Source organism: Alligator mississippiensis, chromosome 5, assembly GCF_030867095.1.
Source record: "Alligator mississippiensis isolate rAllMis1 chromosome 5, rAllMis1, whole genome shotgun sequence".
Lineage (NCBI taxonomy): Eukaryota > Metazoa > Chordata > Crocodylia > Alligatoridae > Alligator > Alligator mississippiensis.
Window position 1 is genome coordinate 216,437,310 of NC_081828.1, and position 121,896 is coordinate 216,559,205.

Below are 121,896 nucleotides of genomic sequence, written 5' to 3' on the forward strand. Positions count from 1 at the left end.
GCGAGGATATTCATCCAGAACATGCGTTTGAAACACAGGCTCCCCGTGCACTCTCACAAGTCTGCGGGGAGAGGCGTGGGACGCGGCGCGGCGTGACACGTGTGCCATGCACTGGACTTCTGCTAGACCGGTCCCCCCCTGCACTTCAGAGATACAGGGGATTAGGAAGGGAAGGTGAGTAGTTCCCCCCCAAGCCTTGTCTTTGCTGCAATAAAAACACCTTGGGACCCTACCTCTGTGCCAGCTCCTCCCACAACTCCCGTTCTCCATGTTTCACAGCCAAAAGGTGCAGCGCAGGGCGGCTCACAGAAGTCAAACCTGGAGGGTCTCAAGTTGGGCACCCAAAATGATAAGCTATTTCTGAAAGTCTGGGCCATAGCCTCTGCCTTTAGGAAGGCACCCATGATACTTCCCCTGGGGATGTGACGGCCAGGATTAGTCTGGGCCGAGACAGGTGACCCTAAGTCATATGAACTCTTTGGGCCTCCAGGTGTTTATAAAGTGCTTGGAAGAAGCATCAGTGATATTTTATCTCTGCAAGTTAAGGTTCAACAGAACAGTTTGCACCACCCGACGGCTTTCCCACCCTTCCCCATTTGAGAGACAAGGGAAGGGGAAGAGGCCGAGCAAAATCTTGGGAGTCCCTCCAGCAGAGAAGTTTTTTGATTCAGCAATAAAATTGCCAAAACTTTGGTTCCGATTTGCAATCACTTGATTCGTTTTCTCAGGTCACTTTTAATTTAACCCGTTCTGCCTTTTTCCTTCTGTAAAGGGAGCCGAGGGATTGAAGACGAGCAGGCCGATGGATAAGGTGGCCTCCCGAGGTCCCTTCCACCGCTGCGTGTTTTTTTGGAGTCTGTCGACACAGTCAGCCTTGGTTCATAATCTCTCTCTTGCCAGGCTAGGGGTACCCAAAATATCCACACGGTACCTTGCCGTGGCACAGAGATACCCAAGTAACCCTGTGTAGTCTACCCACGTCAGCATGGTGACCCATCTGGGCCAAAACGCCCTGCCGAAATGGTTGGAGTCCATGATACGGCTTCCACCCCAGCTTGGGGCTGTATGCACACCGCTGCCCTGCAGGATGCAGCAATGCTCTTTCTCTGGTTGTTTGTCTCTCCACCAGAGACCGGATCCTTATCCAGCTCCTTCAGCATCCCACAGCACGCAGGGGATGAGAGCCTGGAGCAGAGGAGAGAGGTATAGTGAAGGGCATCCTTTCTGCACCCAAAAACAGGAGTCCAGATGTGGCCGCCCCAGTGCTGAATAGAGGGGAAGAATCGCTGCCCTCCATCTGCCGGCAACGCTCCTGCCAATGCAGCCCAGGATGCCGGTAACCGTCTTCGCAACAAGGACACATAGCTGGACTAAACCTCAAAACCGGGCCAAACCTCACCTGTTTAATTCTGCCCAGGAGTAATTCACACCTAGCCCTTCCTTAAAACAAAGGCAGGGGAGTATCAGGCTGCAGTCAGGGGGCCTACTGCCAGCTTGTGGATGTACAGCACACAGATTTTAGGCAAATTAAAGGATGCAAGAGGGAATAAAAAGGCCTTAAACCAGCTGAGAACAAGCAGGAGGAAGAAATGTGCCCCATGCCATTACCTGGTCATGTCAGCGACTTGGTTGATAATAGCCACCTAACACAATGATGCTGCAACTCCAGCCTCGGGGGAAGTCATCGTGGCACGTCTCTGCTATTAAAGAGTACAACGTGGACAGCAGCAACAGATGGTGCTTGCTAGACAACCACCCAGTGTGTCTGGTGTGAGGCAGGAGGAGGACAAGCCTGCCACCATACCAAGCAAAGGAAAAGAAACAGGGTGGTTTAGCCCCTCAATGAGCTGCAAAAGTCCATAAACAGGATCACAAGAGAGAGCGAGAGGTGGTGCAATCACAGCACCGTCGGTAAGCAGAGATCTCAAGGGTCATCGTGTCCAACCCTCTGCACGAATCCAAGAGCGCTGCTCCTAAATCATCCCTGGATGATGCTTTTCCAGCCTTCCCTGCAAACCTGCAGGGTCTAACAGAAGGACGTTTGCCCCGAAATCTAATCTAAACCTGCTTTGTTGTCATTTAAAGCCATTGCTTCATGTCCACCGCAGCAAGGGAGAGTATCTGTTCCCTCTCTTCTTTCAAAGCTTTGACCGCATGCAACGCATCCAAGTTTCTAGCCAATAATGCCACGTGGGGTCATCGACAGACCAGCCACGAGCTCCATGGCGCTGGGACCTCTCAGGAAGGAGGCGTTGAGCCCTGCACCCTGCAGGGTCCCCGTTTTGTGATTCCTGTAATACAAAAGCAAAATAGTCCCAACACTAAGCAGCCCATATGCACTGTGGCCACTGATGTCTTGATTTGGCTTTAAAATACTTCTTAATTCGGCATGAATTAGAATAATAGACTCAAAGAAAATGATGGTTGGGACAAACCTCCAGAGGTCATCTCATCCAACCCCCTGCTCCAAGCAGGACCAGCCCCAACTCCATCATCCCAGCCACGGCTTTGTCTAGCCGGGTCTTGGAAACCTCCAAGGATGCAGAGTGCACCATCTCTCTGGGGAGCCTGGTCCAGTGCTTCATCATCCTCCTTGTGAGAGAGGTTTATCCTAATATCCAACCTCAACTTCCCTTGCTGCAGCTTGAGCCCATTGCTCCTTGTCCTGCCATCTGCCCCCACCGAGACCAGCCCAGCTCCATCCTCTGTGCAACCCCCTGCAGGGAGGTGAAGGCTGCTATTCAATCCCCCTCGGTCTTGTCTTCTCCAGACTAAATCAGCCCAGTGCCCTCCGCCTCTCCTCACCAGTCCTGTCCCCCAGCCCCCAAAACCTCCGCTGGACTATCCAATGTGTCCACCTCTTTGCTGTCGTGGGGGGCCCACAGCTGGACACAGGACTCCAGATGTGGCCTCTCCAGTGCTGAATAGAGGGGAAGAATCACTGCCTCGATCCGCTGGCGACGCTCCTGCCATTGCAGCCCAGATGCTGGTAGCCTTCTCGGCAGCATCACAAGACTCCACTTGTCCAGGAGAAATTCAATCATGGCAAAGACAAGTGCCATTAACAAAGCAGCTGCACGCTTTTCAAGGCTGTAACCCTGCAATGCACTTCACAATTGGTGTGTCATCATTAAAACCCCTGTCCTCAGCCACATCTGTATGCCACCAAGAAAGGGAGGCTGTCATTGGAAAAGCATGTTTTTCCCACGGCCCCCTTTGTATAGAATTAATTCGACAGGATGTTGAGAAATATGCCCCTGGGGTCTTGGGCTCCGGAGAGCAAGCGCTATCCTGACGGCAGCTGTGCATGACACAGATTGATGCCCAGCCCTGTTCTCTCACTGTCAGGGACTGGGAGAGCTGCAGGAGATGGGTTAGCATCCCTGCTACCTTCGCTGGACAGGAGTAACCGTACAGCGAAGGAAGGACGAGGGAGACACTTCTTCCATCACCCCCTTAAGAACATCATCACCCTTCCCCACAAAATGACCACGTGCCAAGCTTGCTGCCCCAGAAGCTGTCATCCCCAGGGCTACATGGCCCCGTGGTCCTGCCAGCAAAGCCTGCTCTTTATTAGCTCTGCTTTCTTTCACCGTGTGCATTGCTGCAAAGCCTACCCTCCCCGCTCCCCGCTGCAAACTCCCGTTAACTCAAGTCCCGAGTTTCGTGGGGAAAACACAGAACACAATGCACCCGTGAAAGCTCCAGCATGCCTTGGCAGTGTTCAGATGTGTTATACCCACACACAACCAGATCACAACCCTATACATCCTGCAGCTAGCACCTGATTTTCAGGAGGTCGGTGAACCTGCACGCCCACCGTTTTGCACCGGTGAGTGCCAACACTGAGCTCTAGAGCAACTCTGCCACCATGCTAAGCCCTCTTGAGCTGGAGGTGGGGCTGCCGAGTCGGTGGCACACCAGCATTTCAGGAGGAACAGACGCCCTGTTAAATCGGTGAGCACCGAGCAAGCAGCTAAAAGCCACCTCTGCTCTCCTGCTTGGCAACGCATCCTGTACCACGCCAGCAGGGCAGAGCAAACCCTTCCCGGCTGTCTCCATACAGGTCCCTAGACGCATTCCCATTGCAGATCACGACTTGCAGAATTGCATTAAGTGATCTCTCTCTCTCTCAAGCAAAACGCGGCCCAATTTGCACCCTACAGCCACGTCCAGCCAAGAATGGGCGTGCAGTGCCACGTACTGCATGTGCCGGCATGCCCCGCACTGCTACCTTGCAATGCAGGGATGGGGGGTTGGCCTCAGGAGATCCCAGGGTCAAAAAAACCCATGCCAAAAATAAAAAAAAAGCAGGGTGGTGCACATGTTGCCCAAAAGCAGAGCCTGGCCATCTTAAACCTACGTATCGAATCCAAGAGAAAGACACCAGCCTTGTCGATTCAAGTCTTCAATGAGGCTATTCTTTAAAATTACTGTCTTGGAAACAAATTGTGACCACGTTTGTGGGCCACGTCCAGCCTGGTGACAAGAAGTGCTGTAACAAAGCGGCTACAGGTCAAATGCCATTTCCCATCATGCATATACTTGTGAAATTGGATTATCTCCAGCCATTGGGCTCATAATGAAGCATCAACCTACGCTGGGTTGGAATAAGATTCGAGACTAAAACTTTCCTCCGCTCGGGCCAATACAGATGCATGATTTGGCCTGGAGCCATTGTGTCCATCGCATTAATATTGCACAGTAAATGTGAGAAGCAAGGGGCGTTTAGTGGCTACCAAACAGATCTCCCAATGCCAATAAAAGATATCACCAAAGAAACCTCTTTTTCTCCCAAATTTTCCAGCCTATCACGGCTACCGCAACTCTCTAACCCAACTATGCAAAAAGCGGTAAGTTCAGAAGGTTACTTTTGCAAACTTTGGGCTCTATTTTCAGTTATGTTGCTTTCAGGGTGTCTTTAATTGCCCTTTTGATGATAAGGCGGTGTGAACTTTTGGACGGTCGGCTCCAAGTCAGACCCGCAGCTGCTGTCGGGGAAAGGACAGAGAGAGCTGAAGAGTGGGAGATGCCCAGGGAAGCGCTCAGAGGGGCACCGTTTATTTGGGGTGTTTTGTCTGAATATGCTCAGCACGCTGCCCACCTCAATCACACCTGGGTAGTGATACTCCTCTCTCACAAGCTCCATTCAAGGGGGCTCAGGCCCTCTCCCTTCTCCCGCCAACACGCTGGCATTACCGTCACACGCCGAGTTATTACACAATTAGGAGGATGAATGGAGACCATAAAAGCAGGCTCTGCTATAACCTGTCGTGAAATAGCAGGTTGTGCTGAACTTCAGGGTTTAAACTACTCAAAAACTGGCCAAAAGGGGGAGAAAAAAAAACAAACCTTAAAAAAAAAAAAGATTAGTTTTTGTGCACGCGCTGCTGGAAAAATATCAGTCCGTATCTGTAGAGCTAAGCAAACAACAACGAGAATAAAATTCCTGGGATGCTTTCCTCTGACCTTTAGCAGCTCATTTATACAAGTGTTACGCTAATCAGACTTCAGCTGCATGCTGATTGCTGCCTGGGCTGCAGTGCATGGGATGCTGAGCACTGGCTTTTCAGAGCCAGCATTTAGGCCTGTGTTTGAAAAGTGCTCCAAAAAAAGCACCCAGTCCTGGGGCGTAATTAGCACCCTCGGCCCTGCGCCCCACCGAGGGGCGCTCGACAGCCGCCCCTGAAGTGCTCAGCTCACCAACTGGATCAAGACCAAAATGCAGCAAGGGTTTTCCTCCTGTCCATCAGCTCAGCAGTCACGACGAGGTGGACTCCCAAAGTCTTCCCACCACCTTCGGTCTCCTTCCACATTCATGGTTTCAATTGCTTTAAACCCATTTCTCATTCACAGGCCCCTTTCACAGTTACACTTAAAGACACGATTAACCAGTGTAGCCCGGGTGTACTCAGATCAGTGCTCCCCCGTCTGATTGAAGGGGATTACTAGCTGACAGGTGTGCTGTAGGCGAAACGCAGACCACTTACAGCTCCCCTCTGTCCCCCTAGATCCAGGCCAGGACAGGTATCCAGTGTAACTATGTACAAATTAATTAATATAAAGTATGACTTACAAAAAGAAAGAATAAAATTAATAACTCTCTCTATATACACATACACTCAACACTCAATGAGACATGTATAAATTAGCCCGTTCAGCTGAGGGACTTGTAACCATGGGATCTTGCTGCTTGCTGGTGCAGGGGGGACGAGCATGATGGGCATGATGGGATCCCATGGGATCCCATGGCATGATGGGTGTGTTGCCAGCAGATGGAGGGCAGTGATTCTTCCCCTCTATTCAGCACTGGGGAGGCCACATCTGGAGTCCTGTGTCCAGCTGTGGGTCCCCCATTGCAGAAAGGATGTGGTTACATTGGAGAGAGTCCAGCGGAGGGCAAAGAAAATGGCTGGGGGGCTGGAGGACAGGACTTGAGAGAGAACTGAGCTTATTGAGTTCACAGAAGAGAAGACTGAGGGGGGATTTAATAGCAGTCTTCAACTCCTTGGCCATCTTCCAAAAGCGCCTTGACACACCTCGCTGGGGTCATCTGACCCGAGCGGTCTTTCCTGCCCAAGTGCAGGGGGGCTGGACCTGAGGATCTTGTAAGGTCACTTCCAGCCCCGAACAGCTCTGAATCGATAAATCCCTGAAAGGTGGTTCACAAGAGGAACTGGGCATATTTAGTCTGCAGAAGAGAAGACGGAGGGGGATTCAATAGCAGCCTTCACCTCCCTGCAGGGGGGTTGCAGAGAGGATGGAGCTGGGCTGTTCTCAGTGTTTTCAGAACAAGGAGCAATGGGCTCAAGCTGCAGCAAGGCAACTTGAGGTTGGAGATTAGGAAAACCTTCTCACGAGGAGGGTGATGAAACACTGGGACAGGCTCCCCAGAGAAGTGGTGGACTCTCCATCCATGGAAGTGTTTAGACTCAGGTAGACAAATCCTTGGCTGGGATGATGTAGCTGGGGCTGGTCCTGCTTGGAGCAGGGGTCGGACTAGATGTGACCTCCAGAGATCCCTTCAACCCTCGCTGTGTGTGATTCAATGATCAGCAACTGGGTTGGAGTCCCCTCACTTTTCTGCTTGTATGAAGGACAGTGGGATCAGACTTCAAGCTGCCATGAAGGAGCAATGGGGTCAAGTCGAGGGGGCATTAGGTAGGGATTCAGGACATCTCAAGGCTCGACTACGCAGGGAAACTGAAGAAAATTAATCTAAATGAACCGAAGCTGGAGTTTCAAGTGAGTTAATTAAAGCCCCGTGTGGGTACAGTCATTCAGAATTAAAGTGTCCTTCACTTGACTCAGCTTGCCCCACTTCAGCGGCAAACAAGCTAGAAGGCATGAAGGGCCCTTCAGTATCGAGGACTTCTCCTCTTGGGGCCGCTCAGAAAAATTCATCAGACCTGACATTTAAAGCGGGCTCATTAAACGACGGCGAACTCTCGCACGGCGGCTCTCCTTCAGAACTGAAGTGGTCTCCCTGGATTCAGGTGAGCCATCCCCTGGGGTTTCCATGCTTCCTGAGCCTGGCTTTCCTTCTGGTGCATCGTGGTCACTTTTAATATCTGCACAGCCCAAAGACCACAGCAAAAATCACCAACAGGATCGAGCCTGGGCAATGTGGCCCCATACAAACCACAGACAGGAGGAGGAATCAAAACCGAAACACCGGAGGAAACCCATCGGGTCTCCCCTCCACGTATCACATCGAGACACCTCGACAGACACGGGCCGTGGCTGAATGGCACGTGGGCATACGTCTGCTATGAGTTACTGGCACTCTGCTCCATCCGCCCACAACCTCCATCCTAACTAATGCCATTTCATTGACTCCCATTTCCAGCTGGGCTGCTTCTAACTTTGCTCACTTGCCCATCTGCTCTCCTCCTTCGCTTCTCGGCCCATTTCTTCGCCTACTGCCCCGTCGTGAGTTGGTCTTGGGGGAATGCTTTTAAGTCGAGCAGATCTCACCAGGGAGATGGAGGTTGCATTCAGCCCTGAGGATGGCAAAGTCTCTTTTCCTTTGGAAGGGCCCATAACCGAGGTGCTGATGCCGAAAACACCCTTCTGCCTGGTGCCCAGGGAGAGCTGTCCCCGTCCGGTCCAGCTGAAGCATCCTCAGGAAGATAGCCTCCTTGGCACCCTTTGCAACGCGGGTCTCAGCATGGCCTCGGTGTCCCCGTTGGTCCACGGTGCAAAAAGGAAGATGCCAGCTCATCCCACCACTGCTCTCAGCCAAGCATGAGCCACGGGCAAAAGCGTGGCTCGGGCTGCTGGCTTCTGCAGGCGGGTTCACTCCCTGGGGGGCTCTTCAGCTGCTCTTCCCGGGCAAAGCACAGTCCTTTAAACAAGCAAGCAAGCAAATAAACCACACCAAACCCTTCTGCCCTGTTCCAGACATGAGGACAGGGGCCCTTTTTGCTCCGGCCCTAATGTAGCTGCCTGACCCCTCCTTGCTCACAGCTGGCTTCCTCCTCTCCTCTGATTACTCTTCTGGGAGCTACTAAAGCTTTCAGCAAGATGCTCCCTGCCTATTTGGGCTTTCCCAATAGGGTTGCCTGTTCCTTCTTAAAGGGACAGACCGCTGTCTTACAACACCTCTACGCCTAGCACAGAGCAAAGGGCATTGACGGTGCTGGTCTTCTGCTCAGGCTCTTCCTAAAAGGAGCCAGATTTAATGGCCAAATCAAGACACAATGAGGGAGGTAGCAGTGTTGTCATGTAAATAGCCAGTATTGAGCATCTAAAGTCATGTCGCCAGGGGACACTTACTGCACCCGTAAGCAAACCACGCTGCAACTGCCTGGCCTTCTCCTGAACCAGAAGCAGTGCAGCCATGTCCCATAGGATCTTTCAAGTGGGCTAATTAGCCCTGCTGAGTGACGAGGGCAGTTAGAGCCCACCCCTGCTAATTAGCTTGCTCACTCCACTCCACAGGCATGGCTACGCTGATCGTGCTTTCAAAGGCAGCCCACCCAAAGCTGCTTGAGAGCATCCTTGCCAGGGATGGCAAGTTTACCGAAAGGATATGGCTGTAGTTAATGGCTCCATTACGATGGATATGGCACTACATGCCCCTCTTGGAAATGGGTGGGTGGCCCATCTTCGTTTCATATGGGTTGTAAAACAGGAGCAGCTCCACAGGAGGCAATGGGGTGATGCCGATGGAAAAGAGAGGAAAACGTCCCAATTTTTCCTGTGTCTTTCTGCAGGCTCCAGCAGACAGAAATCCCTCAGGTCGCCACAAAAGGTCTTCTCTACTGTCCTAAGTGCAGTGACCACAGGGTTCAATAAACACAGGCATGTGTGAATGAGAAGAACCAAACAATTTTTTTTCTTGTGGAGCAATAGGCCATGTCTGCAGAGCCTTTGTCTCTCTCTTACATACTAGGTTTCATAGATTTCATAGACATGGAAGGGACCTCGTGAGATCATTGAGTCCAGCTCCCCCCGCCCCGCATAGGCAGGAGGTCAGCTGGGATCAAGCGATCCCAGCAACACTAGCCTGACTCAGGGACCATCTCCCAATTCCCAGCCACTAAGCATCATCATTTCCTTTTTTTTAGTGAGAGTTGACATACTTCCATCCCCGGTGAAACAAAGAGAGATGTGCAAGTAAGGCACACAGCAATTTAATGAGCAAGGAGTCAGCTCGGATGCAAAACTTTCAGCATCAATGCATCTTCATCCATCCCTTGAGCTGACGCGGTAGCTCCATGTTAGCAGCGCTAGCATGCAATTATCCTCACCGTGGGTAGCTGGTTTACTAGGAGACTGTCCACTAGTGAGAGTGCAACTCACGTCTGCAAGCATAGGACACCGCCTCAGCCCACCGCTGCATCACTTAGCTTCGTTTTTAAATATTCAGATCATGCAGGTTGCCTGAGCAGATAGTTATTTTTTTTTATTGAATCTTAAATAGTTTAATTATCTGATAATCCTACTCTATAATCCTCTCTCCTTACTGGTATCGGGGATGCAGTTGCTGTCAGGTGCCTGCTGAAACAGGCTGGATGATTACCATTCTGGGTTTTCAAAAGAAACAGCAAATCGGGTGGGTAAATATTCATGAGGAGCTATAATGAGAAAGTACTGCGGTAAGGAGAGGTCTCAATCTTTACAATCCAGACAGGGGAAGCATTATGCAAATTGCATTTAAAGACTAAATTTGGCTGTTCAGTGGCCGTGTTTACCTAACCCTCTGGCATTGAAACTCCTGGGATGAGACCCTCTATTCTGCATCATCTGGATCACTGGGTTTTGCAGGGGCGTCTTCCCCCTACAAACAAAATCTCCGAGCATCACAGCTGGACCGGTCTCTATAACACTGTTAACCCCTGCCTCCAATGCAAAGCCTTGCGTTTGTCAGGAACCCACCAGGCCTTGCTCTGAACCGTAGGCCTGATACAACACACTGCACTGGGCCTGGCCGTGAACTACTGGACCAACCATCCCACCAGCAACAGCAGCTCACGTCTCTCTACTGGAGTTGGAGGACTGAGGAGGGAAGACAGCCAAGAGCGCCAAAAAGAGCCGAGCTGAGCGTCACGGGGAGCTGGGTGCTAACACCCAAGGGCAGGTCTAGGATTTCGAGAGGGTCCAGAGATGATAAAGGGCTTGGAAAGCAAGTCATACGAGGAGACAAGAAATTGTTTTTTAGAGACAACAAGAAATTGTTTTTTAGTGACAACAGGAAATTGTTTTTTGACAACAAGAAATTGTTTTTTAGATATATAGGGAGTAAAAGGAAGGCCCAGGGAGGAATAGGACCGCTGCTAAATGGGCAGAAACAATTGGTGACAGACAGGGGGGACAAGGCTGAACTCCTCAACGAGTTCTTTGCCTCAGCGTTCCTAAGCGAGGGGCACGACAAGTCTCTCACTGGGGTTGTAGAGAGGCAGCAGCAAGGCGCCAGACTTCCATGCGTAGACCGTGAGGTGGTGCAGAGTCACTTGGAAGAACTGGATGCCTTTAAGTCGGCAGGCCCGGATGGGCTCCATCCGAGGATGCTGAAGGCACTGGCCGACGTCATTGCAGAGCCACTGGCGGGAATATTTGAACGCTCGTGGCACACGGGCCAAGTCCCGGAGGACTGGAAAAGGGCTAACGTGGTCCCCATTTTCAAGAAGGGGAGGAAGGAGGACCCGGGCAACTATAGGCCAGTCAGTCTCACCTCCATCCTTGGTAAAGTCTTTGAAAAAATTATCAAGGCTCACATTTGTGAGAGCCCGGCAGGGCAGATTATGCTGAGGGGAAACCAGCATGGGTTTGTGGCGGGCAGATCGTGCCTGACCAACCTAGTCTCTTTCTATGACCAGGTTACAAAACGCCTGGACACAGGAGGAGGGGTGGATGTCGTATACTTAGACTTCAGGAAGGCCTTCGATACGGTATCCCACCCCATACTGGTGAACAAGCTAAGAGGCTGTGCCGTGGATGACTACACAGTCCGGTGGGTGGCGAATTGGCTGGAGGGTCGCACCCAGAGAGTCGTGGCGGATGGGTCGGTCTCGACCTGGAAGGGTGTGGGCAGTGGGGTCCCGCAGGGCTCGGTCCTTGGACCAATACTCTTTAATGTCTTCATCAGAGACTTGGACGAGGGAGTGAAGTGTACAAAGCTATGGGGAGAAGTGGACACGCCGGAGGGCAGGGAACAGCTGCAGGCAGACCTGGATAGGTTGGACAAGTGGGCAGAAAACAACAGGATGCAGTTCAACAAGGAGAAATGCAAAGTGCTGCACCTAGGGAGGAAAAATGTCCAGCACACCTACAGCCTAGGGAATGACCTGCTGGGTGGCACGGAAGTGGAAAGGGATCTTGGAGTCCTAGTGGACTCCAAGATGAACATGAGCCGGCAGTGTGACGAAGCCATCAGAAAAGCCAATGGCACTTTATCGTGCATCAGCAGATGCATGACGAATAGGTCCAGGGAGGTGATACTTCCCCTCTATCGGGCGCTGGTCAGACCGCAGTTGGAGTACTGCGTGCAATTCTGGGCGCCGTAATTCAAGAAGGATGCGGATAACCCGGAGAGGGTCCAGAGAAGGGCCACTCGTATGGTCAAGGGCTTGCAGACCAAGCCCTACGAGGAGAGACTAGAGAAACTGGACCTTTTCAGCCTCCGCAAGAGAAGGTTGAGAGGCGACCTTGTGGCTGCCTATAAGTTCATCATGGGGGCACAGGAGGGAATTGATGAGTATTTATTCACCAAGGCACCCTGGGGTTACAAGAAACAATGGCCACAAGCTAGCAAAGAGCAGATTTAGATTGGACATTAGGAAGAACTTCTTCACAGTTCGAGTGGCCAAGGTCTGGAACGGGCTCCCAAGGGAGGTGGTGCTCTCCCCTGCCCTGGGGGTCTTCAAGAGGAGGTTAGATGAGCATCTAGCTGGGGTCATCTAGACCCAGCACTCTTTCCTGCTTATGCAGGGGGTCGGACTCGATGATCTATTGAGGTCCCTTCCGACCCTAACATCTATGAATCTATGAATCTATGAGAGCCTAAAGGCGCTGGTCACGTTCAGCTTGTGGAAAAGGTGCTTAAGAGAGGTCATGATAGCAGTCTTCAAATACTTGAAGGGCTGCCACAAAGAAGAGGGAAAGCACCTTTTCTGTCTTGTTGCAGCACGTAGGACGTGGACCAATGGCTTGAGGTTGCAGCAAAGTAGGTTTAGATTGGATAGGGGAAACACGTCTTCACTGTTAGAGCAGGGGAACAGAGGCCAGCAGAAGTTGTGGACTCTCCATCACTGGAGGTGTTCAAGAAGAGGTTGGACAGCCGCTGAGCAGGGATGATGCAGGTATAGCTATGCTTCTCTTCTGCCATAAGTATTCCCCAGGCGTCTGGGTTTTGCTTGTTGCCTCCTTTCCCCCTTTCTGCTACATGCCCCAGGGTGTTTTTAGGCCTTCCTCGGAGGTATTGGGGGGTGGCTGCAACCAAGGCTGGGAGGTTTTGACGGCTGTGCCAGTGCTCCTGCTGGGACCAGAGCCAGAGGGTCCTGGCTAGAGGTTTTCTTGCCCGTCCACTCAGGGTCAGACTGATGGTAATCTTTGGGGTCAGGAAAGAAGTTTACCCCCTGGTCAGATTGGTATGGACTGTGGGGGTTTTGCCTTCCCCTGTAGCAGGGAGGCATAGCATCTACCTGCGATCTCTTGACCTTAGCATCTACCTGGGATCTCTTGACCTTAGCATCTACTTGGGATCTCTTGACCTCTCTTGACCTCTTGACCTTATTGCAGACCTCATTAACCTGGGATCTCTTGACCTCTGGACCTTTTTGCAGAAGCAGGACATTGGTTGCCATTATTCCCCTACGTTACCCGTAACAGGTTAGGGAGTCATGTCTTGTGTTGTCTCCGGGTTGACGGCAGTTTGAGGAAGAGTTTAGATTATGGATTGTATAGGGTGGCTGGGATAGGGATGATCCTACCTCAGGCAGGGGGTTGGACTAGATGACCTCTGGAGGTCCCATCCAGCCCCGCTTCTCTATGATTTTGAAAATGGGGATGAAGAAGTTGTGGCACATCATCAAATTATGTAACACATTTTCTCCAGTTAAAGAGAAACTAGAAGCTTTACTAATATGCTAGGAGGCTAGCACTGTATTATTCAGTTTAAAAGCAAAGCAAAAACAAATATACCTATTGGAATATGCACTAATTTGCTAGATTATATACATGAAGTTTAATAAAACACAACAACTAGACAACTAGTCAAAACAGTCAGAAGATATTGTCATTATTCCCGTAATCATTATAGTCATCTTATTCAGATTCATAAAACAAAATCAAGTCTTCCCGAGTGCCTTGACAATGCCTCCAGTACTTCACTGTCAGTCATTACTACACCGGAGTTAATAATACCACACCTGAGTGAAAGTTTTTAGCAGTCCGCGGGGCTGTGAAATAAGGGAGACATTGCCAGGAAGGGCAAACAGTAACACTGCAGAAGAAAAGATGGTTTGAATAGTGGAAATCAAGACCATTAAAAAGGAGAGATGGTCGTTAACACCTGTGGAGTGGAGAGAGATTAGCAGGAATCAGGGAGATAAATGAACTGTGAAGTCAATTGAGCAGTGCCTGAATAGAAATGCTACTGCCTCTCCCAGATGGTTGGTTTTAAAGTTTCTGTGATGCAGAAATCAGAGGGATGCAAATGCACCCCCTTGATCCACCCCACTAACACTCATTAGGAATGACTGCTCCCCCACCCGGGCCCCTCACTCACAGCTATAGGATCTGCCAGTAGAGAACAACACATAGCACCCATGAAACGATGGGTCCATTGAACACTGTGGGGCTGGCGCTCCAGAATGCACTGGGGCAAGCTCTAGTATAAGGCTCGCTGAGTGGAGCTGGGCCCAAACATGTGCAAAGGTAGGTCTCCATGCCGCAATGCAGAACCAGGCTAGAGGTACCTAAGCAAGCTCTCAATGGTCAAGCACTGGATGCCGTACAGCCACATGCATGTGGTCTTCCAACCAGCGGGCTCTCGGGAGGAGGGAGCTCCATGCGGACACACCTCGGCTACTAGCTCGTTCAGAGTCACCCTGGGTATCTCTGCACCGCCCTGATCATACCCTGTAGCCTGAAAGATGCTTCATGTACCCGTAAGGAACGCAGCAGAGGCCTTGACATAGGCCATCTTGTACGCATCCCGCATTATATAAAGATTGGAACAACTGTTGGGTAACCTTGTAGAGCGACCAGCTTGCAAGGCCAGATTTCAGATATTTTTGCTGATATAAACAAGAAAGCACTGCCTTAAGGGTTTGGCTACAGTCTTCAACCCCATTACCCGAAGGAACAGCGCTCGTTGTCATGAGCCCAAAACTAACTGATAACATCTGAGGTCATCCTAGTTAAACAGCAAAGTACTTTTCATAAATTCTTCACTTGGCTGGGGGAGCAGGGAGTCTTCCTGATCAATCCCTTTCATTAACATATACCCAATCAGGCTGTAGGGAAATGCATTAATAATGATATATATGCGACTCTAAAACTGGGAGAAAGTGGGGAATTATGATCGGGTGGAAGAACTGAACAAGAGCTCAAAGCTCCTGGGGTCTGACCTATACTAATTAAACTTACGTTTAGCTTTCCAACCAAGTGATTCCCTTGAGAAGAGACAGGTGTGCTCTCTGTTTAGTCCAGGGCCCCATCCAACAAAGCACGCTCCTTTTGTCCCCATTTGGGGAAAGAGGGCTTCCCTTCAGTACCAATACACCCCACTGGGAGAAGGGCAAGTGAGTTAACGCACCCAAATCCTCTATCCTCTGTCCCTAAACCACTCCCTTCAGCATAGAAAATGAGGGCTGGAAGGGACCTCAGGAGGTCACATCTAGTCCAACCCCTGCTCCAAGCAGGACCAGCCCCAGCTACATCATCCCAGCCAAGGCTTTGTCTAGCCAAGTCTTCAAAACCTCCAAGGATGGAGAGTCCACCACCTCTCTGGGTGACCTGTTCAAGTGCTTCACCACCCTCCTAGTGAGAAACTTTTTCCTAATATCCAACCTAAACTTCCCTTGCTGCAGCTTGAGCCCATTGCTCCTTGTCCTGTCATCTGCCCCCACTGAGAACAGCCCAGCTCCATCCCCTTTGCACCCCCCTGCAGGGAGGTGAAGGCTGCTATTCAATCCCCCTTGGTCATATCTTCTACACATTAAATCAGCCCAGTTCCCCCAGCCACTCCTCACCAGTCCTGTCCCCCAGCCCCCAACCATTTCCATTGCCCTCCACTGGACTCCCTCCAATGTGTCCACATCCTTTCTGTAGTGGAGGACCCACAGCTGGACACAGGACTCCAGATGTGGCCTCCCCGGTGCTGAATAGAGGGGAAGAATCGCTGCCCTCCATCTGCGGGCAACGCTTCTCCCAATGCAGCCCAGGATGCCGGTAGCCTTCTTGGCACCACGGGCACACTGCTGGCTCCTATTCCTCTCACACCACTGGACCTTGTATTTGCATTGTCTACTTTTCAGGGTGAGCATCAGCATCTCACAATCTTGAAGGAAGGAGAAGGTTCGGACATATCTACTTACAGTCCCTGTTCTGCTTTGAGACCCATAGCCGAGCCCAGGCGCATCCCTGAGTCACGCTGGTAAGAAGTTATTCACTTTTCTTTTTATCAGAAACAGTCTCTCTCGTTCCATAGAACGTCAGCTGGTTCCAAAACCATGTCAATGTGGATTACATTCAGTAAGGGGGGTGGGAAAGCAAAAACGAAGTGTTTTGACAATGTAAAGACAACATATCCCCGCTTTGACAGCTGAAGCACAGGAGGTTTCAATTTTTGTGTCCAGAGGATTTATCTGAACCGCAGTTCTTTTCTATCCAAAATGATAAAACATTTGTCAAGGTTGGTATCAATATAAATATTTCAGCTGACCCAAAAATGATCGCACCCCCACACCCTACCAGAATTCCCTGGTTGTGGAAAATGTTGAAAGCTTTCATTTTTCTTCCTTTTTAGAATTGTAGAATCATAGAAAATTCAGGTTGGAGGGACCTCGGGAGGTCACATTTAGTGCAACCCCCTGCTCCAAGCAGGACCAGCCCCAACTACATCATCCCAGCCAAGGCTTTGTCTACCTGGGTATAAACACCTCAAAGGATGGAGATTGCACCACCTCTCTGGGTAACCTGCCCCAGTGCTTTACTACCGTCCCAGTGAGAAAGTTTTTCCTAATATCCAACCTCAGCTTCCCTTACTGCAGCTTGAGCCCATTGCTCCTTGAAAGGAAAAGTATTTTAAAGCAAGATGTTTCCTGCAAGAAGGAAGTTCCAGCTTTTACCCTATCAAAGAGCAATAAAAAGTAAAGTATCCCAGGTTCATTTTAAAATCAGCCCATAATAATATTCCCTTATTTGAAAATGGCTACTGAGAATAGCCCAGATATCCTCAACCAGAGCGGGGGATAGCGTGCAAACTCTCCGTGAACAGCCTCGTTTGGTGAAGACTATTGCAGAAGGAAAGACGAGCTCAGCAGGTGCATCACCGGAGCAAGCCTCACCACCTCCGAATTCTGCTGGGAGGCCAGCTCGTCTGCACAACACAGCGCACCGGTGGAGCGCAATGGCACTATATATCCATCAGACCTGAACAAGATTCACTAATTGCTTAACCTTTTATATCACAAAGGAGACAGGATTTTAAAAAATATACCTATTTGAAGAAATATAGACTGTTCCCTGAGGGGTAGGCCAAAATCCAGCTTCCAAAGATTGTGTAGAAATGTCTCCCATGGGTGGCAATCAGGACTCATAGTAGCAGTGATCTCTTTTATTAGACCAACAAGATTTTGGCAACAAAAAAAATGTTTTAATTGCAAGCTTTGGGGCACAAACACTCTTCATTGGGCATCGGAGAAACAATTATAAAAGTTCTCCTGGGTAGAAATGGAAGTTCATATTTCATAGGATTTCACAGACTCCAATGGTCTGGACTGGCCCAATGGGTGGGTTATTCCATAAATGTGTGGCAGGCTTACCTTTCAGAGCTTGGGTTGAGTGCCAGGCTTGAGAGTCTGCTGTTTTGATTGGTGGAGCCCATCCACCAATCAGGAGGCAGCAAGAGGAGTGAAGCCATGCCCCTTTCCAGGGGGGAGGAGCTCCTGGACCTGATTGAAGACTTGGGGGCGGAGCCCTGGGGGGTATATAAGGAGCCGCGTGCCCAGCACGAGGGCGACACGCCGAGGGACAAAGCGGAGCGGAGCTGGGAAGAGCGGTTCCCACTGCCCCTGAATCGCTCCAGAAGACGGCCCCTGGCGGCGGGGCAGCAGAGCTGGGCTCCGGCTCCAGTCCACGGTGCGCAGAGCGGCGCACGGGGATGCGGCGCAGGCGGCGCTGCACGGAGCCAGACCCGGGGAGCAAGGGGCTCGGGTCTGCCACCCCCAGCATGCGCCCAGGGAGCGGTGCAGGCCCCGCTGCACGGAGCTGGATCCTGGGAGCCGTGCGAGGTGGCAAGGGTTTGCAACCCCTGGCGAGTGGCCAGGGCCTCGGTGCACGGCAGAAACCCAAACCCTGGGAGCCGGTAGCAGCGCCTCGGGTCTCTCACCCCTGGCACAGCACTGGGGAGTGAGACCGCTCTCACCGTGGAAGGGGTCCCGAGGTGAACTGAGCCCCGGTGTCACACGAGGCCGCTCCAGCCTCCAACCCCAGCGAGAGGGCAGGAGCCTCCTGGTGCACGTGGCTGCTCGGGGCCACTAGCAGGCAGGCGGCTGGGCTGGAGCCGGAGCCGGAGAGGCTTGGCAGCAAGGAGCGGGTCAGGGGGAAGAGCGCCGATCCCCCTTCATGGCCCCGGGGTGGTGAGATATCGGGCGAGGGCCTCCCACAGGGGACGAGAGCCCTTGGAAGGGGGGGGCAACTGCGAAAGGGCCCCGGAGGACGAGGGTCTGGGCCATGTGCTGGGGGGCTGGGAGATATTGGGAGCCAGCCCGTGTCCCCTTTCGGGAGCTGGTCCCGGGTCTTGTCCCCTTGAGGAGGCTCAGTAATCGTAGCGATATCGATACCGTGATGGGGGGGATGCGCAGTATATTTTGTATTCAGTGCCTCATATTTTGTCATTAATAACCATTTGTGCTTATTTGTTTTAGACGCGGATGTGTATATGTGGATATCTCGGGGAGTCCCTCCTGTCGACTCCTCCCTCGGATTGCCCGTATTTATTGGGGTGTGCCTAAGCGTGTTTGCTGATTATCTGAACTCCCCTGTACGTACCTGGTCCAGATTTCATATTTACCAATGTGGGTCCAAGGCCCTGCAGAGCAATCCTTTTGAAGTCCATTAGAGATGTATAGCAATTTATATAGGTCTCATTGAGTGTTGAGTATATGTGTCTATAGAGAGAGTTATTAATTTTATTCTTTCCTTTTGTATATAGTACTTTATATTAATTAATCTGTACATAGTTACACTTGATACCTGTCCTGGCCTGGATCTATGGGGACAGAGGGGAGCCGTAAGCGGTCTGCGTTTCGCCTACAACACACCCGTCAGCTAGCAATCCCCTTCAATCAGATGGGGGACCACTGATCTGGGTACACCCGGGCTACAAATGTCTACTTCAAGGTTTCCAAAGCCTCCCCGCATAGGATCAAGGGCAAATCATCAGTAACGAGTAAGCCGACCATTAGTCACATCGGGGATGGATGTTCGTCTGAAGCCATTTCTGCAGGTGAGCAGTGCCTGTGTGCACTGGTCCACGCACCGATGCTTGGAAAGGAAATACCCAAGTCTTTGCCAGGTTACCTAAAATCATCCCAAATGGTCATACTGGGAATTAAGCTGGCTATGCGGTGGTGACCTGCTTCCCAGCAGAGACTGTATTGAAAGACACATTTACAAACCGTTTAGGATTAGTCTCAAAAGCAAGGCTACTCTTGCCACTGCGGGGCTTTGTTTCATTTCAGTGAGGCAGGACAAGGGCAGCAAACAGGATCCAGTTAAAGCAACCAGAATATCTCGGAGAACACCAAACAGCCAGACTTTATTCTGGCTTACGAGCAGTACCGTGCTGCCAGAGGCGAGCGAGGCCTGGAAAGGCATGTGTTCAGGAGGGAGGGAGCCATGCAACAGGAAGAGTATTTAATTAAGAAGACAGGTACTGTTCAGCTTTGCAAGGACACTCACGGGGCGATCGTGGAGCTGCATGGGAAAAGGGCACCATGCACTCATCTTTACCCCCTGCAATCTTATTTACCCCACCATTGACACAAGACTCAGTGAAGCAGGATGCTACCAGGCATGGCATTTGTAGGACTCAGAAGGCATTAAGCCATCAAGAACAAGCTTGCAAAATCAAGCAAGATCCGCTTCCAAAATCAGGCGTACTGATAAGAACTAGCAAGCCTCATGCTCCTGGGCATAAAATGACACCAGATGGGGTGAGGAAGAAGTGGCTTCTCCATGGCTGACAGGTGACAGTGTGAGGAGCATATATCAAGGGAGGTGCATTGTTTTTCACTTGGAAGCATCTCCCACGGTGCCCCTGAAACGGGATGCTGGAATCGATGGACCATTGGCCCGCTCTCCGGTGGGAGTCCTTCCCTCACCTTACCATTAAGGTAAATCTTTCCGTTCAACTTTATCGAAGAAAGGATTTGTTAGACTAAAGTTGAACAGAAAGATTTAGCTGAACAATACTCTCATAAGCCTGATGGACCACGTCCAAGACCTTAGCCTCAGGATGGAAAATGAGCAAGCTCCTTTTACTATATCTGCTGAAAAAGTGTGTTGGGGGCAACTGCATTGCAACTTGCTCCCATTTGAGAGACTATAAGGTAGAGCTTTATTCTGAACGCCCAAGGTGTTGCACCATCAGTCGTTACATGGGCACGTGCACCGTAATCACACAATGTCACTTCATCGGGTAGGGCCACCAGTACGATATTTGGGGGCTGCTTTAAGCCCAGCAATCAAAGCGAGGAGCAAGCGTCAAGCATTTATTTCCCAGTTGAACTTTCTGGAGGTGCGGGCGCTCAAGCATTGGATCGGGATACCTAGAGAAGTTGCCGACTTCCATGCTTGGATGTTTTCAAGAGCAGGGTAGACAGACACTGGGCTGGGATGGTTTAACTGGGGAGGACCCTGCCTTGAGGAGGAAGCTGGACTAGATGTGACCTTGTGAGGACCCTTCCAGCCTGACCATCCTAGGATGCTACCGCAACGAACGGACTACCGTGCCCGCTGGACATGTCCAAAAGCTGGTTCTCCTTGGGCACGAGAAACTATGGATGCAAGTGAGGAAAAGGAGAATGAAGGCCTTGTGATTAAAGTGCTGCAACTAAAAACCACTAGGCAGTGGGACAGGAGCAAGCATAGCAAGTATGACAAGGGGAACTGGGGAAGGAGGAGGAGGAGGGTCCGAGTCCAGCTTGGGCAGAGCCTGGGATGACCCCGTGGGGTTCAAGATGGCAGGTAGGGACCAGGCCACCCCCAGACAAACACCAGCCTCTTTGCATAATAACCTACCTGTCTACCTACTGCCACATCGCCTGCAGCCAACGCAACCTGAGCTGGAGGAAAAAGCAATACAATTAGTGGCCGCCAGCTCCAAAATGGCCATTGGTGAGCGGGAGCGGTTTGTCCCTAATAAATTGAATGGATCAGCCCCAGAACAGCACATTAAGGGACTCAACCGTTCAATAAAAGACAACCCTATATTGAAGCGATAGCAGGGGCCAGAAGTCACCAAGGTGGAAGCTTACAGAGAAAATGATAGCTACAACCGGCAGGTACCTTGGTGCCATAAAGCAGGCAAGCGACCCCAAGCACAGCCTTCGAAGGTTACTAGCAGCAGTTGTAAACATCAAACCCTCCGCTAACTAACCGTTCCTTCAAGGCTTCTCACTTTAGGGTTTCTTTTAAAATAGATATATTTTCAAATATATTTTATACGTGTCTATGTGCATGTGGGGAGTAATGCAATAGTAAATGATTGCGACTCCCAGCAAAAAAGGAATATACGGGTGGGTTTTATTTCTTTCGGTTGCAAGACCTGCATTGATAGCAAACAGTTTTTTCACAACTCCTCTAGCTCGGGAGTTTAATTTTCCTCTTTCCTTTTTACAAGGGTGCCAGAATTTATGTAGTGATGTGTGCGGGGCTGAGGCACCAATCTGAGAATGGGAGGCTGGCAATAAAGTGGCAGGACTGAGTCATAAAGGCATGCTACTGCTCTTGTCAAGTGGATTTAGCGCTGATGGAAACCTGCCCCACAACCCCCGGAGAACGAAGGGAGAAGGAAGAACAGGTGAGCGAAGAGCAAGCTTCCCAACGCTGCTCCTTCAAGCCCAACCCTGCAAGTGAGACGTGTTTGGTAAGCGCCAGAGCTGAGCAAAAAGGGAGAGGAAAGCTGGGGCAAGGTGGCAATATTTGAAAGGGTGCCGTAAAGAGAGGAGAGAATGGCTATGCTCCTTAGCCATGGCAGGACAGGAGGCAGGTTTCAACTGCAGCAAAGTGCATTAAGATGCAATCCCAGGGGAAAAGAAGACTTGCTAACAGTCAGAAGAGCAAGACGGTGGACGAAACCGGCCAAGGAAACAATGGCTTCTCCTTCCTTGGAGGGTTTCAAGAGGTTGGATGGGCGTCCGTCTGAGCTGCCCTGTCCCTGTGTATGGAGTTAGATTAGAGGATCCCTTCTTATGTGATATTCAGTCTGTGCAGAGTAAGCCCACTTTCTCCAGCCTTGTATCTTGGTGAAACAGAGAGAAGTCCAGGGCTTTTTGCAATCAGCCCTCTCTCGCCGGCAGTCGGGACACAAGCCAGTCAGGGCTGGAAGTGAAAGCCAATGCCTTGCACTGCGCGAGAAACCACTACAGACCACTATTGCAATGCCGTTCCTACACGGGCCTCCAAAACCCAGGTGGGCAGGAGCCTACGCGCAGCACTGGAGCCAGAGAGCATGTCAATACGGGGTGGGTATTCAATGGGCTGCTACAATCCACCTCTCTCCCCGGCAGCCTACCAGCACCCCAGATAAAGCCTCAGATGGGCACAAGACATTCATGGGATGTGATGGGAGAGACAGTCTTGGGACAGCCTTCAATGCACAAAACCCGACGCTCACGCTCGATGGAGAGACTGGAAGAGAAGGGGCTGTGAAGTCCGCGCTACCCTTTTGTCCCCGGCAGCGATCCCACCACGTTGGGCATCACAGAGAAAAGATCACACTGCTCACGCGTGCTCTTCCTGCCCGACGGCTGCAGGGTGTGGAGCCAGCCGCTCCGAACTACACTCACGTTGGAAATATAATGGCTTCAGGTACGACCGGTGCACCGCCTGCAAGTGCCATCCTTCATCCACTCCCCTTATCCCAGTCCTGGGGGGAAAGCATCCTCCCACCTGGTAGGGAGCCATTGAATATCAGCCTCTGCGAGAGGTGAACGGCAAAGCCAAACGCTTGCTGGCAACCCAGCCAGTCATACTCTTGCTTGCAAGGAATAAAACTGGATGCATAATAAGGAGGCAGCGCGGCGTTGGGAGGCGCAGACAGGAACAGGTGAGGAGGCAGAAGCGGTCTGCAGAAGAGGAACGGGGAGCCAAGAGAAGCTGGCAGCTCGCAGCAACGAGCAAAGCCACTTGAGAAAGATGTGGTTTTTCTTGCTGCGCTCTCAGCACCCCGCTCAAACCCCTCACGGGCAGTTTTGCTTAGTGGGGGACTGGAAGCAGCTCTGTTTTCTCTCCCTCTGGCTTGCACGAAAGCGCCCCGGCTATGGGGGATGCTTCAAAGCAGCCACAGCTCTGCTTGGCACTTAGCTGAAATGCCTGTGACTCAGCCTGTCCTCAGTTCAACCCAGCTCCTCTCTCCGCTCACCTTGCTACCCCAAGCAAGAACCAGACCAAAGCCTCGCTGACGCCGGTGCTGGTGTGTTCTTCAACCAGCGCTCCACCCCAGAAACAGCTGCATTTCACGAGAGGAGACTAGACAGTCACCTTGCTGGGGTGCTCTGACCCCCCAGTTATCTTTCCTGCTTGGTGCAGGGGGCTGGACCCGATGATCTTCCAAGGTGCCCTCCAGCCTCGCTGTCTATGAGTCTTGGAGGTATAGACCGCCTGAGTCAATGCTTATGGACACAGAGTGATACCCACGGCAGACCGGAGGGGTGTGAAGCCTGCTGAGGTTCAAGCTTGAACCCAGCGTTGGCTCTCATGTGAGAAAGCACCTGCATTGAATCAGAGGGTGAATGGGACCTCAAACGTCCTCTTGTCCATGTGCCTGGCCCAGACGCAGCTTGCACCCTTCTCAAACCACCTGGCCTCTGCAATAAAGGAGGCTCCACCGCTTCCCCCGGGCAGCTCGCTCTGCCGTCCTCTGGCAGGTTTTTTCTGAGATTTCACCTCTGCTTTGTTGAAGTCCGTATCTTTGCATCCCGCTGCCCACGGAAGAGCAGGTGTCTCCCTCTCCAGGAAACCCCAGGCCCTTCTCTGCAACACAGCTGCCCCAGCCACGTATCTCCCACCCTGGATGTGCGCTGTTGGTTATCCTGTCCTAGCTGCAGCACCTTGCTCGATCTAGTGCCCAGCAGGTCTCCTCTCCATTAAATCCTTTCAAATTCAGCTCCCATCCACCCAACGGCCTGCACAAGCCCTCCTGGTTTTGCATCATCCGCATGCATGAACAACCTATGTCGTTCAGGAGAACATCTTGCGGTCTTTCTTCAGGCCCCTCGATCCCCGCATTGCAACCCGAAGGAACCACGGCACAGAGGCAAAGACACTTTCCACATCAGGGAAAAAAGGGTGCTTTCCATGGAGGTCAAACCCCCAAAAGGCCAGGTAGCTGATACAGTTCCTGTGCGCTACAGACTTATGCCGAGACCGGCTGCCAGCTGCCTGGGCAGCCAAAGCTGAATCGCTCACTTGTGCAAGGCTGGCACCATTGCGAAGGGGATGGCGTGTGCCCGACAGCCAAGAGGAGTGCATGTTTCAGCCGAGATCCTGGGAGGGAATAGCTCGCAGGACCGCGGTGGTGTGAAATACTAATGTCTGCTTGCTGCCTGGGATGTTTCGTAGCGCTGGGCTGGATTTCCCTGGGTTTGTCCAGACCTCCCCCGTGGCAATCCCAAGGGGCACGCCAAGCAGGCCCAGATTGAACCGCAGATGTGATGTTTAAACAGTGCCCCTTGCTACATGCGTGCGGGTGCACACCCCGGGGACAAACTAAGACAAGATCCCCCACACAGAGCTGCACTCATTTGGGAGCGCCTGGCTTCAGGGAAACCATTGCAATGTGTGTGTGTATCAATGCATCAGAAAATTTGGGCTGGAAGGGAGCTCAGGAGGTCACATCTAGTGCAACCCCCTGCTCCAAGCAGGACCAGCCCCAACTACATCATCCCTGCCATGGCTTTGTCTAGCCGGGTCTTAAACACCTCCAAGGATGGAGAGTCCACCACCTCTCTGGGTGACCTGTCCCAGCGCTTCACCACCCTCCTCATGAGAAAGTTTTTCCTAATATTCAACCTCAACTTGCCTTGCTGCAGCTTGAGCCCATTGCTCCTTGTCCTGTCATCTGCCCCCCTGAGGACAGCCCAGCTCCATCCTCTTTGCAGCCCCCTTTCAGGGAGGTGAAGGCTGCTATTCAATCCCCCTCAGTCTTCCCTTTTGCAGACTCCATCGGCCCATTTCCCTCCGCCTCTCCTCACCAGTCCTGTCCCCCAGCCCCTCAACCACTGCGTGGGGAAGTCCTACTGGGTGGTTTTGCTGGATGGAAACGTTGAAGTAAATCATCATCACATTGGGCTGGAAGGGCTCTCAGGAGCTCAGTGCTGCACTGAAGCAGGATTAAATGAGCCTGTATCCATCTCCGATGGATATTTGTCTGATCTACGCTTTAAAGAGTCCAATGGCTAAAAACAAATCCTCATACACAAATTACTGTTTGTCTAAATGATTTATACATCCCTCTCCCTCTCTCTCTCTCTCTCTCTATATATATATGCATGTGAGATAGCAACATGCACCAAAGAGATGGTCTCCTTGCAAACAGGTCTTGATTTTATTAATTTTTCTTTTTTATTGAGAGTCAGAAATGTAAGGTTGTGCCTTAAATTGTAAGGTATCGTCTGTATGAAGGAACACGGTGCCCCCACTTCCGTGTACCAGTCTGCCTTGCAGGACCCACTAAAGTCCACCAGCTAAGCACTGGGACTAGCTAAGTGGTGTGCAAAAGCTAACAAGGAAGACATGGCCACTGCTTCCCAGGTGCAGTGCTCCGAATGAGACCCCGCCGTCCAAAGTCGGGTTTGAACGGGAGGCCTCAATCGCAGAGGATTTGAAAGAAAGGCACGGGGAGAATTGGGGTCTGCACCAATAGTATTGCATCTTGGGTTGGGACCCCGTTGGCCTGCCTTTGCTGAACCCCTTCCATCCACCGCTGCCAGGGCTGTGGTCAGCACGGCGCTAAAGCAGCGGCCAAGCTGGATATCAGGGCGGACGCCGGAAACCGTGCTGTTGGGTTCAGAAGTTAGACCTCGGAGCAAAGTGGCCTAAACGTGGTTGTAGCCGAAGCTGCTGCAGTCCACTGATACAGTTCTTTAATGGCTATCGTGTACACGTGTGCTACCTATGTACCAGAGGCTCTAGGCAAGATCAGGGCTGTCTGCATGCTAGGTGCTGTACATGCACACAGGCCTGCCTGGAACAGGTTGCATTAAATAAAATACCAGATAAAAGCAACATTGTTATACAGACTGAGGCACGGGAGGTTAAGTGATTCACCCAAGGTCAGGCAGGAAGGCGGTGGCAGAGTTGGAAAGTGTCTCCAGGAGTCCAAACTTCATGCCTAAAGACCATCCTTTCTAGACCCTCACATCATTACCCAGGGGTTGTACCGTGGGGTTGCACCCAGGAACAACAATGCAGTCATTTAACTAATTAAAGAAGAGGTTGAGGTTTTTTTGCAAAGATCTCGTTGGCCTAATAAAAGATATCATCTCTACTACGAGTGCTGATTGTCATTTGACCATACTTGCAGGTGTCCTCCTCCCGTAGCGCCTGGTGGGAGAGTCAGCATTACCCATATTTAGGACCACTCCTGCCGCATTACGTCGATGAACAAAGCTCCCGGCCAGGCGTGGAGAAGGCTGAAGCAAAGCCGACTTCCACGGCGTCCCTTGCACAGTGCACAGACACTTGGCAGCATGCAACAGCACCAGGCACGGGGCCATCTGCAGAGGAAAGAGGCTGGAAAGTCTGCAAAGAGGCACGGCGTGTTCCCTGGGCGGGCTGGTTTCGGTCTGGATCCGTGCTCGGTGATTATCCCTGACAGCGGCAGATGGAGCAGTGAAATATGGGAGCAGACAGCGATCTGGCTGGGAGGCCCTCACTCACCGACAGGGATGAAACGCAACCCGGGGAAGCTCCTGCCAAGCCCTCTCCTTCGCCAGCACGCGCTCCGCTTTTCACCTCTGGGGTTGGGGACGGCCGTCTGCCACGAAGTTTTGAAACATTTGGGCACCCGCTTATCTTCAAGCGCACCCCTGCCCTCTGACGAGCTTTGCTGCTTGCCAAGCAGCGCCGGTGCAAAAATGCAGCCAGAGGGAGGCTTGCAAAACCCGAAAGGGCCCATCAATGCCTACGGTCACTAGGACATGGGTGCTGTGCTCGTCGTGGGTTGTTGAACCGTCCTCGTACCCAAATTGGCCCATTTTTCAGGTATCTCAGTCATCCTGATATGGGAGGAACGACCCCCACCGCCTGATGGGAGGAAGGCAGTAGCAGGATCTCCGACCAGCTTCCTGCTCACCCCTCGGCACCCGCTTTCAAATGGAGGGAAGAGGGGGTGTAACTGCGGAGCCGGGCATCACGAGGAGAGATGTGTTATAGGGGAGATGTTTTCGTGATGGAGAGCGGTCTTCGCAGCCCGCCGTAGCCACGCCAGTCTCCCTGGCTCCCCGGCCACGAGTCCATCTCTGGCAGGCACGATGGCAGGTGTTTGGCACCTCCGAAAACTAGGTTGCTTTCATGACTGTAGATGCCCCGTCGAGGTGTCTGCGTGTTCAAGTGTCAGTCTTAACCCCTCAGCTTACCCATCCATAAAATGGGCATATATTCTTTACCCACCTGGGTGTCTAGCAAGCCTCCATCACCACGTGGTCCAGGCAGCTTGCAAATCTCGGTGCATGCACACGCAGCGAGGAAAGGAAGGCTTGAGGTTAAGGATGTGGGTGGAGATTTGGGGTTTTGTTCTGCTTCTCAGCAAAAGGGTATTTTTGCCTGCCTTGCCTATCCCAATTGTAAGCACTTTGGGGCAAAGGGTGTCTTTCCCAGCATACATGTGCAGCACCTGGCACGGGAAAACTAGTCCTGGCCGGGCCCGCCCAGAGCTGCCGGAGCAGAAAGTTAAATCATATCCGCAAAACAGTAGCAGGGAGAAATTCAGGAAAGGGGAGATGAAGTTGAGCACTGGGAACCAGTTCGTGGATTGAGACCCAAACCGGAGCTGCTGGAAGCCCTGTTGCTTGGTGCATGTAAAAGAAACTGGACAATTTACTAAGAGCTATATCAAAGGAAGTGATCCTGAACTGGCAGGGAGATGAAGGAGGGCAAGGAAGGAATTTGCTTTCCTCTGGTGAATGCTCTGGCTTCTGAGTTTTGTTATATTTTTTCTCCGTCCTCTGAAGTGCTGGGACATTGGCCACCGCCGCGGCCGGGGGTGACCGAGTTAGGCTGACGCTCCTGCTGTTACTTAGAAAAGCCAAAGAAAAAGGTTGCTGGCTGACGGGTCTTGCTCTGCTGCTCGGGGACGCCGAATTTTCCCCCTCGATCAGACCGGCACAGCCTGCGGGGTTGTTGCCCTCCTTGGCAGCCCAGGGCATGGCCCATAGGCATGGAGATCCTAGAAAAGGACGGTGCCTATGTGACTTTCCCCTTTGCGGACCCCATCAAAAAGGCTGAAAGCAATCATTTTGGGTCAAACCAAATATTTCGTTTTTCAACCTTTTTTAATAAAAAACAAAACAAAACGTCTTTTTATGAACGTCCCATTGAGATGTGATGTTACAATTTTACAAAATGCAGTATCTTTTGCATTGAAAAACATCGACTTTTTTTTAAATAGACTCAGGAAAAAAAGGGCTGGAAGGGACCCCGAGGAGGTCGTGATGGTTGGAGATGAGGAGGGCGTTTTGGGGGTGGGCGAGCGCTGGAGCAGGCTGCCTGCAGGAGCGGTGGGATCCCCATCCCGGGACATTTTCAAGAGTGGGTTGCAAAGACATGGCTGGGATGGTTTAGGCAGGGCTGATGTTGCCTTGAGCAGGGGTCTGGACTAGAGGTGACCCCCTGAGGTCCCGTCCAGCCCTGCTATCCTATCGAGTCCCACACCCAAGTCAGGAGCTGGATCTCGCACAATCCCCCATCCCAGGAGGAGCCAGACTACTTAGCGTCCACGGTCAGACAAGACGGGGTGTCAAGTTGACACGTATGTGCTACCTGTCCTTGGTTGGCTTGAATCTTGCAGGACGTCCCGTGCTGATTGAGACTGCAGCGCTGGACACCATCATGGCAATGACTGCGGGTCGTCAAGGATCCCCTTAATTCGGGCAGAAGAAAAGCTGCGGTACAGCACAGGCACGTGCTCCTAGAGAAAAGCTCCCTGGAGAGCCTTCTCCTAAAAGATTTTTACCATGCACCTCGCTGCAGCGGGTCGGGCGTGGGAACGCAGCATCGGCTCCTCCATTTCGGCGGGGATGGAGAGCCTCAGTCCCACCGAGGATGGGGCATGAGAAGAACAGGTCCTCGGGGCACGGTGTGAGGGCAGGGGGACATCAGGGCCGACGGTGCTCATCAGCTCTGCCCAAAAAGCAGCAGACACAACGGCCAAGCAGCGTCTTGAGACACAGAACCAGTCGATACTTCATTTCCTAAAACACAACCCAATCCAGCACAGCCCAAGCCTGGCACAAAGCTGCCTTTTCCTTTTGTCTGGTTTTTAATTTTATCAGCGAAAGGAAAATAAAAGCCTCGGAGCCCAAGGCTGAGAGAAACAAAACGCTGAAAAATTTTCCCTTTCTTTCCCCAGTGAATAGCTCTCGCTTGCACAAATGAACCCGGTCGTGGTTTGCAGATGTTGGCTTTGGAGAGGATGGAGAGAAAAGATGAAGACGAGGAGGCCCGGTTTGCTGCAGCCCGTCAGACCCCGCCAGCTGCCTTAGGGGCTGTCGAGGGATCTCCAGTCGATGCCTTTCAAGGATTAATATCGAGGACAGTAGGAGGCAGATCTTGGGCAGGGATGCAATGAATTAAAGCTTTGCATCAGCAAGGGGCATCGGCTACTCCCTCTGCCATCTTGGCCCAGCCATTTGACTACAGTGCCTCAGTTTCCCTATACATGATTCAACGGTGTCACAGTGGGCATTGAAAAGTCAGGTCCGCTGTGCAGAAACCTGCATGGCCTCCGCTTCCCGGGTAGCTCCCAAATACCCCCAAAATCCAGACGCTGCTATCTTTCCTGCTGCAGTCGCCATTGCCTGCTCCGTTCACCCCCTCCTGGTCCTTCTCCAGCTCTGCCGCCTCCTCCGCGAAGGCTGAGCCGAAGGAAGTGGCAGGCCTCGAGGAACTTGCTTAGCTGGCACGGTCTACAGCACGCAGGTCAGGCCCTTCTTTCCACGAGTCCCAGCCAAACCCCGCTGCCCGGCTCCCACAGAGAAACCCTGCCCCCAAACTAAATCTAATTAGCGGCATTAAGAGAGAGAGCAAATTCCTGCCGGGCTGGGCAAAAGCCACCTCAAAGCAACAGCCGCAGAAAAACAACGAAACCGTGATTCTTCCAAAGCTGGGGAAAGAACGCCTTGTGCTGTCCCGGGTGTCCGACCATCCCCGTACGACCCGAGAGGGCAGCTCAAGATTAAGACAGAGTCTTGCAAAGCTCGCTATCACACACAGCGTCACAGAAGTTTAGGGCTGGAAGGGACCGCGCAGGATCACACAGCTCCTGGGGAAACCTGGAGCAGGGTGCCATGAAGGTCTGGTGCGTGGTAGAAGTCTGCAAGCTCCCCGCACAGAGGTGATCCTGAGACCGCCAGTCTGCAGGCCACGAGCATCCCTTCTCAAGCTGAGACCACCTGTCTGCACACTAGGATCCCTTCTCAGGCTGAGACCACCTGTATACACACCACGAGCATCCCTTCTCAGGCTGAGACCACCTGTCTGCGTGCCACGAGCATCCCTTCCCAAGCTGAGACCACCTGTCTGCACGCCACGAGCATCCCTTCCCAGGCTGAGACCACCTGTCTGCACCCCAGGATCCCTTCCCAAGCTGAGACCACCTGTCTGCACGCCACGAGCATCCCTTCCCAAGCTGAGACCACCTGTCTGTATGCCACGAGCATCCCTTCCCAAGCTGAGACCACCTGTCTGCACGCCACGAGCATCCCTTCCCAGGCTGAGACCACCTGTCTGCACACTAGGATCCCTTCTCAGGCTGAGACCACCTGTATACACACCACGAGCATCCCTTCTCAGGCTGAGACCACCTGTCTGCGTGCCACGAGCATCCCTTCCCAAGCTGAGACCACCTGTCTGCACGCCACGAGCATCCCTTCCCAGGCTGAGACCACCTGTCTGCACACTAGGATCCCTTCTCAGGCTGAGACCACCTGTATACACACCACGAGCATCCCTTCTCAGGCTGAGACCACCTGTCTGCGTGCCACGAGCATCCCTTCCCAAGCTGAGACCACCTGTCTGCACGCCACGAGCATCCCTTCCCAGGCTGAGACCACCTGTCTGCACCCCAGGATCCCTTCCCAAGCTGAGACCACCTGTCTGCACGCCACGAGCATCCCTTCCCAAGCTGAGACCACCTGTCTGTATGCCACGAGCATCCCTTCCCAAGCTGAGACCACCTGTCTGCACGCCACGAGCATCCCTTCCCAGGCTGAGACCACCTGTCTGCACCCCAGGATCCCTTCCCAAGCTGAGACCACCTGTCTGCACGCCACGAGCATCCCTTCTCAAGCTGAGACCACCTGTCTGCACACTAGGATCCCTTCCCAAGCTGAGACCACCTGTCTGCACGCCACGAGCATCCCTTCCCAAGCTGAGACCACCTGTCTGCATGCCACGAGCATCCCTTCCCAAGCTGAGACCACCTGTCTGCATGCCACGAGCATCCCTTCCCAAGCTGAGACCACCTGTCTGCACGCCACGAGCATCCCTTCTCAGGCTGAGACCACCTGTCTGCACGCCACGAGCATCCCTTCCCAAGCTGAGACCGCCAGTCTGCAGGCCACGAGCATCCCTTCCCAAGCTGAGACCACCTGTCTGCATGCCACGAGCATCCCTTCCCAAGCTGAGACCACCTGTCTGCGTGCCACGAGCATCCCTTCCCAAGCTGAGACCACCTGTCTGCGTGCCACGAGCATCCCTTCCCAAGCTGAGACCACCTGTCTGCACACCACGAGCATCCCTTCTCAGGCTGAGACCACCTGTCTTCACGCCACGAGCATCCCTTCCCAAGCTTAGACCACCTGTCTGCATGCCACGAGCATCCCTTCCCAAGCTGAGACCACCTGTCTGCATGCCACGAGCATCCCTTCCCAAGCTGAGACCACCTGTCTGCATGCCACGAGCATCCCTTCCCAAGCTGAGACCACCTGTCTGCATGCCACGAGCATCCCTTCCCAAGCTGAGACCACCTGTCTGCGTGCCACGAGCATCCCTTCCCAAGCTGAGACCACCTGTCTGCGCACCACGAGCATCCCTTCCCAAGCTGAGACCACCTGTCTGCGTGCCACGAGCATCCCTTCCCAGGCTGAGCTCCACCGAATGCATTGCTCCTCTAGAAGAGAGTCCTGTGCTCTGCAGTTCTTCCTCAGTCTCATCCACTCCTACTCCAACTTCTCTGCTCAATAACCCAACGAAGGGACCATTGCCTTGTGCTTCAAATGCAGAAAGCATCAGCATCAGAAATGTGGAAATGCATGTATTTAACCAGTGCACGGCACTGGCGTCCAGCAATAACCTGATTATTTCAGCAGTTACAGTTTCTCCTCCACCTTCTTTCTTCCACCCTAGAACTAGAGGCCTGGGAAAAGCCAAGCTCTTGGGTTATTTCAGTTCCCTGCAGAATCAAATACGTGCACCAAAGACCAGACCAGCACTTCAACAGCAAGCCAAGAAACTTCAGTGCTAGGGACAATATGCCACGTGCTTGCAGGGCAGCAGAGAGATGCCGTCCACTGCGAAACGCCTCCTTTAGGGCTGCAGCTGCTTGGCTCTGCCACAGTTATAGGCCTGCTTGCAGAAAGCCACACCGGGACACCAGTTCCCGTCCTAGAAACGGTAACTTCCTATCCCTCATCATGGAGGAAGAGGTTGTTTTCTCTATCCTGGTCTTGGTGTAATGTTTCTAATTAGAGTGATTAGAGCCTGAGCCTTAATAAGCATTAAAACATTATGGCTCATCAAGAGCGGTACCTCTCAAGTACCTGACGAGCTTTCTGGGCAGCTTCATCTCAGTGCAAGCTTCTTTCTTTTCTGCCCTGAAATGCGGGTGCAGAATTGCTGGATGCTTTCAGAGCTGCTGCCTTCTGCCAGGGTCGGGTGGGTTTTGGGGGCAGGTGGGAAGCCTGGATCAGGTGAGCTCTCCCTTCGGGTGCAGGGGCTGATTCTCCTGGAAGGAGGCAGCTCGCTCGCTGGACAATAGTCCCCCTTGGATGGATGGATGCATGCAGCTTAAGCAGCCGCTCCAGCTGCTCTTTGCTAGTGGAGGACAGAGATACTGGCAGGAGGAGATACTCCCATGGTGCACACCCCCCCAAAATGAAACGTCCACCAGGTGCCCCCCAAGAAATCCCCTTCCATGTTGCCCTCCAACTCTGCCAGGCATGCTGCCCAGCTCCCATATCATCATCCCCCAGTGCAGCACCGCTTGCCTATAACAATATAAATCTATTGTCTATATGTTATCATTATAATTCATATGATTATATAATGTAAATGTGACTGTTACAGCTCACATGATATCTCATTTATATTATCATCATTCTGTTGAATGCATAATATGGTCAACTGACCTCTTGTCAGTAAACTGATTGGTTCATATACATTATTATTTAATGTACAGCAGAGACTCCCTAGGCCTGAAGAAAGGTGCTTGTGCCCAAAAGCTAGCAAATAACTTTTTTCCAACTACTCAGCTGGGCTAATAAAAGGTATTGCATCTACCCAAAGAAGCTTGCCTGCCTTCTTATTTAATTAAAATGATAACATTCAATAAATGGCCATATTTCATATCAACACTGTTATACATGGGTTATAGGTATTGAACTAAATCTATTGCCTCCCTAGTGTGGCAGAGCTTTCTCCCAGGCCAGGACTGCCTCCCTCAATGGTGCCTCCCAAATATCCCCCCAACAAGGTGCGGTACACCCCAGAAAGCAGGAGCCATCTCTCCAGCAAGGCCAGCTCTCCCCAGGCAGGGAGAGTTAGGTCCTCCGTGGGGCTGTCTCCAGGACCAGATAGCACTGTGCAGCTATTACAGCAACCTCTGTGCACGCTTACTTCCAAATCTGTATTTGCAAGGTGCTAGACTCAAGCTTGTTAGCTCTGCCGGGCAGCAGAGAGAGGTGCCCTGGGATCTGCATCTCTCGCACTGCTCTGCTTTGTAGCCAGATTCATCTTGGTCGTGAGTTTGCTTTCTCCTACAAGACGCAGGGCTTCCTCCTTGTTTGGGAGACAAGACACCCTTTATCCTCGCCACTGAGCTCCTCCAACTGCACATTGCAATCGCATGTCTTTCTTGGTTCCAGGCATTGAATCATAGAAAATGAGGGTGGGAAGGGACCTCAGGAGGTCACATCTAGTCCAACCCCCTGCTCCAAGCAGGACCAGCCCCAACTACATCATCCCAGCCAAGGCTTGGTCTAGTTGGGTCTTAAACACCTCCAAGGCTGGAGAGTCCACCACCTCTCTAAGTAGCCTGTCCCAGTGCTTCACCACCCTCCTCATGAGAATTTTTTTCCTAATATCCAACCTCAACTTCCCTTGCTGCAGTTTGAGCCCATTGCTCCTTGTCCTGCCATCTGCCCCCACTGAGAACAGCCCAGCTCCATCCTCTTTGCAACCCCCTGAAGGGAAGTGAAGGCTGCTATTCAATCCCCCTTGGTCTTCTCTTCTGCAGACTCCATCGGCCCATTTCCCTCAGCCTCTCCTCACCAGTCCTGTCCCCCAGCCACCAAACCATTTTCGTTACCCTCTGCTGGACTCTCTCCAATGTGTTCACATCCTTTCTGTCATGGGGGGCCCACAGCTGGACACACGACTCCAGATGTGAGTGACCTCCCCAGTGCTGAATAGAGGGGAAGAATCACTGCCCTCCGTCTGATGGCGACGCTCCTGCCAATGCAGCCCAGGATGCTGGTAGCCTTCTTGGCAACAAGGGCACACTGCTGACTCCTGTTCAGCTTACTGTCCCCTGTCGCCCCCAGGTCCTTTCTGCAGAGCTGCTGCCCAGCCCGTCACCCCCAGCCTGTACTGATGCATGGGATTGCTCCATCCTAAGTGCAGGACTTTGCACTTGTCCTTGTTGAACCTCATGAGATTTCTCTTGGCCCAATCCTCCAATTTGTTGAGGTCACTCTGAATCCTAGTCCTACTTTCCAGTGTATTCCCCCCCACCACACACACACACAACTTGGTGTCATCTGCAAAGTTGTTGAGGGTGCACTCTGTGCCATCTTCCAGATTGTTAATGAAGCCGTTGAACAAAACCAGCCCCAGGACCGACCCCTGGGGCATGCCACTTGATACCAGCTGCCAACTAGACATGGAGTCATTGATTACTACCCTATGAGCCTGATGCTCCAGCCAGTTTGCTATCCACCTTACAGTCCGTTCATCCAGCCCATACTTCCTTAGCTTCCCTGTGACAGTGTAGTGGGAGACAGTATCAAAAGCCTTGCTAAAACCAAGGTCCACCACATTCACCCAATCTCCCCTCATCCACAGAGCCAGTCATCTCCTCATGGAAGGCAGTCAGGTTGGTCAGGCATGACTTGCCCTTGATGAATCCACACTGACTGTTCCTGATCTCCTTCTCCTCCAAGTGCTTAGAAATGGATTCCTTGAGGATCTGCTCCATGATTTTTTAAGGAACTGAGGTGAGGCTGACTGGTCTGTAGTTCCCTGGATCTTCCTCCTTCCCTTTCTTAAATATGGGCACTATGTTTGCCCTTTCCCAATCATCTGGGACCTCTCCTGATTGCCATGAGTTTTCAAAGATGATGGCCAATGGGTCTACAATCACATCAGCCAACTCCCTCAACACCCTTGGGTGCATTGCATCTGGCCCCATGGACTTATACATGTTCAGGTTTTCTAAATAGTCCCTAAGCTGTTCTTTCACTGAGGGCTGCTCCCCTCCTCCCCAGACTGTGCAGCCCAGTGCAGTAGTCTGGGAGCTGTCTTTGCCTGTGAAGACTGAGATGAAAAAGGCATTGAGCACTTCAGCCTTTTCTGCCTCCTCTGTCACCAGGTCGCTGCCCCCATTCAGGAAGGAACCCACACTTTCCCTGACCTCCTCCTGCTACCGACTTGCTTGTAGAAACCCTTCTTGCTCCCCTTCACATCCTTGCTAGCTGCAACCCCAGTTGCACTTTGGCCTTCCTGACTTCATCCCTGCATGCCCGAGCAATGCTCTGATACTCCTCCCTAGTCGTTTGTCCAAGTTTCCACTACTTATAAGCTTCCTTTTTGTGATTTAGTTTCCTGAGGAGTTCCCTGCTCAGCCACGCAGCTCCTCTGCTATCCTTGCTTGTCTTCCTGAGCATCGGGATAGTTTGTTTTTAAAGTACAGTCCTCCCTCTGTCTCCAGCACGAATCCAGAGGCACAGCACTGATCCTCAGCTGGGGTGAACTGGGATCATCCTAGCAAAATCCTGATTTACCCCAGCTCCTAATAGATTTGCACAGACATAAATGAGATGAGAATGTAGTTAGAGATGCTTCAGAGACATAAGAGCTGAACAAACCCCTTCTCCTCCCAGTGGTCTCAAGGGAGGTTTTGTTTCTTTGAGGCATGGGGGACTCCTGCTTGCCCTTGTTCCCCTGGAGCAGGGCATGGGGCATTGGTCCAAAGCCAAGCTTTGCTCTGGACTGGGGCCAAACCAGCCTCTGGTGTAAGGAGGTGCATGGGGAGCCCCAGGCTGCTGGCCAGGAGGCTGGCGGTATCATTCCCTCGCGGGTTGTTGGCTACAAAATTAGAGCGAAAACCACCCTAGCCCAGTGGGTCACTAGACAAGGTTGCACCTTTGCTGTTAGCATCGCTGAGTCGAAAGGGAATTGAGCATCACCTGGCCCAACCCTTTGCATGAACGTCCTCCTTAATCTTCCCCGCCTGATGTTCATCCAGACGCATCCACAAAAACCTCCAGCAAAGGAGATGCGACTACTTCCCTGGGCAGTCTACGCCATTGCCCCATGGTTCTCCCATTCGCCCTGGAGAAACTCCCCGGCCATCAGTGATTTCAGCACAGCTTTCCTGCAAGCTGCTCTGTGGCCGGATCTTCAGCATCCGCAGAAATCCTTCTGCCGTTCAACATGCCTGGGTTTCTCCACCCACGTCTTTCTAGTGCAACACGGTTCTCTTGGGGATGGCCTTGCAGGGTACATCACAGCAAACAGATGGCTTCCCATCCCAGAGGACGTGTAACTGCATCCACGCAGTGTCCCAGGCAGACCAATTTGCTTGGGCTTGGACTGTCAGTCCCGGGTACCGCTGCTGCTACCTGAATCCAAATGAGAGCTGAGCAATTGTTTTTGCTCTGAACAATGCAGTGTGCAGACAAGCTAGTCATGCATTCAGGTCGAATTCAGTTAAATTATTTTGGGGGGGGTTGCTGGGGAAGGAAGAGAAAAAATTGAAAAGAGTCAAAATGTTTTATGCGGACATTTCCAAAAGCAAACGTTTCAATTTTACATTTCAGAACATTGTCATTTGGAAACCTGTACCCCATCTTAAAAAGTGTTTTAAAATCCCCAAAATAGGACATTTTGGGTGAAACAAAACTTTTTTTTAAATGAAAAATAACAGAAAACTGATCATTTTGAATTAACCTGACTCATTAATATTTCAGTTTTGCTCGTGAACCAAAAAAACCCAAAAAGAGCAACTTTTCAAATCGTCCTAATTAGAGCAGACCCTGACTACATTTCTCAGACTTCTTTACGGGGACCAAGAGGACAACTTGGTTTGAAATCCTGCTTTTTGTCACTAATGTAAGCGGCTCTGACTATAGAAACTCAGGGGGAGCAGATCTGGTGAAGGAAGGGCCACATCCACAGGGAGAAAATGCATTTTCTACCAGGTTTCGGTCACTGAGACCAATTCTCCTCTCACCGAGGCTGTAGCATGCCTCTTGCTCTCAGTGCAAGTGCACCGGTGAACGGGGTACGGGGAAGTCTTGGAGTACGTAGCCACGTCTATGTAGGAGATGACTGTGGCTGGCATGTCAAGCCAGCGGTACTTGTTTGCTTGTGTGTAAAACACCCTTCAGTGCGTGATAAAATCCTGAGGTTATCAGCTAACGAAAGCACTGGGAATAAGTTACGAGTTTTGCTAAAGCATCTCACTGCACATAATGAATCGACTGCTGGGGAGGAGGAGTCCAAGCTCAGGCAACTGGTGACATCTCCTGGTCGTTAGCTTAAACAAGGGGTTCATCTTAGCACGACTACCCGGTGCCATCCCTCGCCCTTCTTCGCAGCATAGGAGAACAGGAGTTACTAATTGTGCTTCCCTCTTCTAAGTGCAATGCAATCAGTTGCCTAATAGCATCACGGGGGCTAAGTGAGGGAGCTGGGGTTTCATCCCTGCTTTACAGCTGCGGAAACGAGGGCTGTGTGAGGCTTCGAACAGAGCTTCAGATCCGGAGAAGCTTTGGACACTTCGGCGTCCGAAGCAGCATGTCTGGATTGAAGCGCTGGCTTCGTTCAGCTTTCCAAAGCGGTTCGGAGCCGCCTCGGAGATCCGGCCATAGGGTATAACAGGAAAAAAAATGAAATATCTATATCTTTGATATTTTTGTCTGATTTGGATGACATTTGCAGGGATGGTAGTCTCTGCTGAGATCACGAAGCCTGCCAAGTTTCAAGAAGATCGGTGCAGGGGTTTGGGGGAAACTGCACCCCAAATTCCTGAAAGCAAAACTCACGTCTTATCTATGTGTTACAACACAGGGGGGTGAAAACTGCAGGGGTGGTGGCTCTTACTGAGGCCACACATCCTGCTGAGTTTCAAGATCAGTGCGGGGTGACAGCTGCAGGGATGGTGGCCCCTGCTGTGACGCCTGCCAGCTGTGGAGGAGATGGGTGCAGGGGGGTCCTGGGGCGCTGCACCCCTAGCTGCTGACGGACAAAACTGGTGCCATGGGTGCTCGTGGGACTGACTGTGTCTATCCAAAGTGGCCAGATCTGAAGCCAACTCGCATGGGCCTAGTGGAAACCCAGCTTGAGAAGTGAAATAACTGGCTCGAAGTCCCACCACCCTGAAAGAAGAGGAAGCATTTGGAGGTCCAGCCCCTAATTCTGCCGCCGTTAGCCATGGAGGTGCGATGCATGATACTCTTTTCTCTGCTCATTGCAGGGCTAGTGACTTCATGGGAGACACCCCGTCCAGGCCGGCTTCCTGCTGAAACAAGGAGTTTAAACAGATAAAATCCCCGGGCACATCTACAATACGGCTGAGCTCAGCAGAAGCACTCTGGCCAGCTACACCTCCTCTCATGACCTGAGCTCCTGCTGCCTCTAAAGGCTTCAGTGAAACAAGACTTCCTCACCTGTGAGACATCCACCATTGCCTATTATTTATGCAATCCAATTAGACCATACAATTTGTACATCACCGTGGTGGGAACTCGATGGACCAGTACAGAGACCTGCAGACTGATTCTCCCTGGCTTTGCACCTTGGAAAGAGTCCACAAGGGCGACAAAAATGTTTGGGGACTGGGGAGGGCAATGAAAATGGTCAGGAGACTGGGAGACATGACTGGTGAGGAGAGGCCGAGGGAACTGGGCTGATTCAGTCTGCAGAGGAGAAGACAGAGGGGATTGAATTGCAGCCTTCACCTCCCTGCAGGGGGTTGCAAAGAGGATGGAGCTGGGCTGGTCTCAGTGGGGGCAGATGGCAGGACAAGGAGCAATGGGCCTAAGCTGCAGCAAGGGAAGCTGAGGCTGAATATTAGGAAAAACTTTCTCCCAAGGAGGATAGTAAAGCAGTCTGCGAGTGACATCTAGTGGGTAATTCTGCTCCTTAAAGACAAATCGGGCTTGTCTACACTCCCAGGGTTGTGCTTTGACAACACCAATGCAGTTGCAGTGCTCACGCAGGGGTATTGCCAAGGACTCCAGCCTTGCAGACGGCCACCGCCTCTCCCCCAAAGCAGATGCACTATTTTCTCTGGGGTGCATCCTCTCCATTGCTGGTTCCTAAACTGCGGTCTGTGGTCTGTTGGCCCGTGGTAGGTGGTCTGAAGGACACGCTGGGTCCTGCGTATCTTTAGAGTGCTTACAATAAATGTTTGTTGGCCTGGAGTCTGTGATAAATGTTGAGGGTCACTTGGCCCAGAAAGCTTGGGAACCACAGCTCCAAGTTAGGATATAGAAACAAGTATTTTTTTTAAAAAGGTTTACTCCAGCAATTTAATGCTATTATTGAAGAGGTGCGGAGGTACATGGCGGGAGTGGGTTGTGCTGTAGGGGTGCAGTGGTGGCAAGGAGGGACGGGTGGGGGGGTGTTTAGTGAGGGCAAGAAGGTGCGGTAGGGAAGTAGGGGATAGAAAAAGATAAAAAGAGTTAATTAAAGATGGCAGGAGAGCACGCACCCTGCCGTGTTGGCTGTCTGATCCAACTGAGGCCTGCAAGTGCTCAGCATTAATAGTCAGTCATAAAGTATTGCTTTGAACCCCAAGAACATCTTGATGCAAGGGAATAAATGTACACGTCGCAGGGACTGAAGGGGCTCAGGGGGACTTTATTCTGTTAAGGGCAAGAAAGATGCAAAATATTTTCGAGATCCACACAGTGCTCAGGTTATCCCTGGCCTCTGCCCAGCCACATCCAGGATGAGCAGGAGACCGGTGCCCAGACGTACAAAGGAGCGGACACATAATGAACAGCCCTACATCGATGTAATGTACCTGAATCTGGTGGAGAATCACCCCAGGAAAAATCAGGGGTAAAACTACCCCAGTGCAAGCAGTATGGGTCCGTAGCTATCCACAGCAGTAGGCAAACGGGCTATTTGTTACCTGTTCTTCAGTCCCAAGGGGCAAGGTTTTGTAACAGCGCCTACCTGCGAGCAGCAATGCCCTGGATAGTTACTCATCTGTCCTCAGGATCCTGCAAACCAATGTAAATTATACCAGTGCACGTGATACCTCTCTCCCCTGCTCCAGGCTCTCATCCCCTGCGTGCTGTGGGATGCTGAAGGAGCTGGATAAGGATCCGGTCTCTGGTGGAGAGACAAACAACCAGAGAAAGAGCATTGCTGCATCCTGCAGGGCAGCGGTGTGCAGACAGCCCCAAGCTGGGGTGGAAGCCGTATCATGGACTCCAACCATTTCGGCAGGGCGTTTTGGCCCAGATGGGTCACGATGCTGACGTGGGTAGACTACACAGGGTTACTTGGGTATCTCTGTGCCACAGCAAGGTGCTGTGTGGATATTTAGGGTACTTAAATATCTAGCTTAGCAAGAGAGAGATTATGAACCAAGGCTGACTGTGTCGACAGACTCCAAAAAAACATGCAGCGGTGGAAGGGACCTCGGGAGGCCACCTTATCCATCGGCCTGCTCGTCTTCAATCCCTCGGCTCCCTTTACAGAAGGAAAAAGGCAGAACGGGTTAAATTAAAAGTGACCTGAGAAAATGAATCAAACGATTGCAAATCTGAACCAAAGTTTCAGCAATTCTATTGCTGAATCAAAAAACTTCTCTGCTGGAGGGACTCCCAAGATTTTGTTCGACCTCTTCCCCTTCCCTTGTCTCTCAAATGGGGAAGGGTGGGAAAGCCGTCGGGTGGTGCAAACTGTTCTGTTGAACCTTAACTTGCAGAAATAAAATATCACTGATGCTTCTTCCAAGCACTTTATAAACACCTGGAGGCCCAAAGAGTTCATATGACTTAGGGTCACCTGTCTCGGCCCAGACTAATCCTGGCCGTCACATCCCCAGGGGAAGTATCATGGGTGCCTTCCTAAAGGCAGAGGCTACGGCCCAGACCTTCAGAAATAGCTTATCATTTTGGGTGCCCAACTTGAGACCCTCCAGGTTTGACTGGCAGGCGATCCACCCCCACTCTCACTGTCGTCACCCGGTGTTGGGATTGTCCTGAAGATCCAGTGCAAGTGGCACGGCATTTGAGATGAGCATCTTGAGACACAGAGCTGCGCCTCGGAGGATTTCCAAAAGCTTGGGTGCTCCTTAAGTGCCTGGCTGCATATTTGGGCATCCAACAAACCCTAAACACCTTCCTGAAAGCGTCTGAAGGGAACAGAAATGGAGGCAGCAGAACTACAAGGTCACAGGCCACTGAGAAAGCCCATGCAAGAGCTGACACTACAGCCCTGGAGGTCCTGGCTACTAGTCTATCGCTCAGCGTAGCCGTCCGTGTCTCTCACACTACATCCTGCTTTCATTAGATCTCCAGCTTGCCAGACAATATGCACACACCAACCGAGTTCAAGAAGTTTTATGGCCTAACCTATTAAAAGATATCGGATTTACCCCAAGAACCTCGTCTGCTCTGGTCTAAACTAGCTCACAGGCTCGCCATGCATGACCTTGGACAAGTATCTCCGTGCCTCCAGATGCCTATAAAATAAAGACAATAGTAACCTGTATCCAAGGTTTAGCTCACACTTGGAAACCTCTGTTGATGATCTACCAACCCTCCAATTAGAGATACAGCAGTTATTTGGGTTTTAATTGCACATTTCAGCAAGCTGCCAGTAGACAAGTTAAATATTTGTAAGATGGCAAGCCATTGATTCCTGTTTGAATAGAGGGCTGGTCCCTTGTTTGCCTCTGGCTTTATCTCCCTTCCGGTTTCCTTTATGGGCCCAGGCTGCAATGCAAATTTCATTTGAAAAAGGGGACTCTAAGCAAGGCCAAGAAGTGCAGTATCCTGCAGCGTGGTCAGTCTTTTCATAGAAACATAGAAATTCAGGGCTGGAAGGGACCTTGAAAGATCAAGTCCAGCCCCTGGCTCTGGGCAGGAACACTGCTGAGATCAAACGATCCCAGCAAGGTGTCCGTCCAGTCTCCTCTTGAAGACTTCCCAGGTTGGGAACTGCACCTTGTCCTTGGGAAGTCTAGTCCACATTGCGGTCACCCTCGCCGTAACGTTCGCCCTTGCATCCAACCTGAAACCGTCCTTGGACAGTTTATAGCCATTGCTCCTAGTCCTCCCTTGGGGTGTCCTAGTGAACAGCTTTTCTCCCAGCTCACAATAATCCCCTTTACACACTTACAGACGGCCACCACGTCCCCCCTCGGTCTTCTCTTCCCCACACTGAACAGTCCCACATCCCCTAGTCTTTCCTCATAAGGTTTGTCCTCCTCCCAACCAGCCTCCTGCCTGCTGCCACTCCTGGCGTGCAAGCTCGTTCCTTGCCAACTTCATCTCCCCCCTGCCATTTAGGGCTCACCGCCTGCTGATCTCAGCGTTTTCTCTTGCTGCGTCTTCTATTGGCCATGCAGGGGTCAGTGAAGCCAGCTGCTCCCAAGGTCCTTGGCAGTGGCCTTAGCATAACTATAGCTTAGCTTAACATAACCAGAACTGCGGATTAAATAGCAGCCTTCAATTACCTGAAGGAGGGTTGCAAAGAGGATGGAGCTGGGCTGTTCTCAGTGGGGGCAGGTGACAGGACAAGGAGCAATGGGCTCAAGCTGCAGCAAGGGAAGTTGAGGTTGGAGATTAGGAAAAACTTTCTCACTAGATGGGTAGTAAAGCACAGGAGCAAGTTACCCAGAGAGGTGGTGGAGTCTTCATCCTTGGAGGTTTTGAAGACCCAGGTTGACAAAGCCTTGGCTGGGATGATGCAGTTGGGGCTGGCCCTGCTTGGAGTAGGGGGTTGGACTAGATGCGACTCCCGAGGTCCCTTCAACCCTCATGGTCTGCGATTCTGCGAGTCTGTGATAACTCCTATGCTGGGCACTGTAGTTTGGCAGGACAAGATGCTTGGTTCAGCTCATCGAGCAAAGGCAGATGCAGGGAATAACCCATTCCAGGTTCTTCCCTGGACTCATCTCTGTGCCTGAAAGGATCATCTAGCACAGGGCTGCTCACCTCCAGCCCATGGGCCAGATCTGGCCTGCAAAGCCATGTCATCTGGCCCATGGGCTTCTCAATCCTCCGCTGCCAAGTTTCTGGACCTGTGGGGAGCCCCATGGGCCAGACGATGTGGCCCTGTGTGCTATATCAGGTAGGCAGGGGCTGGTAGAGGCGGCAGAGGGATCCCAGCACACTAGGCTGGGCAGAGGTGGTATGGGGCACACGGAGCCGGCAGAAATGGCCCGGGGGCCAACCCAGGTGCACAGGGGAAGCAGCACGGGGCCAGGCAGAGGCAGCACATGGCTCGATCCTGGGGCCCAATCCAGCCCATGGACTGGCCTCGCACCATTCATTTGGCCACATGGGCCCAAAGGGTGAGCACCGCTGGACACATCTACACGGGACAATTACTGCACATTGGCCTAATAACACGGTGCAGTAGCATGTTGCGGCAAAACCGTGCTAACAGGTGAGGTTGCGGACATGATCCGACTGGAAAGGTTTCTTTCAGTGAGACCTGTTTTCCTCCCAAGTCTTCTCTGAGGGCTACGTCCTCCCAGCCAGCACCGCATGCTGCACAAGACCAAGTACAAACATCCAGCATCTAGCAGATCATCTACACTGGGCACCGCAACATTGAGCCTGCACGTGGGAGACTGCTCCACGGGGAGGGGAAACAAGTCTTTGCATTGACTTTGCATTGACTACACCCTGCTCAGGCTTCGGGGTTCGGTTGATCTTTATCCATACACCGTAAAATCCTAACCTGGCATCAGATGGCCCTGTCACTTCTTTCCGAGCCCTGGTCATGCTAATGTGCAGGGGACGGTGTAAGGATGCTCCATTCCCCTTTGCTGGCTGAAGTCGGACCGCTCATGTGTTTAATGGTCTAATTCCCAGCCTCTGGAAGTCCTTGGACACACCAAATCAAGCAAAGGCAGTGCTTCTTCCAGACTGGGAAAGAGGGATTTGCAATTAGGTTCAGTGATGCCTAATGCACTCTGTACAGGGGGACTCCTGGATGCCTAAAATACACTAACATATTAATTTAATTCAGTTCAATCCCTCCCTAATTTCTGCCCATCCCTCCTTGGGGTGAAATCCAGCATTTTGAGGGTCACCTAGCAGGGATTGAGCTGAAACACTGTGTTTTCAAACCCATCCCAAAGGAAATGACACCCGCCAGGCACAGCAGGAGAGATATATTGCATTCCCAACAGCAGTCAGCTGCATCGCGCCACAGGAGCCCCTCAGCAACGCTCCCCAGACGCAGAGCACTGTATTGCCTCAAACTGGACGCCGCCCCATGGAAACGCCAGCCAGGATCGATGCATTTTTCCAAATGCAAAACCAGCTGGGTTGGTAGACCTCGGACAACAGGAAGGAAAACCGAGTTCCAGGACAGTCGTGGCGAGTCTTGCTTCTTAGAAATATGGGAGAGAAAGGGGGGGATCCCAGCCTACAGTGTTTTCAGGCAAGCATTTCATAGACTCGTAGCAACATAAGGCTGGAAGGGACCTCAGAAAATTAAAGCCCATCTACTCCAACCTCCTGCTCAAGGCAGGATCAGCCCTGACTAAACCACCCTAGACAAGCATTTGTCTATCGCAGGGGGGCCAAACTTGCAGTCTGCGGAGCTGCATCGTCTGGCCCGCGAGGGTCGCAGAGGAGCTGGGGGGGTCAGGGGCCAGGTGTACCGCTGGACTGATGGGTCTGGGACCTGGTGGGGATGTGTTAGCAGTAGGAGGGAGTGACAGCTGCATTAAATGCCCCACAACCACCCACCACGTCCAGGCCTGGGGTCTGGATACAGCTGGTGAGGAGGGAGGGAGTTTGACACCTCGTCTTAAAAGCTTCGTGGACAACCGAAGGATTTCCAAAAATCCCCCTCCCCTGAAAACCCTCGCACACCGCTACAAGGCGCAGGACTAGAAACCCCACGAACACGCCTAAGTTGCTGCAGGTCAAAGTGGATCCCGTGAAAACACCGAGAGTGGACAGCCGCGACATGGGGCTAAGTGTCATTCAGATCTCCTGAGCTCTGTGACATAAATGCCTCCCCTCCAAAAAATGGGGGGCCACCCCTTGCCTGTCACTGCCCTGCCCAGGGGGCAAGGGAGCATAACTCAGCTCACAGCCCTGATGATCGGCTGCAGGACAGTCCAGATCCCGCACCCTGGATCAATGGGAACGGGAAAGACTCGGGCCTGGGGGAGGCAGTGCAAAAAGCCAGGCTTAGTAGTCAGGAATCTGCCCCTTGGTCTTGAAACAGAGGCACAGCATCGCCCTGCCCCTGCATGGAGATCCTGCATCTGTTTTAGACGATAAAAACCTGGATTAAATTATGGGGGCACCACCCATCACTAGGGTTGAGTGGAGATCTGCATTATACAAACTTTTTGTTATGACTGAAGAGCGCAGCAAATCCTTTTCGCCTCTCCAGGGAGCACAGAACGGTGTTTCCGAGGATGCACCAGCTAATTGCTTTGCATCCAGGCTTGCCTGGCTGAGCTCTCTCCATCTGCGTGGGTGTATTTCTGGAAGGATGGTCTGATTGCAGGGAATAACAACAACTTTCAGCATTTTAACACTTGGAAAAGGAGGCATAACATGCAAATTCAAGCATGACCTCCTTTTTCACACCACATGCAATTAACTCGTGGAACTCCTTGCCGCAGGACACTGCGGAGGTTGAGATTTTAACCAGATTCAGAAAGGATCCGACAAATTCACTGAAGGAGATGAGCAGCACTACTGAAGTGGTCAGCTTTGGCATATGCATCACTTCCCGCACCACCCAGGGAACAAGAACCACTTTCTGCAGCCCTACATACCCCATCCGCACACCAATTTGACCCAAACCTCCTTAGCTTAGGTTTAGCTTGATTCTGCCACTGCAGGATTAACACAGAAATTAAGGCTCATGTCACAACAAATGCCATGCTTCTAGCCGAGGAAGGGGCTGTTGCTAGGCAAGCGCCACCGTCTTACGCATGGGTCACTGGCTCTGCCCCTGGATCTGTGGAGAGAGGACTCGTTTGGAGAGAGGTTTTCAATGCAGCAGCTTTCACTAGATTAAAAAGGAATTGCTGACTAGCAGGACATAGGTGCTAGCATAGACAAATGCTATTATCATGTGCAGACTCTGCTCTAAGTATCGCTGTCAGAAACTCCAACACGCCAGATATTGCATCTCAGGAACAAAAATGCTTTTCATTTAATCCCAGGCAGGCCACGGGAACGCTGCTACCAGCACTTGTGATGAAGCAAAGGGGACACTGGGCCTGATCTGACACCAATGCAAAAGGTCCCAATTCATAAAACATTGGAAGGCATCAGCGGTCTGCTTTATTTGCTTGGTGGTGAGCGGGGACCAAAGTGAGCTGTTCAAAGCCAACCCCTGAATTGGTGTTGACTGAAGGCACAGCTACACGGATGCACCTTTTAGGCCCCTGCTACATAGTTAGCTTAAAAGCTAGATAGAAACCAGCTATACAGTTGTTACACGTTTTCAAACATTAACATGTAACAGTTGTTACACGTTTTTAACATTAACATTAACAGGCGAGCTTCTCTGCCAGCGCGTGAGTTAGCGCGGAGTTCGCGCGGGAGGGCGCCGGACCCTGCCTGCGCACCCCCCGGGGTAGACAGCCCCAGCCGTAGCCAGCCTCCCAGAGGCATGACATGGATGGGCACGCGCCGCACCCCGAGGGTCCCCTCGGGCTCCGCGGCCCCCCCCCCCTGGCACTTCAGAGACGGCCACCCAGACGGAGCCCCTGGTCCCGGGCTTCACCCAGACGGAGCCCCTGGTCCCGGGCTCCACGCGGACGGAGCCCCTGGCTCTTGGCTGCGGGGGCTGCCTGTCCCTTTTTCAGGCTCTGGGGCCTGGGAGCAGGGCGACCTCCCCTTGTGGGGTCTGCTCCCTTTTGGGGTCTCTGGCGCGCCAGCTGGAGGAGCTCCAGGCCACAGTCCACAGACTGCGTGCCATCAGGGACTGCGAGCAGGAGATAGACTCCTACTGCCAGGCCCTTCTCCCCCAGGAGGCGGAGGGTAGATCACAGTCTCCCTCCAGGCCAGAGGAGGACTCCGGGACCTCCCGCTCTGTCCAGCCAGGGGCATGGACCAAGGTGGTCAAGGGCCCTAAGGCCCGCCACACCAAGGCCCCTGCCCTACCACAACTGAGCAACAGGGACGCACCTCTTGCCGCTCCAGCAGAGCCTGCTGAGTTGCCGGCCCCCACAGGCAACATGGGTCCCACTGCAGCTCCCGCCCCTGCTCTCCCCAAGACAAAACGTAAGGTGTTTGTTGTGGGAGACTCCCTCCTGAGGGGGACGGAGGGGCCAATCTGCCACCCCGACCCCTTAGCCCAGCAAGTCTGCTGCTTCCCGGGGGCCCGCATCCGGGACATTGCAGAGAGGATCCCCAAGCTCCTCAAACCCACAGACCACTATCCCATGCTCCTTATTCACGTGGGCACCAATGACACTGCTCGGAGCACTCCCAGCCGGGTCATGAGGCGCTACAGGGATTTGGGAGCGGGGCTTAAGGGTCTGGGGGCACAGGTGGTGTTCTCGTCGATCCTCCCAGTCTCAGGCTATGGGCTGAGAAGGGACAGGAGGATCTATGTGGTCAACCAAAGACTGCGGCGCTGGTGTCGTCAGGAAGGCTTTGGCTTTCATGACCACAGCCCGCTCTTTGGCGAGAGAGGCAGCGAGCTGCTGGGAAGAGATGGTCTCCACCTCTCTCCCCTAGGGAGGAGGCTCTTCTCAGCCAGACTGGCTGACCTGCTCCACCGGGCTTTAAACTAAGCCCGCTGGGGGACGGGGGGACGACCGCCACTGCTGGCCCGCTGAGCAACCTTGCAAAGCCAGCGGATCACGGCACTCAAGGGAGCCCGCCCCAGCCCCAGCCCTGGTAAAATCTGTGGGCAAGGAAGGAGCCCCCCAGGGGGCACTTGCCTGCCTGTACACTAATGCCAGGAGCCTGGGGAATAAGCAGGAGGAGCTCATCCTCCTGCTCAGTGCAAACAATTACGATGTCATAGGGATCACGGAGACCTGGTGGGACCCCACCCATGACTGGACCACGGGGATAGATGGCTATACCCTGTACAGGAGGGATCATGTAGAGAAAAGGGGCGGGGGTGTAGCTCTCTATGTTAAGGAAAGCTACGCGTCCCTGCAAGCCGATATTGGCGACCAGGGTGGACGGCTGGAGACCCTCTGGGTTAAAATCCGTGGGGAACACGGCACAGGGGACACAATGGTGGGAGGCTACTACAGACCTCCCACCCAAAGTCCTGAGCTAGACCAGGAGTTTGCCCAGGAACTGGCTGAGGCAGCTTGCTCCAGGACCATGGTTGTCATGGGTGACTTCAATTACCCAGACATCTCGTGGGAGGATCGCTCAGCAAAATCTGAGCGGTCGCAGAGCTTCCTCTCGTGCGTGGATGACCTCTACCTCACTCAAGAAGTCTATGGGCCAACGAGAGGCAAAGCACTGCTCGACCTGGTGCTGGCTACTGGGGAGGACCTAGTCGGCGACCTAGTGATCGATGGGAAGCTGGGTGACAGCGACCACGAGCTGATCACCTTCACCATCCGCCGAAAAGCTGGCAAGTCGGTCAGCAACACGCAAGTCCTTGACTTCAGGAAAGCCGACTTTGACAAGCTCAGGAGGCTTGTCAGTGAGGCCCTAAGGGACTGTGACCGCAGGGAGAGGGGAGTTCAAGAAGAGTGGTTGCTCCTCAAGGGAGCGATCCTCCATGCACAAACTAAATCTATTCCATCTCGGAGGAAAGGCAGCAAGAGGGCACAACAGCCCCCCTGGCTCTCCAGGGACCTAGCAGACCTCCTGCGGCTAAAAAGAAAGGCCTACAAAGGATGGGAGTCACCTCCAAGGAGGATTATTCTGCACTGGTCCGGTCCTGTAGGGAGCTGACCAGGAAAGCCAAGGCTGCAACTGAACTCCAGCTAGCTTTGAGCATCAAGGACAATAAAAAGTCCTTTTTCAGATATGTGGGGAGCCGGAGGAAAAGCAGGGGCAACGTTGGACCCCTGCTGAACCAGATGGGGCAACTGACAACTGACGCCCAGGAAAAAGCCAACCTATTAAATAGGTACTTTGCGTCGGTCTTTCATCAGCTCCATGGGACGTCTATGTGAACTACGGGACAGGGAGGTCTAGGTGAGGGTGATCCCCTGCCCTCCATTAATGCTGACTTTGTGAAGGAACATCTTGAGAAGCTGGATACCTTCAAGTCAGCCGGCCCTGACAATCTTCACCCCAGGGTACTCAAGGAGCTGGCGAGCATCATAGCCCAGCCTCTAGCGCGGATCTTGGAAAACTCTTGGCGCTCTGGTGTAGTGCCCGAAGACGGGAAGAAGGTCAATGTGGTGCCTATCTTCAAGAAAGGGAGGAAAGTGGATCCGGCTAACTATAGGCCCATTAGCCTGACTTCTATCCCGGGGAAGATCTTAGAAAAGTTTATTAAGGAGGCCATCCTTAATGGACTGGCCGACGCCAACATCTTAAGGGATAGCCAGCACGGGTTTGTTGCGGGTAGGTCTTGCTTGACCAATCTCATTTCCTTCTATGACCAGGTGACCTATCACCTGGACAAGGGAGATGAGATTGATTGATGTCATATATCTTGACTTCAAAAAAGCCTTCGATCTGGTGTCCCATGATCGTCTCTTGGAGAAACTGGCCAATTGTCGCCTTGGGACCCCCACGATCCACTGGCTGGAAAATTGGCTCCGGGGTCGGACCCAGAGGGTAGTAATTGATGGAAGTCACTCATCGTGGTGTCCTGTGACCAGTGGGGTCCCCCAGGGCTCTGTCCTTGGACCCATACTGTTCAACATCTTCATTAATGATGTGGACACTGGAGTCAGAAGCGGACTGGCCAAGTTCGCCGATGACACCAAACTTTGGGGCAAAGCATCCACACCAGAAGACAGGCGGGTGATCCAGGCTGACCTGGACAGGCTCAGCAAGTGGGCGGATGAGAATCTGATGGTGGTCAATGCCGATAAATGCAAGGTTCTCCACCTTGGGAAAAAAAACTCGCAGCATCCTTATAGGCTCGGCAGTGCTATGTTGGCTAGCACTATGGAAGAAAGAGACTTGGGGGTCATCATTGACCACAAGATGAACATGAGCCTGCAGTGCGATGCTGCGGCTAGTAAAGTGACCAAAACGCTGGCTTGCATCCATAGATGCTTCTCAAGCAAATCCCGGGACGTCATTCTCCCCCTGTACTCGGCCTTAGTGAGGCCGCAGCTGGAGTACTGCGTCCAGTTTTGGGCTCCACAATTCAAAAAGGATGTGGAGAAGCTTGAGAGAGTCCAGAGAAGAGCCACGCGCATGATCAGAGCTCAGGGAAGCAGACCCTACGATGACAGGCTGAGAGCCCTGGGGCTCTTTACCCTGGAAAAGCGCAGGCTCAGGGGTGATCTGATGGCCACCTACAAGTTTATCAGGGGTGACCACCAGTATCTAGGGGAACGTTTGTTCACCAGAGCGCCCCAAGGGATGACGAGGACGAATGGTCACAAACTGCTACAAGATCGTTTCAGGCTGGACATAAGGAAGAATTTCTTTACTGTCCGAGCCCCCAAGGTCTGGAACAGCCTGCCACCGGAGGTTGTTCAAGCGCCTTCATTGAACACCTTCAAGATGAAACTGGATGCTTATCTTGCTGGGATCCTATGACCCCAGCTGACGTCCTGCCCTTTGGGCGGGGGGCTGGACTCGATGATCTTCCGAGGTCCCTTCCAGCCCTAATGCCTATGAAACCTATGAAACTTTGTACCTGGCTGGCTCTTCTGACAGTTGGATGGACATTTTTTTTGAGTGATAATTACTTTACACATGCGGCTGGCCGATTTACCGTGCAATTAACTTGCTAATTGCATCATGTATGTACCGTATGGCAGGGGCCTTAAAAAGCTGACACTGAACACGGCACGTTCCCGACTTCCTCCGGCTAGCAGGAGGGCTCTGGAGCTGAAGCTGCCAGGAGCACCATTCACTCCCACCCTTCCTCCCATGGTGCTGCCAAATAAGGCAGGCAGCTAAGACCTAGACTCCTTCATAGGGTAGGAGTGGACTTCACCGGTCATCTAATCCAACCCCCTGCGCAGATGCGCCATTTGCTGTTTCTGGGTAATCCCAGACAAATGCCCATCCAGCCTCTTGAACTCCACACACAAGGAGACTCCACCATCTCCCTGGGCAGTGTGTTCCCTGCCCTGCTGCACTTGCAGCGAGGATGTCTTACCTAAGGTTTCATCTCAATCTGCTTTGCTTTGCAACGGTTGAACCCGCTGCTCCATGTCCTGCCCTCTCCAGCACAGTCGCTCTCCCTCTTCTTTGCGCTGGCCCTTCCAATACTTGAAAATTGTGATGTCTCCCCTTAACCTCCTTTTCTCCGGACTCTCTCATTTGCTCAGCCTTTCCTTGGAGAGCTGCATTTCAACGTCTTGACTGTCATCTTCCTCACTCACCTCCAGATGCTGGGGGCATAGCTCATCCACTGTCCCACATACCAAACCTGATGGAAATGAATGATTTCTGAAGCCCTTGGACCATCTTGTCCATGTACCACTCACAAAGGAGGTGGCCTTTCATATCTCTGTTGGATCATTTTATTAGGAAAACTATTAGAGCCAAGCTTGGCCAGTAAAAAAAAAAAAAGCACTGATATGATGCACGCTGTGCCACCCCCCAGGGAAGGACCAGAGAACAGAAAAACAAAATGCAAATGGTCTGCTGGCCTCTCTGCTAGAAAGTAGAGGCTTCTTTCCCTGACCCACAGCCTAGAATATAATCCTCGAGCAACAAAGCCATTTCACAATGGGCCGAGGAATTCTTTTGTCCGTGCCAGATAGGATCTCATCTCCAGCGGGGTCTCTATGCAACAAGTTACAGTCCTCGTTGCTTTTGATATCGAAGTGCCGGAAAGCTGGGCAGCAATTCAAACCCCCATCAAAGGCAATAACTGATGTGTTACAGTTCTGCTGGGTGCTCAGATTGCAAGAGAGAGAAAACAGGGCAGCAAGGAAATAAAGGGACCTGTGTGCACCAGCCCCCACTGCATGGAAATATACTGGTCTGTACTGGTCAGGGAAAGTGGTAACCCCTTCTCCAGCCCATTGGTCGAGCTGGGCAGATGCTGCATGGTTCCCTGGGCAGTGCAGGCAGGGCCTGTATTGCTATGGTGACCTTCCCACTGAGCACAGGGCTTTGCTTCTGGGAGTGTGGGACTGTGGCTGCTGTGAATCTGGCATTTTCTGTCTCAGTCTGATCCTGATCCCTACTGCTGACCCTCTTTTATATGACAAGCTCAGGACAGCCCCATTGAACCCTATTTCCCCTGTACCCCTGAGCCCATGTCCTGCACCAGGTACAGTCTCTTGGAGCAGAGTGTGCAGCACAGGGCAAGAGCACTGCAGGGTACATCTACGCCGCAGTCCGGAGACCCTTTTGCAGCAAACAGACACTTGCGCTAGCTGGGGAACTGAGAACAGTGAAGATTTTATTTTACCAAGAACGGACACCTAATGATGGGCTCTGCACACCTGGCTGCTGCCTCACTGTCACTGCTACCAGTGTGTGAGCTGATGGGATTAAAGCTAACGTAAGTGTTTGTCCAGGTTGCAGCTGCACCTCCCAGTTGCAATGTAGACATACCCCAAGACACTCCCATGTGAAATGCACTTGCAAAGTTAGACAGCCTGGTTTTCTAGAACGGGGCTGCCTTGATCTGTCCCTTTCCAGCAGGGTGTACAGCTAAAGCACCAGTGTATCCCACTGGGAGAAGCCCCTGTGCCTGAGTCCGTGGGGGCTGAGGTGAGCAGCAAGGTGGATCCGACAGGCCCAGGGGCAGCCAGCTGGCCCTCTTCAATCAGAATCACTTTCTTCTTGTTTTGCTGATCCCACGGCCGATGCCAGATCATCCTCTTGGCCTCTTAGCCTCTCTCCTGCAAGGAAAAGTCAGTCAGCAACCGTGAGGAAAGAGATCTGGGAGTCACTGTGGAGCACTGAGCTAGAAACATCCGCTCAGTGCTCCAAAGGAGCCAAAATGCAAACAAAACGGCAGGGATGATGAAGAAGGGATTTGCAAACAAAATGGAAAGCATCATGATGCCCCTTTATAAACCCACAGCATGTCCATGCCTTGAATGCTGTGCCCATTTCTGGTGCCCAGGCCTCAAAAAGGATAGAGAAGAACCAGAGACGGTCCAGAGAAGAGCAACAAGGATGATGGAGGGGCTTCCATAGGAGGAGAGGCTAAAGAGGCCAGGACTATTTCATTTAGGAAAGAGGGGCTTGAGGGAAGACATTAGAAGCGTTTACAAAACACCAAATGGGGAAGAGAAAGTTGATAGGGATTTATCATTGGCTGTCTCTAACAATACGAGAAAGAGGGGTCACAACAAGAAACTAGCAGGTACTATGTTTAAAACGAACACAAGGAAATTCTTTTTCACCCAGACTGTCATTAAAGGGTGGAAGTCATTGCCACCAGATGTGGTGGAAGCTGAGTTCAACCAGGGATTGGACACATTCTTGGAGGAAAGGGACATCAGTAGCTATTGAGCACAGGAGTGAGCGGCACAGCCGCCGAATCAGAACTTCCCAGACCTTACATGCTGGAGGCTGCAAGTGGGAGAGGAAGTGGACAAACATCTGGGCAGACCTAGTTCACCCTCCCTTCCAACATCTACTCTCTGCCGCTGTGTGACACAGGAGACTGGGCAAGATGGGCCTATGGTCTGACCCAGTCAATGGCAATTCTCATGTCCTCATCAGGCAGCCACACCGGGATCTGAACGAGAAGACAGAGGACCCCAACTGTGCTATCCAGGCCTCTGTGCCTAGCAGCTGCCAGCCAACGCATCCTGCTCCCCTGCTTCAGCTCAGGATCCAGTCATGACTGGAAGAGATGCGGTATCGCTCCAATGCCGGGTCCAAGGCTGGTGAAGTCGTGTCACTAATCTGGGGATAGCCCACAGTGAGAGCAGAATCAGGCCTTCCCGAAGCAGCCCATCACTCCTCCCTGCACTCTGGGGGAGAAAGTCAGCGCTAAGAGCATCCCGTAAGGTCTTGGCCAAAAAGGCCGACACTGAGCTGCCCACTGAACTACCCTTCTGGATATCCTGGAAACCCATCTTCCACCCCACCAGCCCATTTAAGAAGAGGTGAGGAATAAATGCAGCCTACACGTGTTACGATCATTTGAACTACACTTAAACCACCCTCGTTAAAGCTAAACTGCTGTAGCACTACAGCAGCTGCAAGTAACACAGCCCAGTTTCCGGGTCTTGCTGTACTGACAACGGAGACCTGCCAGGCAGCCTCTGGCCAGCACAGCTCAGCTTGGGATGCAGAAGTTACCCGGTGGGGTCTCTTGCATTGCTCTGCTGGGACCCGTGCGCTAGCACCAGGGCTTCCCCCCCTGCAGGCCTGTTCTGCAGAAGAACAAGGCCTAGCTTGGGGAGGGGCTGAACGGACACTGTTCTGGGGCCTGAAAGATCTGACTTGTTTTCCTATTAATTTCAACAGATAATGATCATTTTGGGGCCCTTTTCCAGGACATATTCACTTCAGCTTGCACTGGCAGGAAGTACAATGCAGCCCCCAGTCCTTGTAGCAGGCAGGACAGGATGCACTAGTAGGTATATTCCTGCTACATGAGAGGGATAAGACTACAGTGTGTATTAGCAGTGAACTTGAGAACTGCTGAGTCTGCATGAAGTAGCCAGTGGGCTTAACACTTCACAAGCCTTTAGTCACCGAGACGTACAGACCAGCACTGCTGCCCGATAGAAATGACTGCCTGTGTTAGCCAGGGGTGGTGTAAGCGGTGGGGGCCATCTACTGGGAATTCTCTCTCCACCCCGATGCTAAATGGCCTCTGAAGTCAAGATCTGTAACTGAACTGGAAGTAATAGAGGCCATAAAGCTACAGGCTTCTACAAAGCCAACCCCCTTAACATTCCCTGCCTGCTCCTTTCTCCTCATGATGGTCATGCTTCCTCTTCTGCCAGGAAGCCCCAGAGAAACCTGAAAATCAGCAGAACTTACTGGCTGGAAACAAAGCCAAGACCTCCTGAGATAAATGCCCAGGGATCTAAGTAAGTGGCCTGCTTCCAGAAGTGCCGAGCCCTTCTTGGCTCCAGATGATCTCAGGTGCAGGCACTTCCACAGCCACAGTCACTTACTTATCAGTTCGGCGATCGCCCTTTGCGTTCTCTTCTCTAATTTCTCCAGCTTCTTGGCAACATCTCGCTTTAGATCCCTGGGGAGGAGAACGAGCACTTAACACACGAGTGATGAATAGAGGGGGCGGGCTAGTACAGAGAAGCAGCACCATTGTGTTTATTCAATGAAGCACTGAGCAAATAGCCACAGAAACCCCTTACTGGCACTGCAAGCTCCTTGGGGCAGAGACTCTGCTGCATCTTACAGGGCACGTGGCTGGCATCAGCAAAACAACTGTAAAGGATGTGCAAACCAGGCTGATGGGGCATCCCTGCCACAAAGAGTCCCCTGAGCTACCAGCAGCAGCTTGATGCTGAAGTGCCCATGCTCTGCGCAGGGTGTCTGGGACAGATTTCAGCAGATCAACCCCTGATCCACAGCACTGACCATGTCCTGCATCTACATTATGTGGGACTTGGGAACTGGACACAAAACCCAGCTGAGGAGCCATCATCTCCCCCAGAAACCCACCAAGCTGTCTCTGAACACATGCTCTAGGCTGCAAAAACTTGTTGGTAACATCCATTTACTTGCTGGTGACATCTCTTTGCTCGCTCTCCAACATGCGATGCTCCAGTAGTGCGTGACCCCACTCCCACCCCGATGTCTGCATACACATGCATGGGGTACAAACTTCTCGCACTACATACTTGTACAGCGCACCGAGAGATGGACCTCAGCTCAGCCTCAGGACGTGAACCCAATGCAAGCAATAAAAGCTTTACACCCTTATCAGACATGAGCAAGACAGATTGTTTCTGTTGTAGAAAGCCAGAGGAGCCAGAGATAAGTGCCATCTAGCTTGTCCTGGAGAGCCAACCCCTGTTCATTCCTTGCAAGATTTTTACCAGTGTTGTTTCCTACATTCCAGCCTTTTCATCCAGACATGGGAATATGCCCATCATGTCTTGGGAGACTGCTCTGTACTTGGATCTCTCTGCCAGGAAGTTTCCCTCCATATTACTCCTCCAATTCCACAGAATTCATAGAAAATGAGGGTGGGAAGGGACCTCAGGAGGTCACATCTAGTCCAACCCCCTGCTCCAAGCAGGACCAGCCCCAACTACATCATCCCAGCTAAAGTTTTGTCTAGCCAGGTCTTAAAAACCTCCAAGGATGGAGAGTCCACCACCTCTCTGGGGAACCTACTACAGTGCTTTACTACCCTCCTAGTAAGAAAGTTTTTCCTAATATCCAACCTCAACTTCCCTTGCTGCAACTTGAGCCCATTCCTCCTTGTTCTGTCATCTACCACCACTGAAAACAGTTCACCTCCATCCTCTTTGCAACACCCCTGCAAGGAGGTGAAGGCTGCTATCAAATCCCTCCTCAGTCTTCTCTTCTGCAAACTAAATAAGCCCAGTTCCTTCAGCCTCTCCTCACAAGTTATGTGCTCTACCTCTGAACCATTTCTGTTGCCCTCCATTGGACTCTCTCCAATCTATCCACATCTTTTCTGCAGTAGGGAGCCCACAGCTGGACACAGGACTCCAGATGTGGCCTCCCCAGTGCTGAATAGAGGGGAAGAATCACTGCCCTCCATCTGCTGGCAACGCTCCTACCAATGCAGCCCAGGATGCCATTAGCCTTCCTGGCAACAAGGGCACACTGCTGACTCATATTCAGCTAACTGTCCACTGTAACCCCCAGGCCTTTTCCTCAGAGCTCTGACCCAACCACAACCACCCCAAAGGGCTAAAACTAAGGCAACACTTGCAGGACATCCCTCCTACCACAGGGAGACCCCAATTGCCTGGGACTGACAAGCTCCAATTCCAGGAAGCACTTACCAGTCCGGCTTCCGGGGAGCCAGGTTGGCCAAATCCTAGGAGAGAAAGAACAGGGGAATTCTCAGTTAAGAACAGCCAAGCTGATGGGATGCAGAAAAGGGCATTTAATTGGGGGCAGTAAGATCCAAGCACATACCACTTCTTCGATGATGGGTTCCGGCTTGGCTGCTTCGAGCTGGTCTTTCACCTTCTCTTCCACTAGAGGGAACAACAGGACACTGAATGTTAATGTTCATCATACAAAACAGCCAGCACGAGGGCAGCATGGATCCCTGCTTCATGTTTTTGAAGGGACAGAATCATGCAGCCTTTTGCTTTGATCCAAAGCCAGTCCCCGCTGCAGTATTTGCAACCCAAATACTGCAGCTGCAAGACCCTGAAAGCAACATGGACCCCAAACGGGACGGGGACAAGCACTGTCTGATGAGGGAAGTGCAAGGAACAGCAGCGGTAGAGACAGCAGAACATAAACTCCTTTTATACAAGTTGTGCCACTATCAGTAATGCGGCAGAGATGTCTCTTTAGGATACGACTTCAGTCTGAGCCTCCCTGAAGAAGCAGCATTTCCAGAGCAGATAACACTGAAGCAGACAGTGACTACGTATCTGGTATGAAGGCAGCCACAGGAGACTGAGGTGAGACCACACCCTGAGATACATTGTACTTAAACCCTCCATTGCAATCATTTGCATCAGGCAGAGAAATCAGAAATGTCCACGATTCAATTCTTTCCTGTCTCCTGCAGGGAGAACAAACCTCCCCACTGGCAGAGCTGTTAAGGGTACCTGAATTGCATAGAAGTGTCTGCTTGAAAGCTAATGCAAAGCCTCACGTGGAGCAAGAGACAAGGGAGAAACAAAGAGCCGTGTGGATGCTGGAGCTGGGCTCCGCTGCCTTTCAGCTGGTGGGTGCAGCCCAGGCCCTCCTAAAACATGGAACCGAGTTCAGCAACACTTGTCCAGGACACAAGAGGGACTGTTGCAACGTGCCCCTACCATTAGAAATGCAGTGCTGAGAAACTCCACGGTGCAGAATGATTCCCCCTTCCTTGGGGCTGCCGGCAAGGACTCTGCCCTGAAAGATGCATCAAAAGCAGGGCAGGGAAGGGCCTCAGCCCCTTGCCTCTCAGTCCAGGTGAGCAGGGTAACACAGCTGGACCCGGGCGGTGCTCAGACCTCGGTCTGGGCCAGGATTTTGGGAGCAGCTGTTGGCAGATAGCAAACTGGGTTTGGAGATGGAGCAACCTGCTGCAGAGATCACCTGAACATTGTTCCCAGAACTTCTCTAGGGCTTTGCCCATGCTGCAGCGTTTCGCCGGCATCCTGCATCAGCTCTGGGAGTGAAAAAATCCAAGTCACCCAGCAAAGTGCCCCATCTGGACACAGCTATGCCGCCTCTGTCTTGGACTCTAGCACACGCATTTCTTCAGCTGCCCTGTGCCCTTTTCCCACTAGAGGACTCTCCTGCCACAGCTATTCCTATCGCACCAATGTAAACGCATCCTGAACCCAACTCAATGCACTTCTCCTAAGGATTCAAACCCTTATTCCCTATTTTTGATACACCTGCTGCGTTTCTGACTTCTCACTTACGCTGTACATTTCCCTGCTTCCAAGACCATAAAGCTCTAGTACCTGATCCCGTGCCCATAGGACGATTTCCTGAAGTCAGGCATCTCTAGGCTCTAGGTCTTTACAGAGAGGATCCTAGCTCTGATGATGAGCTGGGCTGGGAGGGACAATGGGAAATAGTCAAGAAAGTGATTCCTACTTCACACTACTTTGATGGGGGGGAGGAGAGGAGCTTTTACCATTTTATAAACGAATAAGCCACAAGATCCTGCCCCTAGCCAAACTGAACAGGGGCCCCGTTATTTCCAAGTGTAGCCATCCCTTCTCCACATGGCACCACTCTATTATCTTTCACCCTTTCAAAATCAAAATCATCCTTTTTTAGGACATCTTTTTAAGAGTCCTTTTTCTAGAGGGCTCACTGACAACATGCAGCAGCAGGGGGATTTCTTAAAAACATTAATTAAAAGGTAAGTGTTTTTTTAGAGCTGGAGAGCGATGCTGGACTGACAGCCCTGCAATTACTGCTAAGCAAAGATGACTGCTTAAATGTGGGCTATTAAATGAAAGCGGCCTGGTGCTGAGTACAGGCACCTCCTATGGATGGACTTCAAGGAGACGTCAGATCCTCTGAGAAGCAAGTCATTTGTTCACAGGCTTGAATACTGCTTTACATGTCCAACAGTTTAGCACCTCTGCTTGGAGACCAACGTCCTGAGCTCACAGAAAGGGATCAAAAGAACAGCGAAGAAAGCACCCTCCACGCTGCCACTAATTAGACTTGGAGAGAATCACCACTGGGGCAGTGATTCTCAACCAGGGTGCTGAGCACCCTGTGGTGCCTTGTCAAGGATGCTGTGGGATGCCATGCATCATTAGCCCTGCTAGGTGCGCAAACATGATTCACGAGATAAATACAGAGATTTCAAATAGGCAGGTGTCTCCATCTGATTTCAAATAGGAATCCACAGCATTAAAAACCATTCTGAACCGTTGTGGTCCAAATTGTTTGTGATAGACGAATTGCTCTGGTATTTTTCTTTAATCGAAAAACAAGTGAAAACTAAGAGCTGGCATTTTCTGAGGAGGTCCTGAGTCTAAAGAAAGGGGATTTAAGTCTAACAAGGAGCAACTTGCATCTAACAAAGCAGAGACCCATTGCACTAGAGGATGAGACAGTTCAGTTTCCATACTCCAGCACTCTCCACCAACTCTGAAAGGAGCCAATTAATCAGACAGAGACACCTGCCTATTAAAACCCGAGTCGAACACCACTGAACTGAGATCAAGCTGTCAGCAAGATGGACCCTTCTGCCATTTGTACCCAAAGCTGGAGTCAAACCTGTGAGCTAGCAGCAAGGTGCTCCACTCATTCCCTGACAAGCCTCTGACCCACCAAATGCTTGGAGACATCCAGTCAAAGGGCTCATTTATTCTATCTGCTGAGAGGTGAAGCCCACATCCTGTGCTTGCCCACGCAGTCCAAAGGGCTGCTCAGAGCTGAAGCTTGTCAGCTGGTGAGGGAACATCCACCCCCTGACAGATGTCAGTCATTGCTTGCTGAACCCCAGGAAGGCGCTCCGATAAGACAGCGCTCTGCCCAGGGTAAAACCCCAGACTGGTAAATACAAGCACATAACAACCAGGGGCAGGCATCAACCTTAGCTTTGTATGAACCGTTCTACTCAATGCAGGTGCAACCTGCTAATTACACGTTCTAGCATATTTGATATGGCTACTATAAAGCTGTGCAAGTGTTTATACACACGTGTATATAAATATTTACAATAATGATATGTAATTATTTACATGTATAATTATTGTGTATATTATTATTTATATACAATTCTCTGCTCACTTCCAATCTTACTGGTAACATCTCCACAAGGCCGCTATGTACCAGAGCTCGCATACGTGTACTACAAAGGTTGAGGGTGGAAGAAGATCCAAGAAGAGTGTACAAGCTGAAATCCAGCTGACCCCTGGAGATGTGCTGCTTCCCCAAAGGTCAAAGAGTGTGAGGTATGTCTGATGGCACCTGCTTATTTATTATAATTAAACGGGAGAGGAAAAGTTACTGCAATTGCTAATTTAGTTTTAAATTTAGAAAAAAAGCCAAAGATTGGTGACCATCTACAGACTCTTTCCTCTGAAGGTCTCCGGGTCAAGGCAACAGCGGTCAGTTTGTCCAGCCAATGGATGGCAGATGGGATCTGCAACACAGGAGCTCAGAGGATCTCAGCCCCACTGCTAGGAGACGTACCCAGATCAGGTGATAGAGACCCTTGCTGGAGTTTGGAGCAGAAACCAAGGATGGAAAAGCTCCTTTTACTGTGCTTCCCTCCCACCCCCATGGAGGGACATGCAGAAGAGGCTTGCACTGCTGCTGGTCCCATTCCTGTAGCTCTGCCCTCCAGACAGGTGGTCCATATGCACAAACAGAGGAGCTATCATTCGGACCCTCCCAGTCCTCTCTGGGCGCCTACCTGAGGCTGGCTTGGCCTGAGGCACTTTCCTTTTCTTGAGCTCTTCATCTTCAGGGTTGTAATTGCGCAGCCGGAGCTCCCTGGGAAAGAAAGAAGAGAGCTTAGGACCTGAGTTTACAACCCCTCCAAGGCCCACGTGCACACCGGCCTGTGTGGTCACTGGGCAGAAAGGCAAGGCCTAATATCCTCTTTTTCCCACCCTATTGAAGAAACTCTGAACTATATATTGATAGGCACAAGAGCTGCTTGGCCATATTTTTTATTGGACCCATGGTATGGCTGGGAGAGATGCTAGAGAAGCTTCTGAGCACAACATGCTTTCTCTCAGGGCTAAAAAAAAAAAAGGCAGATGAAACTTCAGCACAACACCAGGTAGAAACACACTTCTATTTAACCACGTTACGCAGATGACAATTGTATTCCCAAGCAAGCTTTGCTTTGTACATCGTCCCTGGACCAGCACAGTTATTACTGCCCTAGACTGACCAAGACTGTCCGCACTCCTCCTCCCCCTTCAAGAGGTGCACAGAAGGAGAATGATTGCTTGCTCGGACATTTTTCTCCAGTGACCCAATGAGAAATGCCAAAGAAGGACCAAAGCAGAGCGGGGCAGCAATATTCTGCTCCTCCGAGGCAAATCGGATTGCACTGGAAAGCACAGGGTGCATTCTCCCCATAAGAAAGCACAACAGAGCTTGTCTGCACGTGCTATAACTCCAGTGGCGGCAGTGGCTGAAGCCAGGGGAGCTGTACTAGGACCACAGCGTACAGCCACTGGCAGCAGGGACAGCTGTAAGCAGATCCCATTGCACTTCAGAGCAAAGGGCGATTAGGTTAACAAGAACTGCCCTCATCTGCACCTCGTTGGGGGTATTTAGACCCATCATTTAGATAAAAGGCCACTGCAAAGCATCTAAAGAGAAATAAGAAGAGGATTTCACTGCAGACTCCTCTCACCCAGCAAACCCAGCTGGAGACAGAGGTAAAAGACACCCAGCAGGGACAGGACCGGCTCCAGGAACGCTCATCAGCCCCTCTCTTTCAGCTACTCTTGGCTGCCTTTTTGCAATGCTAAATGATGATCTTCTGTCTGCTACTTCCAGGTGCCCCCCTGCTCCGCCCTTTAGGCCTTGTGCCTGCAAATGCAATCCCGTATGGTAACTTTAACCCTGGGCATTACCTCCTACACTTCAATGGGATTACTCAGGTAAGGAAAAATAAATTGCGTGCAGGATCCACGCCCTGGAACAGCAGCTGTTGGGGCAGGGACCCAGAACAATAGAATATGGGGGTGGAAAGGATTGCATATAGTCCACAGACACCTTGTTCCTAACCCAGCCCAGCCAGGTGCCTGCCCAGCCTCTCCTCTGCTGGAAAGGCCCCAGAGGAGGCTCCCCAACCTGCCTCACAGGTCGTTAACACCGTCAGTGGCCGGTGCTCCGCAACAGCATCCGCCAAGCAGATGAAACCATCCTAGAGCGCTCCCTGGGTTTAACGGTTCATTCTGAGCACTAGTGTGCTTCACATCAGCGTACAGAGCCAAAGTCATTACACGGATGTCAGTGTGTTGTTTATCCCCATCCTAACAGCGCGTGCAAGGGACTGCAGAGCTCACAAGAGGCAGCCACGCAAGTTAAACAATAACCGAAAATAGCAGACTGAACACCTGGAGTGCCCTGCCACCAGCTTTCCCCAACCCACAGTCAGGGCACTTTAGTCCCATCGCCCAGGGGGAGGAAGTCAAGTCAAAGAGGGGTAGCTAACTGCCCAAGGTCTGGGATCAGAAAAGGACCCGAGAACCACGAGCATCTACTTCTGTTCTCAGGCCGCTACCGCCAGCTAAAAGGGTAGACAGAGAACAGCCCAGTGCCACAAGGATAAAGACTGCCCCGTATCTGCAGAGGTATGCGAAGGGCCTGAGGTCAGAGATAAAGGAGACCGTGCTAGGACTGGCAGTGCAAAGCCCCATCCCACCTTGCGCTCAGTTGCTCGCTCGATTTACACACACAACGCTCAACAAGAGAGGCTCCCTTTAATTAACTGTTCGGCACAGATGCCCCTGCACCTGCCTCCTGTAATTATCGGTGCCCGGCGTTCCTGGAAGCTGACTCCCCGAGGTGCGCGTGGGATGTGGCGTGTGACTGCAATCCCCACCGGCACTGCGCACATCAAGGAGTGCTGGCTCACACTAGCCTGTGTCACTCACCCCCTTGTTGCTCGCCAACTGCTGCGAAGGCCTGTAGGTTTTATGGCTAAGAGGCAGCACGGTGCCAAACCCAGTTACTTACTGGCCCAACTGCACTAGGTGGAGGGGGTCGATTACCAAGAAACGCACAGGCTTACAGCCAAGATCCCTGTGATTTCTCCGGTACCTTGCCTTCCACGAGCAGCTCTCACGGCCCTTTACAAACGACAGGCTTAGCCCGAACTGCACCGAAGCCAACACAAAAGAAGTGTGGATTGACTCGGCTCGTTCAAAACCTGCTGTGCCTGAACTGCAGCCATTTCGGGAGGGAAGAGCAGCATCTGCTTAACGGCATGGAGCGGGCTGGCATCGCAGCAGAGATGAGATGCTACAGAAAGCAGCGGTTCTTGTGCGACGGCCGCACCGTGAGAGCAATCCAAGCCGTGCTGTGGAAGCATTCGGGATGAATGCACCGCTGGTGAGATAGCATCTGCTTGACCAGAGTTTGGGTAAGAGAGGAGAAGACAGAGGGCATGAAAGGTGAGAAAACAACATAGGCAAGAAGTGTTCAAAAGGTAAGAGAAGTCGACTCAAGGTCACCTAAAGCCACGTAGTAGTTTGATGCCAGAAAAAACAGGTTTAGGAGAGATGCAGCTTATCGAGGCGCTTAAAAACAGGCATTTCTGCTTGACAACAAGCAAGCTACACTCAATAACCCTATCAGATTGAGTTCACATTAATAGCAACGATGAAATAACCTCTTGGGCAGGTTTCAGTGTTTCCTAGCACTACTGGGGAGGGTTTGAAGTTGAACCAAGTAATTGAATATAAAAATCCTGGTTCACTTCAGACTCTCTGCCCTTCAGCCTTGAAGTAAGGGCAGAAAGGCCCATCTGCGGGCGAAGCAAGATACCTACTTCTTCAAAACTTAAATTTTTAAACCTAGCTGGGAACTCCCTTTCCCCTAGCAGACTGGCCACATGCTAGAGGCTTTTAAGGTTGTAGGACTTAAATAGTATATTGAGAGATGAATCTTTTTAAAATTGTCATTACTGAACATGCAGTTAGTTGGTTTGAAATGCTTTCCCTACATTGCCTCATCAGTCACATACCAGTTGTGTTTCAGTATTAAAACTGCTGTTATATTTGATTTAAACACATTCTCTCAAGCGCTTGATTTGGGAGAGGCTTTCCGAATCTCGGTCCCCAGGCACCTCTGGGGGTCAATTGTGTGAAAGAAACCTCAAGCCCCTCTTCCACTGCATGCATGCACGCTGCTGGCTTTGTACCACTTTCAATGCTGGCGTCTGTCACAGTCGGGAACGTGCAGGCGACAGGGGCTGTATTAGCCCAGTGGCAAACTTGCTTTGTGCTCCGGGCTGGATCTGGACTGTGGGACTGCTCGAGGGCTGGATCCAGACTCCGCACGGGGTGGGTCCACCGCAGGGCATGGGGTGGCAGCTGCAACTCCAGCTCCAACCCAGGATAGTGTGGTGGTAGCTCCAGCTCGCACTGCATGCCCCATATGCTGGACCTGGTGGGCCACCCCATGCCCTGTCACGGCTGCAGCTCTGGCATGGGGCAGCTGCAGCATGGGCTGAGAAGGGTGGAGCTGCGGCAGTGGCAGAAGGACGGGCATCGATCCCCACTAGCCCTCCAATGCTGATCATGTCCATCAGGGCCCACAGGCCCCAAATTCTGGGCTCTCTCCTTACAGCCAACCCCTCCGACTTCTGGTGTCCGGCCAGGAGCCCAACTAACCAGACAGAGCAGCCCCACGAGCTGGGTCTGGCCCACAGGCCATAGGCTCCACACCCGTTATAGACTCAATCAGCGGCGCATGAGCTTTCCTTCCTTCATCAGATGCTGCAAAGTCTTGAAGGGGCTCTGCTGGGAGCCTCTCTGCCCTTGCTGGCAGGTTTGCAGGCAGAGCGGTTCCCTGGCAGGTTCCTGGCACGTGGACGAAGAGCCCCATGTTTTTTAAAGATGATTCTTTTGGAGCCTGAAAATCTGGCCTTCTTTCTTCCAGCCTGAACATCTGGTTCCAGCTCTGGCTCGCCCGCTGATCCTGCTGGGCAACCTTGGGCAGGTCGGACCGTGCTTCTCACGACCCGTTCAGCAAGCGGGGTACGACAAGGCTTGTTTGTGGAAACGCTTGTGGCTCCTGGCGTGGCAGCCGGCACATTTCTCTCCTTGCCCTTCAATTTGTCCCCTGATGTCACAACCCCCGAGCAGTTCTTAAATCTGCTCTCCCATGCCTCCGACAACCCATTTCCAGCAGGATTTTTCAGGCCATTTATCCTCAAAATCCCCCCATGCAGTGGACTGGCTCAACCTCCTTCCATTTGTCAAGCTATCTTCTTTTGCTAGGCCTCCTTCACATCCTCCTGCAGTCAATGCTACAGGCCCTCATGGGCTCTGAGGCACTGTGCTGGCTATGACATGGCAGTTTCTTTGGCCTTAAAAAGTATATTACAAGTACAAAAATAAAATTAAAATAAAAAGGAGAATTTTTGAGCTACCAACACCCCTGCAAAGCTACAAAACGGAGGAAGTGCTGCAGAAATGTTATTGGATGAAATGAGAACTTCTCTGTAACGCTATGTTTTACAGCGCCCCATGTAATGTCTGTACGGTGCCCTGTGACCCTATGGGGGGGGGGGGGGAGGGTCTCACAGTCCCCCAGCATCCTCCAGTGCTCTGCTACCTGCACTTTCACGGGGGCACTTGCAGTACTACAAATGCACGACTGTCCACAGCCTGTGTCCTGGGGGAAGAGACGCAGGAGTCTCTATGGGACTTCAAGACAGAAGCCCTAGAACTATAGTCTGCTTAAAACAGTCATTCCTGACTCGGGTGGAAGTGCGGCAAGCAGAGACAGATGGAGAGCTACTCGCCTCTCCGCTCCCCAAGGCAGTTGAGCTCCCCGGGGCAGCGAGCTTGCACTCTGGCAGCTCTCACGAACATAGCCGAGCGTGTCGCAGCACATTTAGCTCCCCCCAGCTGCTGCCTGGAGCTGCCAGAGGCACTTCTGGAATGCCAAAAAATAAACACACCCGAGAGCCTGCGAGTCCCCGAAGCAGCACATTCAGGAGATGTGCTTGCCATCTTGAGATGGATCCCAGGGGCGAGGGGGAAGAGCCCTCACCGAGTGCTGCTGAATAGGGCGGAGGTAGGAAAGCATCCAGCATACACAGGTACCCGCTAAGTCAGATGCCTGGGCATGGTCCCACCAGATCCAGAGTCAGCCCAGCACCAGAGTTGCAGCCTATGTTCACAACCCCACTTCAAAGGGGTTCTCCATCCCTTGCTTGTCTGATGTGGTTACTGTCATGCAGTGAGCAAGGGAACGCTAGCACAAGGGTGACCAGGCAGGCTCAGGATGAGTTGTGGCACTAGACAAATGTTTGCTACACGGGACACCAAGCCCAACCCCGGAGAGACTCGCTTCAGGCTCCCCAAAAAGCAAAGTCCTTGTGGACAGCAGCCGACATGATGGAGGGTGGACAGAGGGGGCTAAGAGATGCATTTGGGAGTGCGCAGAGAGCTAATGCTGAGTGTGAAACACTGCTTGCAGCCTTCACCACAGCACCCTGGTATAGCAGATAACAAAAGGCACCTATTCTGGAGGGGACGATCACAGGCATCACACCAACTAGGTCCTCAGCTGAAGACAAGAAGGCACCAGGTCCCACCTAGCTGCAATTGCTGCCATGCATCAAAACAGAGCAATGCATCCTGTCAGACACCAAGGTTAAGTGACACCTCATTCACAGGCAGTCCCGGAAGTGCTGCCCCATCAGCCTGACTCCTGCCTCACACAGGTTGAGCCGTCCGCTCTGACCCAACTGGCTCAGGATAACTAAGCAGCAGTGGCATTTAGACATGGTGCTGTTCCTCGCTTTGTCTGGATGTCGTGGAGGCGCCAGCTCATCTAAACGACCCCACGTGAGGCTGAGTCAAGGATATCGACAGGCTCATCCCCCAGTGCAGGTGGATATGGGACAACAGCCGCCACTGTAGCTCAGAGATATGCCCTACATACCATACTGGCCTCTACGAAGTAAAAATCATGCCCAATGCCCCCTTCCAAAACACAGAGCAAATGCATTTGCAGAAAGGAAGCGCTTCATATTATCCTTGCTGGTCCACCCTCTGCGAGCCGCGGGCAAGCAGGTTGGCCATCCTGTTTTGTTTCCAAACAGAATTTGAAAGCTGGTCATCTCAACCTGATGCGTGACCTCCTGCCTTGCTCCAGGGGAAAGACAAGTCTCCACTACCCGAGTCTCCGCTCCTCGGTCCCCTCCCAGGACTTGTCTGCTGCGAGCCACGGAGCTGCCCTGTTAAAAGAATGACTAAGTGCTGAAATGCCAGCAGCTGATTAATTACAGTTCCGAGACGCCCGATTTCTAGCACTGCAGGGAAGTCACAGGTCACTTCTTCCTCCTTCCCCAGCCTTATCGTGCATGTTTTTTCTACATTCCTGATAAGTCAGAAGCGCAAGTTTGCAGAGCTGCCCTGGCATTTCAAAACTAAAAGCCTATCTGTCCTTCACAAGGGGGAAGTATAACTCCCCGGAGTGAGAGCTTATGAGGATCTACAGCATGAGATCACTAGTGTGGTTTCCCCCCAATCACAAACACAGATAGGAAGGACCGAAGTCCACCCACACCCGTCCTTTGCAGTTGCAGCCTTTTGATCGTGTGCACAACAGAACAGCCGCTTGCCCCTCTGACACAGTTCCCCGTCATTAGCCCTGTAAATAAAAACACAGGCTCCTCATGAATATGTCTGAGATGGAAACTCTCCTCCAAGCCAAAGTTCAGTGATTAGAAAGGCTTATAAGCAAGACCCGCCAGAGGCGCGTCGTATTTTTTGCGTAGGGGCCTAGTCAGTGCTCACTTCTGCGTTGGTATCTCGCTGCACCAAAGGTTCAGATAAGAGGAGGAATAGAAAGCTCCTTGGGTTAGAACTGGATGATTAAGACAGGAAACACCCAAACGATGCGGCTACAGGCAACTAGCAAGTATCTGAAAACTGAACGGGGGGGGCTGGACCCGATGATCTCACAAGGTCCCTTCCAGCCCTAAACTTCTGTGAATCTGTGAAGTGGTTTCCATTTTTGCTGCTTCTGAGGCTTTACTAAAAGATCCTGAAAAAAGACAGAGGCCCCTGCATAGCAGTAGCTGATAGCTGTCCTCGTTATCGGGTCGGCTCAGAAGGTGCAGTCCAGGGCAGAAAACAGGAACACCGAGGCCTGGAAAGCAGCCATGCTACCAGGGGAAGACAACCGCAGCAGAAGGCAGCAGGGATTGAAACGCTGGATGTGTGGCTTTAAAACAAGCCCTCCATCCTCTTTACAGCTCCAGTGGCTTACCTCCAAGATGGTCCCAGCCAGGAGGGGCAGAGGGTATGAATGCACACACATCTGGAACAGTTTCAAAAGGGCAGCAGCTGTCGTGCTCTACTTGTTATTTGGGGGCAAAATGGGAACTACGTGAAAGCAGCAAAACCACTCCAACTTTAATACAGCTTCATCAAAGATGGAGTGGTTTTGCCACATAGTGGTATGTCCATCTCATGCCCCTAGTAACTTGAGGTGCACAGACTTCATGTGAGAGCTAAGAAAATACTTACTTTGCCAATTCATGCACTGATCACCTGGTTTTTAAGTCAGGTTATTTCATGGGAAACGGACTGCCTATTCCTTAGGGTAACCCACTCTTTGTGGCAGGCTCTCTCTACCTTTACTGCAGTAAATCGTGGCTCTGGCTAACATGAACCAAAAGGAGGTGAGCAAATCTGGTGAAAGATAAGAAGACCAATTTTTTTCTGACTTTTTTTTTGTTTTAGAAATCAAGGTGAGTCACCATTTTTCAGGCAAATCATGCTATGAAATGATGCACCCGGCGCTTTAAACACAGGTCACAGGATTACACAGACAACTATGCTTGACCTGCCTGGAAAAAGATGTGGGTTGTTCTCGACTCCTATGCTGTCGCAGTTTTTCTCTGAAAGCTACACATTCTCCGTTATGCTACGAGACTCCCGGGATGACCCTGACCACAGCAAAGCCAGAGTTATCCCAAAACCGAGGTGTGGAACTTCTGCCTCTCAAGCTCAGACCTGCCAGGAACTTATCTTCCATCATAACCAGGCCTGCAGTTTGTCAGACACCAGCATACACTCGCCTCTTTTGCACAGGGCTGGCAGGTTCCAGCTACAATGCTGGAAAATTAAAATCCAAAAGGGAAAGCAGGGCATTAGCTCCCTGGAGCGCTAAACTCCATATTTTCAGTCAGACCAACCATGTTTTTAAAAGTGTGTGCGCACGCGTGTGTGTTTGTGTATTTCTGGTGAAGAAAACAGCAAAATTCCTAGGCAGATCAAAGAAGTGTAATTGCAAAGCTAAGATCTTTATCAGCGGCACAATTAAAACGGAACGGATGATTCAAAACCGTCGCTGCAGGGAAGACTCTGCTCCAATTTGCCCTGCAGAGCTCTGCATTTGGACTCTGACAGCAAACGTGGTGTTTGGACAGACACACTGAGCTTTGCAAAATATTGCAAAGCTGTCTTCTTTGACCTGAATTGACTCCAAAGCCACTTACCTCCTCCACCCCTTTACCAGAAGCCTTGCACACGCATCTGTGGGCAGAGACTGGAGTGCTGACACAAAAATCTGACTTCTGGAAGGGAACAGCTGGCATGAGGCTCAACTCCACCCTTCCCTTACATCAGTTCTGAACCTTTAAGGAAACTTAAAAAAAAAAAAGTGTAGTGGGGGGTAAAGAGAGAACCGTCTGATATGACCCCATGTGACCTCAGACAAGGTTCAAACTCTTCAGTCTACAAGACCCTGACATTTAATAGGAGTAACCACAGGGCTGGAAGTCAACCAGGGTGGTTCCCCCATGACTGCTTAGTCCTTCCAAAGAGAGCCAAAAAGGCGCAGCCATCTCACTGAATGGCCAAGAGGATGCAGGCCTGGAACTTGTCGGCAGCGGTCACAATGTGCTGTATCACTTGGTTGCTCACTCTGGGTATCTAGTGGCAAGAGCCTGCAATGCAATAACGGCTCATTCATTATTCACCCGGGCCCCAGAACTTTACACTCTGCACAAGAACAGGCGGAGCTGTTTATGAACAAGGTTTGCCTCTTCGGGGCTATTCCCAACAGCTGCCCGCTGTCCCGGCAGAGAATTCGAACCAGTTCTTGCCCATAACCCTTTCCCCGGGAGCAGGGGCAGTCAGCATCACTGAGCAAATGCAGGAAGAGCTGTTCAAATGCAGCTCTGCAGGGAGGGGATTTCTACCAAGTAAGTAAAACCACCAGGTTCCTGCGATCTCATTGAATTTAACCCTGTCAGGTAGCAAAATCAACACCACTCTGCTAGAACAAAACCCTGCCGTTGATGAGCTCCAGACTCGCACCTTACAGGTGTGAAGAACAGTGATGCAGGCCACAATGCAGTAGCCTGGGGTCCTGTTTGGCCTTGGGGTCCTCTTTCCTGGGTACCAAAGGTAACGCCACATTGAAAGACACCTCAGGAGGAAATAAAGATACAGTGCCAGCCACTGAATTTAAAGCTGGGACCTTTCACATCCTGAGAGCCCTCCATTAGGGAGGAGAGCCTTGAGAGTCCATCCCAAACTGAAGAGCCACTCACGGTTCCTACCATATCCGAAACAAGACCACCTGCCCTTTCCCTCTTTAGTCCTCTAATCCCAGATAATCTTCACTGAGCGACTGAGCTCCCACTGAGAAAAAAATCATGGAAGCCAAGGAAGTATGCTCATTAGCAAGCCCCGGGGAACAGCCCTCAGACAAGACACAGCCAAAGAGACCAGTGTGAACGGATAAATAGTTACATGTGTTTGACGGCGCTCTCTTCATCATCTTCTCGGAGCTGCTTGCTTGCAGGTTCGCCGCTGTCCTTAGTCTGCAAAAGCAAAAAGGTTCATCTGTTAAGTCTCAATTCTCTAGAAGGACATGCAGCAGAAGAGCGAGGCCCCCGAACAAGAGGAGACAGGCCTCTGCCAATCTGCACCCCTTAAAATTAAAAGATTTAACTTTGCGGCACCTTGAGCTGCAGTTCTAGTTTACACCGATTGGAGGAAAAATGGCAAGGGAAAAAATGATCTTCTTAGAAGCAGCCGTAACAAACAGCTGATTCTCTGCTTATTGGATGTCCAAGGCTATCCAACAAACCAACAGCAAGTGAACAACAGACCTTGCAATGACAGAGTCGTATTGAAATCGGGGCCCCGTAGGACAAAGGACAATGCAGCCGACTGGCAGCCGCTTCTCTGAGTTACCAGGTTGGGATGGGGACCTGCACCACCTCCTCCCCAAAGCACTGCCCAATACCATGAGCCTCATAGATGATAAAGTCCGACCGACCGAGCTGCACCGTCCATCTCCAGGGAGCTGAGGACTGTTCACTAGCTCACAATCGGCTTGTGTCTACACTAGCCTGCTTTCTGAATCGCACCGCATCTAATGGGTCAGCTACGTTGCAAGAGCAGCGGTCTATAAACAGGCCTGCAGGCAGATGCCAACATTTCTTATGTAAGAAGTTTTAACGGGTGTTGCCCTGCCAGCTGTCAAACAAGGCTCCCAATCGCGACAACACCGAACTTAACTTTTTGCTCAGAGAAACCTTTCCCGGTAACAGAATCGCCGACTCTCTATTCAGCAAGAACATGGCAAAACAAGCCTTTTAACATCAGCCAGGCAGGGACGTTTCTGATGACTTTAATAAAGGAAATTCATGACTGCAATGCTCAAAAGGGGTGCATCTCCATGTTAATCAACAGACAATTGCACAGCTGTGCTAGAAGTTTTTGCGGGTAACTGAACTTCACCCACGTACTAAAAAGTGATATCCAAAAATCTGTTTTTCCTCTTATTTGGTCAAATATAATTGATGCATTTTGGAGGGGGGGGGAGGTTGATAAACCATCTCCTTTTTTGGAGGGCGAGAATTTTTCCTCTGCTTTCACCCATCCTTACAGTCCTCGTTTCCTCTTAAGTGCTCAGATGAGCGTGAAACCTATGAGTAATCTGTAGGAAGATCACCCAAAGTTCACTTGCTAATAAACACCACCTAAAAATAAGAAAGAATAATTGATTGCAAATCACAGCCCGGTACCCTCATATGTGGACATAACACTACACATGGAGAAAGCCTCTTTCACCACCATTTCTCCATTTGCCCCCATTCACTCCCCTGGTTTTGAAAGCTGACTGGTACGAGATACCACTAGAAACGTCCTTTTCTCGGGCTCCCAGCCTGTTCTCTGGGGACAACTCCATCCATTCAAACCCTTTCCTCACCACATCACATGGGTATTTTTGAGCAAACAGCTTTCCAACTCGAATTTAGTTAAATCGTATTATGGCACACAATACGCCCCAGGATAAAATGAGCACCTTGCTTTTGAAAGGCAAAATGAAGGGGGGGAAAAAAAGATCTTTCCCTTGTAGTAAGTAACTGAGCAGTAGCAGCTCAGGAGCCCAGCCCGTTAACCAGCCAGTCCCCTGCGGATTAAGTACAGATGTTACTTTTGGTTTCACCTGGTAAGGCAGAACCTGATCTTACCACGCCTCACATATAATGTGCATTTCAATTTCCAGCAGCTGGTTTTTGGGGAAGCGTGCACTGTGCGCAAAATGTGTTCCCGTATCAGTCAAAACCTGATATGATTAAAGTGACCCTCACTAAGAAACTTCACACCTAAGTAGAAGGAACTGAAACAAACCTAACACCTAGCTGAAAGGAGCTGGCACTGGGAGGGACTGAGTCAGATAAAGTTGGCTTTTATTTCTCAAGGCTTTATAAAAGTTGCTGTGGCAAGCTACCAAGTAGTCCAAGGCTGGTTCAACCTTTAAAGTTCTCTGGTTTGTGAACGGAGTTGAAAACTGGGGTGTTAACAATAAATCTCTCTGGTGAAGGGAAAAGAACTGATCTTCAGCTCTGTCTTAAGTCCTCGCAACAGGCTTGGACACGGGTGATGTTCACGATGCTGGAGGGTGCTCTGTGCTCGCAGAGAAATGTTACGCTGGCAGGAGCATAAATCTTCCTGCATTAGAGCATCTGCAATGCATTAGTGCGTTGAGGTGGCTGGCTTAACACGCAGGTTTGGGGAAATCATCGCTCAGCCTTGTTGAATGCTCGGTGCAAAGTATCTGGGCACCCCCAGGTCTTTTCTTAAACCATAAAATAATCTAGCGGTCTCCATATTCCCACTAGGATTATTTCCTGGGATGACTTGAAAACTCTGAAACCTAAAAGCCACCCTTGATAAAATATCCATTGTATCTGGCTGGTCTCCCTAAATGTGTCATTGCATACCACCCCTCCACCCCCTCCCGCCAAACTTGGTCTATAGCCTGAAGCAGTGGTTTGATGCTAAAATCACAAGTTGGATAAATGTGCCCAAGACTGGAATTCCAGGACCTTAAGGAAGTTGTTGCCCACTTGTACTCGTTTTCTTGGGGTCGCAACAATTCCTACAGACGCAGGAAGTCATGCAATGCCAGGTCAGACCCCGTTTAGAGCAGCCATCCATGAGAACAACCGTGGCTGCCGGCCTCCTTTCTCCACTAGTGCCTGCACCATGGGCAAGATTTAGACCTCTCCCCTACCCAAAGTGATGAATGCTGGCCCCCATTTGCAAAATGGTTCTTAAAATAAGAATGGAGGCTTTGTTGGCAAGATGACTGAAGCTGAGCAACAGCGCTCCCCGAATCAGCCAGCAAAGCCCACGTGGGCTGAGCAACACGCCTCCTCGGACACTGGCCATGCAGGAGACAGACATCGTCTTCCAGTCGGAGGCTCTAGTGCCACCGAGTCAATGGAGCAGCCTTGCCGATCGTTTTTACAAGCAACAAGGTGGCTTACTCAAGACACCCATGTGATGGTCACAGCTGCTTGTAGGCCTGCAGCCAGAAACCCCCGGACTTCCTACAGCTTCGTTCCCTATCACCACACAAATTATAACGAGGGCTTCCTGTGCTGGCTGGGAAGCATTTATCAATGCAAAACCAACACAGAAAAGGGCAAAGTAATGAGACAACAGTGGATTATGTTGAGCTATGCATGGATGGAATTGGGGGTAAGGAAGGGATGTCATTTGCCTCTAAAAATACAAACACCTTCCGTCTCCAAAGCTATAGCTGATTCATGGTGCGCCGAGCCATTTTTACATTGCAGCGTGTCACAAGGCTGGCAACAAGTCAACTGTATAATGAGTAATGCAACAGGAAGGCAGGCTCTTGAAACGCTTCGTGTTTATCCTCTACCCCTTAAAAAGAAACCCACGGGGCTGAAGCTTCCCAATTCTGCTGCATAAGAAAGCAGAACTTCGGATAAGTTCAAAAGAAAAAGGGTCAACAAAGGGGGAAAAAACAAAACGCCTGAAACCATCCAGAGCAGCAGGGACCACTCTTTTTGGCAGGCAAAACCCTGCACCCACCCCACATGCTTCCCCTACCAAGCCTGCTGCTCTGCTTTCTGCTCCATCCCCAATCTGCCGCTGGTTTCCCCTGTGTCCTCCATGATCCACCATGAGCCACACTCAGCGGCTCTCGTGCCACTTGTGGTATACGCTGCAGGTTGGCCATCCCTGCTCCAGAGTAACTGTGCACAAAGACGGCAGGGCAGAAAGGAGAATAGGTAACAAGACCCACAGCAGAAGTCAAGCAGTAATTCAGCTCAGACTGATAGCATTGAACAGTTAACATCTTCTTCACCTGGCACTGCAACCTCTGGCCACAGAGCTCGCCCGAAAAGTATGCCCCCACAGCCCACGCTGGAGTTGCTCCCCCAGAGCATCCTTGACTTTCGGAAAGCAAGCAAGCCTCCCCAGATCCTGGCAGAGCGTCTGGCCTCCCCGTCACCTCCACGAAGACAGTTGTGACTGCTCTTTGAGGTGGAGGCCCCCCTTGTTTTGAAATTCTGCTTGGATCTGCTGGTTAAACACATGCAACGTGTTGACCTGCTGCATACGTGACTAATACTGAATCAGCCCTTCCGAGCAGCGCTGCCGTCTCCACCACATGATGCGTGGGACGTTTTCCTCCGAGCTGCTCCAAAGGTAGGAGGCACCAGAGCTAGAGCCAAGGTGCAGCGGGGATAGCGTGCCGCGATGACACTGGGCAGCTCAAGTGCTTTACAATGACACACAGGGAGGGGGGCAGGTGGCAACAGCCTGGCTTTACAGGGGACAAAGCAAAGGCGCAGAGGGTCCAAGGTCACGCTGAGCTGCACGCACAACTGGGCCATATGGCTCTTGCCTCCCACAAGTCCTGAGCTCTAGCCACTAGGCTGCACTTCACCTTGATATCGGGGAGGTTGCTCCTAACCTGGCAGATTTTAACGTAACTGGTGGTTGCATGTTGTTTCCTGCTTCGGCATCTGCCTCTGTCCTTCCCACCAGTGCTATTGGTATTGCCAAACATCTGGGCCCTACACCTGCACATCCAGCTGTTGGGACTGTAATAACCTCTGAGACACCACTATTGCCTGCCATTTCCCCACGCTCCTTTCTCTTCAGCTTTCTCCTTGGCAAGCTGCCTTACACCATCCTCTTCCTCATTTCTGTTCAATGCAAGACATCGCACCTTCCCCATCCTCTGTGAGAGGAAAGGAAACTTGCCCCTTTATAGCACTGCGCTGCCCAGTGACTTGTTTCAGTCTTTTTCTCTCTTTGGCAATGACAAGTCTCCACAAGTCGGCGGAAGAGCGAGCCGAGGCTCTACCCAGCATGACTCCAACTTGGTTTTCTTCCACCTTAAGCAGCAAGGGCTGAAAATAATCATCTTGCTGTTTGGCACTCATTGCCAGCAATTCCTCTTTGTGATGTACCCCGAGGTGAGAGATTTATTATTAGCAGTAAGTCATACCACCAGAAGTTTGGCTCAGACCTACCAAACTATGTGCTGGCTGCCTGCAAACTAAAATCTTTCCCATCTCGGTCTCTTGGGAACAGACGACCCCTCAATGAACCGTCACAGTAAAAAAAATAAAAATGCTGCTTTATTTAGACTTACCCCTAAAGCATCCTAACCTCTAACCACCGCTCTTGGTGTTCAGCCATCAATACAAAGACCAGTTTTCCATGGCTGGGGTGGGGAGTTTGCAAAGCAAAGAGATCTGAGATTAAAAGGACTTTTAAAGAGAAAAGCTGTACTTATTTATTAGATTTATATGCCACCGTCCCCAAAAGAGGCTCAGTGTGGCTTGCAATAAAGAAAACAAGTTCTAAAGAGATAAAAACATTAAGATAAAATATGTAATGGAACAGGACTTGGACTAGTCTCTGTTCAAGTTATAAATCCCTACATCAGCGGTTCTCAACCTTTTCAGACTCGCAGCATCCCTGGATAGACTTGAGGCACCCCTTGGCGTGGATTTCTGTTCAAAATGTCTAGGTTCATCTTGTGAATCATGATTGTAAGCCTAACAGCTAACACTGTGCGACACCCATGAAAACCTCACGGTACCCTGAAGTGTCGTGGCACCCTGGTTGGGAATCACTGCCCTAGAGAAGTGGTGCTCAACGTTTTGGCCCCACGAACCGGGTAAGTGGCACGGGGCCCATCTGCCAGCTGGATCAGCCTCCACCAACAAGTTTCCAGATCCACAGGAAGCCCCATAAGCCACATGACATAGCATCACAGGCTGGATCTGGCCTGTGTGATGGAGATTGAAGCCTTGGAAGATTTACACTGAACCATGCAAAAAGGACTGCTACTGCTACTCTGCGCAGTGCCTGGAAAAGGCCTAAGGCAAAGCTTTCCAGGGGAAAAATCTGATACCAAGCCCAAGCGCTTAATGGACTATATGTGGAGACACCAGGGTTACAGAGCGTCTGCAAGGTTTCAGAAGCTTCCTCCTCCACCAAAGATCTTGTGATGCAAGTCAGGTTATTCCACCATCGCCTACACAGTGTCTTGTTATTCTCCTAGCAAGAAGCAGATGGCCATCGAGATACATTTGCTGAAGAAACGCCAGACGGTGACACCGCTGCAAATGTGCGTTGTGGGTGTCGCCAAATGTCAACGTGAAGCCTTCCCCCTGCTTCCCTGCCAGACTCCAGGCCACCGCTATGGAGAAGGCAGTCCATATGCCTGCCATATTCAGCCTTGCCTTTCCTTGTTCAGGCTTATCGGTGGCATCCGCAAAGCAACGCTCAATTCCCAAGCCAGTTCCTAAAGTCCTCCAGCATTTGTGGGGGACCGGCTGGGTACATACTACAGCAGCACGTGCATTTCAAGCAGGAACCATGTAGTATGGGAAAGTAAGTCTTATCTACTGCCGGGAATGAATGCCAGTGTAGAAGGCACTTCCCATTCTGCAGGAGAATATGCCACCAGATGCACCACAAAGCACAGGTATTTTCCACCTTGGCTGTTCAGAAGCTGGACCCCGTTGTGTCAGGGATCTCAGTGCTTATTACTTGTAAACTAGGAACAGACATTGCATTTTTCCCTGGATAAGTTTTGCCTGTTTTCATCCTTGAAAAAAAAAAAAAAAAATCCCAAGATTAAAGTGTACGCATATCGCCTTTCTAATCAGGGTTTAGTGAGCAGCTGAATGCAGTGCCGCTTTACTGCCATTGATTCAATGATACAATCTGGGATAAATGTACGCACCCATTTTGCAATACGCCAGGATATACAGTTACAACCTCTTATCTGGGAAACTTTTTTAGGATTTATCCTGAGACAATGGACATGGATGTCTATACGTTTGCACTTTGTCCTGGGATAAAATGGCTTATCCCAGGATAAATGTGACATCCGTCTGCAGCCCCAAACTGGAGGAAAGTAAAAAGTCTACACCTTGGGGTGGGAGAGGGGGAAGAAGGAGCAAATGACACGAGAAGCTCCAGCTGGTTCGGCACAGAGCTGTGCACCTTACACATGGGAAAGACTAATAGGAAGGACTTCAAAAGTTTTTCCCAATTACCCTGTCCTAAAGCTGGTACTAAACTAAGCATCTTCTCCAGACAAACACCCGGGCAGGTTGTGATGTAGTCCGATGGCAAAGCACTCGTATCTCCCCACTGCATGCTCTGTTCTCAATCTGAAAGGCTTGGTTTAAGTTTCTGCCTCTTGATTTTTGTTATCCTTCCTCTGTTTGACTCAAAAGCCCTTCAGTATTTGACACCTTCGCAGGGTGAACATACTTACATTGCTATCAAGACACCTCTCAAATCTCTTGGAGACACTAACTGGCTGAGCTCAAGTCTTTCACCAAGGCTTCATTTTTAGGCCCAAAATCATTTTTGTAGCTCTCTTCTCCAGATTTCAGCATCCTTTTCAAGACGCTGACCATAGGGCAGTGTTCAAGGACTGGTTTCATCATTGCTTATATACAGTCGTAAAAGGACCTCTCTTTTGCTGCTCGCTAGTCCTTTGTTTATAGATCCAAGACGCAATGCTGGCTTGTTCGGGATTGTCAAGCTGGGAGCTCCTGTTGAGCGGCTTGTCTCTGATCCATAAATCCTGCTCAGAGTCACTGCTTTGCAGAAAACAATGCCTCTTTCTGCAGAAGTGATTGCCATGCTTTGTTCACAGATGTATGCCTTTGCACTCGACTGTATTACAACACGCTCTGTTTGAAAGAGCTCAGCTTATTACCACAAAATCCAGGTCGCTCTGACCACCCCAAATTATTTACTTCAACAATCTTTGGGTCATCTAACCTCTACATACAGTGATATTATAGTTAATTCAGATCACCGATGAAAATGTAGAGGAGCTTGGATCTAGTAACAAACAGTGCCGAAACCTCTATGAAAACACCTGCAATCAATAACGAGTCTCCTCTAACACTTACTTTGAGATCCATCAATTAGCCAGTTCTTAACCCGTTTACCACATTCACGATTAACAGTACTTGTGCCAATATTTTGTTAATCAAAATGTGGTGTGATAACAAGCCCAACTCCTTACAACAGTCCATAATTATTAAACCTATGCACTTACCCTTGAACCAAATTCTTAACCTCAAAGAATGAGATCAGGTTTACCCAACAGCATAGATTGACAGAAAATTGGGTTTAAATGGGACCAATTAGATTCTGATCCTTTAAGTCCTGATTGATTCCTGCATGAGCTTTTCCATTATTCTGCCCAAACTGACATCAGGCTAACCAGCCTATAATTACCTGGATAGCCCCATTTCCACACATACCAGGCACATGTACATGTGCTATTAATTTGAGTGAATAAAACTCCCGTGCAGTTTGCACTGGAGTTTATTGCTCCCGAGCGCCACATTTACCTGTGCACCCAGGACCACAGCACATTGAGCTGGACTGGAGCAGCCCCAGCTGGCAAGGAGCCCAGGGCTGCTCTAACCCATCTCAACGTGCTGCGAAAGGGCTGTCTGGGGCACGAGGGTGCTTCACTGTGGGGCCAGCCAGCAGTCCCGGCCCTTGGAAACTCCACGGAGAAAGCAAATTCCCCACTCGGCTTCCAGTGTTGCAAGGCTGTATCAATAGGCCTTGATGAGTATAGACTGGGACTGGGTCTGACTGGCTTGAAGTGGCCCCCAACATCATGCCAAGGCTCCCCAGCCATAAAAAAGGAGCAAGCTCTCAGGCATGTTCCCCAAGCCGTCTAACACTGGCATGCAAGAGAATGGGTTTCCTCTCACCATTATTCCTGTGCTCACTCCAGAGGCTGCATATACACAGCCTTCATGAGCAGGCACCAATGTGACAGCTGCACCAATGTGGCTGTGAACCAGGAAAACACTCACCTCTCCATTTATCCAGCAGCAGGCAGGAAGCTTTTCCTGTCTGGATGGATCTCTTGGTCAAGACCAACAGCAATTTATTTTGATGTATGAACATGGTCAAGAGGCTGGTCCAATGAAAGGCAGGAATACAGAATGAAACACTGGGTCTCAAGCATTAATATGTATAAAAGATCTTAAATGAAAGTGCAAGCAAGGTCCCAGAAATGTGCAAGGTTAATGGAAGAAGTTGTCAGTTGAAGTCTGCTGCCTCCATCCTTCCAAACAAGAATATTTCTCTGTGCATGCATTGCTCTCAAATGACTGGCAAGGTCAGGATTCCTTTATCTCCAGCCAGTGGGGCTCTGCAAGGGCCCGGAAATTTGGCAGCAGGAGGAGTAGCAACAACATTAATTACTGCTGCCCTCCTTCGAGATTTTTAAACCAGTGGGGAGCCCCACAAGCTAGATAACATGCACCTGCATGGCAGCACACAGCCAGATCCAGGTGCACAGAGTCAGGTGTTTGCACAGCACCCACGGACTGACTTAACATGCCAACCCCACGCACAGACCAGCCCACAACTCGACTCCGTGCCACTCATCGGGTTGCAGGGCCAGAAGATTGGGTGCCTCTAGATGAGATCAAATTCAAAGATTTTCTTGTTCAAAACTGTTCACATGAGAAAATGGGAGATGCAAACTACTGAATGAACAGGGGTGATAAACCCTACACGTGCCCAGAATGGTTTCTAACATACGAACACTGTGCAATGGGCTGTATGTATTCAGGGGACATTTCCACAGGTGTAAAAGGCATGTGCCCCAAAGCACAGAGGAAGAAAAACCCACTGCAATGACAGCTAGATGTGGAGAGTCTAAAGATCCCAGCTTCCTCTTAGTTTTACAGGTTCTGTTTTAAATCTAAATATTCATACTGGTATAAAGGCACTTTATAGCAGTCTAACTCACTCTCCTTTGCAGGTGGGAATAGCTGGACCAGTGAGAGACACCTTTATATTGGTATAACTACGCCCACACTAGGGAAGTTGTTTCCCTATAACTGTGTACAGTTCAACAGGATCATCTGGGTGTTGAGAAAGTCTCTGAAAGAAAAAAAAATCTCTAGCAATAAAAAGGTTTGTTCCAACAACCACCTTAACTCAGATCATATTTATGAACTACCTCAAATTACGAACTCCTAAAGTACCGTGGTTTTAAATACAAGCCAGAGGTTTCTAGAAAGTATTAGACGGATATCCTTTGGGGTAAATAAAATGATTATTCCTGTGCAGCTGACATGCATGTTAAGAGAGCTGATATTTTTCATGAGTCAGAATTAAGGGCTTTGGGCAATCCCTTCCATATGCTGAAGCAGGGAAATGTACTGCTATACTCTGGTCAGCTCCACAATTTTAAAAGGCAACCTGAAATTCATCAAATTGAGGAGCTTGCTTCTGAGATCGATTCTCCTGCCAAGATTTGTAGGTTTACTATAGCTTTTGGACTCTGTGTTTGAAGCTATTTCTCTTTTCTTCTGTGGCTGTTTGAAAGATGTCCAAGAAACAGGGGAAACTGCCTGCCTGTGAAAAATAACCAGCAAACTGCCTCCAGACAAAGGGCTATGCAAAAAAACCCACAAAGTATATAGAAACAAAATTAAAGAATGGTTCCAGTTACAACAACACTGGGTGTTACCTAGAAAAACAGGCACTGTTTGTTTAGGCAGTTGGATTTTAATTTGAAGGTATCCCTTACGGACTCAATATATTCTTTAGGTCATTGCTACACGTGTACTTAAGGGTTAAATCTGTTATTGTTACGGAGAATGCAATTTAGTTCTTAATGCATTTGTCTCAAATTTTTACTCTGAGTTTTTGTGAACTGAGAAAAGAAGTTTCTAAAAAAAGATAGGATGCTTTTATGCCAAATTATGTACCGAGTCAATATCCATTTTGCTGTAGTTTTAGACAATCTAAAATGCAACCCAAAAGCATCTTGGTGCTGATGAATTCTTTTGTTGGCTTCACCTGTAATTTCTCTGTAGTGGAGCAAAGCAAACAGAATCACAGAAAGCGAGGGTTGGAGGTCACATCTAGTGCAACGCCCTGCTCAAAGCAGGACCAGCCCTGACTACATCATCCCAGCCAGGGCTTTGTCTAGCCGGGTCTTCAAAACCTCCAAGGATGGAGAGTCCATCGACTGTCTGGGAAACCTGTTCCAGTGCTTTACTACCCTCCTCGTGGGAAAGATTTTCCTAATATCCAACCTCCATTTCCCTTGCTGCAGCTTGAGCCCATTGCTCCTGTCATCTGCCCCCACTGAGGACAGTCCAGCTCCATCCTCTCTGCAACCCCCCTGCAGGAAGGTGAAGGCTGCTATCAACTACCTAACTTGAAGGATTTCCTTATGAAAAACCAAGAAAAGCATTTTATTACAGCAGCGCAGAAGCTCCCTTGCAGTTGTGATTTGCTTACTATTTATAAGCCTGCTATTTTAAATGATGTAAAGAATAACCCTGGGGACTCAGACTGTCTCAGAGTATGTTGGGCTTCGTGGGGTTGCGGCGGAGGGACAGCGGTCCAAATATGTGATCATTCAATTCAAGAGAATGGGATACGGTACCTGTCACCACAAAAAAGCATTTTAGGAAATCACCTGGTGCTTCTAACTTTTGCATGCAGCTGGGGCTCTCAACATGTCATTAGGGAATTTATGAAAAAGTGATTAACGGTAAAAACTTGTGGTTTTGGGTTAGTGTAAACCTAACACCACCCTAAAGAGTGAAATGAGAACATGCTGCAAAATGAGGTCTGAGGCAGTAAGGGGGCTTTAGAGCAGTCCTTTGTCCCAGTAACGGGGTGAATCAAGTTCTGGTCATTAAACATTACTGCACCCAACTACTGAGTTAGAGCCCACTTCTGAGCGATGGTCCAGGATATCTCCTAGCACCTACAGATGCTACGAAACCCATTAGAACTGGCGAACGCAGCCTAAAACCCAGACCATGGCAAAGGGGAGTTGTCTCTACCTGGCCTATATGAACCACAGGACAGTTAGCACATAGCAAGCCAGGCCGTGAATTCACAGCATACATACTAACCCCCTGCATGGGTATCCAGCGTGCACTGAGAGTGCCTGTGTGAAGTTCTGGAACAGAAGTATTTTGCATTTACTGGGAATGGTGTATCTACATAGGGTTAGCTCAGAATAACCAGTGTGCCATTAAGTTCATCTGTTAGCTAGGCCCCCCTGCAGAAAACCCATAGGAAAGACAGCCACAGTACATGCAGATTGATGCAGAAATTCAAATCCCTCGAACACATGCATGTTCCCTTAGCCTTCTCCCCCTTCTATGACTATATAAGCCAAAGTTAAGGTCAGAAGGAAATACCAGTTCACCTAGTCCATAGATTCATAGATGTTAGGGTTGGAAAGGACCTCAACAGATCATCAAGTCCAACCCCCTGCCTGGACAGGAAAGAGCACTGGGATCAGATGCCCCCAGCCAGATGCTTACCCAGTCTTCTCTTAAAGACCCCCAAGGTAGGGGACAGCACCACCTCCCTTGGGAGCCCAGTCCAAATTTTGGCCACCCTTACCATGAAGAAATTTTTCCTGATATCCAACCTAAATCTGCTCTCTGTCAGTCTGTGACCACTGTTCCCTGTTATCCCAAGAGGCACCATGGTGAACAGCGCGTCTCCGATCCCTTGCTGCGTCCCCATAATGAATTTGTAGGCGGCCACAAGATCACCTCTCAGCCGTCTCTTGCGGAGGCTGAAGAGGCCCAGGTCCCTCAGTCTTTCCTCATAGGGCTTGTCCTGTAAACCCTTAACCATATGAGTGGTCTCCTCTGGACCCTCTCGAGTCTATCAACATCCTTCTTGAAGTGCGGTGTCCAAAACTGGACGCAGTCCTCCAACTGTGGTCTGACCAATGCCGCATAGAGGGGAAGTATCACCTCCTTGGATCTATTTGTCAAGCATCTGCTGATGCACGATAAAGTGCGGTTAGCTTTGCTGGTGATTTCGCCACGCTGATGACTCATGTTCATCTTGGCGTCCACCATGACTCCGAGATCCTTTTCTGCTTCTGTGCTGCGGAGAGGGTCACTTCCCAGCCAGTGGATGTGCTGGATATTTTTGTGCCCTTGGTACAGCACTCTGCACTTGTCCTTGTTGTACTGCATCCTATTGTGTACTGCCCACTTTTCCAACCTGTCCAGGTCTGCCTGCAATCATTCCCTACCCTCCGGGGTGTGCGCTTCACCCCACAATTTAGTATCGTGCACGAACTTGGACAGAGTACACGTCACACCCACACCCAAGTCACTGATGAAGACATTGAAGAGTCCAGGTCCAAGGACCGAGCACTGCGGGATCCCACTACCCACATCCTTCCAGGTTGATACCGACCCATTTACTACCACTCTCTGGATGCGACCGCTAAACCAATTTGCCACCCACTGGACTGTATAATCATCTAAGTCAAAGCCTCCTAATTTATTTATGAGAATGGGATGAGATACCATATCGAAGGCCTTGCTAAAACCCAAGAAAATGACATCCGCCTCTACTCCTGCATCTAAGCATTTTGTGACTGTCATAAAACGAAACCAGACTGGTCAGGCAAGATCCATCTCAGGGGCATCCAACCTTTATGAATGTGGGGTCAGATCACAAACTTTTTAATCACCCAGTGGGCCGGTAAGCCATATTCAAAGACCTCACAGGAAGTGGTACCACATCAGGAAGTAATGTCACATGACCTTTGACACTAATGAAGTTGCAGGAAGTGACAATGAAATGGGTCTGGAAATGTGGTTTAAAATCCAAAATAAAAACAATATAAAAGCAAAAATGAAATAATACCAAACACTTGACTAAAATACACACTTGCGCTTCTACTCACTTCTCAACGAATGAAAGAAGCATAATGCTAGTCGACAGATCAAATGTGGAAAAGATACCAGCCAGAGTGGAAACTAATCAAAGCAACAAAATATGGGCATTTTTGAGAATAATCTTCGAGAAGATTTACTTTTATTGAATGAATAACTTGTTAGTAACACATCTTTAACAAGTAGTAACAAGTTGAACCCCCAATCCCGCACAAAGAGAAGCAGAAGCAAAACACAATCCAAACACTGGACAGTATTTTTACACAGATTTTTTGAGCGTAGCGTAGGCCCTGTAGCTAACAGAGCCAAAATTAATTTCAGTCATAGAAAAACTCATTTGGCAGAGACAGGTGAAGTTAAAAACAACTCGCCAGTTCAAAATCACCATTTTATTACTATATAATAATACTGTGGTATCAATATGGGCCCCCACCCATCAGGTACAGTCATAATATGTAAGGTACAGCCTGACACGTGCAGGTGCTGCCATCATATGCCAAGTGCAACCTCAAATGCTGATGGGGAGTCAGGGTAGGATTTAACCCATTCCTTAACCTGCATCCTGAATGTTGATTTCAACCAAAGGTATCAAAATTATTAAAATACTCCTTGCCACCATGAGTTTTTAAATTACAGCAAAGCAGATTTAGATCAAATCTCAGGAAAAGTGTACTCACTGTAAGAACAGGACAATGGAAAATGCCTAGGGAAGTTGTGGTTTTCAGCAAGTGTGTGCTGGTATGGCTTAGGAACAGGACATCATCTTTCTGTGCAGGGGGTTGGACTAGATTAGGGCTGCCCAGCTGACTACCTGCAGGCCACATGTGGCCCACAAAGGGCCAGGATGTCGCCCACAGTCTACATGGGGTCTGCAAGCAGTTAATATATAAAGCATGGGCCTGGGCAGCCACCTCTCCCACTGCTGCGCAAGGGGGAAAGGCCCGGGGGGGGGGAAAGGAGTGGTCCATGTCCTGCTAATGTAGTCTGCATGGCTGAACATGGGGGTCTGCATGCTGCTGGAGCAGCCCGTGCAACGAGGGGGTCCTAGGGGCCCACAAGCAGCTTGTGCAAACATGCTGGTGTCATCTGGGGCCCCCAGCCTCACCAGATCTGAACAGCCCTGGACTAGCTTATCCTTGAGCTCTCTTCCACATCTCTGCGGTATATGCCTACAATTTCTATTTAATTAACCACAATGACCATGTTATTTCCTGTTACTGGTTAACTGTTTTCTTCTAAAATTAAGACCACAGTAAAGTTAAATACCTGCATATAACACCACGGGACGTCCTTGATTTAGCACAACATGCTTGTTTTCAAGGATGAATGCAGCTGGAGCCATAAGGGGAAGTTTGTGCTGTCCATTTCTGCCAACATAAAGTGTGTGCAAGTGTCCTTTGCTAACTTGATCATGGTCATTGTGGTTAATTAAATAGAAATTCTAGGCATATACTGAAGAGAGGTGGAAGACATCTCAAGGATAAGCTAGTCCAGGGCTGTTCAGATCTGGTGAGGCTGGGGGTCCCAGATGACACCTGCATGTGTTGCACAGGCTGCACGCTGTGGGGGTGGGCCTCTAGGACCCCCTCACTGCACGGGCTCTTCCAGCAGCATACAGACCCCCATCCTCAGCCACGCAGGCTACATTAGCAGGACCTGAACCGCCAAGGAGGCAGCTGGACGTAGACCGCCTCTGGGCCAGGCTCCTCCTGCCCAGCCCGGCCCTGGCAACCGCGTGCCCTGCAGCCCTGGCCCAGCCCCAAGGTGCTCCCAGCTCTGCATGGGAACTTACCCAGTGCCTCCGTCCACCGTGCATGCAGGCAGGGCGCAGGCCATGCTGCAGCTCCCCCGGCCACGCTCCGGGGGCAAGGGGCAGAGCCAGAGGAGAAGTCGCAGGCGCTGTCCCCAGCTCGTCCAGTCAGGTGCGGCTGGGGCAGCGGTGGTGGGACCCGACTCACAGGATGAGCCCGGCCCCATGGGGGTAAGCAGCTCCCCTCTTCTCGCTGCCGGCTGGGGCCTGCAGGCTGGCCCTGCCCTCCTCGCCTCGCCGCTGCCCCGTCACCGCCGTGGAGCATGGAGCAGGTGCCAGGACTCCTTGCCTGTCCTGAGCAAGGGATGTCAGGCCAGAGAAAATGGCTTGGTGGGCCGCATGGCGGCCCGTGGGTTGCATGTTGGACAAGCCTGATCTACCTGCTACGAATCCATGCTGGTTTCCCTGCTGCATTATTTTTCCCACTGAACTCACACAAATATGATCCTTCATAATCTTTTCAAAGACCTTTCCAAGGATGGAGGTGAGACTGACTGGCCTAAAATGACTTGGATCCTCCTTCCCTCCCTTTTTGAAAGTAGGGACCGCATTGGCTCTTTTACAGTGCTCCAGGACCTGCACCGAGCACCACGCCACTCAAACAGCTGTGCCAGTGGTTGTGCTATGACACCGGCCAGTTCCTTCAGTACTCTTGGATGCAGCTCATCCGGCCCTGCCGACTTGAACACATCCAGTCCATCCAAGTGACCCTGCACCAAGTCAGCGTCAATGGTTGGTGGGCTGGTGTCCCTCTGATGCCCATCTAAGAGCCCATTAGGAGACTTATCTTGACCCCCATTCAGGAACACTGAAGCAAACACTCATTGACTAGCTCAGCCTTGCCCCCACATCTGTCACTAATTGCTCCTTCTTGTTCAGCAGGGGTCCTATGCTGCCCTGCGTCTTCCTTTTACTCCCATCATACCTAAAAAAACCTTTTCATTGTCTCTAATTTGTGTTGCCAGCTTCAGCTCTGTAGTTGCTTTGGCCTTTCTAACTGCCTCCCTGCAAGTGCAGGCCAAGTAGGTATACTCCTCCTTGGTAGCTTCCCCCTGCTTCCACCACCTATATGCCTTCTTTTTTGCCCTTAGACTCCCCTGGAATTCCCTGTTTAACCAAGGAAGTTTTTTCCCCCTTTTCCAACGTACTGGGATCGTCTCCCTCTGCACCCGAAGCATCGCTTCCTTCAGGAACAACTACCCTGCCTGGGCTCCCATCTCGCCAGTACTCCTATCCTGCAGTGCATCACTGACCACTCCTGAGCACACTGAAGTTAGCTTTCCTAAAGGCAAGCACTTCCACCCTACTAGTTATCTTACCCACCCTACACCGTATGGTGAATTTGATTGATTGGTGGTCACTGTCCCCAAGGTGACCACGAATCTGCAGCTCCCCTACCAGGTCCTCCCCCATAGCCAACACCAAGTCCAGTAAGGCATTCCCCCTGATGGGACCGTATCCCTCCAGCGGTAGGTGAAGGTCCTGCATGCAGGTTACGAACCTATGTGAACAGTTGGATTTGGCCGACTGCTCCTCCCAGCAGACGTCCGGGTAGTTGAGGTCCCCCATGACAACCACGTCCCTAGACTGTATGGCCTCTTGGTCCAGTGGTTCTCAACCTTTCTAGACTCAAAACACACCCCTCAGAATATACTGCCTCTTGGCTTTCTCTCATTTTTTTATGACTACAGAAAAAAAAAAAAGAGAGCAATTTTTCCGTTGCAAAGAACTCAGAAAGGCCACAACAGGTCAGAACAAGGGTGCTCAACCTCCGGCCCGCAGGCCAAATGCAACCCTGCAATCTGCTCCCCAGGGCTACCCCTTGGGTTGGGAAATTTGGCCATGGGGGAAGCAGTGGCCATGAATACTACCACCCTTCCCCCTCCCAAATTCCTAAACCCCAAACTTTGCACAACTGGTCAGAGCGAGACGGCAGCCATCCCACTGTGGGACCAAGTTACATCCCACAGAGCTGGGTTGGGCAGGATGCCCCCTGGCCCCCTTCGCATGGCTGGATGGTGCCTATTTGCATCCACCTTGGGCACCAGATCGGGACCAATAGCCAGATCGGGCCTGAAGATGGACAAGGCATTGCCCATCCAGCCTGCACTGCTGACTGAATGCTGACTCCAGTATGGATTCCTACTTGAAATCCCTGGGTTTGTTTTTGAGCCAGGTGTAGGAGTGCCATAGGAGGCCCTATGGAGATGTGGAAACCCGTTAAACTTTGGTACCATCATCAGACTCATGCTCGATGACATGACAGCAACCACTCTAAGCAGTAGCTTGGAAATGGACCCTTTGTTATTACAACTGGAGTCAAGCAAGGATGTGCAACTGCACCAATACTTTTACATCTACACTGCAGCTATTCCACGCCTCATTGCTGACTGGATGCTGACTCTGAATGAAGCTTATGTCACACGGACAGGAATCTCTTTAACATCAAATGGTTATGCTCCAAATCACAGACAACCAGCACCTCCATTACTGATCTTCAATACACTGATGACTGCGTTGTGTGTGCCTACGCAACAGAAAAGTTCAGGTCACTCCTGATTGCTTCTGTGAAGCTTATGGAAACTTCGGACTCGTGGTCAATTTCACAAAAACCAAGATACAGTGCTTTACCAAGCCACTGCACCCCAACCAGCTTCTCTTCCACATGCTACATTTGAAGACAACCCTTGGAGAAAGTCGAGCATTCCCCCTTATTTGGGTAGCCATCTTTCCCAGAAAGCAAACGTAGACAACTATATTCAACATCAGATAATATCTGCTAGTGCAGATGGCTCCAAAGTTGTGTCTTTGATGAGCATGACATCAAGACTCAAACCAAACGTCTTGTCTACCAGGCTGTTGTGTCATTCTTACCCTACTGCATGGGTGTGAAGTCTGGATGACGCATCAAAAACATCGAACGCCTTGTAACATCTTCCTACTCCTGTACACGTTGAAGGTCCTTGGTGACCTTTCATGCATATGCTTATGTCTTCAGAAAATTCTCTGCATCAACGGGAAGAACAGACATCAGCGGTCTGGGCTCAAGCCAACTCTACCAGCACTGAAGCCATGTTTTTATGGCATCAGGTCCATTGGACAAGGCTTGTCACAAGGACGCCTGATAACTGGCTCCAGGTCCTATACTCCCAACTCACCAAAGGCCACCACTCTAGAGGTGAGCAATGGGAGAAATTCAAGGACACTTTGCAAGCCAATCTGAAGAAATATGGTATTCATGTCACACTTGGGCAACTTGAGTATTGAATTATCCCCAGTGGCTCTGTGATATACAAGAAGGCATGCATCATTTACAACAAGCTGGAGGTGGACAGACAACAGACAAAGGTCCTGACATTATCAGGTCCCACTCCGTCCTCCCAGAACTATTTGCCATGTCCGCAGTCGAACGTGCAGATCTCAGACTGATCTCCTCAGCCACCTCCAAATTCATTGATGACTTCCCTATCGATTGGAAGACTGTCCTCCCCATATTGAGGGCTTGCCAACAATGATGTTTGCACACCTAACAGCATTAGTATCACACAGCATTGCACAGCCGCAGCCAGGCTAAGAATCATTACTATAATCTGACTTTATAACACAGACCAAAGAATATCATCTCTTTGCACCTATTTTGAGCCTAAAAAAATTATAACCAACTAAATCATCTTACAGGAAAGCATCTAGACTTCATTTAAAGACAAAGAGGTATACACAATGTGATGCTTCTCTTGATTTTTATTTATTAACTTTTGCAATACCGTTACTGAACAAACCTCAGGGGTGACAAAAAAGGGCAGGTATGTGCTGAGGTGGTGACACTTAACTTTTTTTAGTACGCATTTCCCAGATATTTAAGTTTAGTCACTCATTTCATTTGGGAAGGGCATGAGTCATCAGTGGACAGCCCTAACCCTGCACAAATGAAGCTGCCATCAAGCATGAAATTCTATCAGTCCCAAGAAGGCAAAAGCTCTACGAATCATTATGTGCCATCACTTTATATCACTGGGTAGCTGAGTTTCCATTAGCAACCAAGTGAATTTTTAAGCAAATGCCAAAGCATCAAGCAGTTCTAATTCCTTAACTAGGTAATTAATAGAAATAAAAGGAAGTAGTCAAAAAAGCCTCATTTGAATATTTACAGTGTGCAGAACACAAAAAAAAAAAATCATAAAAATGTATTCAGGACGTGAAGACCCATTTATACTTTGTGAAAACAGCTATTTAGAAGCAATTGTCTTGTACCTACCCTTGCGATAATTGTATGGAAACATGGTTTTTAAGATCCCAAGTCCCTGTGTTCCTGCTGCTTTTTCTTTATTGAAGTCATAATCCCTGTTCAGTCACAGCTGGTTACTATGGAAATTATTAAATCACAGACAGAACATTGACTTCACACGAGGTACAAGGGGAACAAGGCAGGCTCTGAAAATTAAATACCCTGTTTTAATGTCAGCATCTCCAAAAATCCTAAATAATTACATATATCATCTCTCTTACACTTCTTGATTAATCAAACACATTTATGATCAAAAAATAAATTAATTTATGCGGCCAATCAAATAACCTCAAGTGAACTATGAAGGGCTGGACTGTCCTCTTTTAAATATTCTTTATTATTCTTGATTTTTTTTGCAATTCATGGAATAGCGACGGTCTTCAGTGGCATGGAAATCCATGCACTAGCTACAACAAAAGCAATCATTCCGCAGTATATGAAGAAACAAGGAGGATGCAATCACAAATGTCTTCAAAGAGATTTAGCTAGCTGAAGAGTCTGACAGGGCAGAAACAAGGCATATTTGACCTAGGAAGACCCAAAAATAGAAATAAATAGCTCTCTCAAATGAGGTCAATTTTAAAAACTCATAAATGTTGGCAAACATTCCATCATTGCTGAGCTTTTGCCCTCCGAACAAATGCTACAACATAGGAACTAAAACAAAGTTGTAAAGATCAGGGATTACAAAGAGAACTTGGATGAAGCCTAGGCTGTGAATATTTTCATTTTTAGCAGTGAAGTAGTCCCCAGTCCCCAAACGGAGCATTGCCCCACTTCATCACTCCCCTCAAGGACCAGACCGGAAGAGAAGCATGCAAGCATGCGTCCATCCTTGCAAAAGAAACTCTCATAAGAGAGATCTTCCAGGTTTAGACCTGGAAAATCTTCTCCCAGAAGAGGCATGTTTCCCCCAGGAGATATTAAGCGAACGCTTGTACTGGGAGAACCACAATTCTCTCAGGAGAAATGCAATGCCTATATGTGGCCCTGAACTACGCAGAGGCCCCCACATCTCAGTATCGTCTTGAAACTTTGGTACAATGAGTTAAGTAAAGAGCAACCAACAGCGCAACAATTTTAATTCCATTAATTATTAGTTTATTGGCAAGGTTTTTGTCCCTATTTAAACTAAATTTTTTTCTTTTAAAGAAGTATCTCCCTTGACAGAGGCCGACTTGAGGGCATTGGGAAGCTACTCCAACATTCCTGCTTCTAGCAAGTGACTGATACGCATCAGCTGTGCTGCTGTCATGTTACAGTGGGGCACCATGATCTTGTTGACACCACGTCTCTGGTGTGCCCACAAAGGGATGCTGCGTCTGAGAAACCTGCAAATGGTGCCCTGGGGATGTCTCAAGCAGCTGCATCAGGGGAGCTGCTCCATCGTGCAGTTCCAGCGTGGTGCATGAAAGCAGGAGTGGATGGATGTGCTCAGATGCATCCCTCCCCAGACACAGTGCAGATGCATCCCTAATAAAATTGGTGATATTTCCTTCAAATCTGCTGAGAGGGGATGTGCACTGATGGAACCACTTGGTGAAGCATTTAATAGTCTACCCCACTGCTACAAGCAGGTTTGCAATGAGGCTTTTCACTATCTTCACCTAGGCTCGTGCACTGTAGTGAAATCATAGCCCGACTGAGAATCCTGCTAGAAAATACAGGATCTTCCCTTCAGGGAGAACCAGCAAGCCACCCTGTCATGCTGTTAAGGAAACACTCTCATGTGTGCATGAGTGCAAGGAGCTGCCAGATTGCAAGCATCTAAAATTATTAACATCTGAAGGGTAAATCGGCGTTCGTCTTGCATAAGAGTCTGAAAACTCTCTCCAAGGAAAACCACATCTATTGTGCCATGGTAGTAAACAACCAGCAATTCTTCCAAATCACAGTGTATGCATGAGAGGTCACCAGGACCCTCAATGTGTACACCTAGGCAGGAGTATGGAGGCGTGGAGGCTGCCCAGACCTTCCACCCGCCTTTAGACCATTGAGACAGAATCCAAAGAGCAGACCGAGTCCAGATGTTTGGTAGCTCGATGGCTGTAGTTATACCTTTTATCGGAAATTGAACCCAGGCCTCCAGCATGACCGACAAAGATTCTACCATTGAACCGTAGTGTCTTAAACTAAACTAAAAGCCATAAAAGGCCCCTTTAACACTCCTGACTTCAAAAGATGCAGGAAAACTCTCCTGATCCAACAAGAGAACAAACCCAAGGTCTGCATCCAGATGAACGCAGACATGTGATCTGCAGCACCACACACCACAAATGCAGGTGTCCCCCGCGCTGCTACCTTGCAGTATTGGGGGTTTTTTGACCCTGGAGATCCAGGGGTCAAAAAAAACCAATGCCCCCCAAAAAGTTGGGGGGGAGGGGGGGGGGGCACACGCATGGTGGCAGCACACGGTGCCCAAAACCAGAGCCTGGCTGGCCAGAGCCACACTCCAGCTGCCGGCCAGGCTTCCTGCCGCAGCTGCAACCCCGGAAAGCCCCCAGGTAAGGCTGCTAGGACCAGCATAGCTGCTGGCCCCAGCGTCCCCTACCCCATTCAGGGTAACCTGTCACACACCGGTGGCACAGGCATCCCCCGCGGAAACAAGTGTCCAAGCTCGTCTGGACATGCCCAATGTGTGCAAACATGAGTGATGCAACCAAGGATGTACACCAGCTCCCTCTTACAGCACTGGTTTCTAAAATAATCCTGGGATAGCACAGGAGCAGAAATGCTTATATCCTTTACAAAGGGCAACTACCAAACAGCAACATGAACCCACGTGTCAACAGGTACGACCCTGCACCCAAGAGAACCACCGGTGCAGACACCGTAACTGCCACGTCTGCAACGAAGACTTATCACCGACAAGCTAATATGCTTGCAAGATGTATTCCTTCCAGCACAAGATAACCAATTTACAGTACATCACACGCAATGACAATCTGAATCTTTCAACAGAAATTTATAAAACCACATGATAATCCTGTCATATTCTAAAAAACTCTGAAACAATTTGCTTGCTCTAACCCAGTACCATTTTCTATGCTGCGCCGCATACTTACTTTCAGCCATCCAGAACAGAAACTCCCAAAACCTCCCACTGAGCAAACAGGCGGCTAGAAACTGCTAGTTATACCCAGGTCAGGAACCCACGGGCAAAACTTTAGACAAGCTGGGTCAGCATTTAAATGATCCTGGTTAATGAAAAATATCCTCTTTTGTGGGGTGAGGGCAGGCTAGATTGGCTGGATCAGTTTTTAGAAACACTTCTGTTCACTGTCCTGTCACATTTGCTACCACGAGGAAAAAGGAGAAACAAAATTAAAACGCCACGCACGGCCAGTTTCAATTCTCAAGAGAAAATAACCTGCAGGAAGGCTCGATCCTCCCCCTCCCCCATTAAAAAGTAAATATTTTAGCTGGAACCAAAGTTCTCCAGGTATAAATTGTCCCACCCCCTTATTAACAAAACAGGTTAGACAAACTATATGGGGAAAGTTTCACAAATGTAAATCACAGCTTTGCACACTCTAATTAAGCACTGCCACATGGGCGCAAGACAAATCTAACTCTGCATTTTTGGAGCTAATGATTAACCTATTTTCTGGAATCTGTTCCTCCCCATCCCCGTCCCCCCCCTTTCACAAATTAAACAAAACAGAAAAAAAAGTAGCCTGTTGAAAAGGCATGGGTGGGCAGCCACGCAGCAACAGAAGCATAGCTCCCCAGCTCCCCTGCCATGCGTTTTTCTTCCCTTTAAAAAAAAAAAAAAAAATGGCATGCTTTCAACTCTCTTCTTCCAGGCAGAAAGTTTCTGGGGGAGCTTGCTTGTTCATGCAGAGAGTTCAAATCTTTCAACTTGTTGTTATCAACTGATCAGCTTTGAAGCAATGAAGGGACTGAGCTCGCATCTGAAACCCTACAGCGAGCGATGGCGAGCATGCACTTATAACCCTAAGTAGATCGCAGTACCCTCGGCAAGCCTTTTCTCAAAATCACCATGCATCTTTGCACACAGGCATCTGCCCAGGTCCTCAGATGATCCCTTGCATTGTAGCAGCGCAATAATTTAGCTCCCGGCTATGAGAGGGAGGGGAGTACGTGACTACCTGGCATGGATTTTGCAAAGCTGAATGAGAATAAAAGATATCAGATTTACTCAAAGAGCCCTGTCTGCCTCTACTATACTTGTAAAGCACTTCAAGAGCTTGGATGGGAGGTACAACCTTCATCTAATGTGTTTACACAGGTAACGACCAGTCTGGGCATTAGGGAAGTACAAAGTTTTAAATGCCTCTCTCTGTACATATCTGGAGGCCTCCGCAACTGGGCCAAGGTCACTGTGCAGTTTTGCTACAGGAGCTTGTTGAAAATAGACTTTTCCACAAAGATCAAGGGAAACCCAAAATGGTTGGGGCTGGAAGTGCTGCTGCAGTGTCGCACAATGCCATGCTCCTCAGTAGGGCACGATCCCTGGCCTGGCTACGGCTCCCACAATGCCAGCATGCAAGCTCAGCTGTGGGACACCTCTCTCACGAAGCACCACAGCAGCATCTCTCAGTTACTTTGGATTTTGGGTGGAAACTTCCGTTTTGGGATGTACATTTTCAGCGAAAAGCAGGTATTCTACATACTCACGAATTCATATTCCCTGCCAAAAAAAATAGTTCCCTTGCCCCAGTAGGGAATAAACCACTAGTCCACCCTAGTGTTACGTACACCTGGATTTTATTTCCGGCTCTAGCATTACATCTGCTGTATTCCCTCAACAAGTCCCTTCTGTGTCTCAGCTTCCATATCTGACTGATACGGGAGTAATATCTGCTACTGCAGAACGTATCAAGTCCCTATGAGAAAAGCAGTTGCCGAAGTGGTCAAAGTATTAGATGAAAGCAGCTACATAAACACAAAATCATTTATCGTGAGGTCTTGGTTAAAGGTTAGTTCTAATCACAAAGCAATTTATCGGTTGTAAATGCCAAAAGGAGACTGCTAAATGTGAACCTTGATTCTCCAAAAGGAGCTTGGTGCTCTTCACGAATTGCCAGCGTTGGAACGTGACATGCCCAGCACTGAACGGTTGCCATTTTGGGATGGCAACACACAGCAACAACACACTCCTCGGAGCAGAAAACGAGTATGTTGAACAAACAGCAGGGCAAATTGAAGGATGCATGAAGTGTTAAAGTTGGAGTGATTTCACTACATCTGAATCGCTCTCAGCTTGCTCACACATAGCAATTAGGACTACCGGCTGCCGTCCTTTGCAAAGGACTCGAAGTGTGCATGTGTCCACACACCCTAAACTACCACCCTGCCTGATCTTCTGCCTGACTTCAGACTAGAACAGGGCTAAAAACCTCTCGAAACAAGACTATAGATTTTTATCTCCATTACCTGGACTAGCTGTTGGCTCCTGTGTCCCTTTAGGTGTTAAGTACCAGTCTCCACTGAACTAATCAACCCGCTTTATCACCTCTCTTAGCAGAGGCTTCTCCCCCTCCTGCCTTTCCTTCCAATATAATAAAAACTTTTCTTCCACAGCAGCTGAAGAGCCGGCTGTTGCATGCAAAGGATCATAAAAAATAAGGGCTGGAAGGGACCTCCGGAGGTCACATCTAGTCAAACCCCCTGCTCCAAGCAGGACCAGCCCCAGCTACATCATCCCAGCCAAGGCTTTGTCTACCAGGTCTTAAAAACCTCCAAGGATGGAGATTGCACCACCTCTCCAGTAACCTGTTCTGTCACTACCCTCTTAGTAAGAAAGTTTTTCCTAATATCCAACCTCAGCTTCCCATGCTGCAACTTGAGCCCATTGCTCCCTGCCCTGTCATCTGCCACCACTGGGAACATGCCTCTCCAAACCAGTTACCTCTAAGGGACCCATCTACCATGCCTTCTGTGCAAAAGAAGAGAGAATCTGCACATTCGTAATAATTCTCAGGAGGGAAACTGCAGAATTCAATTTATTTTTGCATGACACAGAATTAACACATCTTCCCTGCCAAAAGGAAGGAACAATCAGAAATCAAAACAGGACAAACACGAGAAAAAAAACAACAAAAGCTACCTAATCCCCAAACTTCTGGAGTAGCCACAGACATAGCAGGAGTTACTGCTTGGAAGAGGGGGAAAGGGATTTAAAATGGTATTTTGACAAATGCTGACCTAGATCAAACACAGATGGGGAAAGAATCTGAAGGGGGGAACAGAAGCGGTACAAAGTGGCTAGGGACAGAAGTTACACACAAACCAGTTTAAGTGATCCGAAACTGGTTTAACAGAACAGAAGCGCCGTGCGCATAAACCAGTTTCAAAATGGCTGAAACTGGTTTCAGATAAACCTGGTTGAATGTAGTATCAGACTTAACTGATTTGGGTCAAACTGGTTTATGAAACTTCTGCCCCAGACCCCTTCCTGGTTCAAGTTAAATCAGTCCCCCAGTATGCTTTGCAGCCCCAGCCTGGGCTGTGCTGTCTGCTCCAGACAGCAAGGCTGGCCCCAGCCCTGTGCTCCCCATCTGGAGCAGTGAGGACTGGCTGAACAAGGGGGAGCAAGCCCAGCTGGGGATGCAGCCCAGTCTGCAGGAGGGTGACCACCCCTCCAGGCAAACCCCGGCTGGATTCTGGGGCCGAGGGCTGGTATTAAATACCCCTTCCCTGCTCAAACTTACTGCTGGCTGTGACTGCAGACTACAAATCCCAGAGACACCTGGAAGCAGAAAGAGGAAGTAATGAGCAACCCTGCAGAGTCCTGCTGCTATGATTCTGGACTGCAAATCCCAGAGACCTCAGGGGCAGCAGGAAGATGAAGTGAGCACACTGCCAGAGAGCTGTACTATAGCTTTCCCTGGCTCCTGGCCTGAGCCACTGCAGGCATGTGGCTACATACTCTGAATCAAAGGTAACTGTCTGTTCACTTCTGTTTCAATTTAATTTCTGCATCTTAGATTAACCTGCAGACTGAATCAATTCAGCCTCAGGCTTTTTGACCGTCTGCACCTAGCCAGTGTGTGCAGCCTCTCAAAAAGCAAGGTGTGATTGATAAGCTTCTTTATGAGACACTCCTTACAACTGCTGCACAGAATAAAATGAACCTTCGAAAAAGTCAACTTTGCACGAAGTCCCATCTAGTCTGAGATGAACTAGTGTATTTTCAAGTCTGGGCTATGACTTGCCCGACAGGACCCTTATCTCATCCTTTGGTATGCAGGGAGACAAGACCACCTAGTTTTTTGCACCACCAGCTAATTGCTAGCTAGACCCAGAACTGCTTGTGTCTAGACATGAACGTGCCTTGTACTGGGGTTGGAGGCATCATCTTGTGCAAGCGGCCAACCTGCAACATGCATGCGGTGCAGCTTCTGTGTGTAGCACATGGAAAGGTCAAGGAGGAGATAGGCAGCACAGTGGCAGATACAGCAGGGAGCAGAAAGCAGAGCAGATGGGGCAGGGAGCACAGGGAAGGGAGCAGTAAACCGAACAGACAGAGGACTTGGAGTGGCACTGAGCCCACAGGCCAGATGTCTGACACCCATCTTAAATAGACCAATGCTTTGGAGAACATGCCCAGTCTCAAAGGAGTTAACTGGACTTGAAAACAGCACCCTACAAGCTGATCACCAAGACTGCAAGGCCAAGCAAGCCACATTTCCACCAGAGTTAGGTGACTAACATTTTCTGATAGCAAGCAGCCCCATTGTGTAGCACTGGTTGAAAGCACACTCATTTGGTCAGCAGGTTTCTCCATCTAACCACTTGAGCTTCTCAGCCATAGCTTATTACTTTCTTAATAAACCTTAAATAGAAACCAAGCCTTTGTTGGCCTCCAGCGTAGACTCGTCTCTATGTAATATAACTTTACTATGCCGGGTTACCACAGCAACTGTTTTCTCAGCCACTTTGTTCTTGGCTTTCAAGAACACAAGCTGCTGCTACCCTTCTTCTAAAATAAAACTAAGGGGGGGGGGGGGAAGGAGGAGGGAGACAGCGGAGCAAGGCAAGCTGCCAAGTCCCCATGCCATGCATCTGTTTTCAGCTCTAAGATCCCGTGTTAAGACTTGAGGTTGGTTTGCCTGCGTTGCAGCTCTTCCCAAATACGCTGAGAGCTTGCTGTCTCCAGAACTGCACAGTGAATTAAAGAGAGGTGGGGAGGGAAAGCCCATCAGCTAGTGCTGGTACCCATCGGCCGTATTTAAGCAGCACTTAAACAGCATATCAGATCTTATTACTCTTCCCCTCCTTTAACATCACGACCCGTCAGTAGTGTGACAACCAGCCCTGCAAACCAGCTCCTTCTACCCCAAAGAAGTGAGTAGAGCACATAGTCCAATCACTGTATGTAGAGCAAAGGGCCGTGCTCCATGCCACTTAGCTCCAAGACCACGCTGGGAACAGCTTTTCACCGCATTAGACAGTGATGCCCGCTACAAAAGGAAAAGCTGTGTTTGGAACATCACCAGACACAAAACGTCTAGTTACATTCACCACTTTACTGTGTCAGTAATACTGAACATAGTGTTTCTCGAGTTTTTTAGACTCAAGACCCACCTTGGAAAATGTCAGCTCTTAGCTTTCACTTGTTTCTTGACTACAGAAAAACACTAGTGCCTTCTTCTGCTGCGGGGAACTCGGAGCAGAAATGAATCCAGAGCGTCAAAATCCATTAGATACCTGTGGGTTCGTTTTGTGAATCCTGCGTAGGTGTTTGCACTCCTAAAAGTGTAAGTATTGCATGGCACCCTTAAAAGGACCTCACCGCACACTGCTTGAGTATCATTGATCAGGCATTTATAAAGCGCTTTCCATACAGCTATTCCCACAATAGCTGGGTGAAGAATATGTTGTCAGTCCTCTCCTACAGAGGAAACAGAGGTTAGGTCATGAAGCAAGGCAGAGCTGGAATTTGAACCCAGGAACTCCTGCCAGAGTAATATACTTAAGATTTATAACGTGGTGCAAGCGTGTATGGAAAGCATGCATTTATAAGCACATTCCCCCGCCCTCACCCTTTCCATCTCTCTCTAGGAAACTGAATCAGATCATTGAGATGGAAGAGACCAAATAAGCTATCCTGACAAGGCTGGGCACATTCCCTTTGTACTGTGACACTCAAACGAGACTGGATAAATAACACAGCCTCTAGCATTCTCTTTAATCATTTCCACTGGCCAATAAAGCAGCAATTAGATGCCAAGGCAAGAGGCCCAGCAAAATCTTGAATGAGATCTATCTCGCAGAATGAAAGATTTGTTGGGGGGTTTTCTGTCTGTTTGTTGGTGAATGATCCCAAGTCACCATTTCCCCCCCCACCCTGAAAGGGGCACGTATCCTGGAGCGCAGCTCTGGCCTGTGGGCCAGTGCATCCCCCATGCATCTAGTGCTCAGCCCTGAAAGTGGCACACCTTCAACCTGGTAGTCTCTGACCGAGAATCTCGGGGAAGCAGGATTCAGACCCTTCTTCTTTCCTTCTCTTTTCACAGATGAGACAACTTTCAAGCTCTGAGAGAGAGATGGGAAACATCAAGTTTCTGAATGGCCCCAAGCATTCTGGATTTGGACAGGGGCTATTTAAATCGAGAAAAAGAGGATGGTTTGTGCTGGGTTGCAACTTGGGAGATCTGGGTTCTGGTCTCAGCCTGTCTGCAAACTTCCCAGGTGACTTTTGATCCCTTACCTCTTAATGAGGTAAGACATCAAGTGACCAGGTGACTTTTGATCTCTTACTCTTACCTCTGTGCCTCAGTTTCCCTCTGACAAACAGGAATAAGCCTGGGCTGCAAGAATAATGCCACTAGTGGCAGAGACGCACGGGATCTATAGCAAACATGCAATATATTGAATAGTTCTTGCCTTCAATGCACAAGCTAAATTAAACAGGTACCATTTGGACTGGTTGCAGTGAATAAGCAAAATCTTATATTTGTCTAGAACATGTCTTCTCAGTCCAGCTGCTCCTTTTCTCTATACTCCTTGGCAAACCAATGTGCTTCAGAGCCAACTTGAAGCACCTTAGGTCATCCTTGCTGCCACCCTCCAGGGACCCTTGAGCCCACTTTTCAGATTGCTTTGCTTTGTTTTGCCATGCCACCAGTAACCCTTCTCCCCATGTTGTAGCAGTCAAGGGAGCAATGTTGAATAAGGCCCACTTCCGCTTTCCCAGTATACTCAGGAACGTGCTTCACTGCCTGGGACCAATGCTTGAGTCCCAATTCCAGCCCCACTTATATACCTTCATGGATTTCATTTGGAAGTCTTTCAACCAGGAAACATCAGCATGTTTCAGATCATTTTCCTCCAAATGCAAATACTTCACCTTTGAAAACATGCAAAACACGAGATGGCTTTGAATAGCAGAATGCCATGCGTCGGCTGCATTTATGGGCCCGAGGACTTAAAGAAAAACAAATTTCCAGCCTTGTTAGAGAAGCAAGAGAAAGAAACTATGAGCTGTCAAACAAAGCCATTCTGAAAGGAAAGAACATTTTCAAGCTCTGACATATTCAGCATTTCATACCCTGTATTTACATGGGAGGCTGGGCCTCTGAGTGAGTTTTTTACTACTTTAATTATTCGTATACCACACATACCTTGTTCTTCAATAACCAGAGGTTGAAAATGGGTGCTTTTAACAAGAAAACTGATTCCAAGCAGCTTGGTTAAAAGGGAAAACCTTTTTTTTTTCTCTTCATTCTGCCTTCCGAAAACAAAGTGCAGGTCTTATTTGGAAGCACATGGTATGCAAATAAATATGGTACATTATTCTCCCGTGTACAGCAACACACGTTAATTTAACCGGCAATCACGGGTGATCAAAGGCATTCAAGACCACACTGATGTTGCCTTCAGATTAAAAACCAGAGCTCACTTCCTTCACAAAGGTTAAGTCAAATTCTTCTGAAGGAGGAAAAAAAAAGATGCCCGGCCTCTTTCACCGTTGGCTCTTTATATGTGATGGACAACCTTCCTTTGTTTAAAGGGAACTCAAGGGCTTCGTTTTCGCCAGGAGAAAAGAAACAAAAAAGAGAACAAGAACACGTCTTCATCCAAACTTCCCCTATGGTGGCATAATGCTATGTTTCAGTGGGCAGACCACTACCAGCTCGGAGGAACAGCTTTCCACCGTGGCCTGGCAGCTAACAGAAAAGACCTGCGCAGACTTCCCTAGCCCTTTTACCAAAGTGTCTGTTCAAAATGCACTTTGCAGCTTGCCAGAAGCCCTGTAAATGTGTGGGGCGGCTGTCTGCCAACTGAGACAGCCTAGTGTAGACAAGACCGATCCACTGTTCCCCACCCCAGCATTTTGCATTGCTGTTGTACCTCCCTTTCTCTCTCTGCCTGCATGCTAGACCCCAGAACTTAGATGCGTTCGCGTGATCAGTGATGGATCACAACATGCCCCATGTCAGTCATCTATTTCCAGGGGGGCCACTCAAAAAGCATCTGCAAAGATCACTCGTGCTATACATGTGGGATTACCAAGCGGCAGATGAAAGGAGCCAAGGTTTCAGCGCAGCATCAGGCTTGTTGAAAAGCAGCAGTTAATCTTTTTTTCCATGCGTACAGATGGAATAAAAAGGGGAAAAAAATTCACATTAGAAACTCAGTCCATTACCATGGCAATGTAAAAATAAGTCGAGATGAACATGCATCAGGAAAAAATCAGGGTCTCAAACTTACTACCAGCTTCCTCAAGTAAAATGTAACCCTCCGGTCACAAGAGAAATGTGGGAGCTCACCAGGATTTTATATTAGCACTCTCATACTTGGGCAGAGGAAAATGTCCAAGTGAGTTTGCAGCAGTTTTCAATGATCTTCCTCCAAATGCCACTTTCTGCTCAGATTGCTTTGCTGGCATTCTGCTAAAATTAAAAACTTTTTTTTTTTTTTTTTTTTTTTTACAGATATTGCAAAAAGCAGGGGAAGTTTATTTTGCCATTAGCAACTGTTTGCAACAATCCAGTCCTATCAAATACCCATCGCTGCTAAACACGAAGCTGCTTTAATGGTTGGGGTCAAAGCATTAGCACATCTCGACAGTGAGATATGGGACTGAAGTGCGCTCACACATAGGAATGGAAACAGCCCCCTTGGAGAATTGGGGTCTTCCAGCCTGAATTTAGGACTAAGAGCCATGAACTTCTGATTTTTTGCCAGCCCTTCACTTTTGTGTCATAAAACCATAGACAAGAAGTCACCTCAGCTCTGTTTCTTACTTATGGGGAAACTAATCCCATACTGACTTGCCTCTCAGGTTTTCCTACATGCAGCACTACATCTACGGAACAATTTTGCAATCCCCATAGCTCAAGCTGCTTAGTTTGACCATTACCTTCCTACGTGGAAAAGCATACAAGCTATATCAAGGGAGCTGGTGCAAGAGAGAGGCCGAGTTTGAATTCAGATAGAGACTTTTTTTTCTTTTTTTTTTTTACTCACAGTCAGTACCTTATGATAAATTGAGATTATGGGGGGAAAGGGGGAAGTCCCCCTGTTTAAGAAACACTTTGCGTATAGCTGTTTCACAGTTTCCACTTCATCGTCAGCTTCCCCCCTTTGGATGGGTCTTCTAAATTTCACAGTTGCTGGATGATTCACATTAGAAAATTAAAAAAACACGTGTAAGACCACGAAAACTGAAGGCAGGTGCTGTGCATCTCAAACTGATTTTAACGTTTTTTAAAAAAAACTAATTGGTCAGATTTAAAATGGATCACATCCCTCGAAGATGGATTTCCTTCTTGGCTGCTCAGATTCAGGCACTGGCAGTAGGCCTCGTTTGCAAAAAGGCCTGCCCTTCCTTCTGTACCTCTGCGTGAAGAGTTTGACCTCGCTAGAAAAAGTGATTTCCTATCGCAGCCCTCCCTCCTGTTCCCAAACCCGTGCAAAAAGGGCACTTGTGAAAGTTTGTTAGTGCTCGTGAGAGCAAGACCGCACAATGTGAATGCCTGATGCACGCGCTCACATTTGCTTGTCAAACAGAAAGCCGAAAATTAACAATGCCGCGGCGGCTTCCTCCCCGAGCCAGAACAAGCCGCAGCTTTATCACAGCCCTGGCAGGCAACGAGCGTTTCCTCTGTTTCAACACCTACCAGCTACGCAGAAAGTATTTTGATGCTCGAGACTAAGCAGCAAACCCTGGGCTTCGAAGCAATATCCAAGACAACAGTTTTAAGCGGGTGCTGCTAAAAATAAGGGGGGCGGGGAGCTAAGTTTGCAAGAAAGGCAAGAATTGCTAGATTCTTTACATGGATAATTCACGGAACCACAGCTCCTCTAGGGCAATAACAGTGAGAGAAGAGCGGAGAAATCCTTTGCTCGATACATTTTTAATTAAAAACATAAATGCCTCCCAAAGATGCTGTTGAGTGATTTGGGCCATTCTACAGCAACCGAGAGACGCTACAGTGGATTCATCCCCATCCCTCCCTTTGCAAACTCAGCTTTCAAAACACACCATAACAGATGGACTCCAAAAATCTCTGTTTAGAATATACTTAGGCTTCAACATTTCTAACAAATATAAACTCCCATTTCCATGGTGCTTATAAACATCCCCCGGCCCCTGCTCGCAAAGCATCCCTTTGAAGGCTCCACATGGCATGACTTTTTTTCTGGTTTTGAAGCCGTGTAACCTTTGCTAAGGCAGGCAGGCAAATACTTCAGCGATGGGTGGCATCCAGGATGCCGAGACATGGGAACCGACATAAAAAAGGTCATTTCTCAAAAGCAAATTGTAGATAAACATTCACAAAAGAAAAAAAGAAAAAAAAGAAAAAAACAAAGAACACAAAACTGAAGGGTCGTACTCGGAGGGTGGTGGTGGACGGGTCATATTCGACCTGGGGGGAAGTGGGCAGCGGAGTCCCCCAGGGCTCGGACCTTGGGCCCGCACTGTTCAATTTCTTTATCAGCGAGTTGGACAACAAGGTGAAAAGCAACCTGTTCAAATTTGATGATACCAAAATATGGGGAGAGGTGGGCACGTTAGCAGGGAGGGAGAGATTGCAGAAAGACCTGAATAGGTTGCAGGGGTGGGCTAACAAAAACAGGATGCGCTTCAATACTGACAAGTGCAGGGTGCTGCACTTGGGCAGTAGTAACCAGCAGCACACTTGTAAGATGGGAAACTCCCCTCTTGAGAGCACGGAGGCAGAAAGGGATCTAGGAGTCATTATTGACTCCAAGATGAACATGGGCCGACAATGCGAGGTCACGGTCAGCAGGGCTAACCGGACCTTATCGTGCACCCACAGATGCATCTCAGGTAGGTCCAAGGAGGTGATCCTCCCCCTCTATGTGACACTGGTCAGGCCGCAGCTGGAGTACTGTGTCCAGTTCTGGGCACCCCACTTCAGGAGGGATGTGGCCAGCATGGAGAGGGTCCAGAGGAGGACACTTGCATGATCCGGGGACAGCAGGGCAGACCCTACAATGAGAGGCTACAGGATCTGAACCTGTTCAGCCTTCACAAGAGAAGGCTGAGGGGGGACCTGGTGACTGTCTACAAACTTACTAGGGGGGACCAGAAGGGTTTGGGGGAGACCTTGTTTCCCCTAGCGCCCCCCGGGATAGCAAGGAATAACGGCCACAAGTTGTTGGAGTAGGTTCAGGCTGGACATCAGGAGATGCTACTTCACAGTCAGGGTGGCTAGGATCTGGAACCAACTTCCAAGGGAAGTGGTGCTGGCTCCTACCTTGGGGGTCTTTAAGAAGTGGCTTGATGCCTACCTGACTGGGGTCATTTGAGCCCAGTTTCCCTCCTGCCCAGGCAGGGGGTCGGACCTGAAGATCTACAAGGTCCCTTCCCACCCGACTTCTACGATTCTATGAAAACCAGCAATAGTGAACTTGCTTAATGGAAAATTGCGTTCACCGTGGATAAAGATCCCCGTGCATCAAGGGTGGGATTTTTAATAGCGCCAAAGTGATAGAGGAATAGAAATCTCACAGATTTCCAACGAAGCTCCTAAATCCCTTCAGTGCCTTCAACGACCAAAGTTAAACCCGCGTGTGCACTATTACAAACACACCCATTTAACAGCAACAACCACCTTCTCATTTGAGGTCAAGTGTAAAAATAGTATTTCCTAATCTCACCAGCACTTTGCCTTGTCTTCCTTGGTCAGGCACAAATCCCCAACAACTTAAAATCAAGAGGTGTAAGATGGGACCTGACAGTAAAATGCAGCCTGCAACACCCGTGCTTGCTTTTAGGCATGCTATTGAGTACATGGCTAAACGTGCACATGTTCAAAGGACAGAGTGATCTTCGCAAGTCACTACAGATTAGACAGCCGCGTGGCCAGAACCCTGAAATAAATCTAAGAAATTTTATTCCTGCCTTTTGTTTCAAGATTTAGATTCAGATCGAGAGGCTGCACCCTTATCCACCTGCTAAGCGAGGGGTGTGGAGTTACATTTTAAAAACTAACCAAACTTTATTCCTCAGGGTTAAAATAATCTTATAACAAAGCGCACTCAAACAGAACACCTCCTTTATCTGATTTTCATTTAACGGAGAAAGGCTGTAAGAATCGGGAACAACAATAAGCAGGCTCGAGTGCAAGGTACTTTAAAAAAAAAAAAAACCCACAAAAAAACCCCTTTAGTACATTCATTAGTGTTAATGAAATAAGCTTTCAGCAAGTTAAAAAACCAATGTTGCAATTACACTCCAAGTGCAACGCGCCTGCCATCAGAGCTGTCTTGTGTGATTTTACACTTGCCCGTAAATGCATGCAAAATGCCCCGTTCTTCCAGCCAACCCTAATTAAGTGTTTCTTCCCAGTTTACCCTTTTAGGATATGCTTATCTTCAGATTTATAGTACTGCTGTACATTCCCCAGATGTGGTTGCTGAGAAAAAGGGGGTAGCGTTTCTCTAATCACAAAATCCCAAGAGCTGGAAGCAATGACGGCTTCAAAATTAAAACTCTTAATAAAAACAAAACCCCAAGGTCATTCCGTGAGCTTTTTTCTTGGCTACTCCTATCAAAATTGGTGGGGCTTTCCTGTTAACTGAACACTGAACCAAAAACATTGCTTAAGTGCCAATTCCTTACCATCTGCAACAATAATTTTTAAATACCTTAATCCTAGGGGGGGAAAAGGTGCAAGGCCAGGTTAAACACTGCATTTCCTCTGCTACAGCAGCACCACAGAAAGGAAAGAAAGAAACCCCTTCCCATTTTGTCAGCTCATTTGGATTTCTGTTAGCATCTAGGTCAGTGGTTCTCGACCTTTTTAAACTCAAGGCGAGACTCAAGGCACCCCCTGGAAAATGCTTTCACACATTTCTTGATTGCAAGAGCACCTCTTCTGTTGCAAAGAACTCAGGCAAATCACAAGGCAGAAAGGTTGGACTATCTTGATTCCTATTTGAAATCTCAGGGTTTATTTTGAGGATCACGTGTAGATCTTGGCACATCTAACTGTTAACATTGCTTGGCATCCCACGGCACCCTTAAAAGGATCACGCCCTAGTTGAGAATCACTGGTCTAGGTACAAAGCAAATGAGTTGTTGTGTAAGTTTGTTATCTGCTTTCTCCAGTTATTCAAGGAATCTCCCCAAAAGCATGCAGAATATGCTGTCGGTACAGCAGAGCCATGGTCCAAGCCCGGGGCACCCCTTGGTACTACAACCATACAAATAATACTGAGGATCGTGATGGCTGAATGCATCTTACATCCACAATACACGTGCCTGCGTAATGTGATGCCTAACTGGGCCAAGTTACTTTGCTCGGAATGATCCCCCAGGCTTGCTGGGGAAATTCCTGTTGCCTTCAAACCCCAGAAAAGCGAAAAAAAGGGTCAGGGTTTCATCTCAGTGGATGAAGACCCCATTCACAGGTGCCTGTTAGCAACCCTAGGTTAAAAGGGACAGGGTCAAGGAAGAGAGGTCTACTGAACTCCATGTGTATGTATGTTTATTAGTGCACACATCAGAGTAGAAAGCAGGGAGGAGGTGTTAGGTTTTTCAGCTGCATGTAGGTAGGCTAAAGGCAAACAGTTATTTCACTTTTTCCATTTGCGGCAAAGCAGGCCGTGTAGCAACCTTTAGGGCTTTGTGAGCTTAGCAGTGTCAGCAACTCTTGACTTGCATACTATTTTCAATACAATCGCATTACAGTACTCATATTCCTATTAGCGTTCACTTTGCTGACTTTTAAGAGAAATAAAAATCTGAAAGATGTCTGAAGTATAAGCAACTGGACTGTCGTTTTGTGCATAAGAATCCCATAGCCAGAGGGTAGTGCAAAGATCGTGGGCAAAGCAGCCTAACACATGGCACAATTCAACACGCCGAAGATCAACGGCTCTGATGTTTTGACGGCTTCCGACTCTAAGTTAAGATAATGGAAAGAAAATGGCAAGTAGCCTGCAGAAAGCTCGAATAGTTTTGCAGTGAGGCTCTTCAAAACTGATCCCCTAAATGCACGTGGCATTTCTGTGGCTCAGGTGAAGTGAATGAAAGCACAATGGGTGTCATGGTGTCCACGAAAGGTACCCATCCAGACTGCTCCATAAAACTCACTACAGGGAGGCCCAAAGATAGACCCCCCCTGTTTAACAAGAGCCGAAGTTGCTCGGCATGGCTTGACTTTGAGTTTGAAACCAGCATTGAGACAGCCCTAAGCTTGAAACGTGTTGCATTCAACCCTCACCCCGGGAAATCTTGTACGGAGGCAGCCATGAAAGCTTTAGACCAGCAATTCCCAAAGGCCACGCGGCAAGAATAGCAGAAGTGTACCACGAGAAATGATGCTTTATCAATATCAGATTCAGCTTACGCAGCTAAGTCACTTGGACCACAGAGCTCCCCATGGGTCCAGAAATTTGGCAGTGCCACCACTCCCAGGCACCAGATTTCCAAATTCATTGTGGCGAGATGGGGCCCATGGACTGAATCCAGCTCCCAGGCTGACCCGGCATTGCTCACCCAGCCAGAAAGTTAGGCACCATTGCACAAGTCATATATATATATATCACACACCCCTTCTTGGGTGTCAGAGTGAAGTACGCCACCAGTTTTAATCCATAAAAAAAAGGGTGCCCCAGGTATACAAAGTTTGGGAAATGCTGCTTTACAGTTTCTCAGAAATGTATATGGAAATCCAGGTTTTATTACTGCACTTGCTTCTGCAGCCAAGCTACAGACATCACTTTTGTGCACAAGGGAAACCCAGGACTGCAGGCCGACAGTGAACCTTTGGATCCTGGCACAGCCGACAGCATCGCACAGAGCAGCGCTGTGCACTTTCCTAATGTCCAGGGGTGACATGCTGTGTGGATTGCACCAGCAGGGATTGTATTAGTGAAAGCAACCCCTTGCACACGGCCAGTGCAGCCCTGATACAGAGCATAACAGTTCGAGCAGTCTGAGGATCAAGTCAGAAAAGTTCAAATCAAAATTCAGACAGAGAGGCACTGAGTATATGCTTTTCAGGTGTTGTGCAAGCCCAGTTAGATAATAGTTAGGTGCACTGAACCAACCACAAACACCTGCTGACCCAGATCCTAGTGATATTATCACTATTTCTAGCAGTTCAAATTTGGGAAGAGATTTCCTGTTCCTGTTTGAAGTGTCAAAGGACAACAGCAGTACCAGACTGGCTGATCCTTGGAGCACAGCATACACTATTTCGGGAGCCTCCAGCTCATGTGCTGAGCGGATGGTCGCGCTCCAGTCCTGAAAACAAAGTCCTCGTGTGTTTCCATGAGGATCATATTGCAAACACCGAGTCAAGAGCTGACGCAGACCGAGATGAATTGTAAAGGAGACCAAGACAGGCAAATTTGCAAGCACACCTCTTATCCGAGAAAGCAGCTCTTTTTTGAGGATGCTTCGCATTTTGCAAGCAAGATCCTCCTTGAACAACTGCAGCGTGGCCAAAGCACTAACGACCCAAATGAAGAGAAACATACCTGTTATATCCACACAACTGCTTTTTAAAGGTCTGACCCACTTGTTGTGCATGTCCCTATGCTACGTGCAGCAGCTTTCCTTCTGCGGTTTCCCCAGAGTTAAATGGATTTCTAGCGAGATCTCCAAGGCAGCTGCTGAAGGAGCAAACGGGCCAAACTCATGGGTGTCACAAGGCCGCTGAAGTTGAAGACATCACCAATGAAAACGACCCAACGTAACATAACGGAGGTTTACCCACACAACCGCAATGCAATTCCTGTAGAGCAGCCCAAATTTTTAAGGGCAGAGACTAAAAGACAGGACTGTTGAGACCTCCCTACCCAGCACCAGGACGGTAGGCACTTTTGCTGGGAGAGGGGTAGAGCCCACCCTCCGGGACCCAAACTACGCTGAGGCTGGACAACGTGCTGCAAGTGGTATCAAGTGGAGGAAAGAAGCGGATAATGCTAAAAACACCTCTCTCACAAGCCACTCGCAACAGGGAGAGGAGGACTAAAAGGAAAACTATTGGCGAGACACCCGCGAGATTATTGTCTGCCCCCCACCCACCCAACAGAAACCTTTATTTTAATCCCCCAGACAGCATGTTGGTGCACCCATCTGAAGAGGTTAATGTGGACATGTTTCAGGCTGGAGGCTTGCAGGGAATTTGGATTTGAACCACGGCTAAAGTTTTCAGGAGCCGAACCTGGAAGAAAAGTAACAACCCGTTCGAGGTGCAGGCGTGGCCCAGGCACTGTATGTGCCCAGGATGCACGTGTACGGGCCCTCGTCCCCCGTCCTGCTGCTCCCACGGACAGGATTCAGGAGGTGAAACGTCTTGCTTTGTGCCCTGCCTTCTCCGTCAAGGAAGAACAGTTGTTTTCTCTTCTCTTTCAACTATTCGAACGCTGCTATCACATCCCCCTGACCTCTATCTCCTTTTTGCCAAATGAAGCACACCCGTTTCTTTCAACCTCTCCTTGTAACTGCATTTCAGCCCCTGCTCTCCTCCAGGTCTTCTACGTGCTTCCAAAAGTGCAACTTCCCCCCCACCCCAGCCACGACCCACGTCTTACGTGCAATATTAATGCAACTCGGTACCAACTGCAAATGCGTTTCCATGCCGCTGCTGGGGAGCGGGCTCTGCTTCGAAACCGCACGACTACACCGGGAGATGGACGAGCAGGAGCGGCAAAACCAGACCAAATAACAAATATCCAGCACCGTGCACCCCACAGCTGCAGTCAAGTGACCGCGAGGGATTGGCGAAGAAGTGGACCGTGTGCTCTTGGCACAAGGGGACTTTCACCTATTGACCGTGCATCGCCCGTCGCGTAGCAGCAAACGCGGCGCGCCTTGTAGGACGCTCTAGGGCTCCTGGGTCCCCTGGCAGACCAAAGGCCCCAGAGAAGCCCCCTGGGCCTGTGAACCCCAGCGCCTGCCCTGGGGACCGCCGCCATCTTGGATGCCCCCCGCTGCCATCTTGGGTGCCCCCGCCGCCATCTTGGATGCCCCCCGCTGCCATCTTGGGTGCCCCCGCCGCCATCTTGGGTGCCCCTCGCTGCCATTCTATAGGCCCCCGCCGCCATATTGGGGCCCCGCCGGTCCCCCCGGGTTCACCTTGAGCGTGCGGTCGCGCAAGGCGCGGAGCCGCTCCTTCCTCCGCAGCGCCTCCTCCTGCAGCCGCCCCACGCCCGGCGCCGCCTCCGAAGCCGGGTCCCGGCCCGCGCCGGCCACGGGCGCCGCCATCTTCCCCCGCGCGCCGCTCCCGGCAGGCCCCGCGCGGGCGGGCCCGGGACAGGCCTGGCCAATCGAGCGGGCGGGGCCGAGGGGACGGCGAGCGCCGAGCGCGTCGATGGGGGATGAGGGGGAGGGGCAAGGAGGAGGTGTGGGGGTGGTGGCGACGGGGGAGGGGCCAAGAGGGGAAGGGGCAAGGGGGTGAGGAGGGGTCAAGAGGATGAGGGGGCGGGGTAAGGGGGCAAAGAGGATGAGGGGAGGGGCAAAGAGGATGAGGGGAGGGGCAAAGGGGATGAGGGGAGGGGCAAAAGGGGTGGGGGAGGGGCTAATCAGTTGGGTGGAAGGGACCTCATGGTGTGCCACGAGGCTCTGGGACTGGTTTGTAGTGGGGAGTAGGGTAGAGGCGTTGCCATTAGTAATTCAGGAAGTAAGATGCCATTTCTACTGCAGGGAAGACAGAAACGTGGGCCTCGCAGCACAGCCTGCTGCCTGAGGCCTTCCCCGCGCCATAATGTGTGCTTGTACCCTGGGATTAGATTGTGATTTGGTGACTTGTTCTGCAGGGGTGGCTCCGTGCCACGGGACGAGCGAGGCCGTGAGATTGCTGGGACGTAGGGACCAGGCCGGGCAGCGAGTCCCGGAGAAGACAGACAGAAGAGAGGAAGTCCCTGGGAAAACAGAGCCGGGAGCCAGGAGCTGCCCGAGGGAAGACGGAGCGAGTCCGAGGAAGGACGGGGGAACCGCCCTGGCACAATAAAGACGGTTTTTGAGCTGAGCTGTGTGTCGCGCTGTTGGGGACAGCTGACCCCCGCTTCCCGGGAGCCCAGCAAAACAAAGCTATTCAAGGTGGTGGGGCTGCAGATCCCTGGGGAAGACAAGGACAGAGAAAAGCCGGGGTCCCGAGACAAAGGGTTGCCCCTCGCGAAGCCACACCACAGCTGGCTTCAGGGCGCCCTTCAGGAGAGGGAGACCGAAAAAGGCTGCTTCTTGGCAGAGCTTCCCCTGAAAGCGGAGTGATCCCTGACAGGGTGAACAGATCCCCACGCCTGCAACCGGTGGGGAAGACTAGGTAAGGATATGGACATTAAAGATGGACACAGCACCCCACCGGGCTCGCGTCACCAGAGGGCCCATCGGATCATAGCAACTCCTGATTGCCACAAACCTGTGCTGGATACGCAAAATTTTAGGGACGACTGAGTTACATCACCTTGCTGCAGCCTTTCAGTCAACAGCCTGCCAGGAGTCCTGCCCCTGCATTGTGAGCTCCTCGCTTTACACCTTCACTGACCGGCTTTCTTGCGTGCAAACCAGCCTCTGGCTTCTTCACTATTCACTTTATCCAGGAAGAGCGCACACACTGACTGCAGATGCTTCCTCAGCCTAGTGAAGGGTATTTATACCCAAACACTTGCAAAGAAGAATTTTTCCAACTATCTGAGTCGGTCTAATAAAAGATACCAGATTTACACAAAGAAGCTTGCCTGCTGGTGTAAACATCTTGGCTTTTTTATCCATGTGGGAATCACTAATACAGTGGACAAAGGTCATGAGGAGGAGGTCCGTCATCAGGGCTGTCCCATCCGTATCCAGCTGCAGAATAACCTTTGATTCCTCTGAGGAGCCCTCTGGCCCTCAGTACATCCAGCACGTATTACCCAGCACGTATTACCCTTTGGCCATCAGTACACCCAGCCCATATTACCCAGCTCTATTGCCTGGGTAATATTATGCAGCAAGTGCCTCTGGTTTTTAAGCTCTGTTTCTCTCATGGGACAGCTGCTTTTCACCTGTAGGCTGCGAGCCTAAGCAGGAGCACGGTTGTACAGGAGGATTATGGGACAAATACTTATGGCTAAATAAGACAGTCTTGAGTGCTTTAAGTTAAAGTAATCAGTTTAGATCCGAATCTGATGTCCTTTGGGCAGCACTATTACCATCCTTCCCACCCACCCCCTTTTACAGATGGAGAAACTGAGGCACAAAGGAGGTAAGTGACTTGACCAAGGTGATACCCGCTGGCAGGGAATTTCAGGGTTCACCAATCCCAGACTTGGTAACTTGTGCACCCAGACCACAAAGACAACAGCTCCCCTAGTCGTGGGGGCAGCGTTTCTTTAGGACCATCTTCAGTGCACTATTATACTTCCACTCCGATCAGGATTAGGATCATAGGAAAGTAGAGCTGGAAGGGGCTTCACAAGTTCATCTAGGGCAGGAGCATCCTTGACTAAACCATCCCAGCCAAGCGTCTGTCCAACCTGCTCTTGAAAATTTCCTAGGATGGAAAGTCCACAGCTGTTCAAAACAGGCTCCTCCAATGCCTGAGCCCCCTCAGAGTCAGAAAGTCACTTCAAATCTCCAACCTAAATCTACCCAGCTTCATCCTGGGGCATTTGCTTCTTGTTCTGTCCCCTGTGGCCACAGAGAAAAGCCCATTTCCATCCTCTTTAATAGCCTTTCCTGTTATCAAACCCTTCCTCAGTCTCCTCTCCAGACTAAATACCCCTACTCCGTTCAGCCTTTCCTCATCATCAGTCTTGCCTCTCAGGCCCTAATCATTTTTGTTGTTCTGCGCTGGATTCTTTCCAAACTGTCCCCATCCTTGGAATGAGGGGCCCAAAACTGGGCCCAGTCCACAGGCCTCATCAGTGCTGAATAGAGAAGAAGAATCACTTCCCTTGATTTTCAAGTGACACCTGTTAATACAACCCAGGGTGCTGTTGGCGTTTTTTGCAACAAGAGCACACTGTTGACTCGTGTTCAGTTTATGGTCCCCCGTAACCTCCAGGTCCCTCAATGCAGTGCTGCAGCCCATCCTGTCATTCCATGGGTCCATGTCAGGAGCTACTTTCAAAACCAAATCTGTCCTACAACAGCCTTCTTCCAGCAAGCTAAACAGGAAATCCTGCCGTCAAAAATAGCTTGCAACAAACCCAAAGAAGAATTTATCACTTCAAAACACGACCTAGTGTATATTTAAGCTTGTTTGGAGCCCTGTGCTTACAGGTACTAGGCAGGGAAAGCTGGGCACTGCAACACTTTATGTGCTGAATCAACAAGGGGAAGGATGGCAGGGTTTCCTCAACCCACATTGTAGCTGGTTTCTGCTCAAATATAAATGAGGAGTGGTGATCTCTAGAGAGACATCAGTAAACAGAGCTGGTCCTGCCCAGTAGAGGACCTTGGGGATGATACCAGATTAAATGCGACCAGTGGTCCTATATAACGCAGCAGAGAAGAGACAGAAAAGTGATGGGAAGATACTGGACTAGAAGGATCATTGGTCCAGCTTGGTGATATGAACAGAATCAAACTTCTATCACAGAAATCACCGCGTCCTGTTTTGCCAAGTTAACACGGAAGCTTTTGGTTTTCTTAATCTGGATGTTTGCATTTTAAGTAACTGTCAAGCCATTCCATTAAGCAGACATCAAAGAAAGGCTGGGAGTAGCATCATCGTCAACTGCAGAAACATGTATAATGAGGCATCGGACAAAAGCAGCTGTCGGTTCAGTGCCAGAGCCGGTGAAGGGCAGGAAGGAATGTGTCTCATTAGAATATTGCTTCTCTGCTCAGGAATGTTGTGCGCTCTTCTCTTTTTACACTCTTTTCTGATTACATGAGTCTGACAGGAGGCCTGGGTTTCTGGCTCTCCAGTTTTAGCTAACCCCATGTCTGTCTCTAGCCCCTAAATTGGCAGCAGCAGGGCTGTACCTCTACAGTGCTGCAGGCAGACTAATTAGCATGGGGGCAGGCTAACTGGCTCTCATTGACCAGTGCTAACCAGCTCAACTGAAGCACAGTTGGCGTGTCTACATTTACGCCAGCTTAAATTTACTATGCAGTAAATGGAAATAGGCTGGCATCTACAAGTGTGGATGTTAAAGCTCATTAACAGTGTGTGTGGCTTGACTTGGGACTTAAATTAATCCCATGTCAGTCCACATACACAGTATTACTGCACAGTAAGGTGTCTACACATGCATTACTGTGCAGTAACTAATCGGGTATAAGTCTGATACCTGCATGGTGCAGGTATCAAATTTACACTCAAGTCTGCATAAGTCACCGTATTTACTGCGCAGTACGGGTGTGCACATGTAGATGTGTGCCTGTACTGCACAGTAATTTTGGTTACTGTACAGTAAATGTGCACGTGTAGATGTGCCCAGTGTGGACCTGGCCACACTGCCAGATTGGGAGCTGACCTGTATGGAGCAGTGTGTTGTGTCTGAGGACACTTGCCAAGTCTGATGAGTTTACCCTACAGATATGGCCTAAGTCGCATCCTCCTTCCTCCATTTCCCCCTCAGTAAAAGGGAGGTTACACGTGACTCGGAGGAGAGCCCAAGGGGTTAATTTATTTATATTCATCAAGTGTTTTAAGGCTCTCATGCAGAAGGCACAATGTACCCTCACAGCCTGATTTTCAGCTAAGGCATCGGGCTTGCCGATGGCATGAACCATCACATGCCCTTGCCACATGCATTACCACACTTGCACATGGGGCCTGGGACGTTGTGTGAACACATGGCTTGCCCTCCCTGCGTGTACCCAGGGTGGCTGACATGCACCAGCAGAGGAAAAGCAACAGCAGCATGCTCACAAACACATGAGTCTTTTCTGGCTGCAAATCAAGCTCTCAAAACTGACAGGTCTCAAGTTGCTGTTTTTCCAGCTCTTAAGCCACGAAGCTGAAGCTGTCAGGGAAGCCCCAGGAATTTATTCTGGTCTTTTTCTTCTAGCAGGATGGAGATTAGTGAGTCCAAGCAGATGCTCAGCTGAAAGCTTGCTGAGTAAAGGAAACCCATCTGGTGTCTGGATGTAGCCAAGTCTCCGTGAGAGCAGGTAACTTCACCCCTTCAGCACCTAAATTATTGTCTGTCTTCCCTGAGGACTGGGGCATAATTCAGCCCCTTCCTGAGGTTTGATTTGCTTCATAGACATACACAGCAAAGCAAAACTCTCATCCATTCCTTCTTCCCAGGTCTCGATGCTCTTACTTTAGGGCAACTCAGCACACCTGACAGCTCCTCCCTGCTTTCAGCTCTAGATCCAAGTCACCTGCTGAAGTCTGTTTCTTCATCCATTGTTCCCTCCACGGCTGGCTGCTCCTGGTATGTGTCTCAAGGTGGAGCCTTCTGGACACACCATTACCTGTTCCTGTGCAGAAAGAGGTCTGGTTTCCCCCATCCAGCAGCTTGCTCATGGGAAGCCAGCCCTGAGAACCTAGCACTGCAGGTCAATCAGATCATCCCATCCGAAAAAGCACAGCGGGCTCGAGTTGTCTTACGTGAGGGTCCCTAAAATGCAGGTTTCCAATAGACAGGATCAGTGTTCAACTGCTAAGGGGCAAGGCAAGGGGAGTGCTGGGCCACTCCATTGTGGTCCAGTGAGCTCAAACCCTAGTCACACAATACAGAGCCGTCAATGAGCCCTTTGCACCTCTGTGTCTCCCTGTGTTGCCTGGACATTGAGTCACTGAGGCTCACCACACCTGTCGGCTGTTGTTATGGAGTTAATTATCCTCATTTCACTGCTGAGGTCAAAGAGATTAAGTGGGAACATTACCTAGTAAGGTAGGAGCAGAACCAGAACTAATCTTGCTATCTAAGAGGCCTTCTCCTCCACTCTTTGATGCCCTCCACCTTCTCAGGCAGTAATTTTTAACCTTTTTTTCATTTGCAGACCCCTAAAAAATCTCAAATGGAGGTGCAGACCCCTTTGAATTGTACGTGTGCATATTCACATATTTTGATTGTTGAGAGTCACCTTTGGCAGACCCCTTAGACATAGCCTGCAGACCCACAGGGGTCCACGGACCACAGGCTGAAAACCACTGGTCTAAGGTTTGCAGCTTAGCACTGGACGGTTTCAGGCTCTTCTGGGATGGTCCCTGCTCCGTCTTCCCTTCCATGAACAGCTGTGTCTGAGCACAGCAGCCTATTTCACACGGCACCTTCCTTGCCCAAACAGTCCATGCACTACAGCAGAAAGGCAAGCAGGGATCACTTCCTCCGGCAGGAGTTTTGGACAAAAAGTGAAAGCAAATTCATAGCAGGTTGAAGCCGCCAGAGAAATGTATGCCTGGTGGGTTATTATTACCCATGCTGGAATGTAGCCAGGTCATTAGGCCTGACACGCTTACCCGGCCTGCTTTTTTATTTTATTATGTTCCTTCCCCCACCGCCACTGAAGCAATGTAAGAGTTGCTCACTGCTCTTTGGGTCACACGCAAGTCACAGGACAAAGGGTTTCTCCACAATCACAATTAGCAATTAGAAACCCGCTTTTCTAACAGGAATGAAGACTCTCAGTTAATCCCATGACTCCAGGAGCTGAGGCATCAGTAATATAGCCCCCAACTGGGACAAGACTGAGCAATACAACTCCATTTGAGGGACAGCTGGCAGTCCCTGGGCTGTCACAGTGCCAGAAAGGCTGCAAAGATCAGGGACTCTCCCTTGCAACGCATAGCCAGGGTCAAGTCCTGCACTAGAGAAATCAGTGGTTGTACTGCAATGCACTTGAATGAGCTTGTGGTCAGGTCTTGGACAATGTCAGATGACTCCAACACTGCACTGTTGGAGCAGGAGAACGGCCAGGGAAGTTCCAGATGCAGAGAGCAGTTAACATGGGTGGTGAGTCACAGCGCTTGGTCTCCAAAGAGGATAACCTTTTCTGCTGGTGCCTCAGGCTAGCCCATCCCCAGCTCTACTTGGCCAGCCAGAGGGAAGTGGCTTCTTGGCACTGGTCCCTGGCTCATGCTTGGGGACGGGGTTGAGGCTGCTCTGGTTACAGCTTTCCTCACCTCCCTGTTCTCCACCTCCCCTTGCTCAGCTGTACCTACCGTGATGGTGAGCAGTAGTGCCATCCCAGTGAACAAACCCGCAGTTCTCTGTCAGACAGGCCCAGCAGCCTGTATCACTGGAGCAAGGATGAAGACAGCTCCAGCCTGGAGCTGCAGACCCATAGACACTCATCATATTTCTGTCAAGAAAATGCAAAAAAATGTACTTTTTCTTGTCAAATTGCTATCATCTTTGGTTGGTCAAAAAATAGGTAGTCAATTGACCAGTCGATTGACAGTATTTAACCAATTAATTGACTGTCTTGCCAACCCAGTACTGTTAGCACATGGTCCCCAGACTGGCTGAGACAAAGCAGTGCCCTATACACCCTTGGCAGCACTACCCCGCTGATGGAAAGGATTTGCCACAAGAATAGGTAGGTCTGGCTGCACTCAGGAGGCCACTAATCACGGGGTAGAAATGGAGAAGACCCCTGTGCAGAGCCCACCCCACCAAACACAGAGGGGTGTGAGCCTTTCTCCAAGACCCTAGTGTAGGGTGGAGATGTCCAGCTCACCCCAGGCCTTGGGCCACCTCTAGACCAGGGGCTGTTCTCCATGGGGCCAGCAACAACTTTGGGTCTAATGATGAAGGCAGTGGCAGAGGTCTGTGGGGGCTGGGTGACCACAGGCCTTGTTCCCCTTGCCACCGATGGCCATGGCCATTGAGGCCCAGAGGCCCCAAAATCTGTGACAGGCCTTGCCTCCAAGTTCCTGCCCCCACCCCCACCCCCCTGCCTGGCAGTGGCAGCAGCATTTCTAGTCAGGATCTAGTGAGGGGTCAATTGACTTCATGGCTCATTGAAATGTACTTGACTCCTTCTAAACTCTTCACTCCGCAGGTGTTAACAACCCCTTTTCCCTTATCATGGTCTGAATATTCCACCAATCAAGCAATCCTTCGTTCTGCAATTCTGCTGCCTCTTTGTGGCTCCTGGTAATGAAGCTCCTATTTCCTAGCCCTGCAAACTGTTTTTTATCTCATTCCAATGAAGTTATATTTGTTTTTGCATTCCTTTTAAATGGAATAATACAGCCCCAGGCCCCTAGCGTATTACTAAAGCTTCTAGTTTCTTTTTACCTGGAGAAAAATATGCATTGTGATGATGTACAATGTGCACCTCACCCTCCCAAAATCCTAGATCCTCCCATGACTGATCAGATAGCATAGAGCAGGGTTTCTCATCCTTTTTAGACTCAAGGCACCCATCAATTGACTTGAGGCACCCCACAACTTCTGTAAATTAAGCAGCACTGCATTTCAAGAACTAATTCATAGAAAATGAGGGTTGGAAGGGACCTCAGGAGATCACATCTAGTCCAACCCCCTGCTCAAAGCAGGACCAGCTCCAACTACATCATCCCAGCCAAGCCTTTGTCTAGCCAGATTTTAAACACCTCCAAAGATGGAGACTCCACCACCTCTCTGGGTAACCTGTTCCAGTGGTTTACTAACCTCCTTGTGGGAAAGTTTTTCCTAATTTCTAACATAATTGATTTAGCACAGTGCTTACCTCTTTGCAGAGAGGCTGGGGAGTGGGCACAGGACAACAGCCAGCCTGAGCCTACACTTATCTCCTCATATGTGCTCATCCCCTCACAGCTCGCAACACCCCAGTTGAGAATCACTGGTGGAGACAGCGCTTTGCTGCCCGCAGGCATCTTTGCGACCTAGTAGGGCTTCACACCCCGAGTCAAAGGCAATGCTGCCAGCAGTACAGCCCCTCCTAGGGTTTGGGTCTGTGCTGACATGGAACAGTGCCAGGTCTCCTCGCTACCGCATGCCTGGGTTGGACTCCTTGGCTCTTCCGCGGCATGACTGAGCCCTCTCCCACCACCGTGTAGACACACCCTGACTGAGGCTGGCTGCACCCTCGAAATGGAAGTCCTGCATCCCTGCCATTATTCCACCTTTCCCTCCACCTCCTTCTGCCTTGCCCCGTTCTGGTTCGACTGAGGCCCCCCTTCCCTCCAGCCCTTCCTGAAGCACAGGCTCCGGGACATTTCCCAGTAGAGTTGTTTCCTGCTGCCATCTCCCTGGGCCCCAAGACCTACAGAGACCAGAGGGAGCCTGTTGTGAACAAGTTTAGGGGTTTCTAGACTGGAGCTAGCCTGTTCTCAGTGGGGGCAGATGACAGGACAAGGAGCAATGGGCTCAAGTTGCAGCAAGGCAAGTTGAGGTTGGATATGAGGAAAAGCTTTCTCAGGAGGAGGGTAGTAAAGCACTAGAACAAGTTACCCAGAGAGGTGGTGCAGTCTCCATCCTTGGAGGTTTTTAAGACCCGACTAGACAAAGCCTTGGCTGGGATGATGTAGCTGGGGCTGGTCCTGCTTGGAGCAGTGGGTTGGACTAGATGTGACCTCCGGAGCATCCTTCCTACCCGCATTGTCTGTGAGTCTGAGACAGGTCAGGACAGGGAGCTGATATCATTAAGGCTCCAGCACCCGGGTCTGAGACCGTTGTTCTCTCTGGCTGATCAGAGAGAATCTGCAATTGAAGAGCTCAAGTCTCATTTCCAGGTGTAATTTAAGGAATTGGTGGAGATCCTCGATTC

General features: G+C 50.2%; 1 protein-coding gene and 1 long non-coding RNA gene across 4 annotated transcripts; one reads left to right on the forward strand and one right to left on the reverse strand.

The window, feature by feature from the left end:
• Positions 1-52,418: 52,418 nt before the first annotated feature.
• Positions 52,419-119,432, reverse strand: CCDC12 (coiled-coil domain containing 12). Of its 2 annotated transcripts, none has more exons than XM_019480697.2 (7): positions 119,342-119,432; positions 71,957-72,027; positions 61,900-61,979; positions 57,978-58,039; positions 57,842-57,876; positions 56,012-56,088; positions 52,419-53,767 (listed from the first exon to the last, which is right to left on the reverse strand). In XM_019480697.2, the coding sequence occupies exons 1-7, from the start codon at positions 119,363-119,365 to the stop codon at positions 53,688-53,690; spliced, it is 429 nt and encodes a 142-aa protein (XP_019336242.1). In that variant the 5' UTR covers positions 119,366-119,432; the 3' UTR covers positions 52,419-53,687. The 2 variants fall into 2 exon arrangements, with proteins under 2 accessions (XP_019336242.1, XP_006277376.3); XM_006277314.4 differs by lacking the exon at positions 119,342-119,432 and adding an exon at positions 112,372-112,578.
• LOC109281469 (uncharacterized) lies at positions 112,819-121,537 on the forward strand. Of its 2 annotated transcripts, XR_002088122.2 has the most exons (4): positions 112,819-117,339; positions 117,479-117,608; positions 119,617-119,718; positions 120,184-121,537. It is a non-coding gene; the product is annotated as an uncharacterized LOC109281469 (long non-coding RNA). The 2 variants fall into 2 exon arrangements; XR_009462746.1 differs by having other exon boundaries at positions 117,479-119,718.
• Positions 121,538-121,896: the final 359 nt, after the last annotated feature.

Excerpts from the sequence above, each read along its gene's own strand:
- CCDC12 (XM_006277314.4), bottom strand. The coding sequence starts at position 112,500 with ATGGCGGCGCCCGTGGCCGGCGCGGGCCGGGACCCGGCTTCGGAGGCG. Across the intron at positions 58,040-61,899 it reads TCAGGCCAAGCCAGCCTCAG|TGGAAGAGAAGGTGAAAGAC; the intron begins GTAGGCGCCCAG and ends TGTTCCCTCTAG. Across the intron at positions 56,089-57,841 it reads GCTCCCCGGAAGCCGGACTG|GGATCTAAAGCGAGATGTTG; the intron begins GTAAGTGCTTCC and ends TCTCCTCCCCAG.